The sequence below is a fragment of the Musa acuminata genome, chromosome BXJ1-5 (genome assembly GCF_036884655.1).
Source record: "Musa acuminata AAA Group cultivar baxijiao chromosome BXJ1-5, Cavendish_Baxijiao_AAA, whole genome shotgun sequence".
Taxonomy (NCBI): domain Eukaryota; kingdom Viridiplantae; phylum Streptophyta; class Magnoliopsida; order Zingiberales; family Musaceae; genus Musa; species Musa acuminata.
The window spans coordinates 44,775,291-44,898,538 of NC_088331.1; the positions used below are offsets into that span (position 1 = coordinate 44,775,291).

Genomic DNA, 123,248 nt, shown 5'->3' on the forward strand with positions numbered 1-123,248 from the left:
GTTCACGTCTCATCCCTCGTCCTTTATTTTCATCTCACTTCTATTTAAACGAGACACGAGTGGAGATAGAGAATCTCCACTTAGGACGAGTAAGTTCTCATATTTTTCTTATTAATCTACTCAATTTAAAAAAAAAATAAAGGGCATTTTACTAGAAAATACTCTCTAGTATTATGATAATTGATTTTTACCGAGAGCATCCATTTTCTAAACTTTGATTAAACTCTAATTGAAATAATAAAATGATAACGATTATCCTTTAACTCGATTTTTTAGAGCTAAAATAGTTTTCTGAATCAAACTAGATGGATTCAACTGAATCTTAGCTACCTAATTTGATTCAATTGAACTCTAGATTATCTCTTGATTTCTTCTAAATTATCATGTACTACCCAATTGATCGAGGAATGAAATAGGAAACTTTTCGCTCGTCGTTGTCACTAATGTCCTCTTTCCTGTAGCGATTATTAGCTTCGTTCGTAGATGAAGCATTACAAAGCCTTAATGATCGGCATGTGTCACTCTACCCATAACGGTGTATTGTAGAGCCCTAGCCTCGTCGTCACCAACATCATCGTTCTTATAGTGGTGATAAACCTCGTTTGTCAATATGAAGTTTTATGGAGCCTCACTAATCATTATATATATCCCTAATCTCAATGATACATTACAAAGCCCTAGCCTCACCGTCGCTAATGTCCCCTCTTATCGTCATCACTAATGTCCTCAGAACGATGATCAACCTTGTTTATTGACGAAACCTTATGAACCCATAAATGATCAATATGCATTGTCCTAAGCCCAATGGTGCCTTGTAGAGCCTTAGCCTTATCGTAGTCGATGTCAACATCCTCGTAGTGGTAATTAGCCTCATTTGTTGACAAAGGCTTATTAATCAGCCTTGCAAAACCTTTGATTTCTGCTCGAGCAAATCTGACTTGACCTATTGCTAATGAAACCCAATCCGATCTGATTCGAAGTGACCCAACCCAAATCGACCTAACCTGGACCAAAACATCTTGATTGGACTGAATCGACTTATGATTTATGACTTGAAATAAATTGTTCAAATACATAATTAAAATTTTAATTAAAAAAAAGCATTTCTCCATAATAATTTAAAAAAATCAAATATTAGTGGTTTTTTTTGATAAATTATCTAAAAATAAAACTATTATCAAAACTAATTAACAATATCAAAATTTATAAATAATAATAATATTTTATAAAATTTATACATCATAAAAATATTCTAATATAAATATATCCAAATATAAACATAATCAAATATACTCATCCTTTAAGTTTATCTATATTATTATTAATAAAATTATATTATATAGAGATGGGGAGTGTGCTATATTATGTTCATCCATCCTTACTTCCTCATTCCTCTTTTATTTCCCATCCGCATATCCCCATCGGTACATAAACTCATAAATAATAATAATAATAATAATAATAATAATAATAATAATAATAATAGTAATAATAATAATAATAATAATTCGTGTGGAGAAGTCGGGCCCACGGAAGGCGGCCGGACAGGTTGGGTTGCCACTGCAGGAGCGGAGTCCCCGGCTTTATCTCATTGTTGTCTTTATTATTACTGGGTGCAAGCGTTCTTCGCGAGTAGAGGAGAGACCGAGACGAGAAGGAATGCGACGATAGAACGAGACCGAGATAAAGAGGGAAGGCGAGAGAGGATTCGTCTTTTTCGTCTTTCGAGCAATCGGAAGAGGAAACGGAGATCCGGCGCCTTACTGATCAGATCCTTGCCAGGGTTTCCGCTATCTCCCTCCGTCTTTCCCCTCTCAACCCGGTCAATACTCTGTTGATTACCCCTGATCTCTCTCACCTTTCTGGGTATAGTTCCGATATGCTCCTCCTCCGTAGGAAATTATGAAATTTTTGCTTATATAGAATGATCCTTCTAGACCGCGAAGAAAAAAAGGAAAAAAATTCTTGCTTATATAGGATAGTTCTTTTAGATCGAGTAAACAAATTCCATATTTGCTTGCGGATAGCAATATCGCTTGCTGCATTATCGTTATCCTTTTTTTTTTTATTGGCTCCGCTGGGATCTGCTGGTTACCGACGAGAAATGCATGCATTGGTCATTTAATGATGATCTTTCTTCATTTTCGTTGTGTTGGTCGAAATCTGGATTTGACTTGTAGGTAAGTAATGTGGTTGAACAATACCGTCGAGTTGAAAAATCAGAACTTATGATTTGAGATGGATAGAAAGTATGAGCTTAGCAGAAGAACGAACTTTACATTTATCTATCTTTAAAAGAATGCTCTCTTGCTTATAGGACACAAGATGGGGGTTATGTCAAGGAAGGTTGTGCCTGCATGCGGGGCGCTGTGCTTTCTCTGCCCTTCATTGAGAGAAAGATCTAGGCAACCAGTAAAGCGGTACAAGAAGCTGTTAGCTGACATTTTTCCTCGTTCTCAGGTTATATTTGTAGTATTTGCATTTTTTTTTAATTTGGAATTTTGAAATCTGATCCTGGGAAGTATCACACTTGGATATTTTTTTGTTTAATAGTTGAGTTATGTTTTTGATCCTGGAAAGCTGGTACTGCTGCTGCAACATATTTGTCCGTTTTGATGTTTACTGTCCTATGAAACATTGACATTCTACTTTCTCAAGTGTTTCTAGAATACATTATGCAGCAGAAGAAAGAGTTCTGTATTAGTCCAATGAAATTTCAAGGGAAAAGCAACCACGTGCAATTATCATATTATAATTAAGCTTAAATTAAGCAAGCCCTCCTCTCCCTCCTTATTGTTTCAACCTTTCTTCTCTCATATCTCCTCCCCAATTTTCCCTAGACCCCCACCCTGTTCTCTGTTTCTCTCCTCTTTCCTCATTCTCTTCTTTTAACCACTGATTGAAATGGCAAGGTCTTGATTTGGAAATCATCCAACAGACACTAGATACCTGATGTCTCAGGATAAATCAAAATCTGTCTCAGTTGATATCGATCAACTCAGCTACTATGACCTGGATTGGCTAAGTTTGAATATTACAGACTAACCACATCATACTTTCTGTGTAGTAGTAGTAGTAATAAAAATAAAATAAAATGCCCTCTCAGTATCGGACTACATGGTCCAATTCCGGTCTTTGTCTGACCGCTAAATGTTGATATGCACCCTACCGGCCAATGTTTGGAACCTTGTTTTTAGGAGTGTCTGATGCTTCAGTGCTTTCTCCATATATTTAAGAATTAATATTGAATATACATTAGCTACTGGGGTTTTTTGTGACATTTTGTATAAATAAAAACTCTCTCAGATTTAAATTGCTACCTGTTCTTTTCTTTGGTTTCTAGAATTAAATAGGTTGTATTTTGTTCATGGGGGCATGATGATGTTTCAGAAATATTCTAATATATCATGTTCTTTCTTTTCATTCTTCTTCCTCTTTGACTTTTAATAACTGTAATAGGCAATTAAACTGCTTGTTTCAAGGTGTCCGCCTAGTCCATATAAAATCCACATCTTAAAATCACTTTATGTCTTCACAAGACACCTGTTTCTAGTCATATACCTTTTCAATTAATCATCTGATGGATACAATAAAGCATGTTAAGTTGACTGACAGACGTGCTTAACAGATATCTCATGTAGTGACAGAAGTGGACTTCTTTTCACATTAGTTGACTACTCTTGTGTGATCTTTCACCTTTATATGTATATATTCTACATATGCCATGATATTATGCTTGTGTCATATAAAAAAAGTATCATAATGCAATATCTGAAAGCTTTACAAAAATAATTTTCAGATACAATTTTGACTGAGCAATTATATACATGAAAATTTAATTACATCAAACCTTTCTTTCTTTATTTTTTCTGCTAAATTATTCTAGAGAGGATTTAAGCAAATGCATCCAGAAACCCTAAGAACATATACTGGCTTGCAGGATGAAGAACCAAATGATCGAAAAATTGGCAAGTTATGTGAATATGCTTCGAGAAATCCACTTCGCATTCCGAAGGTACATCTTCTTTGTTTTTTGGTATGAATTTCTTACTCGATCCTTTTCATACATGTGTTAATATATCAGGAAGTATAATTTTTATTTTTCTAGTGGTATGAGAAACTCATTTAGTGGAATTTAAGTTTCTCTGTTTTGTGTTTTCTTCCTCCTGGCTTATGTTTTTCTTCTCTATTATGCATCTGATCTTTTGTTTAACACTCAATCATTTAATTCTTTTGATCTTCTAAGTTCTAACTTTAACTTTAAATTATTTTGGTTTTGCTTCCTGCATATAGAGAGAACCTAAAATCAGATTAGAGCTATTAACAGCCAGTGCACCACCCCGATTTGCATATAAAGTTATGAAAAAAACTCTGAAATTAATGGAACTTAAGACTTCACGGTCAAAGAGTTCTAAGAGATGCAAAGTCATTCATGTTGGTGTTCACAGACAGTCATGCTCATTTTTCATGGTATAAAACAATAAATAACTAGTGCAATTAATGGAACTTAAGACTGGTTTCACTTTTCAGATTCTTACGGGAGGTTTTATTTTCTTATAGTTTTTATGATCATGTGCATGATCCTCCTATAATGGATCTGGCTGAATGAGGCAATACAGTTATATCTGAGCTGCTTGTGATTTTAATTCCTTATTCCATCTGTTGCTGTCTGTAGTTATTTGGTGGAATTTGTTATATGATTCATGTTTATTCTAGTTACCCTGTTTACTTATTCATGACTTTCTTGACAGATAACAACTTATTTGGAGCAGAGATGTTACAAGGAGATGAGAAACGAACGCTTTGGCTCTGTTAAAGTTGTGATGTGTATTTACCGTAAATTATTGATTGCTTGTAGGGAGCAAATGTGAGATTTACTTACTAGTACTATTTACTACCTCTCTTCTATTTGCTATTTATCTTAAGCCAATCTATAGAAAGGGAAGCTCCAAAAGTTCTTGTGATATTTCCCATTGGTTGCATTGCCAGCCAATGGAAACTAGTAACACCCAGCACAGGAATGCGCACACGGAAAAGTGCTGTGCTTTATAATTATGGGTTTGCCTAGACACATTTTAGTGTCTGCAATAGTGAAATTCTTACTTTGACAAACTAAATGACATTAATAATTAGCTTGAAGTACATATGGAAAATATTTTGACAAGCTAAAGGCGATGTTTTGTAGGCCACTGTTTGCAAGTAGCTTACTGAGCATCATACACACTCTTTTTGATCAAACAAGACATGATGAAATGCAAATTATAGGATGCTATACACTTTTTGACTTTGTTAATAGCCAGGTAAGTTATTTTCTTTGGTGACAGGAATCACATTTTCATTTTCTTTAGTTATGTTTATGTATTCTTTTAATCTACATTTACCTATTTTTAAAAGAACTGAGGTCATGATGTTGCCTTCTCTTGTAGGTGGATGGTACATACCAGTTCAATTTAGAAAGCATGGTTCCACGATTGTGCAGTCTAGCTCAAGAAGTGGGAGAGGATGAAAATGCAGGCTCTTTACGTGCAGCAGGCTTGCAAGCTTTATCTTCTTTGGTATATGTCTGATTATCTTTGCTTTAGTAATTTATATATGCCTTAAACTGATAACGTGCTGAATTCTTGATTTCATCAAATTTTTGCAATGTAATTTTTCAATAACCTTCCTTAAGGTGTTATTTGATTTGTTGCCCAAATTGGAAGGGAATTAGAATTGGAATGACTAAATCTTTGGTATGTTTGGTTCATGCACTTATAAGATTGAAACTGGAATGTTTATATCCTTTTGTATATTTGGTTTATAAAAAATTGGACAGAATCGAGATTAAATTTGGTCTTAATAACTTATAAAATTTATTTTCTTGCTCAATTATACTTTTATATTGTTTTATTACAACAATAACAACAACAAAACCGTAAGTTCCAACTATCTGGAGTCGGCTACATAGATCTTTTACCGTGTGATATGAAAAAAATCATACATTTAGTTAAGCTTAGAATATTAAAATCTTTATTTATAGTTTCTATTAAAGTCTTTTTAGATCTTTCTCTACCTTTTCTCATACCACTAACATTAATCATTTCACATATTCAAACTTTTATATTATTCTATTATATGTTAATCTTTATTTTATTTTATAATATTTTATTTTTTTTATATTATCCTCATGCCAGTAACATTAATCTTTATTTATACATTTATATTGTCTATTATATGTTATTTTGCTTTGGCATTTTTTTATGATTTTTTCTTTTCTATTTTTTATTTAATATTAGTTTACATCGCTATTATGTTGTACTCTTATTCTCTTTTATTTGTTCTTTACTATAATTTGACATGCTATCTTTTATATTATTAAGTACTTATATTATTTTATTACCTTTATATTATATTTGTATATATTATCATTTACTATTTATATTTTTTATACTTAGATTGCTGAATATTTTATTAGTTAATTTTTTATGTTCTATATTTATATTTTCTATATATAGCTGATAATATAATAGTTATAAAACCTAAACTAGATCCAATGGTGGGACCAGAACAATCAGTATTTGGACCCTCAATCAGTTCGATTCACTAATAAAACCATTTGAGCCATAAAAAGAATGAAATATATTCAAATCTTTAATTCTTATCAAAGGTATGACATTTAGATTTTTTTAATAAGGATCATCCTTTTTTCACTATATTATAAAAATATTTTTATAATTCTATCCATATGTTTTATTTTAAAAAAACTAACATATATATTTTGATTAAATCTATGGTCCAACAAGTTGATAATGGTCCAATGATTTGAGATTTGACTAGTTCAATGTCCTATCCATAACTATGGTTGATATTATATTATTTTATATATTTATTATATTATACTTTTCTAGTTCTTAGGTTTTATTGCTTCTATATATTTTTATTAAATATTTTTGTGATTATACTATTTCAGTTTTATATTAGTTTAAGCATATAATATTGTATGTTAGAAATAGGGTAAAATTATAATGTCTTTGAGAATCATAATCAATCACTAAGGGGCATTGGGAATCAGATGGTTTTCAGGGGTAATCAGATTTTTCACTATTCTGGAATGAGAATGGGATTACCCTTGTCCAAAGTCCAAACATCAACAATAAGATACAAGGACTCCCATTCTCATTGCTCATCCACTTACCATGTTACCAAATTGTACCTTATATCAAAATATCAAGTAATTTAGTTTTAAGCTGAACCTTGAAGTGTCGGCTGTGAACTATGTAATTTTCTTCCGCACCTTAAAAGAAGGAATGAGAAAGGAATCCATCCTTTTTGGAAAAGGCATGCAATTGAAGAAAGTGAATAGTTGATAACAATGTCACATTATATGCTGATTCTAGGGAAATACAGTAAGATGTACTCAACAAGAATCATGGAGTGCGTTGAGGTATAACTTTGTAACATAAGGTTGATATTATTATATGAATTAAAACATGATACATACAGTGCATACCCATGATATACTGATACATTACTACTAGACTGTATCATGGACAAGGGAATTCTGATACAAAACTTATGGAAAGTGGAATAAAGCTCTTTTTTTGCATCTGACCATTTTGATAAATGAAATGGTCTGAAAACTGTTTTCTGTTTCCGTCTTTCTTTTGCATCTTTTTAAGGTTTTGAACCTGTCGAAGGGTTTGAAGCAGTAGCCTATGCCCCTTTGCTCTTTCTCAAACGGCAGTGGTGATGGTGAAAGGATAATTAAGACTTGAGAAGATAGCAGCAAGAATGGTTGGCTGCCCCTGCTGGCTCACTTGTGTTGGCATGTGCTGGTCCTCCAACTGGAATGACATTGGCACACAAAATTTAAATCAAATATCATGCTGACAATAAGGTTCGCTATACCGTACCATACTGGTGTTTCGACCCGGGCTCGGTACGGTATGGTACCGGTGTACCGGGCGGTACATCAGGGCATACTGAACGGTACACCCTGGTGTACCGAATAATTTTATACTGTAGCAATGCTACAGTATAGCCCTATGATCTGAATGAATTTTTATACTGTAGCACTGTAGCAGTATTATAGTATAGTTCTGTAGCACTGTAGTGGTACCGGGCGGTCCGTGTACCGGTAACCTGTCGGACCGGTATGTACCGCCCGGTATGGGCAGTACGCTTCGTTATGACAGACCTTGATTTAAGAACTATTAGACAAGCAATTCCAACTTCACAAACAGGAAGCCTAGCTGATATGGCAGATGGCTAATCATCCAAGGATAAACGTCACCTTCAACATCTGTTCATGAGTTCAGGTGGTACTAGTGAAGGTGAATGAAATTAGTTTGGAGAAACCACATCACACTGGAAAAAACAATAGATGGATTTATTGTTTTCTGTGAATTCAGCTTGGCTAATCATGGATTGGGATGAGACATGCTGATGGCAAACATATCAGACATGGCAACAGAGGCATCTTACATATGTAGAGATGTATCTGTAAAAGAGGAGGCCTAGAAAGCCCATATTGGTTAGAGGATGATGTATAGTGGTCATGTAGCTAGAAAAATTCAAAGATGATGGCAAAGATCATCATCATGGAATGTCTGACCATACCTGATAAGAACATAGGTGATACCAAAATGGTATCAGGTTCTGAGTCAGATCAAGAGGACCGGAAGCTTGGTTTTAACTTGTAGAAAAGATCAGGTGCATTATGCTAGAATTCACCATCATGAATATAGATAGAATGTTTATGAAATGGGTAAAAGAAAGATGGGGAGCATTTTGTGTTCACATATTAATCTCTGTTTCTTTTATCAGCTCTTTTTTATTTTGTTGACTAATTTTGAGGTTTGATGTCTGAGTACTTATGTTCCTTCACTTTGTTATCACATGTAGATTTGGTTTATGGGCGAATTTTCTCATATCTCTTCAGAGTTTGACAGTGTAAGCATATTTTATACATTTTTCTATTTTCGTTTAAACTGTTTATCATTACATCCTATAGACTTAAACCTTGCATATCTTGCAGACTATTTAACCATAGGTTAAATGAAAATTAATGATATTTTTATAAAAAAATATGTTCAAGTGCCACTTAGCTGTATATAATATCTGCATTCTGAGGTATTTGACCTTAAATTTCAGTCATTGGTGGTCTCAAACAAAGCCCATGAAATACTCAAGTTGCCTACTCAAGTGGGAAGATATTTGTTCATAGACTCATTGTAAACAAATGAAGCCTTAGTCTGTCATAAACTGTAGTAAATACAATAGCATGATTCTTGAACATGCCTGTCAAATGATTAATTACATAAAATTTGTACATACTACATGCTTTTATAACTTCTTAGATCCATCTTAAACAGTACAAGCAAAATGTCATGGTTTAACCTGCCATGTCTTCTCTATGGGCAACTCCTCCAAATTTAACCTTGAGTCATTAATATCTAAGATTTACCATGATGTTACTTATAACTAGTGTATAATGCAAAGCACAAATCAGGTCTGGACTACTATGTGTAAGACAAGAATATGAGAAGTCATCACTAGCTATTCGCTTATGGTAGGTAATTCACTTTGATATTGGATGATGCATCTTTTTTGAAAATTATTGCCACTTACTTTTAATGTTGTGCCTTGTTTTAATGTAGGAATGTCATGCATGTAGAAAACTTGTATTAATTGAACAATTCTTGAGGGAAAGCATCCACATATGAAATGTTTTCATGTCTTAACCATTTGTGTAAATTGCATAGTTTCAATTAGTAGTTATCAAGAGGAGTCCACAAGTTTCTGATCTGTACCATAGTGACAGATTAGCTAAAATCAGAAGCTCCACTTCCAGTTTATTTTTCAAATATATCGATCTTATGGGTTCTTGCAGAAAATAGGCCACTAGGAAGCTTCGATTTTGTAAGACAACATTTGTCAGGCTATAGTTAGATTACACTTTGGCTCAGTTCACAGTCATAGTTATTGTAATTAACAAGAAAATGATGATAAGAAGGTTCATGCTCCTATGGTTGATCAATTTCAGTCTGGTTGCCAAGGTTTAGGTGTAAATTTGTGCAAATAAAACATTATCAAAGTTGTGGATTCTTTTGAAGGAAAACAAAAAAAAGAGAAGGATGTAGTATCTCCAGATTGCAATTCAATTTATTTGGAAATTGAAAAACATTCTATCTTGGGAAATTATCGTAAGAAGCATGGAGCTCTTCATTTCTCTCAATCTGCCCAAAAATTCAAAAAACTGACAAATGGATTGTAGTTTGAAAGAAAGTAACTGAAAGGACTTGAGGGAAGGGAATACATATACCATCTAGACTCCAGTGTCTAGGGGCCACCTTATGGCTATTAGTGTCACGACACAATCTCATGCATCAGTCACAAGTCAAGGATATTTTTTTTGAGTTTTATTGTTGCTCTCAGACCAGTTTTTTTAGATTCTATATCAAAGGAGAACCTAAAATAGACCCTTTACACAAGCCTTCAAGAGTTCCCAAATAATAAAATTTCCAAAAATTTGGAATATCAATAACTATCTTAAGTTTCTTATAGATTTAAAAAAATTCTTAATTAAGTATACCAAAAGTAGGACCAATAGACACAGTTTTGCTTAAATTCGACTCAGAATCCAACTAAGAAAACCATATATAAATTTTAAGAAAATATAAAAATTAGTTAATCTACTGTTGATTTAATATTTCTTCGAAGAGGGCATCAAGGTTATGATTGTTCCTAGATATGTTCTGAACTGATCCTTAAGATATTCATTCTCTTAATCACTTAGTTTGATTTCCTTAGGTAAAAGTAAACTCCAAAGACCTATAGTTTTCAAAAGATTTTTCCTTTATTATTAGTTAGATATCTATGTTCTGAATTTGTGACTATTCTGTTTCCTAATGAAGGTATCAAAAATTTAGAAATATGATGGTAGTGTACAATATGAAAAAAAACATCAGGGTTATAGAAATGTAATTGAGGCTCTTCTACTAGAATTTTAAAGTTCTAAATATATATCCATATGGCAATTATAATGAATAAATTGAACAAAACATGGGATTCAGAGATGATTTTAAACTCACATTTGCTGAGAATAAGATGTATTTTGTGTCAAAACAAGCTCAACTAAGTTTGTTTGTAGAAACTGTCAGTAATGGCTGAAGCCTAACTGAAGGTTTTAATCTTTGTTTGAAAATGTCATGGATCCGGACTTGAACTTAACTATTGAGTTTATTTCGTTGACAAATTTGAATCACTAAATACTTGAAAGTAGTCAACACTCAAGTCATCAAGTTCTTCTGCAAGTCACCTAATTGGCTATATATAATATGTACTAGAAAATGACAAAACCTCATTTTGTTATTTGAAAATTTTTCCTTTGTTGCTATAGATTGTTTCTGCTGTCTTGGAGAACTATGGGGTCCCCAAAAAGAAATCAGAGGATGGCCAACAAAGTGAACAGGTCACACAGAGCCGGTGGGTAGAGGAAGTCCTTAAGACTGAGGGTCATGTAACTCCTTCTCCCTTTGTAATAACAAGGGTTCCTTCCTGGAAAAGCATAGTAAATGATAGAGGGGAACTTAATTTGACTACGTAAGAGTTTGAGTCATAATCTCTATTCATTTCATCATTTATATGCTTTCTGTTTATCTGATTACTTATACCTAAATACACTTAACAGGGATGAAACAAAAAACCCCAACTTATGGTCCAGAGTTTGTGTGCATAACATGGCAAAGCTAGCCAAGGAAGCCACTACTGTACGACGTGTTTTGGAGTCTTTATTTCGATATTTTGACAACAATAGTTCATGGTCTGTGGAAAATAGTCTTGCTCGGTATGTCTTATTGGATATGCAGTTATTGATGGAAAAGGCTGGTAAGATTTTTCTGCTTTTTGTTTCTATGTGTTTTTGTTTGTATTGTTCTTTGAGATAAAAAAGATAGTCCAGTATATGAGGCTTCCACCATTGTAGAGACTAAGAAAGGTCAATATATTTTCTTCCATAGGTATATTTTTCAGTCTTCTATAAATGGGTTAATTTGATTCTCACTTTACAGGTCAAAACACACATCTGTTAATATCAATATTGGTCAAGCATCTTGAGCACAAGGCTGTCCTAAAACAGCCTGACATTCAATTAAATATAGTTGAAGTTACTGCTAGTCTCGCTGAGCAGTCAAAAGCTCAGGCATCAGTAGCAATTATAGGTGCAATAACTGACCTGGTGAAACATTTGCGAAAATCCATGCACTGTGCACTTGGTAGTGAAAATTTGGGTGACGACATTGTCAAATGGAACAATAATTTTCAAACAGCTGTAGATGAGTGCATCATTCAGTTATCTAAAAAGGTATGTTGCATGTATGAGTTGTCAGATGTTATGAATAAGAATCTATTATATCAAGATTTTGTGTGAATTTTCCTATACTAAAAGTCCATATGACCATACATATGTTTTTTTCGGTTGTTGAATAGATTGGAGATGCTGGGCCTGTTCTTGATATGATGTCTGTCATGCTGGAAAATATATCGACCAATGTATCAATGGCTAGGTCAACTATCTCTGCTGTGTATCGTACAGCTCAGATAATTGCATCAATACCAAATTTGTCATATCAGAATAAGGTCTGTCAACCATTTGTATTGCTTGTCTTATTTAGTCAGCTGACATCTTAAATTAAATTCTATGGTCATACACTGCAGGCTTTTCCTGAATCTCTATTTCATCAACTGCTCTTAGCAATGGTTCACCCTGATCATGAAACACGTGTGGGTGCTCACCGTATATTCTCTGTTGTTCTTGTTCCATCTTCTGTATGTCCTCAGCCTTGCTCAGTGACTCCAGAATCACCCAAGAACTCTGATCTTCAGAGAACACTCTCAAGAACAGTATCTGTGTTTTCATCTTCAGCTGCTCTGTTTGAGAAACTCAGACGGGAAAAGGGCTCTTTGACAGAGAAACCATACCAACAAAATGTTAACATAGTTCCATATAGTTATGATGGACGAGAGAATAGCAGTAATGAGGCACAACTTTATAAGCTTCAGTCATCTCGAAGCCGCGCTCGTAGCATAAAAGTCACTCCACCTGTGACTGCAGACAATGTTACAATGAACAAGTCAAACAAGGTTGATGTCTTAACTGAATCAATTATTATCTAGTCTGCTATTCCATCTTGCTTTAATTAGCTCTTGGAAGGTTAGCATACTGACAACAAATTGGTTTTCTTCATGCTTATAGGATTCAGTTCTTTTACGATTGAACAACCGTCAAATAACGCTTCTGCTTTCATCCATTTGGGCTCAGGCCCTGTCCCCTGAAAATATGCCAGATAACTATGAAGCAATTGCTCATTCTTATAGTTTGACATTGTTGTTCTCTCGAGCAAAGGTAATTAAGACCATAAAAGTGCTACATTATCTGCAACTAGTGGTAGATCCCATATAAGTTTTCCTTTTTTTCTTTGATATGAACTCATGTTCTGAGATAGATTCTATGCATTTGAGGATCCCCTTTACAATGATGTGGGAAAATAGTAGTAACGAATTACATTTTCTACTTTGAGAAGTACTATAGAAGTTTTTTATTTCTACTTTGGTTTTTTCTTCTTTTATGGTAGTTTTTTATTTTCACCTTGGCTTTTTTTCTTTTATGATTTTAGATCTTGAACTAGCAGTAATTTGTCATTACTATTTGAGAAAGGTTGCACTTTTATGTGATCCTCCCTTTCTTCACATGCTTCTCTCTCTCCCTTTTGCTCTTTTTCCCACTTTTCTACTTGTAATGTCAATCCCAATTGCTTCTGAAATAATGGTCAAACAATTAATCACACTCGTGCAGTTTGATTATTTAGGGGTTAGGGTTGGTTACTAAACCAGGGTTTTAACGATGGCTCTTGATGTGATTGGATAATGGGGCATGACGAGAGAGTCAATTACTAGGCTTTCCACATTTACACGGGTGTACAAGCAACTCACGATTTTGCAAAGGCTAAGTGGATAAATTGAAAATTTGGGACCAGTAAATATTATTAACTTTTATGTCCTTATATTTTTGGAAAAACATGTTTCTCTGATGTATCAGAAGTTCATGATGAACAGAGAAAGCATTCTTTTTTTTAAGAATATATGAAAGAGAAGAGAGACAAAGGGAAAGATAATAATTGTGAATGAAAATAAAAAAAAAGTACTTTAGAGTTTAGATTCAATCTGGCTTAAGTAACTCATTGGTATGAAGATCTTGCACCTCTGCATGTTTCATTCATTATCCTTCATAATGTGTGTCAAAGAACTGTTCACTCATTATCATAGTTATAATCTTTTTACCTTTCAATAGACCTCCAAGTATTATCAAAATGGAAAACTTGCCATTAATCAAAATATTTTAATCATTTCATCTGTTCTTTACATACTTGCTTTGACACTGCATGTTGTTTGTCAGCAATTGTGTTTGTTCTACCTTTTCTTGTAAGATGCAGTTCTATGGTAGAGTATTATCTTGTTCTCTGTTATTTAGCCACCATGCAAAGTGCAAAAAAATGTTTCTTTGGGTTGGACATCTAAGTTATGGACTATTCATTATTGCTGTAGTTTGTTATGAGTTGACAAAGTACCCAGTTTTGCAAATATGATTAAACTTCTTCTGTGCTTCTTGCAGAAAATGACTTATACAAGTACATTCTTTCACAACTTTTGTTTCTTGAGCTCTCCATTTCAACCGTTAGAATGCCTTCCATCAATATTTAGAAACCTCTACAAAGTTCAATTAGTAAATGGCATAGTTTTGTATTATTGAACTATATAAAGAACTGTGATATCTCAAAAACATTTGTGAAAACTAAATGATTCAGAAAAAGTTAGACAAATAAATAATAAATATAACTAAAATTTCTATCAAATAGTCATTTGATGGCCTTTTGCTTCCATATGAACATATATATTTAAAGCAGAGGAAGCTATTTGTTTTCACTTTTCTCTAGAAGTTTCAGCCAAGTTTTTAGGTTCTCTTTTTCTTTTATGAATTGTGGAGTTTATTAGATACCAGCTAAAAAAATGATGTTGTCTCTTGATGGTTAAATAGGTTTACAATTTAGCTTCAAACAACTCAACTGTGATGTAAATGGATTCTTTTTGTGTAACTATCCTCAGTTTGTTTCTGTTTCAACTTTTACAGACCTCAATCCATGAATGTCTTTGTCAGAGTTTTCAGCTTACCTTCTCTCTAAGAAGCATTTCACTTGGAGGGGGTAAGATTTTTTATTCTGCAGTTATGTGCAATGAGTTATTGAATCGAATTGAATGTAATCCATCTTTGGACCACATGAAGTGTCATGTAGAAAACATTGTTTAATCCAAGTTCTCTTAATTCTTAAAATAGTGTGTACAATTTGTCTTGTCAGATTATGTTTTAGGCTCTAACATATGCCTGAAACCTGTAGTCTGTTTCTTGTCTTCAATGATGAAGTATTAGTAATATTTCTAACTCACAAAGTGGAGTACAATTTTAATTTGAAATGTCCATCAACTAAAATCAAATTAGGTTTGCAGTACCATACTTTTTCCTGCATTGATATATACTATGGAATGTATGTAACATAAAGTGTCATGCTTTCCCTTTGAATTTTTAAGGAGATCACAAATTTTGACTTTTTTGTTCAAATTTCTAGAAATTCCTTCATGCTTTTTTATGCTAGTCTAATTAAAAAGGATCAACAAAAGAATGTTTTGACATGTTAATAAGTTATACACTCAACCAAGGCATGAAGAGGGGTTTACAGAGAAGGCTCACAATTGCGAGCCCTTATTTCCAAACTTTTAAAGTATATTTTTTTATTACACCAGATTGGACCATTCGAAATTGGGTGGACAGTGTACCAGTTCATGCTGGACTGCTAAATACTGGTTTGTAGTTGGTACACAATGGTCCGGGTGAAACGAAGTTCCCTGCTAAGATCATTAACCAAAGCTAGTTTGATTTGCTTTTTTTGAACTTCCTACCTAAATTGGCCGATTAGTCTTCACCTAAACTATTAAGTGGTTATTTCATGTCCATCCAATCCAAGTAATTCCTGTGGTAGAAACATAATTAATCTCCAGACTTTTTCTGTCTGGATGTCTTTTTGATGGGTGCTCAGATTATTTTTTAAATTATTGTTCTTCAGTTTATAACTTAGACTTGATTGCTCCACTTTTAATTGGCCTTTGATTGTTTTCTACCGTATCGAGAAGATGCATGTTTGATTGTAATTATGATCCACGACCATCCGAAAACAATTGCCCTTTGCTCGCTTGAAATAGAAATTTGGTAATGTTAAGTTGTTAAGGACGTTTATATGCCAACTATACTTCATTTTAAATAATGGTTGTCCTTTGAGTAGGAATATATTTCTTGTGCATGGAGTATGAGACATGAGAGAATCTGTCAGATATAGTATTTTGGTCACTCGATCAATTTAGAATTGTAGATAATTTAGATTAGGTATGTTAGTTTTTCATTCTGTAGTCTTTCTTAATGGTGTTATGTTAACAAACCCAGTTGTTGACTTTTTGCCTAACTCTTTTGAAGGTTCTCTTCCACCATCACGCCGTCGTTCCCTATATACTCTCACAACAGCTATGTTTATTTTTTCTTCAAAAGCATTCAATATAGGGCCTCTTATTCCAATTGTTAAGTCATCTCTTAATGAGAGAACGGTATGTATATTAGCATCTTACTTCTATTATACCTTTCTTACCTTCCTCATATGTACTAAGAGCATACTTATTGGCATGAATAGCTTCTAGATATTTCAAAAGAATTGCAAAAACTTGGAGACCCTTTAAACAAGCATCTTAACTGTAGTCATTTGTAAAGAATTTTGCAATTTATCTTCAGTTTTGTTACACTTTGATTACTATTATGCCATTATCTTTCCATGTATGGGTTATGTGAGATTATCGGAATACTTGCAACCTTTGACTTCCTTCTGCTTTAGCCTGTATGAACAAATATTTTTAGTTAATGCATAGTTATCAGAACTTGGCTAGACATTGACCTGGTCAAGTCTTGGGTGATGTAGGTAAAGAAGCAGTGAATTTCTTTTGGTAATAGAGGAACCAGAAAGAGAGGATTAGAACCACTTTGATTACAAATATTTTTAACTGAAAAACAATAGAAAAACAAAGGGATAACCAAGGTTGACCATTTCGGGTATTGGACTTGTCTTAGAGATTTGTCAGGCCGATACATACTGGTCTATACCGGTGTACCAACACATGATACATTGATATGTACTGATGTTTCAAAGAGGAAGAAAAAAGGAGAAGAGGAAGGGATGGTGGAGGAGGAAGAAAGAGGGAAGAAGAGGAAGCGGCGAAAGAAGAAGAGGAAGAGGAGAAGAGACAAACCTGAGATGTGGTCGTGTGCAGTGAGGTCACAGCAAACGGAGGTCATCGGTAGTCACTTGCGTGAGAAGCATCAATCGCAGCATTGATCGTATGGCAGTGTGCATCATCAATTGCGGCAAGCGAAGGTCATGATGGTAAGACGTTGTAGGCTCACAAACATTGATCACATGAGAAGCGGAGACGGTGCGGACGTGGGATTTAGGGTTTTCCACTTCTCCTTTATGCAGCAAATCAGACCGAGGTTGGTCCACGTATCGGTTAGCGTTCGGACTGGTACATATCGTCCATTTTATATCGGTCCGAGTGAAACAGCGATCATTGGGGATAACTACAAGACTCACTCTTGGCTCAAGAAACGAACTTTCAGGATGAAGATCTCGCATCTCCTCATGTCCGCATGTGGATGATGGAATCATTTCATTGGAAATATAAATGTGCTCTCACACCACTGACACACATGGTGGGAAGAACTCAATTCATCGATTCATTTATGGTTGATGTATTACAATGTTCTAGCCCCTTTTTTATTGGATCAACTACAAGAATAAAAAGGAAATTATAGGAATAAAAAAATTATAATAACAACAACAAAGTTGTAAGTCTTAATTATTTATTGTCGGCTGCATAGATCTTTTGCTGCCATTGAGATATGTAAAAGACCAAAAATAAGAAAAAATACTATCATATCAAATCAAATATATTATATGTTCCTTCATTTGAAGAAGATAATATTCTTGACTTGATTTGAAGGTTAATATTTCTTTTCTTGGTAATATTATTGATTGATAATTCATTTTTTATAGAAATGAATCTTTGAGATCTTTAGTCAATAACAAACTTAATTTCTTTCACTCTTTTCTGCATTATTTTTTCTTCTTCGTCTTGAGATGTCTTGTGACAACTTATGACATATGTAAAATATCTCTAAGCTAATAAAATTTATTATGATAATATATAAATTAAATTGCTCCTACATCATTGGGCCATTGGATAATTGATTGAATCAATGAGTCAATTGATCGAACTGTAGGCTTAATAAAATTATAAGAATAATTATATGTTATGTTAAAAATATAAAATATATGGGTAATGCTATAAAAATAATTTTAATATAATGAAAAGGGGATGAAAGGGGAGTGACAGACACGTTAAGGGGCTTAAGAGAATAGATATTATTTTCTTTCATCCTTATAATGAAAAAAAAATAAAATGCCCTTCAATAATATATTTGATAATAAATACATAACGGGGGATATTCTAGTTTTTTCAATGTTCAGAAAATTTAATTGGTGAACTGAACTAATCGAGGCTTTGGTTCTTAGTTTTTCTGGTCTGACCGGCCTGTGTGGTCCTTGTTTTACAACTCTGAACTAATTATTTTTAGAGTTGTAAAGTTGACAGCACATTATCTTGTTTTTTTTAATTTCTCAGAGATATATCTAGTGTACATCTCATGTGTTACTTGCCATGAAAATAAGTTCACCTTTTGGTACAAACCTATTAATCATCACAAACGGTTGTCCTTGTCCAGGTTGATCCATTTCTCCGGTTGGTTGAAGACGGTAAACTTCAAGCTGTGAACACTGCATCCAACAATTTCTCAATAGCTTATGGGTCACAAGAGGATGATAACAATGCCTTAGAATCTCTTCAAGCTGTAGAACTGACAGAAAGCCAGTCCAAAGAATCCATTGTTTCTCTGATCATGAATAGTTTAAGCGATTTATCAGATGTAATCCTTAAAAAAAAAACTTAGTTTCATGGTTAAATCTCATATATGTAGGACTTCTTATTCAATTTTCAGTTTCTTATTACTTTTGCACATTCCTGCAGTCAGAAATATCTACTATAAAAACACAACTGCTGAGTGACTTCTTGCCAGACGACATTGGACCACTTAGGGTTCAGTTTGTGGAAACATCTGGACAGATTTTGCCATTTGAGTCTCAAAAGGAGAACGCCCTAGAGGTGATGATTTTGTAGTTTAACTGGTCTTTAAAAGTTTTCTCATTTAAACAACTGAATTTTATTTTACAGGTTACACCTCGAAATCTGATTGATTTTGATAACTTTCCTGAAGGATTTGAAACAGTAACAGACCATTCACAATTGGCTAATGGCACATTCGATCTTCTCAGCGTTGATCAGCTTTTAGAAACAGTATGGTTTCCATTTATATACTTTTTATACTCTTTTACACTGCACAAGAATATTGAAAATGAGTAATCTTTCTATGGAAAAATCTATGTAAAATTTAAACACTAGTAGTCACCTCTCTTTCAGTTTCTTTACTACATTGATCACTTTACATGTTGCTCACTGGTTTTTTTTATACTTAATCATGAGACTTTACCACTTGAAAAATCACAAGAAACTTGGAAGGATGTGATATTACTTATGTGAGGAAAATATTATTGAGAAATTGAGAATTATAAAGCTTGAACTCCTGAGGCATGTTTACATAATAGAACTTGACCTTACATGTTAAATCTGGTATATGAATCAGCTTCTGACTCATCCTCTGTAAAACATTAATCATAAGATTTTATGGTTGAGTTGAATCAGATGACACTGCCCTTGTGGTTCATCATATCTGTATGGAGCATGTTCAAAAGTCATTTGCCAATAATATTGCAGAAAATTTTAGCTCTAAAGGTAACTATTGAAATGGCGTTCGCAAAAAAATTAAATTCTTTATGCATCAATTTGTATCTCAAATTCTCAATAACTCAGATTGACAATATTGTCTTCTGGATGCAATAAGTGATTCATTTGTGCATTTATGCCATATGCATTAAAAATGTGTTGTGGTTTATAATCATGTTTAGAATTCATTTTAAGCGCATGAGTCTGAGTCTACCCTTTTGATGAGCTTATTTGTGCACCACAGACAAACTTTTATAGAATTGTTGTGGTGGATTCTTAAGGCCTCTCAGAACTTGTTCCCTGCCATGGACTAGGATCATTCTGATGGCTGAGAAAAGCCCAGTAAATTTGATATTGTCATTGAATCTTCTGAAGTAGCATTTCTAACTGAACACCATGTCGTAGGACATTTTCTGGTATGATCTGTAGTGGTATCTCACTCTTTTCCACTTTTGTACTGCAGCTATTGCCCATTGGTTCTCACTTTTCATACCTCTTACTTACCCTGTAATTAAAATATTTTGCGCTTTCCATCTCGCATTGTCAACAATGCTAGAGGAAGGAGCAAATGTTTGTATTGAAAAATACTGAATGCAAGTAATATGGTGTTGTTTCTTTCTTATGTAAAAATTTCTGTTTCAGGTCTTGGAGACAGCATGGCCTGTTGGAAGATTTTCTGTGTCATCCACCTCTGATGTGCCATTCAAAGAGATGGCTGGTCACTGTGAGGCTCTTACAATGGGAAAGCAACAAAAAATGTCTGTCTTCACAAGTGCTCAACAAAATCATGATATCTTATTTGGTGGTCCCTTAGAAGAACTATATGAAGAGAAAAAGTCATCATTCTCCAATACTAACCAATCCGAAAAGGTATCACCGCAGATCTCTGGGAAAATCATGATGTTAAATGGTTTATCTTATTATGCCCTTCTTCATCTTTATTTTATAGCATGGTGATGCCATGCAACATACACTTTCTGGTCGGCTATGAGATGCTATTTCTGCAACTCTAAAGTTTCTATATTTAAATTGGAATTTTGTTTTAAAACCTTCGAAACTTGCTTCATTTCTTTAGGATTTTTAAACTTGTGCCTCTTGTTTTGAGACAAGTAACTATTCTGCTGTTTCACTAAAATAATACCTGTTCATGGATATCTTAGATAATTTTCCAGATTTGTTTAGCTTAATCTATAATTTCAACCCTATTCACTTTTTCTATGGATTTGTTGTTCACACATGTTTTTATAGCTCTTATTTTGTTAGTTGAGAAATTAAATGCATATACTTCAGCCTGTCAAGTTAAAAGATTAGCATGTGGGTGCAGAGTGGTAATCCTTTCCTTGACGAGAAATTGTGTGCGGACCTGCAAAGACAGTTTTGTGGCAACAATATGATATTAAATGCTGAGTTACATCATCAGCCTCAGTGCCTCAGGCTCCCAGCCTCAAGCCCATATGACAACTTCCTGAAGGCCGCAGGCTGCTAGAGGATGGCCAGAAAACTCGACCCCTTGATAGATGTTGCTAGTGTAAATTTTCTTAAGGATTTCAAGCTTAAAACTTCCTCGTTCAGGATGATGGTTCCCACGCTTCATGTTGTGTAGAGTTCTATCTTGTAATGGTGGTCACGGAGATGTGAAATTCCATTCATTCTTTCTTGTACCTTATTCTGTCGGGAAATCCAAAGAAAAGAAAAGAAAAGAAAGTTTTCCCTTTTCTTTTCTTTTGGTTTGTTATGAAGCCTGAGGGGGCAGCTCAATTTGTTGAATCCATATTTGTTGCATGGGACACTTGTGAACATTCTTCATGTTGGATTGTAGTGGAGCTTATTAGTAAATTTTGGCTTCTGGACTACAAGCAATTCTCTTGCTTGATCTTTTCTATTGCAAGGAACTTTTTACCTCCACCTTCATATACTTCTCTCCTGGATGCTTGCTGTTCGCTCAATTTCCTAAAGAACAATGCATTTGAGGAAGGGCTGAAAACTTGCATCTTGATCACTGCACAAACACTACATCCATGCATTATTATTCGTTGTAATTTTTTGTGTGCATTTTTTTACTTTTAGATTGATTGTAAGGACATTGGATAGATCTTCAAAATTGTTCTTTTGCGTGTGATCCAAACCCATTAATTCAAATATCGGTAATGTATCGATTGGTGTGATATCAGGTCAGTATTAGACCATAAAGCATGGTACCGATCGATATTATTTTGTACTTAATTTTTTTGGGGTATAATGTCAGGTATACTGATACTGTATCAGTTTGGTGATTGAGATTTAAATCCTTTTTTCTGAATCAATGTTATATGTTGTTCTCTTCCATTTTTGATGGTTGAGCCTTGTGCTTTTGATAACTAGATTATTCATGTTTTTTTATTGAATATAAATGAGAGTATGTTAGACTCATGAAATCCTCTAATTATCCATGACAGTTGAATAATTACTCTCATTAATATGGATCTATTTTATCTTTTTTTTTTTCATTCTTTAAATTGTGCATTAACATATTAATATCCTCAATAATTTTTAAAGCAAGGTCTGTCGTACCGGATCGTACCGCCCGGTACGAGCGGTACGTATCGGTCCGATAGGTCAACGGTATGCGGATCGCTCGGTACCGGTTCGCACCGTAGCAGTGCACTGTAGCATTGTAGCAGTGCTACGGTGCTCGGTACACCGGAGTGTACCGCTCGGTACATCGTACCGTACCGGTATCGAGCCCGGGTCGAAACGTCGGTACGGTACGATACGACGGACCTTGTGCAAGGTCTGTCGTACCGGATCGTACCGGTCCGACAGGTCAGCGGTACGCGGATCGCTCGGTACTGGTTCGCACTATAGCAGTGCACTGTAGCACTGTAGCAGTGCTACAGTGCTCGGTACACCTAAGTGTACCGCTCGATACACCTGAGTGTACCGCTCGGTACACCGTACCGTACCGGTACCGAACCCGGGTCGAAACGTTGGTACGGTACGATATGACGGACCTTGCTTGTTAGTCTTGTCTAACAATCACATATCAATATCACCCCATATTCGTCTCATTGTCTCTTGAGGATTTGATCTAATTCTTCAGTTCTACTACCTCATCTCCCTCGATGTTACAGGTTAGATCTCCATATTAGACTTTTGAATAGAAGAGACCAGGTAATATAGACCTTAGTTTGTGTTTGCTAGAATCCTATGGAAGTTGAAGAATTTTGAAATTATCTTCCCAACATCCAACTTTTTTTTTTTTTTTTGTATATGTATAGTCAATCCTTGTCTATTTCACTGTTTACGGAGGACACACTTATGGATCAATAGATCTCCTTCTAAGACCTCTCATAAAACACAAAGGCCACCGTGCCTCATGCTACTAGTTCAACTTAATTTAGGAGGGGTAGTTAGCTACCTTATATTAGTCGACTTCTAGATTTTACTACAACCATCATAATCTCATTACGAGTCAAGTCATCAATATCTCGTTGCTTCATCATATATGTACTAATGTTCTAGTGATGCATAATTAGCAACTGTGAGATTCAGGTTGATTTCATCGTCGTAACCCTCATAGTCATTATAAACTGGTTCCTACGTAGCCCTACAATATTTTTCTCTTGCTTATTGTAATTTATTTTGAAATGATTTACAAACCTCCGTCGGAACCTTCTCGCATTTGCAACATCAAGATATTCATTAACCAAATGCATATTCACCCAAGTGATTCCTCCACTCTTACCAATATAGTCACAATAAATACATTGCTTATGATGGTTCACATCCATCTTTCGAACATGAGCCCAGGCATTATCATATGACTATTCTTTGGATTTCATGTTCCAATCAAATTTAAATCAAATAAGGTATAAACATGCAAAGCACCATAATCGGTATTAAAGACATTAAATTGATCTAACATCGAATAATTTTTTATTAAATCATTATTAAAATCACTAATCACATCATTAAATAATTTTATAAAAATATAATTATACCTATTTTACCATCATAAATATGTTGAACATATAAAAGAAATATTAAATATATAATTTTATTTATGATGAAATCATCATTTAAGACACTAATCACATAATTAATATAGTTAATTGTTTACTAATTACTTCTCTTTCGACACTATAAACATGTGAAACACCCTAATAGATATTAAAGACATTGAACTAATCATGATATTAAATAAATTTATTGAAACTTAATTAAACATATTTTACTATCACAAACATATGATCCAATATTTAATATATATGAAATATAAATATTTAACCTATTAAGTGTTTAATTTCAAGTAAATCAATATTAAACACATTAATCAAAACATTAAAGACCTTAATTACTTCCTAATTAATATAATTTTACCATCAAAATTATATCAAACAACATATTAGACATTAAGTCATACATAGTATAGAATAGGCTTAGTCATCTCATAAATCAATAAAAATCTAGAAAGATAATATATACCTTTTGATTAAAAAGTTCTTCCTCTTAATCCACCTAAATTAATCTCATAATTTGATATAATCCATAAATAATTATTTTATTGATTTAAGAGAATAAAAATATAAGAATAAGAGACAGATTATGAAAAAAATGAGTTTGAGATAGATAATTTAAAAGAGTAGGAGAGTAAAATAAATCGAAAGAGGAGAGAGGAAAGAGTTTTAAAACCCTTTTATATGTCTCTAATGGTCAATTTGATAGTTGAAAAATCATTATCATTTGGTAATGGTTAGTTATTATCAGGTACAAATCGAAAATGGTCAAAATCGATTAGTATCACTCGATATAGCTTCATATCACCGAGGGCCAAAAACCTAATATCACCTATACCGAACAATATAGTATACAATTAAAAACCTTGGTTAAATATTTTACTTTCATAAGTATAGAAATCTAATATAACTTTTAAAAGCACATAGACTAAAATACAAAAGATAGCTAATCACACGAGGTAATTTATAATTAGTCTTTGTTACCAAGAGACTAAAAAATAAAAATTATAAAATAAGGTGGAAGAGGCAAATCTTAGCTAGGGTTTTAAACTTTTGATGAAATATTTCATGTATTTATTTTATTTACCAAACACTTAAACATTCAATAATTGCACTTTCACTCATTCTATAAATAAAGAGAAAAAAATATAAATGTATTCCCAAACACTATCTAAAACTCTTTCACTATGTTAATATCTCACGTATAAAATTTATGAGATGAGATTTCCTCCGGCCCCTATAATCTCTAATAAATTAGTTTGGCATGTTCTATACTTAAACTTCGATCAATGATAACGGACGTAAAAATATCACACACAACATGATGTTATGTATTGAGGTACTAACAATCAGATTAAGCATCACAAATTAATCCATCAACACAGACGATTAGAGAATAAATCTTGTTCTAATTCATGATTCGCTGTCAAAGACAGATGATGGTTCGAATGTTCTAAGAATACCCACAAGAACCTAATATAGGAATTGCCTGATGCCAAAGAAGACAACCACCTCCAGCCAGGCAACAAGAAGGCCGCCCTCTGTCCCTTCTCCTCCGCAGCAGTAGGAGGGAGGGGGTCGGACCATTTCTGCAACACCAAATCCTCCCTCCATCCCCTCCAAACTCTTGCGGCCATCACCCCAACACTTTTGATCTCTTCATTCATATGTTCTCATTCTGAACCCATGTTTCGAGCCTATGTTCTTCAATCTCCTCTTCTTCTCCTCCTCCTCCTTGGCTTTTGGCTTTGATCACTCCATTGATTGCACTGCGATGGGTTACTCCATCCGGAATCCAAAGATCCCCGCAGCGCTGTTCCCCCTGAGAACAAAGAAGAACGCAGGGAGAGACAGCTTCAGACAGTCGTTGTTGGTGGACGAGCCGACGAACACGGCGGTGCCCAAGGGATGCATGGCGGTGTACGTGGGCGACGGCATGAGGCGCTTCGTGATCCCGACGAGCTACCTCCGCCTGCCGGCCTTCCGTCAGTTGATGGAGAAGGTGGAGGAGGAGTTCGGCTTCGACCAGGCCGGCGGTCTTCGGATCCCGTGCGAAGAGGAGGACTTCCAGGAGCTGCTCGACGCCTTGGCTGACTCCACGCCGGCCAAGCCGAAGAAGAAGAAGAAGACCCTCAAGAGCTTAGTGAAGATGGCATGAGTCATGGCTGGAAGCACCTATGACAGACTTGCGTGCATAGACTAATCGTAAGGCAATCATATTAGACAGACTTAATGGATGGTAGGATCCATGAAATGTTTATGCAATGTCTACATTGTATGAAGAGTTTATGGTGGGAATTATCATCCATCATAAAGCTTGTGCAAGTATTGTCGATAGACTTGATCTTCTACATTTCTATGTTGTCTTGTGGTTTGGTCATGTTTCTTCTTGATCATGCCGATCTCTCGCGACACCCAACAAGCAAAAAAGGTTAACTAGAAATCAACTGTCAAAAATTCTCCGACACTCTCCGGATTATTAACTACATCTCAAAGCTAGTCTTATTCTATCTTATGAAGACTAATGTTCATCTGCAACATCATCTTCTGAGGGAGACACCCTCGATCAACATCCAGAGGGGGAACCCCAGCAGAAGCGTTGCTTCTTCTGCTGCTGCACCACCTCCAGTGTCCTCTCGAACGCGGCAACCTCGCAGGGCATCCTCAGCGCACCTTCCTGCTGGAACCCGAACTCCTCCTCCGCCTCCCCGAGAAGAACTCGGAAGGCGTGGTGGTGCAAGTAAGTCGTCGGGATCACAAACCTCTTCATCTCCTCCCCGACGCGCACGGCGAGGAATCCCTTGGGAACACCATGTGTCTTGTGCAGAAACTTCTTGCTGCTGTTTCCGGGTGCAATGGCAAGCTTCTTCCACCTCTTCAGCACCTGTTGCAGCATCACTGGCACTGCTAACTTGGAATTTGCCTTCATGTCATCCATCAGATGCTTCTGAAATGGCTCTGGTGGCAAATGATATTTATATAGAAGCTGGGAAGCATTTAGTTACTAATTAATCTTCAGAATTTATTCCTTGCTCTGAACATTTGTTCTTTGAAGTTACCTGAATTCTAGAAGAGTCAATTTCAACAAATTACTGCACACTACTCTGACTCCAAAATCCATCATCTCTTTTGTCAAAATTTTATTCTTGTCTCAAGCAAAGAGATGCCTATCAAGTTTGGACTAATATTCACCAAAATTATGATCTTATAGTTTGTCAATTTAATCTCAATGACATTGATATTTATGCAAAACTATGGAACACAAAACTCTCAAGCATATTAGTAGATAAAATTGATCTTGGAATTTGTTTCTCCTATCTCAATATCACCACATGTATTATTATATTAGATAGACAGTGAGTTGATTTGATTCTGATGACTTTCATCAGCAGGATGGTGAAACAAGTTGTATAAATGGTGCCAAATCTTTGGTCTTAGGATACCTTCAAGACTCTAATTTTGTCTAAGCCATAGAGAAGCCTACAAGTTGATTTTTCAGATGCAGACTTCATCTCTAAAGCTTTAATTCTACTGCGCATCAAAATGGACTTTGTGTTGTTGCTGACTGACTAATTTGAACTGATTGGGAATTGTATTCAACAACTGCGGTGCTGTTGCTTTTCTTCAGCACCTTCTTCTCAATCCTCATTATTTTAGTTGCATAACATTGCAATTACAGCATGCACTTTTCAACTCTAGCATTTAATATTTGACTTAGTATGGAATCTTTCTAAGATGGTAAACCAATTCAATTGGTCTCACATATAACTAAACTTAAGATATTATAATATCCCTTACTTAAGGTTTGATGTCATCAAAACTAAGATATAGTTCGTCTCATCATATTTAATACTAGATCAATTTTGATATTATTAATCATGATATGACTTTAAGAAATATTTAATCAATTGACTAGGCCTTCTTTATAAAGTGGGAATGTGCCCATCATATTATCAGCGATAGATATGGTCAAATAAAATTTGAATATGTGGTCAACATAAATTAGACGCTATACATGGTTCCAATACGTCAAGTATAGAGCTTGTATAGTATATATAGGTCTTATACTATGATTTTTTTTTATCTTTTTAAACTCGATAATTGTTGATGTATGGACGTTCGATATACTAATACATATTAGTATGATGACTGATATATTATTGACGTACGAAATTATAAACATAGGCATCTATCGTCGGAATGTGTTTCAATTAACTAACTCGACTTCTCCCACCTATTACATAATGTCTTACCATCTAATGAGTCATGCCAAGTTATTAATTAGTTCTAAGAAGAATAAGCAATGGTTATCATATAAGTTCTTATTAAAAAAAAAACATAATTGGTAAAATAGCAAACTAACTCCAATGAGAGAGGAAAAATATCATTACTTATAAAGCAAAAAAAAAAAAGGATTTTCTTAGAAAATACCTACATTTTGGATTTTTATCAATTGGTATCCATAATTTTATTTATTTTAAATAGTATCATTAATTTAAAAAATACCCAAATGATTCCTTAAAATTTTTTTCGTTACAATATTTTTTACTATTATAATGTTTTGACTACCACTATAAGAAATATGGAATATACTTAAAGATGTTGTAGATGAGCTAAATAAAATCAAAACACATGAGAAACATCTAATATCATACTATAATTTAAATGGTTATTTATAATAGTTTAGAAATAATATCACCCAAATAAAAATAAAAACTTAGTTTATTGTAATATTTTGATTATCACAATAAAGATATTATAAAATCTACTGAGAAACATTGTAAATGTTCTAAATAGACTCCTAACTTCATTCAAACCAACTACAAACATAAAAATATGATTTCATAATGGTCTGCAAGTACTAATCACTAAAGAGGCATAATATGATGTCACTTATGGTACTTTTCAATAGTGTATATAATATTTTTAGTACCTTAATAAAATACTTAATAAGTACCATTAAAAATATAATAAAAAATTTTAGCAAAAAAATTGAGGGATATTTTGAATTTTTTAAAATTAGGATTATTATTTGAAAAAAAAATAAAAGAAGGGTACCTTTTGGAAAATACCTAAAATATGAGTTATTTTTTTAAATATAAAAAAAATACAGTCAACAATATGAAATTACAAACATTAGTACTTACTTTATCCAAAGAGACCTTAGATAAATTTAATCATACAAGGGACAAGCTTACATGAGAGCATTTACCATATGTAACACTCTTAACATGCTCCATAATCTAACCTACAATTCACATCACAATCTCCAAATATATAGTTGATATCAACAACTAATTGGCTTAATGTCATCTCGATTTATGCTTCTAATGGGCATCATGATCCTTAATGCTTTACTTGCCCTCATGTATCTAATATCTAGCAATATAAATCTTTTCGTGTCGAATAGTCCTACACGTAACATTTTATTTAGATCATGAAGTGTACATGATATTGTTTATAATTATATCATGTCGAACATGATTTAATTGTGCTTTGTTTTGGCTTGACTCATAAAAAAAAAGCAATAACAAAATTCTACTTGAATTTGTTGGTTTAATGTAATCTTAGATGAACCAATCCCATAAAAACCCTTAAAAATTATAAGAAATAATGTATCTCAAATTTTTATTTTTCTAAAAATAATATTATATTTTTAAAAATTATTTTTCTCTTTGATTCCTATCTAAATAAAAAGCAACTTTAATTGAGTAAAAGAATTCTCGTTGGCGCAAACAAAGCTCTGATTGGAGCACAAACGACACTCCAAAATGTAGAATATATACTGTTACTCGCATGATTACAGGATGAATCATGCGGGCCCAACAGATGGGTCCTACGGAAGCTGGTTTCTTCGCAATCCTGACTCCGGTAGAAGATCGGGTAACGAAAGAATGGTAGAATTAAATTGTTCCTCAAATAAGAACCCAAGAATAAAGGGGCGCCGCAAGAATAAGGATCTTCTCCAAGCATGCCTACAGAGGTACGTTTTCTGATTGCATGTGAATGGTTCGATTAATGGGTCCCGTCTTATTACATGATTTGAACGGCCTGATCGAAGTTAGCCAGGTAAAATATCTGTACGGGATCCCGAACCCATCAAGAAAGAAACGCCATAACAGAGTGCGCCGCAACAATGAGGATCCTATCCAATCATCCCTTCAGAGGGACGTCTATTTCTTACATCTTGATGGTTGGATTTAGTGGGCCCCATCTTATTGTGAGTGTTTGAACGGCGCGATCGGAGTGATGGTCGTGGAATACTTGTACGGGGACTGAACCCGCCACGAAATGGGAAACCGCAGCGTTAAGAAGCAGTATAATAACGAAACGCTATTTTTGAGACCATCCCCACCCCACTCCCCCTCGCTCGCTCGCCCTTCCGCCTCCTCGAGCCCCGTAGAATCTCCATTGAGCTCCAAAGATCCATCTTCCCGTCGATCGGAGGTGCGCCACCACTCTGTAGTTCTGGTCGGCTTTTTCGAGTTCTTTTGAACTCCAGAGGTTTCGTTTCGGCGGAGTTGTTAGGTCGAGCTGTGCTGCTTTATGGCCTGAGTTGGGTGCTTGTGGCTTTGGAAAAAGGTGGAATCTTGTACGATCCTCACGGCTGCGTGCTTGGTTCTAGTGGAATTCGTTTCCGTAACTTAGGTTGGCTATGAACAAGCTTGCAGGGGATCGTAATGTTTCCTTGATTGTCCTTACGAAAGTTCTTGCAGTTTTCTTTGTGATCTTGATATTGGAAAGTGACGAGAGAATGCTGTACGGCGTCGTCTAACTTGTGACGGAGAATCGAAGAACCTGGAAAGCTGTAACACTGGAGGAGAGCTAGGTTTGGTTGAGACAAAAAAGATTCTCTTTTTGGAGCATTTTGCTCTTCCATTTCCAGTGGGTTAAGCTAGTTGAATATATTAAAGATTCGAGGAGGGTTTTCAGCTATGTCCAGCAAAGTTGACATTCTTGTCCATCTGAATAGCTTCTACTTCATAACTTCTTTGCTCAGTTAATTCTGTGAATGATCTTGCTGTTCTTATTCTTATTCTTTTGCTGATTTTGAGTCATTGTTCCTTGTTTCTTTTTGTCGTTTCACATTGCAAATGAATATGATATGTGTGATTTTCTTGTGTTCTTTCAGGTTCATAGTACATAAACAACTAATATATCTGTGCTGGTGAACCCTGTCTTTTATTCAGTTGGTTGTTGCTTCTAGGAACCTGGGGGGAGCTCATCTACCATTTGAAGAGTCATTGGCTGATTAATGAAGCTCAATAATCATGATAGCGCAGGCATGGTTGCCAGGCACTAATGACCCAAAAATCATGCCTGCCTCACGCCACAGAGCCCCCTCAAGAAGGCCTTTATGGATCCTTGCTCCGATATTGTTGGTATGCATGGCACTGGTTGCACTATACGTCCATCCACTCCAGCGTTATTCGGCATGCTACTTCTTCTCATCCAGTGTCTGTAGCCTCAAAGAGTGGCTTCCGCCTGTGCACACTAGGGTTTATAATGATGATGAGCTTGCTGCTCGTGTTGTGATCAGAGACATTCTATTGATGCCAGCTGTTGAGTCAAAGAATCCTAAGATTGCGTTCATGTTCCTGACACCAGGTTCACTGCCCTTTGAAAAGCTCTGGGAGAAGTTCTTCCTGGTACAACTCTTAGCTTGGGTATTTATATTATTTAATCATTTTCTACTATGCTTGTAGTCTTGGTTATTGTTTTTCTTGTTTCAAATTCAATACAAATTAGTGAGAGCAAATTCATATAATGGGTCAATAATTGATAATTATGCATGATTTCTCTGACTTATTGACTTGTATGCCCTTAACCTATGTGTGTAGGGCCATGGAGACAAATTTTCTATTTATGTTCATGCGTCAAGGGAAAAACCACTACACATTAGTTCATTATTTGTTGGAAAGGAAATTCGCAGTGAAAAGGTAATTTTTCTACCAGTTCTCATTATCCATAGCAATTCTGCATTTGTTATAACAGAAAAGGTGCATTGGTTGCTATAACATCTGTTAATCCTTCTAAAAGTGTTGGTAACTACCCAATCTATGTGGGAGAAAAATAATTTTACATCTGATCGCCAAAGAAGGCTTCATGCTAAATGCTTTTTCGAAATGATATATAAGCAGCTGATGAGTAAAGTTGGCATGAGCTTCAATATACAAGATAATTGCCTTTGTAAGACCTTCTGTTACAGCCAAAACCTCCATATCATGTCTCAGATACTATAGGCTTGGTTTTTCGGATGCAATCCAGCTTAAGATTATTATTATCATATAGTTTTTCAGGGTTGGCATGATTTGTCTTTTGGACTTGAATATTTGATATTACTTGCTATTCACTGTCAGAGAATGTTCTTATGTGTGGTCTGGGAGGATACTTGCTTACCCACTAATATCTAAGATGTGATACTATTCTGCTTGAAGTTCTGATAAGCTGTAGTTTATTATTTATGCAACCTTGAATTTTTTCATCCTACTCATGTATCTCACAAGGTTTGTTATGGTATCATCTGTTATGATTATTTGTATAGTTATCCATGTTGGAGCTCGTCACTTGATGATAGTTCTTGTTTCTGCATATCCATTTCTTCCTTCTTTCTCTTGGAGATATATTTACAACTGAATTGAGAAGGGTGAAACTGACAAAAATGGAAGGTGCAGAAAGACTTTATCAAATTGAAATGCAGAAATTTAAAAGGGTGGTCCCACTTTGTGGTTTTGAGACATGCACAATTTTTCGTATAAAATACTAAGGGTGCTTCTGATGTAATAGTTGTTTACTTATGCGTCTGTCATCCCAAAAGGTCAATTTCTGTTCGTCTTAACTTAAGAATGAAGTTGTTAGCTCTTTTGACTGAAGCAAGGTTATCTGCACATATTTTTTTTGCCTCCATCACTATGAGTAGAAAAAGTCAACTAAGAGAGAGACTTTCCCTCCTTGATGAATCAAATTAAATAATTATAGCATAAATACACAATAATCTTATATCTTATGGATAACAAATATATCTTTTCATAAAAAAAGATAAATATACTGTATTTTAGACTTGAAAATTTTATCTACATCTCTAAAAACTTCTTCATAGATGTGTGAACCTATGAAAATGTTTATAATGCTAAGTTTGTGTCTTTTTGGTTTTAACAAGTTAGATATCCTTTCTCTAGGTTGAAGAATGAGTCAAGAAATTTATCCAAGTGTATGGTATTGGCAAAGAAAACGACCCAGAGGTTTCATCATTCGAACCCTTGATACCTAGGTCATAAAGAAGCAGCCTAGCACGACATCAAAGGCTTGCCCTCAAGTATATTGCACTGGAATAGTATATAAAATATTCTTATAATATTTTCTCTGATGGAGACAAAGCCAAAAAATTTGCAGCCCTTAAAACAAGGATGACAAAGCATATATTTTGCATCCATTTGATGATGTTCAATTTAAAACAGGGGTCATATCTTAATTGCTGTTGTTAATGACCTTAAACTAGTGAGTGAACTAAATGGATCTAACCTTGGGAAACACTGTATCTCATATTGCAATTTCCCTTTTTCAGTAAAGAAAATACATTTTAGCAGAAAAGTTAAATGTACAAGCATTCAGCAAGAAAAGTTACAACTTGTATTGTAACTTACAAGTATGATTTTTAGTTAGTTTTGTAACACAAAAATTCAATTGTGAATGAAAATAGCAAGTTACAGCAATTACTGATATTTTTTTATCAAATGAACAAATGCCTTCCATATCAGTTTGGAAAGAGTTGTAGTTATACTTCTGGAATCATGAATCGATGCTTACAAAACAAAAAGGCTTTTCTAACATATCCAATGTGCATGCAGGTGGCCTGGGGAAAAATTTCTATGGTTGATGCAGAAAAGAGGTTGTTGGCAAATGCACTCCAAGATATTGATAATCAGCATTTTGTTTTACTCTCGGACAGGTGATTCTTATGAAAAAGCTGCTTTCTTCTTTTTTAATTTGTTGATTTTTTTATGCTGAATTTTGACTGTTTGTTTATTGTTTTGCAGTTGCGTGCCACTCCACAAATTTGATTATATATACAACTATTTGTTGGGTATAAATGTCAGTTTTATCGACGGGTAAAACTATTGCAAAATTTATAATAAATCTGCATAGTTTACCTTGATGAATCTTCTTTACTTTCTTATTTTTTATATTTTTATAATATAGCCAAATTGATCAATTGAACTCTCAGAGTTAGCAGAAGCTTTTCTGTATTTTCAGTTTTAAAGATCCTGGCCCTCATGGAGCAGGCAGATATTCTGAACATATGTTGCCTGAGATTGAAAAGGAAGATTTCAGGAAAGGTGCACAGGTAAGCTATACTAATGCTACTTTGCTTCATCATAATGAAATTGACACAATCAGAGTACAACAATATTGTGCCAAGATGACTTGGTTGCAACAGAGATTGATTTGTCAAACTATAAACAACACTCAAGGGTTTCAAGAGTCATAACTTCATCAAAATTTTCACTCTTATACATACATCTAAGTATGTGTGTGTAAATGTGTGTATGGTAAAGTTTTACAACCCCTAATGGAGCAACTTATAAGATGCACCTATTAGGAAAAGGTCTAAGTTGCCTTTGGTCCTTTAAGGATGGAATGCCAATCCAAATCAAGGGTAGGCAGGTCATTGGGTACGAATTTTCTTCCAGTGAATTTATTGCATTGGTAATGATGGGATGAGTCAGTGACCACCGTACCCTTTAGTTGAATTCAATTATTAGCAAGGATAATTTGGTTTTTGTCATATTATAAATACATATACATATGCACATATATGTGTCTATGTGTGTGTGTATATGTTTGTGTATATATGTATATATATGCATTACCTGTAATGATGAGTCAAGTCAAACTGGTCAGGGTCAACACATAGCAGGTTAGGCACTAATTCAACCCAAAAGTTTAAGCTTTAGGGTTGAATTGGTATCAGACCTGATTTATGTCAAATCTGACCAGTTTGACTTGGACTAGTCATTACAAGATTACAAAGAAACAAGGTAAGATTGGTGGCAAGAGGCTACTCACAATAGTTTGGAGTTGACTATGATTAAACTTTTGTACTAATTGCTCACCTGGATACTATAAGAACACTTATTGCATCAGTAATTCGTACTCATCATTAATGGATTTCTAACATTTACATATATGTATATGTAATGTATATTTATATGTAATTATACTTATACATATGCACATATATGTGTCTGTGTATGTAATACACACACACACACACACACACACACAAACACACATACATAGGCCATCATCACCATCTAACAAAGAGGCCTCAATTATCAAGACTCCAATGCATGGGTTAAACTGGTTTAATGGATACAGTGTGTTGTTTTTTTTATTTTCTTTTTAATCATAAACATGTAACTTTGCATCTAATACTATTTCCCATTAGTCATAATGTGTTAGAAACATTTTCCTTGTTTGTCTTATTTTTATAGTACTTAATTTTTTTTTCATTTTCTTATTGAATTAGAGAACCTAATAGCCTAAACTTTATCCAAGACTGCCAAGACAGCAGAAACATTTTCTGTGATCATTGTATGAAACTGAACCAAAACCAAAAAATCAGACCATGATGAAGATGTTTTGTCTCTTACTGGAACTTGAGAGAGCATGGCATTAAGTTTTAAAGCTACCAAAAGGAGCTGTACTAAATTATTGAAATTGCTATATGCACTTACAACACTTGCTTGCTAGGGGAAAACCAACTGTTCTTGTTAAGTGATTAATTATTTACATAGTATTGTTTTTATTTTATTTATCTAAGTGTTGTCCATGTAACAGTGGTTCTCAATCAAGCGGCAGCACGCTGTGCTAATTCTAGCTGACAGTGTTTACTATACAAAATTCAAGCTTTACTGCAGGGTAAGTTATCATAAAGGATACAAGTTACTGCTTGCATGTACCACAAAACAGTTGCTCTATAGAAACTTTGAAATGGATGTCATTTTGCATCACTAAATTGTCATATTCAGTTGATAGACCATGGAATATCTCTCATTATGTCACTAAATAATGAGATTCTTTGTTATTGTATAATGTGAATTTTCTATAAACATCATACTAACAATTAATGTGTCAACTGGCTGTTCATATTCCAAATGTCATTAGCAACGGGTAGCTGATCAAGATATTCTCTTGGTCAACACAACTATTTGTTGCTTCTGACTGTTACTTTATAAGACTTTCTTTGTTTGACAAGGAACAGATTCATTGAAGAGATTTTCTTCAGTAAGTAGTCATAACAGTATTTGAAGTCATGAAATTATGGGCTCTTTCAACCTGACAAACTTTGAGAAAATAGCATGTAATGCAATATCTGAGCCTTATGGTTTAGTTACTTGACATAGAATTGAAAATTATAAGAACAAGTGAGAAAAAGAATCTGCCTGAAAAGAAAATTAATCTGTTTAACATGGCTTATAGAATATAGATCTATCCAAAGATATATACCTCTTGTAGAACCTAATAAATCAGTTCAAGGTTGTCTCATTATTCTATAAGGTTTTTAACCTACTTATGATGTCTCTATGACTTACACAGCATTAAGCTAATCAACTTTTAAAGTCATTATTTTATAGAAACATATCTCTTTGCTCTACACCACCTTCTAATTAAAACCATAACCAATTCTCCTATAGTTAATTGTAAAAGTAGTAGAATGATTTTCCAGGCCTAAACTGCAGAGAAATGTTCTGAAGGAGATGAATCTATTCAGCATAGAGGATTATCTAATTCTTGGAATTTGAACCATTAATGCATTATTAATGAAAGAATTTGGGGGCCACTTACCAGTAAATCATGTGGTCTTTTAAGTTCATAATCTAGCATTTCAGATTTGCTGGAAGCCACTACCCTCACATATAATTTCTGCTTCTTCAAGCATCATAGTTTGTAATTTATACATCATGTAGACATGCCTTTGGATAGTCAAGAATGGATTTATGGAAGTTTTAGATGCTGCCTATAGGATCACTATACTAGTATATTTTACCACAAACCTTGACTAAACTTGTAACTATATAAAATGCTTCGGTTCTAACTTGTGTTTTGACTGTCACAGCCACGAATGGAAGGACGCAATTGCTATTCTGATGAACATTATCTGCCAACTCTTTTCCATGTCAGCATATCAGTCACTTCTGTCCATGACTCTATATGTAATCATCTGTGATTGAATTTTTTACCCAACGACCTCACTTTTTTTATTAATTTTCAGATGGTTGATCCTGGTGGAATTGCAAATTGGTCAGTTACCCATGTAGATTGGTCTGAAGGAAAATGGCATCCAAAGGCTTATAGGGCTCGGGATGTAACCTTTGATCTTTTGAAGAATATTATCGTATGTTCATCTTTCTTGTAAATTGCTAAGAAAACAATCTAATTGTCATTTTATAAGGTTTTTACATTAGATTTAATATTTCACGTATAATCATTCAGTCATCAATTCTTATGATGTTATTATCTGCAGTCTATTGATGAGAGCATTCATGTAACAAGCGATTCAAAGGTAAGCTTAGTGAATCAGCTTCCAGTGTTGTTCTTTACTTCCAGTCTATGGAAATATATTATGATGTTCTTCCTTGCACACTTAAAATATAAGGCGTTTATGTTTATGTTCATATTTTCTATATTTTAGTATTTAAATTTAGTCAGTTGCTTGTATCAGTTGGTTATAAATAGAGAATATTGGATGTTTAATGGACAACATCCAAGTTACTGTAGCAGTTGTGGGGATATTGGGATCAATATCTGGTGTAACTTGGAAAGGTAGAGATTAAAACATAGGAAAGACGAAAAAATATATGTGATAAGGAGCATTAATTTAGATCAGATGCACTGGGGGTACGAAAAAATATACATTTACATCCTGAGTTAGGGCAGGTAAATGTATGCTGCACTTAGAGACAAATCATGAAGGTCTTATTTTTATTTTATAATCCCTAGTGATTTTCTGCCTTGAGCTAAATAAAATAAAACATTTCGAATTATGGGGAAGGCAATCAAACTACATTCAAACTGGCAAGTAGAGCATAGTTGTTTGATCAACAAAGTTTTCATATGAGAAAAAGATTGAATTCTAGGGGTGGGAACTTATTCCTCGGGATCTTTACTTAGTTCTCTTGTAGAGGTTTGGCTGATTTGCTCTTGATTTTCAGATTCATATTTGATGTACGCTAACGTGATATTAGAAAATTTTTAATATGATATTTGCAATCTATGATTGACTTGCTCTTTGAACTCACTGATTATAAGACAATTTAATGATTCTTCTTTTGTTTGTATCATTTTGCAGAAAGTTGTTCAACGGAGACCATGTTTGTGGAATGGGATGAAGAGGCCATGCTATTTATTTGCCAGAAAATTTTATCCTGAAGCTCTCAATAGTTTGATGCATCTGCTCTCCAACTTCACGATCATTTAAATGGCTCACAGAGTTGTCATTGTTCGGCCAAGTAGAAGCCTTCGATTGCCATTCTCACCATTCAGTCCCAGGTTTAAAGCAAGCCGAGGATTCAGAACCATGGAATCTGATTTATGAAGCAGAAGATTGTTGGATCATCAAGGAGTTCGAGACTGGAGATCGCAGCTAACTAATTTAAATGCTGCATTCTCCTCGACAAGATGCCTCCACGGTCTTCCAACTTGCCAATAGTTTTTCAACTTATTTTCATGTTATTAATTTCTTGGCAATTCTTCCATTTGAACTGAAATTGTAAGTCTATTTAATATGTGCGAATTTATTGATGTTTTAGAACAAACGTAATAGCTAAGAGATCACCCGAAGGTAGTGTTGTCTTCTAGCTTGCTCATGAATGGAAAATTAAGCACTGGACTTGTTTGTCAAGGCCAAATGAACAATTTGCTGTGCTTAACATCATTTGGAGAGTGTGGCACTTTTCATGCATTGTAGAGAGTGATGGCAAGATTTGCAGGAATTCCAACATTTTGGTCATGCAGAATTGTGACTGAAATCTGGTGTTCTCAAACAACTCCAGTTTTATTACCATCAGAAGCTGATCGAGATGATGCCTTGGGTGCCCACAGAGATGTGACTAGGATGTGGATTTCAATTGATATCTAATTGATATCACCAAGGAAGCCAATCAAGAACAGCACAAGCAAGAGACAAATAACACTTTGGATTTCATCAAATTAATGTGGACTTAGAAGCTTCCAAGCCAACACATGCGTACGATTGGGTGCAAGAAAGCTAGATTTTGTTGTTTGTTTGTTTTCTCTTTGATCAATGATAGGAAACAGGATGTGGATAAGAAACTTCTTTTATTTGATGTACAAAAGGATCAATCCATGTCTTCTGGTCATAGGCCGTATATATTGTAGCTCTTCTTCTTGATGTTTGATACCGGAAGAGAGAACCATCTAATATGAAACAGTTTGCTCCATCTATTTCATCTTGTTCCTCGTATGCATGTTAGATTCTGTTGTTTCATAGGAGATGGCACAGGACATAGAAAAGAAGAAACACATCAAATGGGTTTTAGTTTGATGTTTCTCTTCTTTAAATTTGATATCGGAAGGATCAGATGGCTCTTCAATCAAAATAAGATATCCATGAAACTCCCGAAAGATATGGTTAATATACGTAGTAATGCTCAATCACTTATGCAGATAATATTACGTCTGTTAATATGATGAATAATAATATTACATCTGTTTCCATCAAAGAGTTCAAATGCTTTACATAGCAGCGTCTCTCTCTCATACATTCGAAGACCATACACAGCCAATATTAATCTCTCTCTCATATATATATATATATATATATGTATATGTATATATATATATATATAAATATATAAATATATGTATATATATATACATATATATACATATATATGTATGTATATATATATATGGATTTAAAAAAAAAAATTAAAGTTTGAGAATTTCTGCCTCATATTTGAAAAATTCTCGTAAAGTATATTTTTTTTAAAAAATAACTATTCTACTCTATTAGCCACCATCTTCTTCCTAGCTCCTAGTCATGCTTCTGCCCCATTGAGCGCCCCCCTCCGCTAGACCTATCTTATGACGAAAGTACAGTGACCCTCATTAGAGTTATGATAGAGGCATAGGCTCCGTGACTAGTAATGGAGGCTATGGGTGAGAGCGAGCCACCTCTTTTCGCCTAGGATTATTGATGAGAGAGGGCACAAGAAGACATGCTAATGAGGAAGGAGTGAGAGGAGGCTACGTAGCCCCTCTACGGCCAATAACAAATGTGCAACAATAGATCCTTGCACGAGGGCTACAGGCGATAGTAGCAAACCCTTACTCGAGGGCTATGGGTGGCACCCAACCGTGTAATGGAGGGAAGAGGCCAGGGTTGCATGTGACGACAACGGATCCTCATGCAAGGGTTATGAGTAGAGAGAGGTAGCCATGGTTACAGGCGATGGTAGCTCTCCCTTGCATGAGGGCTATAGGCAACGACGATGGGTTCCGAGCGTTGCCGTAAGGAATGTATGTGTGCGATGGTGTCGGGCGGAGACGATCACGATAGTGGGTTTAAAAAATATATTTTTTTTAAAATTTACTAAGAGTATAAAATAATCTTTTTATGCTACCATAGATGGTTTATAAGAATTTTTAAACTTATGGTGTTATCTAAAAAAATATCAAACTTAGAGAAGCCAAAAATAGGTAAACAAAAATTTTCTATTTTCCATCAACTTTAAAGGAGGCAAGCACTCATTGAAAGGACACCGACAACTCACGTTGGAGTGGACCAGACCTGCATGTGGTAAGACTTCATGTTTGCGGCCTATCCATCAACGAGTCATGCATGTTTGCAGTAAAATAATCGCTATATGTACTTTCGAATCAGAATGAATATATTCGAATTGATTAGTATATTATCACATTAATAATATATTTCATGTTCCAATTCACCTAACAATTTCTCGAAGACCAATTGATATGATGCAACTTTCTTCCAATTTTTCGTTTTATTTACTGTATTATTTAAGGCGTCAGTAATATTCACTGGTTTTCTCATCACATCCACCACCAGAGGGAGGAGAGGATTGCTCGAATGGCAACGGAGATCGGCGGCCGGCCGGGTGCATCTCTGGCCAGTGCGGCGGCGCTTCCCTACCTCGTGATGCCGTTGACTAACCTCTGTTTGTCTGGTTTCTTGGCCATCCTACGGTCCGTCCTCCGCCCCTCCACCGGAGTCAGCGCCACCACCTTCTTCGCCTATTACCAGCTCCTTGGCTCCCTCCTCCTCTCCGTCCTCGCCCTCCTCTTCGAAAGGTGTCCCAACACACGCAGATATGTGGTCTTCTACCTCCTGTAACCAATCTCCTTCATCTTTTCTTGCAGCGGCAGAAGACCCAAACTCACCTTCCGTATCCTCTGCTCGGCGTTCTTCGTCGGCTTCCTGCAGTTGAGCCAATCCATTTCCCGCTTCCTGTGTGAATTCTATGTCGTTTGTATGATGGTTTTGTTGTTGGTAGAATCCCAGTAGGGGGGCTGATGCTCTTGTCGAGCCTCCGTTACATCACGACGACATTCCAGAGCGTGGCGCTCAACACGATCCCATCGCTGGTGTTCGTGCTGGCCGTGCTATGCCGGCGAGAGCGGTTCCGGTTCTGGAGCGTCGGTGGACAGGCGAAGCTCTGGGGGGTGGTCGTCTCCGCCGCCGGTGCGTTTGCGATGGTCATATCGGACCGTGACTCTACAGAGTCGTCGGCATCGATCGGGTCGTCATCCCACGCGGACTGGCTGCTGGGGACGACGATGGTCGGACTTGGTGTTGCGGCAAGTGCCATTGCCGATCTTTCCGTGGTAAGAAATCAATCGCATTCTGTGTCGATAAATACACCTATGACGATTGCTGCATATTTAATTCATGTTATCAGAGGAAAAATGTACGACTCACTGTTGCTTTGCTTTGTTCCACTCCGTTGACTTCAACTCTGCAATTGACGTGCAGGAAAGCATCGCTTTCAGGTATCCTGCGGATCTAAGCTTATCGGCCATGATTGCCGTATGTGGTACCATTCAGACCTTTACAGTAGCAGCCTTCATGGAGAGGGACGCTTCGGCATGGAAGATCCATCGGAAAGGAAGCTTGCAGCTCGTCGCCATCCTATATGGGGTGAGAACACTCCCTGCGTATTTGGTCTTCTTCTTCTTCTTCTTGTATACGCCAAGGGATCATGTTCGCAGGGAATCCTTGTTACGGGGCTGTCATACCTTGGAAGGATCTGGTGCATACACCGGAAAGGCCCCGTCTTCGCGACGGCATTCTCCCCGCTGCTGGTGGTCTTCTCGTTCCTCCTCCACACGCTCGTCTTGGGAGGCGCCACCCACCTTGGAAGGTTCGGTCGAATCCCTCCTCCCCGTTTGATCTCACTTCACCGTGCTCAATGCCTCCGCTGTCTCCAGTATTCTTGCGGCAGTGCTGGTCGCAGCGGGCCTGTATCTTCTTTTGTGGGCGAAGTCTACGGATCAAAAGATGGAGGACGGAGATGAGAACCAGCAAGTCGAAGGGTCTAATGAAGAACCGCTGCTGTGAAAGATATCCTGTGTGGTACAAATATAAAGGAAGAATCGGACATTATGACAACTTATAATTATTTTTGTTGTCGAATAATGTAATCAGACATCATCCTTATCTTTGATTTGTTATTGCAATTGTTATTATATAATATAATCAAACTTCATCCGAAGAAATAGGAAGAAAAATGATTTTACAAGGTTATTAGGATCATTACTTTTTCTCTTGAAATTTGATGCTCAAATCTAAGAAAGAAATCAAAGGTTTGATAAATATAAAGCAAGCAAACCCTGTAAATGTGGCTTTACAAGAAATATACTGACTTTGTCAAATGAAAAAATCAAAAGATCTACAAAAATTGTCAGCATTATTGCTAACCATTTGGAATTGTAATTACAAGAACAAGGGAAGAACTATAATGAGGATACCAGTACAAAATCTATATCCACTAAATTTTAACTTCAAATGGAGAAACAAATTAGAGTCTTGTAACCCACCGATGATCTTGATTACAAACTAGGTTTACAAAGGCATGATTAGTACCAGTTTAATATACTGACCATTGACATGTACCAGAAAACAAAAATATAAATCAGTGGCGTCAGTCATCTAACCATTGGGATTTCCATTGATTTCTACTCTATTTACTGCTTCTTAGGACTGTGTTTTCCTGTTCAAAAAAGGTCAGTGTAGATCTTGTGAGTGACCTCCATTGCTTAAGGAACTTGTTGCAGAGTCTCGTTCAGCAGATTATTAAAGGAGGATATCATCATTGTCAAGTCTGGATCATTCTTGTGCTTTTCCCAAACTTTTTCGAACTGTGAACCTTTGCATCTAATTAGGAGAAGAAAAATTAGATGGGAAAAGGGAAACTAAGAGGATCAGGAAAGTAAAATGAGATTATGGGAGCATAGAAAATATGGAGTTAGATATAAATGATGCAGAGTTCCTCACTGCTGAAGCAACACCAACAACTGTAGAATTTGGATGCGAAGAGGTTCTCGATTTTTTCGGACTGCTGTTTCCTTGTACAGAAGAGTTAGTTCATCTACCAACCTAAGGACAGAATATAATAGGAGTCAGCACTTAATTTGAATGATTCTATGAGAAAAAAGAGGAATAAGTCAAGTAATTTAATATGCAAAATCTACCAACACTAGAAACAGGGTTTGAGAAGGGATCATGCTTTTTTGTACGAAAACGAAACTTGAATTATCATGACTTTAAACAACAAACTATGTTACCTAAAAACATTCAGGAAATTCAGTAAAATGAAAATTGACATTAAATTTGAAGATTTTACTCCTAGAAGTGGACATATAAGAAAAAGGAAAATTCATCAATGCTCAAGATAAAACTGAAGATGCATTGATGATTAACAGCAAATATGAGGGTTCAAGCAGATACAAGAATAAAATAGGAGTGAGTGACATGAGCAGTCACTTTTACCTTTCGAAGTAGGGTGACTTCCGTATCCATGTTAGCTTTATGATAGTCTTCAGCCGCTCTAGAACCTGTAAAGATATGGACATAGTTCAAACTGAAGAAGTATTTGTACTCAAATGGATTAATCTTCCATGATTATCCCAATGGTAGATTCATATATTATGTTCAAAGAAATGTCAAGAAGCATAATCCAATCCAGATCTGCAAGCTGTTGAGATTTAGTTTCCTAAGTAAAAGTGGCTGGATTATGAAGATTGAGATCAGTAAAAACCAGAATGTGCATGTTGATCCTCCAAATATCACTTCAGGATCATATATGAGTTGCACACCATCAAATTATTTTGATTATTACATTGCTAGCAAATTTACTGAAGAGATATTTGAGGTGAAATCTGGACAACATTTTCACTTCAAACCATCCAATCATCCTAGTATTACATACTAGCCTGGTTGAAATGCAAATGTAAAGTAAATAGAACCGTAGGCGGCACAATAAGAATTATGTCAAATCCTTCTTGATAGTTAATTTTTTTCTAGATTTTATTAGTCAAAGGATCAAAAGGTAGTTAATGTGCAGAAAACAGATCAACTTGAAAATTCCATGACAATACACTGGGGGGGAAAAAAGCTACGTAACTGTCACAACAGTTCCAGAATTGTAATAAAAACAATGACAGCGTTGCCTTTACTCCTTACCAGGAGAATGGTCTCTTCATCATCAGCATGCATCCACTGGAAGAAAAGATTAAAAATGCGACGGAAGTGTGCCAATATAAACAGACCCATAACATCAAAAACTGGCTCAATTTGAGCAAGCCATGCAATACGACGCTCCTTTTTGAAAGGCTGGCGTTCCAAGTGGCCTAGCATCTCATTTAGCATTCTTTCAAACCTAACAAAAAATAGTTGGCATATCATAGGTGTTTGCTCACTAGAATGGCTAGGAAAAACACTTGATATTCACACGAAATGTAATAGTCAATATTTGTGAAAGTTAAAGACTAGATACCAGTAGTACTGAAATGCACCTTTTTTTTACAAAGATGTTGCCCTCTTTTTGCTTTTTATTTCACAATAAATGTTCTTCATCCAGATAAAACGGCCAAAATCACAGTTACATTAAACTTCATTATCATCTATGAATATTAAAAAAATATGAAATCTTTGCTATTTTCAGGTTACAATTTTCCAGATCCAGTGTTGAAATATCAAACTATCTTGACTTACAACATCATAAGATGGTGTTCTATGTAGCAATGATTTTAAGATGCATGAAGAAATTGTTCCTATACTATTCATAGCCTCGAGAGTTTATTTTTGGCAATGTAAAGCTTTGAGCCTCTTCTCATTTATGAAGATAGATTGAGAAGGCACATACTAATGTCAAAAGAAATATGCATATTCGGTTTAGCTTAGGTATCTACAAACAAATATATAAGATAATGCAGAATATAATCATGCAATAAAATCTTGTCGACTTGGAAAAAGTAAAGACATAAACCTTGTTCGTTACCAGAACATATGGAAGTTCAAACTGATAAGTGCATTAGCAAAAATTCAACTTGTCATTTCAATAATCAATATAAAAAACCTTTATCGTAAATTACAAATTTGCTAAGCAAAATTTGATTTTGGTATGTACAGCTTTGTGTGGAAGTTTGCTTCTAGCAATCAACATAAAAATACAAAGTGGCTTAGACATTAAACTTTTCGAGCTGAGATGATGGGTCATGAAACTTCTCATATCATGTGTTCATGAATAAAGTATGGTTGTAACTCTTGCTACCAACCTTCAACAGAATTACTGCCAAATCTCAAGAATTAAGAAGGTTTTGGGCACTAAAGCTAGATGGCAGAATCAACATTCTCCAGAACTTCCAAAACTCATAAACCTAGACCTTATAATCTGCCTCCTTAAAGAACAAAGTTGCGTATCATGTTTGGATTGCTTCCCTTTACACCAGACATACCAAGAGCCAGACACATAGCAGATTCTGCCTCAAGTGAAGAGTCATTGAGTCAAGTTTTCTAACTTTTGGAGCATTTTATAAGAATGACCAATTTCCCACACACTCACTCAATCTGCTGTTGCAGGGAACAAATAAGCAAACAGAAAACAAAGTTCATACAGTTTACCTGAGGGGATTACTCTACCATATGCATATCCAGATTAGTAAGAGGATAAAGTAGGACGTGTCCGTCAAGATTGACCATAAAAAGGTTATACAGATGCAACTAAATAATCTATAAGTCCAACGACTGGGAAACATGACTTGAAATAGCAAATTTGACATCATAAATCCTCATTTCTAGCATCATGTACGCAGGAAGATGATGAACAGAATGTTATTATTACAATTAATTTCTTCTTTGAATTCAAAGACATGCTATATAGACACATACATTGACATATTGTGCCTTTTTGGGCCCTCTAATATTTCCTATTCACATATATTGTTAATAAAATTTGCTAAGTCTGAAATATAGAAGTAATTTCGTGAAAGCTATAATTGTGCTACAAGTTTTATTCCACATTGACAGGTAACAAAAAGTAAGCATAAGTATCATAAGAATACATACCAAGGGCTACGAGGATTTGTTTGCTGCGTAGAGGTCAATAAAAGCACAGACACCTCAACAATACGATCCCACAGCTCATCTGCTGCAAGAATGTTTCGGCAGCATACATCAAGGACTGCCTCCTCGTACCAACCTAACTCAGCTGAATTCACATTTTTCACTATGTGTATAAAGCTAACAATACCCTGCTCCTGGAATTAAATAAAAAGATTGTTATTCCCTTCCTTTTAAAGCCAAAGAATAATCTCTCAATAAAAAACATTACAATCATATAGAGTTTCTAAAGTAGGTTTACAATCCTAGAAAAACAATGGATGGTATCTGTAAATACATAATAACATAACTAGAGTACTTGTAACAGCACGCAAATAACATAGAGTCTTTATGAACAGATTTTCAAGTCAACTACAATTTGAGAGGTTCAAGCAAGCACAACTAACTTTGTCACATTCCTTTCCAGTGATCATGTTTCAAAAAATAAAACAGGATCATGTTTCAAAAAAATAAAAAGAGAGAAAAAAAGCCAAACTGAGCCATCAACTGTCAATAATACATTACAGGTGGTAGTGAGATGGATATGATGTGCTGAAAAATTAATTAGACAACACGAGTGATGACGATAAACCTACAGCCGTAAGGCTAAAATGGATGAAGGATGTTTTGTATCTGGGAGATGCTTTGGAGTAACCAAAACAAATTTATAGTACAGAACATTAGTCCCCATCATGTGACACAAAACCATGAGAAACAACACCAGGAAACTCCTGATTTTAGGTAGAACACCAATAACAGAAAATGAAGAAGGGCATAAACTACGACGCTTCTCAAATTTAAGTTATGCAAGAAAAAGGTTTGTAAAAGTAGCTAAAGGATGGGAAGAAGAAGATATCGCACCTTCACTTCCGCTGACCAGTGATCCAAAGACGTTAGTGCGCACGGGATGACCAACCATAACAACTTACCCAAATCAGGATAAGCAACCTAGACAACCATCAAACTAGTCATCATGACAAATGGCACCCCATTCTTCAATGCAACAACGAGGTAGAGAAAACCTACTACGAGGAGACAAACCTGGGAAACTAGCCACCTAAACTGATGAGCCGCCACGATAGCATACGCCACCGGCGCCTTCGCCGAGGCCGCGATGACCTCCTCCTCCTCTGTATCCACACAGCTCTCCTTTATCACCCCTTTCAGAGCCGGCAACACGTCTGGCAACAGCCCAATGACCATCTGCTGCTCCGACTCGAAGGAAGCAGCTCTAGATAGCTCTCGTAAAGCCGATTTCGACGCAAAGATGAGATCTTTCGTGACCCAGAAGAGAGTGGGGGATTCGTCCCCCTCAGCCGCGGCCAGGGCTGCGCAGCAGAGGAAGAAATCTCTAACCTCCTTCCGGAACCCCTCCTGTGCTTCCCGGTCTCCGCTCGGGAGAAGGGATTCGACGAGGGATTTGATGGAGACGGAGGCACCTTCCGGAGGGGCATATGGGGTTCGCGACAGGGTTTCTCGAATCGACTCAGATAACCTGCTCAATTGGAGCGATGCAGAGAGAGAGAATAAGAAAAGGAGGTGAGCGGAGAGAAAGGAGGGGAAGAGAGAGCGATACCGGAGAAGAAGGCAGCGGGAGAAAGAGTAACACTCGGGCCCTTCGGCGGTTGACGCCGCCATTGCGATGGAGAAAGAGTAAGTGCAGTTTTACATATATATATATATATATATATATATATATATATATATATATATATATATATATACACCCTTATATATATGTGTAATTATATATATATACACACCCTTATATATATATATTATAGATCTAAATTCCAAAAGGACAACAAGTAACACCAAATTCTTGAGTTCCAAAGACCACCTTATGCACAACTAAAACACATATGTCACAAGACAGTGGCAAAGGAATTGACCTAATCCCCATTGATGATTGCTCTTTTTTTTGGGGAAGATAAAAAGTCCAGTCTCAGTTGCTGTTGCTGCTTTGTTCTATCTATATCTCAATTATTCTTACTTGAGATTCCAGCCATGGCTCAACTGCTCAAGAGCTATTATCTATGTGAGAACTAAAGCCCATATATGCTACAAGGAAGACAAATGGCAGAGACAGTGACCTACTGCTGCTGATTGTTCCACCTATTGCTCAATTGTTCTTCCATTTTGAGTGCCATCTAAAGCTCAAATGCAGAAAGAACTATCAGCACCAAGTAACAACAAGCATTTGAGTTCCAAGGACCACCTTCCACACAACCAAAGCACATATGTCACAGGGAAGACAGTGGCAGAGAAAGTGACCTACTTCCATCTACAAAATTCCCCTTCTTCTCTTGCTTGTTGTATCTAACCATCGTACCCAAAAAAAAATGCTTCCTTGTATCCCTTGGAATGCAAAGCATCATCTCCTCTGTTTTGCACACAGCTTTTCTTACTTTACTCCTCCAATTAATGCTTCTGCATCTTCCTCCACTTCCCCTTTGCTTTGAGGCTTCTCTTCGTCGGCTTGCTGGATTGCAGAGCAGAAGAATGAGGCAGTTGTACAGCAAGAGCAGAAGCCTCAAGCGCCTGATGTCTGTCGCCATCGGAAGGAGGAGCAGAGAAGAAGAGAGCACAGAAGAGATTGCCGCCCCTGTGAAATCAACCTGGAGATGCTTCTCCTATGAAGAAATCCACGCAGCGACCGACGGTTTCCACAAAGGTCTGTCGATTCTTTAGTATTTAAGCCGCGCTGCAACGAGATTTGCTCGTCAAAATCTCATCTTTTGCTCGTTGTGGTCGATCCTGGGTTGGGTAGATAACTTGGTGGGCAGGGGAGGGTACGCGGTGGTGTACAGGGGAGTGATGGCAGACGGGCAGGCGATAGCCGTGAAGACGATGGTGGGAGCCTCCACGGACGAGCAGAGGGAGAAGGACTTCTTGACGGAGCTCGGTACCGTCGGCCATGTGCGGCATCCCAACGTCTCCGCTCTCCTGGGTTGCTGCATCGACCGCGGCCTCCATTTGGTCTTCGAGTTCTCTTCGCGCGGCTCCGTCTCCTCCAATCTCCACGGTAAAGCCAACGAGAACTCTGCGAAGGTATGAGGAAGGTGGATTCAGCTGCGGCCTTTGCCTGTGTTGCTTGCAGATGCGAGTTCACCACCAATGGCTTGGAAGCTGCGGCACGGCATCGCGGTGGGCACCGCCCATGGGCTTCATTACCTGCACAAGGAGTGCCCGCGAAGGATCATCCACAGAGACATCAAGGCCTCCAACGTCCTCCTTACTGCAAATTTCCAACCTCAGGTACGGCCCGCTGCCGCCTGCCGCTTCTAAGAGCACATCTGATGCCAAGCCAACATCTTCACGTCTCAGATCTCAGACTTCGGCCTTGCGAAATGGCTTCCGTCAGAGTGGACTCACCGCGCCATCTCGCCGATCGAAGGCACATTTGGGTACATACTTCTCAACTCTTGGATTCAAGCTACTCACTCCGATGCACGTAATGGAGGAGCTCATGATATCCACAGATGCCTGGCGCCGGAATATTTCATGCACGGCATCGTGGACGAGAAGACCGATGTGTTTGCGTTTGGTGTCTTCCTGTTAGAGATCATATCAGGTCGGAAACCGGTGGATGGATCTCACAGGAGCTTGCTCAGCTGGGTAAATGTCAGCCAATGTTCTTATGGATCATATCAGGTGTTCGATCTTTTGCCTGACTTGTGTCACTGCAGGCTAGACCTTTTCTAGATGATGGCAGCTTACAGATGCTGGTTGATCCAAGATTAGGTGATGATTATGACATGGAGCAGCTGAAAAGGCTCAGCTTTGCAGCCTCTCTCTGCATCAGAGCAACAGCATCATTGCGGCCTTCCATGACTGAGGTTACTGATTGCTGTTAGAAATATTTGTTTGAGTGTATATGACAAGCAACACATCTGATAGCATGGTTTTGTTCTAAATGTAGATACTGGAGCTATTGGAGGGTGGTGAGATTTCACAAGATCGATGGAAGATGCTTGAGGAGGAAGAGGTGGAAGAAGAGTTTTGGGGCTTTGATGATCTTGACGACGACGACGACGACGGCGACTGTGATACTCCCTCAACACCTTCAACAGGCAGTTCTTAACCATGACGACACAGTAGCATTTAGATAGTGTGATGTTTATGTACTTAATCTAGTAGGTAAAGGCCTTCCAAACCAAACTACTTATTTGGGAAGCAAGCACATGAACAGAATGGCATCACCTGACTGTCTTCTACCATCACTACTATGGAAAGGCAAGTGCAGCAGTTCTGGTTCTTTGTCCAGCTTCAACACAGACAAGGTAGAAACCTAAATGATTAGTTGAGGTAAGATTAGAAATCATGTTGGGTTGCAGAGGAATGGTGGTTGAAAGTTGATAGAAAGAGGCCATGAATATTCTACCAAATTGCACAGTAACAAGAAACACCACATTCAAGACAGGTCAAAGGCTTTTGGATTCATCTCCTTTTTGGACTATCCTGTGCACAACACTGCTCTCCAAACTCATCAAGAAAACTCAGCAAGTTAGAGAAGCAGAAGATGGATTATCTGTTGTATAGTTTTGTTATTTATCTGCAGGAGTCTAATCAGATTGCTCACAGGCTTGCAAGTTTTTGGAAAAACTACATGTACTCCTCTCTTTTGCAATGCAACTGATCAGATAAAACTTTGTAATGAATATTTAGAAGTTGTCTATTTTATGAAGGATGCTGATGGCCAGCTTTGTTCAAAAGAGAAACTATGTTCCAGTGTCATACCAATCTGTGCCTACTACTTGATCTCAGTCAAAGTTGCAAGATCATAACTCTCATGGTGGCCAAACTGGAAACTCAATGATTGGTGGGACTAAGAACATAAAAGAAGCTTTAAATTGCAATCCCTATATCATCGCTAAGATGAGTTCTACAAAGTTTTACTACCAATGGAAGGCTGAGATCAGAAGATCTCATCTTCTTTTGTGACGCACAGTAAGGATCCACTTGGGGTTGACTAATTTAAATCTGCTCATCATGCATTATAACAAGAAAACCTGTAGTAGTAAACGACTCATAAGATAAGCTATAGAAACAAGAAAAGCCCACATTGATGTTTCCTGAAGATTTGGTTGATGATTATATATTCACAGAGTACTGTCAACAGGAAAAACCTATAACAACGAGAAAGAATTCAAACCTAACAAAATGAAAAGCATGTCCCAAGAGGACCAACCGACTGCTGCACATTCGTGTGGCCATCAATAATAGAAATGGTAATGGTACATTCCATACCTGTCCACATGAAAAAGGATAGCATATCAGAAGCAACCAAGGGGAAGATGAATCAGACAAGTCAAGTACCAGCTATCTAAGATATCGTCTTACCAATCTTATGGCGAGCAGTCTGACTACGATATCTCATAATTCAAAGTACATGGTCTTATGATAGAAAGGTAAAAAAAAAGTGTTATTGTTTATAATTCAAAGTACACAGTTTGACTACGATATCTCATAATTCAAAGTACATGGTCTTATGATAGAAAGGTAAAAAAAAAAGTGTTATTGTTTATATATTCCCTTAACTGCTTGAAATGCAATGGTAAAAAATATACCTTCTCATAAGGATGTGTCAAAGAGATTTCCAAGTCTTGTTCATACAGAGTAGTATTTTACTTTAAGAACAGATACCAAGATAATAAATGAACTCACTCCATGAGTGGAGTAATCACTATGTCATTCTTGTTTGGCTTAAGAATAAGAAATAAAGAATAATGGTCAAAATTTCCCCCTTCAAGTAAATATCTAATTCTATCATATTGTTAGGATTAACTAATCTAATGGATACATTATTTGATCAGATAAATATAACCCCTTCACATCCTATCAATTATGATTGTTTGGCAGGATGTCATGGATTGTTCCTTCCCTCACTTGTTCTCCAACCAAATGACACCATGGTGTAAACATAATCCAAGGGCCAGTATGTTATAAGAAACAAGAAACAATTTAAACCCACCTGTATTGATTGGGGATCACCAGTGATGTGGCAGCAGTTCTTACAAGTTCATCGTTGGTTTCAGCGAATCTGTAATCTCTTAACTCTACAGGTCTTATGGCAGCAGCTCTTGCAAGTTCATCATTGGTTTCAGTAAATCTGTAATCTCTTGTATCTACAGACCCTGTGGCAGCACCAATGGCAGTTCTTGCAAGTTCATCATTGGTTTCAGCAAATCTGTAATCTCTTGTGTCTACAGATCTTGTGGCACCACCAACAGCGGTTCTTTCAAATTGAACATCAGTTGCAGGAAATCTGTAATCTCTTATATGTACAGACCTTGAAGAATCTTCACCTACATAGAAACCATCATAGTTTGACCAATGATTGCTTCGTACACGTCTTCTGGATCTCCGCCGATTCCTCAAACCCCTAAAGCTCAGAAACAGTTTACAACATAAAAGAGAGGTCCACCATTTTCCCCTCCTCCTACGAAAATCTTCATACTCATCACCAATTTCTGAGTCCTCATACTCAATGACATAGTCCCCCAATACCACGGCATGGGGTACTTCTGAATTTATGATGCTCAAGACATCTATCATCTCTGATGACTGCTGGAACTTTTCCCACTTTAGTTTTTGTGCAGGATCAATTTCAGAAGGACGTGAATGGGGGTGTTTCCGTTGAGCATGTTTCTGGAGCTTATAAAAGTTGCCAACATATGTACAATGTTTCTCTTCACAACATCGTTTCTTCATGTTCAAGTAAAAACGGGCATCATCAATAATAAGCCAACCAGTTACATCTCCCCTGCACAATGGACAGGTTGGAAGGCCGCTGGAGCTTGAAGAGGTGCCTTGAATGAACGTCACAGATACACCATTTGGACCAGATGGGACTTCTAAAACAGCAGGCACTCCATATGCACTTTTGAACCGCTCCAAACAATTTGAGTGGTTTTGACCAGTATCACACATGAAAGGCCGACATCCCTTGTCATGCGAAGAGCACCAAAGTAGTACCCCATTGTGAGGAAATTCCAAACAGATCGAGCATTTAACATCTTCCCAATCAAAATCCAGTTTGATGTTCACCAAGTCCAATCCACAGGTGCTCCGCTTCAATGCTTTTTTGTCAGATGTACATAAGGCCATCTCAGATCTGTGCTACGTAAACATCATCACTATTTATTAAATTGGATCAAAATTCACTTAAAAGATTTGCTAATCATCAAACAGCACAAATTAGAAAATTCCAAGAAATTAGCTTCTTTAAGAAGTTGGCTCCTGTAGAACCTTTGTTGAAAGAGGAATAAGGAAAAAATAACAATATAATTGTTGCAAAGGTGAACAGTACAAGAATCTATGACATGATAAGGATGGCAATGCACCAGATTGATAAAAATAGAACCATATATTAACATACTTCATCGACAATTATAAGAGACCTCAAGAGCATCATCATTAGCTATCATCAAGCTATTTCTCAAAGAAGTGAAGGTAATTTTCTCCTTGTTTTGCACTCCTCATACATTCAGTCTTGATAATTCGACCTGTGTGATTTCCTCTGACACCTAAAACGATTTCAAACAGATCTGGTCAAACTTCCAAAAATACTTTAGTTGGGTAAGTTGCCATGCAAAAGGGTATCTGATGCTGATACTATTGTATTTTTTCAAAATCTGGTATATCTTTGTGCCATATAAATACAACAAGATTGTAGAACTCAAGAACATCTAAATACGTAACTTTGTTTTTCTCGATTATAGTTAGTAGTTGTGACTTTCTTGCTTATTTGTGACTGAATTGCAAATAGCAGTTATCTTTCTTGTTGTTTATGAGTGATTACCAAACCAACTTGTCTACTGTAAAAGTAAGAATAAAAATCTTGCACTACTCCGGTGGAGTGCACCGACAAGTAGATGACTGAATGATGGAGCAACCAATCCATAAGTACCTAGAAAAACGAAGGAATATAATGCCAAACTAACATAGTATCAAGAACATCGAATACTAATGGATGCTCATGGTGGTGCTCCGATGCACAATTGCATGCATCCCTATATATGGAGTTTACATCACAAACAACAGGATCTGTAATCTAGACTAAACAGAGGATTTCGAGTATTACTCAAAGTTTGGTGCTTAGATCTATCATGTTTATAAAAAGAATGTCCAATATGGTCAAATTAATTTTCTCCTATATTTCATCCACTTTACTATCAGTCCACTGCTTTGTCATAATTCTCTTCGTTATAAAAGTACATATCGTTTGCATTATTGCAATACAAACACATTTAAGCTTGTGCTTGTGAGGTATCAGTTCAACATTGCTCACCACCGCCACAGATTTGGATTACCCGACTACTCACCGAGCACTGGCTGTCATCCAACCATGGAAATGGCAACAAAAAGAAGTTGCACCAACAAGTCAATTCAGCGAAAAGACATGTTCATGTCGAATTACGAAAAAAATCGAAATAATTTAGGTGAACAATCCGACAATTCTGGGAACATGGAAAGCAAAGAGTCGATTTGTCAAATCATCGGATCAGTTGAAGATCAAATTTTTACTGCTAAATCACGGAGAAACAACATAAACAACTCACTAATTGGCCCGTCTCAAGACCAAAACGTTGCTTCCAAATCGAAAATGGCGCACTCCAATGGACAAATCGAATCAAGAAAAACAAAGATTACCATTAAACTCAGAGAATATTCAATACAATAATGGAAGAGCCGATAGAGCGACAACGATGGAAGGAGGCGTCGACCAACCTTGTTAAAGATCGCTCGAAGAAGCAATAGAGAAGTGAAAAACCCTAACCCCGGATCTCTATATGACGTCGGGAGAAATCAGCGAGAGAGAGAAGGCAAGAGAGTGAGTCGCACAAAGGATCAAAAAGCTCCGATTTTTATCCTTGTATTCCGGATTAAATCGACTACGGAAGAAGTGCCGCCCACAATGGCGTTGATGGAGATAAGCAAAACCAGAATTCGTATCTTTATTCTCTGTATATAAAACGCAAATTAGAGTTGACTTTTACCAGAAACGAAAGCGACGGCTGACCCCGTGTCAATCACGTGTCATGCACGTGAGAACACATGGAGGGAAGTCGTCTTATCATGATTGGGAAGTCGTCTTATCATGATTAGGATAGTAAAACATCCCAACAAATTGAGTATGTATTAACTCCACACCATCAAATCAATTATTGCATGTATTAAAAAATAAAACTATATATACATATCACATTAAAATTGAAAAAAAATTAATATTTTTTAACTTCAAAGATGAAAACAAAATTAATTAAACTAATCAACATCTTCACATAAAAATAATTACTGAACCCATATGATGAATTATATAATTAAATTGCTATTCTAAATTTCATATTTTCCTTATTTTTATTATTCTACTATATTTATTAAAAAATGTGCATCAATACCAAATCATATGTTTTTGTTAGCATTATATATATATATATATATATATATATATATATATATATATATATATATATATATATATATATATATATGTATATATATATATATATATATATATATATATATATGTATATATATATATATATATGTATATATATGTATATATATATATATATGTATATATATATATATATATGTATATATATATATATATATATATGTATATATATATATATATGTATATATATATATGTATATATATATATATATATATGTATATATATATATATATGTATATATATATATATATATGTATATATATATATATGTATATATATATATATGTATATATGTATGTATATATATGTATATATATATATATATTTATATGTATGTATGTATGTATGTATATATATATATGTATATATATATATGTATATATAATATGCATCCTTGATCAGTGATTTAAACTTATCGATAATATTTTTTAAGAAAATAGAAAATAACCCATGACAATTTCAAACTCAAGAAAAGACCAAGTCAAACAAGCTTCCAACTCAGCACCACTCCGCATATGAATGAATGGCTCAAAGCCATGGATAACTGTTCACCTCTAAATTTGGCGGGAGACAAACCTTCCTGCTCCTATATATCCTTCGTCCCGCCACCCTCATCTTCGTGCATTCACATCACCGTCTTCCTCACCTCCTGTAGTGGGGATTCGGGCAAAACCAAACCCTAGCCATAATGGCCCCTAAAGCCCATGGCTTCCTTGTCTTCCTCCCCTACCTTCTCTTGATCTCCTCCTCGGCCGTTGCCGCCCTCGACATCGTCGGGATCCTCCAACCCTTCGACGAGTTCTCCACCTTCACCAAGTACCTAACCCAGACGAAGGTGGCCGACGAGATCAACCGCCGCCAGACCATCACCGTCCTCGCCGTCGACAACTCAGCAATCTCCGCCCTCTCATCTCTCTCCGCCGACACCCTCAAGAACGTCATCTCCGTCCATGTCATCCTCGACTACTACGACCCCTACAAGCTCGACAAGGTCCCCAAGAAGACCGCCCTCCTCACCACCCTCTTCCAGGCCTCCGGCCTCGCCACCAACAACATGGGGTTCTTGAACTACACCGAGCTGCCTGGCGAGCAGATGATGTTCGGCTCGGCCGCCCCCGGCGCCCCGCTCAACTCCAACCTCCAGAAGGTGGTCGCGGCGCGGCCATACAACGTCTCGGTGCTCCAAGTCAGCACCGCCATCATGCCACCCGGCATCGCGAGCGCGCCCGCTCAGGCGCCGGCAACGGCACCAGGGAAGAAGACAAGTCCTTCGGCTCCAGCAGCAGCTCCAAAGTCGAGCCCTGCGGCTCCAGAGTCCAGCCCTGCGTCTCCCATCGAGGCTCCGGCGGGAAGCGCAGCGGCGCCGGCGGCACACAGCAAGAACGCAGACGCAGCGTCGCCTGCGGAATCAGCGGAGGCACCGGTGGGCTCCGACTCTGCTAGAGCAGTTGTGAGCGCGACCATTGGGATTGCAATGGGCGCTGTTGCCTGGGCTACTCTTTGAATGCATTACAGGAGATGTCCTCGTAAATGTAACGTGGGCTTCAAATCTCTCCAAATTGGGTTCGGCTATCAATAAAATGCATTGCCTGATAATTAAATGTTCTTATGCACTCCACACAAATATATTAAATGGAAGAAAAGATCTTTGCAAACATTGGATGGAGAAGCGCGCCAACTATATCAAGATGAAGATGCAGAGCAATTTCAAATCGAAAGCCCTAATGAGAATTTAGCCGATTATAGGTATGATCAAGAGGTAAGAAGTAGCAACTTGGAACAACCCTAAACCATAAACTCTATTTACAAAGAACAAGAAGATGAGCAATTAACATCTCCGATGAGTCGTCATGAACGGTAGTCGTGTATCCACAATAATTTCGATCAACCAACCGTTCATCACTTTTGCATGCTTATACAAGGATATGGTTGTCTGTTTTGCCTTGATTTTATGTGTTTTTACTTGTAAAAATGCATGTTCGAATAGGTTGTAGCGCTATAGTACGATCACTCACCGTGCCGGGTCGAACTACCCTAAAATTGCTCCGTTTTTGTGTGCTACGACTTATTTTCTACAAGCCACAACTACACGGAAAATGTCAGCCATCTTAGCACCCTGAAACCCTCCAAGTAGTACAAGGTTGGATGGGGCTTCGGTATATTGTCGAACATTGAACAATCTTCACAAGTTCGCACGTTAACTTGACCGGAACATGCTTTTGCGCCCGGCACCCGGTGAGTAATTGTTTGTGGACTTGCAACTATTTGTTATACATTCTAAAATCCTTGTTTTTCTCCTTCCCCTCTTTTCTCTTATGCACACAAGGTGCTTGCTGAATTGCTTGTAAAACTTTCCTTTCCGCGAGACATCGGGAGTTGTCTACCGCTCGTTTTTGAACTAATCAACTTTATCTTTTATAGATCCTTCGGGACCTGAGTGAGGTTGTAAATTGGTTGACTCTTTGTGGACGCATATCGCAAGGGTGCATCATGACTTAAGCAATCCCAATTAAGTTCAAGAAGTTGGCACAAAAGCGCTTTGCGACTTAAGCAACTCAAGCTAAGTTCGTGTCCTTGCCATAAGGGTGCATCACAGCTTAGGCAAGTCTAACTAAGTCTATGACAATTGGGCGAAAAGGTTAGGATTAACCGCCAAAGCTATAGAGGGTGCGACCCTGATTCTAGAGGGCGTAGACAACGTCCATAGTGGTGATGGTCTTACGGCTAACGTGTTCAGCGTAGGTGAAAGCATCCCAGATGACGTTCTCGAGGAAGATCTTGAGCACGTCACGAGCCTCCTCGTAGATCAACCCCGAGATGTGCTTCACGTCGTCGCCCTCTACCTCTCAAGCGAACCGAGGGAGAATTGGAGGCCTTTAGACTATATTTATTGAAGAGTAATAGTAGTATGTAATCGTCGAATGGGGTTGGCGATCCGCAAGAGGAGACTATTTTGATCTTCAATCGTCTGATTAGAAAATCTTATATTTTATTAGACGATGAAAATATCGATGGGTCAAAGACTCACGGGTCGAGTGCCGAACCAAACCCAGATGTGGTTAGACTCGACTAAGACGTGAACCGGGTGAGATTGGGCTCGGGTAAGCTACAACATGTCCTTACAAATAGTGTTGACTGCTAAAATACAAAGAACATAAAAGAATAGAAAAAGAGGTAATAGGTTTTTTTCTCATTAAAAAATCAAAATAGAATTTTTTTCATCAAACTAAAACATATGCTTTAGCTATGAATATTCTTGTTCACACGTTGAGTCAAACGACTCATCTTTTAACAAGAGAGAGAAGACGAAGGTGGAGAAAGAGGAAGCTAAGAGAGAGAGAGAGAGAGGAGGCGACAAAGATAAAATAGGAGGAGGAGACGGAATAGAGATGAAGAAAATCAAGAATAATTTATGAGCCAATTAAATCAAAATGAATAGTTAGCTCATTAAAAAATTGTTCAATTCTAAAAAATCAAGTGAAAGGATAATAATCATCTTTTTATAATTTTATTAAAGATAATATAATTAAAACATTAAAACCCACCAATAGAGATGGATTCTCTTTTTAAGTATTAACATCAATCATAGTTGACAGGATATGTGCACTTTCAACTCAAAGACTTTAATGCCTTCACTCTCTAAAGCTACCTTAGTATCTATCTACATCTGTCCATAAGAAAAGAAAGATCAACTTTTTATATATGGTGGCAACCAAACCACTCTCTCTCTCTCGCTCTCTGTTCATTGATTCTGTGGATTAGTCTTCAACGCAGTAGTGATTCTGATACTCAGACAAACCATTTGAAACAGGTAAAAGAAATAAGCCTCATAAAAGACAACCAAAGTTCATCTCATGGAAAGAACTAGTAATATTGCTAGACTTTTTTCAGCAGATGATAAACCATGCATTGGTGTGTCAAAAACAAGGATTATCAACTGAGAAGACAACAAAAAGGGAAGTCCTTTTCATGGAAATGGTCATTATTGCTGTGTCAAAAGCAAGAATAATCAACTGAGAAGAAAAAAACAAGAGGAGAAGTCTTCTCCATGGTAGTGTATGGATAGTAATCATGCTCAGGCATCCATGTAGCCCACATACTGTCAGTGATGCCAATCTCATTCACAGGCCAGCTTAAGGTTGCAAACCTCACCCACCATGTTGACTAATTTCATGCTTCAGAATCCAATGAATTGTCATACACTTTAAGGTGTCAATGCTGGCTTTTCAGAAGAGATAAAACTACAAGAAACTTGCCTTGCTTAATTCTCTTATCTCAATGCAAATCTGTTCCAAGTTGAGTTTTATGAAATATTTTTTTTGAGTATTTGATTCCTGAAATGGCTTGTCAAACAATCTTATTTGTGTATCTAAATTATTTCATGTAACCAAGAAAGACAACAGTGATTACCTCACATTTAGCCAAAGAACACAACCTCAGATGTCTTCTTGATCCTTATCCAAGAAAAGAAGCACCTGTTGAAAACCATTTTTTGAGTAGGTACTATGGGAGGAAACAATTTGGTCCATAAGGTCAGCTGAAAACCACTGGACAACCACCTAAGTTTTATTGATGATTGGGTTTCATGGATAATTGTAGTTTGTTTCATGCAGAAGAACAAGAAGAGTTTGATAATTATGCACTAATATTCTCCAAATTCTCATGAAACACCATAAGAACCACAAAATCTCATCTGGAATTAAAACGAGAAAATTAAGATTGTTGTGAATTCTGTGTCTGAATTGTAATGTAATGCATCAAAAGTTTCGTGGGAGAATTATGGAGAACAAATCGAAAGGATGAAAGTGAAGAAAATAATAGAAGATAAAAATAATTATTGTAGAAGTTTTATTGAAGAAGAAGTGAAGAAGTTTTATTGAAGTAACTTTAACTTTTAGCTTGAATAAATTAACATATTCTTCTTCCTCTCGAGAGAATTTTCCTCGCTAGCGAAATCTTATTTCTATCATAAAGAACCTCTTTTTAGCTTCAATGCAGTAATCAATCAAGCACAGCTTACTGTACTGTTCCAGGCGACCTCTCCAAGCTCTTCTCTCTGCGGTAGCTCAGCTCAAGAGAGACCTGCCGCTCCATGCGCAGCTGGCGGTAGAAGTTCTCTATGAACCGCTCCGCCCTCTGGTCGATGTCATCCCCGGAAGACGCATCACTGGTCGATCTCGAGATCTCCGGGACCGGGCTAGGCGTCGTCAACGCAGGAGAGCACGGGCTCATCGTCCTCGAGAGCGCGAACGAGGAGCGGGCGTCGTAGTAGTCGTCGGTGCAGTCGAGCAAGCTGGGCCGGGCGGTGAAGGTCAGCGGGCGAGGAGGCACCGGCGACGATCTCTTGAAGGAGGAGATAGCGATCCATTTGGTTGCGTCGAAGGAGAGCAGGAAGCGTACCTTGTGAATCGCCCCTCTGAGGCGGCTCAGAAGTGGAGTCGTCTTCTTGGCCGCCATGATTGTGGTCGGTGGCAACTACGAGGTGTCTTCATATCATTAAGGAGTGCATTAAGTATGGCAACAACAATTAACAACAATTTGCATGTCAAGTCATTCAATGAATTCATTATGGAAGTAATGTCAAGTCATTCAATGAATTCATTATGGAAGTAAGATGGAAGCTTCCACCCCAACAAACGATAAGCAGCACTGAGGTATTCAGCAAGCACACAAAGTTCTCAAAGGAACATGAGAGTTCAATCCTCTGCATTTGTGACACCGTATGATGGTTTGGATCAGTTGTTGTTGTTGCACGGTACGAGTCATTGAACTTAGAAGTCATGTCGAATATTCTCTATGATATTATATATAAGTTTATGCACGACAACGAAACAAGTGGCGCCTGTGGCCTAATGGATAAGGCGTTTGACTTCTAATCAAACGATTGTGGGTTCGAGTCCCACCAGGCGTGATTGTTTATGGTTGATTTTTAAATAACATTTTAGTTATTGTTAAAGTAAATCCCTAAATTATTTATGAGTGATTTTTAAATAACAGTTTTACTAAATGTTAATATAAATTTATTTTTATTAAAATAAATAAATTTATGAGTGCATAATTTGGCTTCTGCTTCTTCTTTTGTTGAGTTCACCGATTAGTAAATCAAAGATCAATTCAGACCGATTAAGAATTAAAATCAAACCAGTTATAAACAGAGATCAAATCTGATCAATGGTTTCATAGTTTTAAATCAAACCAAAATTAAGTTCTAACAATTGATTCCCGTGAAAGTAAAGGGAAAGAGGAGAAGGATTCTCATTGATATTATGGATTCGACGATGGGACGCTTGTAGATCAAATAAAATATATTCTTTTGAACAACAATGAAAGATACTCATCGTAATATATACTGCCCGTTATGCAAACACTGGGTCGATTACATGTTCAAATGATCTGGCACCCATTTGCTCATGTGATTAAATGTTCAAGTGGTAACTTGGGTCGATTACCAAACCACCTCTCTTACGAAATATTAATAGTACTCCTAAGAGTTCCAAGGGATAGCTCGGAACGATTACGAACTACCTCCCTTATGAATACTCCTAAGAGTCCAGATGGCAGCTTAGGTCGATTACAAACTACCTCTCCTGTGAAATCTATATTAGATATTTTATCTTCTCAAGGTCATATATAAAAACACACAAGATATAAAGAACTCATAGATAGAAAAAAAAAAGATTTCAGTATTAATTTAACCGACCAACTCAAAAAAGTTTATCCCTGCTTTGATCTTTATGTAAGTAATAACTCTAGAGAAGACGACTAGGATCGTATCGTGCTAACAAAATCATCAACAATATTTTTCCAAAAACCCTACAGTTTCAATTTGATTCTAAACTGACCATAAAGAAAAATTAAACCATCAAATGCCTCTCTAAATGATGAATCCATTTCTTCCCATAACTAATAAATAACCATTTTAAAAAATTAAAATAGATTGTTTTGATTCAAAATTGAAATATGAATCTAAGTTGAAACCACATGATCCGGTTCCAAATTTGACAAACTCGGAACCACCGGTTCTGCCGGAATCAGGGCTTGGAACCACCGGTTCAAGTTGAAACCACATATGCTCATATATACTTAAGTTGGACTTGGAAATCATTTAAAATTAACTTAAATCATAAAAACATATGACTACCGTACTTTTTTCGGTCATGCAGTTAAATGATGCAAATTTTATCACGATACAAAATCAACCGAAAAATTATGAAAGCCATGGATAAAAAGTAATGTCAGCAAAGGACCGTAGCAAACATTTCCTAAAGCTTGTAATTAATGTGCTATGATCAACTTGAAATTGGTTACAGATGATCACAGTCCACTATCCACTATAGTGGTTTGACTCTAATAGCCTCATTCCACCATGATGAACACATCATTATTTGGCACCAACCTTCAGCGATGTCATAACCACTCCGCTGCTACATCAAAGTGCTGAGAGTCACAGCTTTGTGTTTTTATTAGAAATAACGTCGGAGTCCGATGCGATGATAGTTCACATCCAGAAAGTAACAATTATTGAACATGCAGATTTCTTAACTAGCTTGTAGCATGGGAAAAAAGCTCTGCAAGTTCTAAAGAAAGGAGACCCTACTGGCTGAGGAATGACTTACTCCCAGCTGCAATTTTAGCAGATGAGTTTTCAACACCTGTGCTAGCAACACATGTTACAGTGGAGATTTGAGTACGACGATTCTCTCCGATGCGCACTTCAGGTTTCCTTGTACGATGAGACACCAATTGCTACTGCATTTTGCATAAACTTGATGGCACCTGCAAGACATCAAAAACACCACTAGTTGTACAACCAATTGAGAAGAACTTCACCTACAAAGGAAAGCTCAGTGAAGTGTGACACTGTTCGTTACCTTCACATGATGCGGCATGATCTTTATATCATACGGCACATGAAGCCATTCGTCGAGAGAATGCGATAGGAAATTCTCAGGCTTACTTGTATATACATCTGCATATTGATGGATGTGGTAGGAAAATGCTGACTCATGACCAGTGTCAGTGAGGAATGTTGCACCGAAGAAACTATTGAACATACTCCGCATTGTAGATCGACAATGTCGCCTTTCCACATTAAGTTCATCTGCCAGTTTGCGGTAAGCTGGTCCTCTCTCTGTGCTAACCACTGTGGCATAAAGTTTGCTGAGTAACTCCTCAATAATGTGGAATTTTGCCTGAATGAGATAACATAGTTGGATTATGAAAAGTATATGTTTTGGTGGCTCAAGTAGAAGACAATACTCATTGTACTTACAGTAGATTTGCTATTACAAAATTACGTTATAAAAAATATCCAGAAACAAAATCGTTCATTCAGATACATATAATATAGCCAAAAGACGCTGGAAGTTAAATAACGCTAATATGCCAAAACGCCCAAGACGTTAGGCACTCGCCCAAGCGAAGCAAGAGGCCCACAAATATTGATTTTTTTTTAAATATAGCAAATTATTTTAGATGGTCTTTCTTTTCATATATATATATATATATATATATATATATATATATATATATATATATATATATATTGATGCATTATTGATGCATGTGATTCCAGCATTATTGATGCATCTAATTACCGACCTTGGAAAGCCACTTGGATGCATAACAATATAATTCTACAAAAGAATCAAGTTTGTAGCATAATTTGGAGAATAATCATGCAAGGCCACCTTAGAAGGTGTATGAAAAGCCAAATTGTTACCAACAAAGATTGTCTCTGTTTGATGAGGTAAAAATTGAGAACATTCTGTAATCCTCCTGTAAACATCTAAAGTGCTATCAACAAAGACCGCCTCTGTTTGAGGTAAAACTTGAGAACATTCTGTAATTCTCAAGTAAACATCTAAAGTGACGAGCATATTGAAGCTCCTGTTCCGTGATTGAGGCGCCATCGATCACTCTCACCAGTTGGCAGGTAAAAGTACTAAATTGTGTTCATTATCTATGAAAGTTGTGCCGTGTAGAGCAACATCAAGAAGCACTAAAAATTAAGTTCATTAAACTATCAACAAACACACAAATTGATGAGTGAATATGAGATTTAGTAGAATCTTTTCACCTGTTGAAACCGGTAGCTCTCATCATTTAGGATCTTTATCTCACTCTGCAAGGATGAAATCAACTTCATAAAACAACTCAATTTAGATATGAAACACCAAGAACTGAAGTTGGAAACTAAAATTGTAGTTTACTATCAAAACCAGTCTACAGATATCAACACAGATTCTAATTATGATCAGTATCATCACTTATCATTTAGTTGATCAGAACCAATAACCAACAATGTGTGGACCATATCTGGTACCATTCTGTATTTGTTTATTATATTTTGTCTTGGTTGGTACCGGATGCAACGGTTGGTATACCACCTACTACACTGGTACTGTACTAATCTGGTAGATCACCAAAGCTGATACAGGACCCATATCTTAAAACCTTGATTACCGATGACTAAATATCTTGATTAATGTTACAAAAGATGTTTTATAACAATCATGAATAATGCAGGTAATACATAAATATCAAATAAGTAAAATAAATACAACATAATTATAATTATCTACATAATGTTAACTTTTTTCTGCACCGAGCGAATTAAATGATTCCCAGAACTATTAGATAATAGTGTATCAAAATGCTACCTCGAGTTCATGAATGATTGCAGCAGTTCGCCAACCAGCTTGTGAAGGCCCCCTCAAGTCACTAAACAAGTGATCACCAAAATATATTACCTAAATATAAAACATAAGAATCTTATAAGGTGAAAAAACATATAAAATCAACAAACAAGAATGTCACCGAGATATAAAGAACCATGCTTAAGGCACACCGGGCAGATGTTTCCTTGTGATAATTTGAACAGGAGTTTGTCAAGTGATTCATCACTGACTTTGGAGTGCACTTTAAAATTCTAGCTACCAAGCCATTCATTTTGAATTTGTAAAATCCTAAAAGTTTTTAAAACCAAAAATGAAAAATGAGGCAGAACGTTATAAAACTTCCTAGTGCTGGTGCTACATGCCTTTTTTTCTGATTAGTCATGTTCCATGTCCAATGAACATTAACAAACAATATAACAAATTCAAATTTACAGCTGATCTGTGCAATACTAAATGCTGATGGAGATTTTTGGCTTATAGTGTTTCAGAACATGCTTCACTTGGCTTCAATTGTCACACACCTGGAACATAGGTCAATTATTTAAACTAGTGATGAACTCGTATACATTGACATGTACAGAACCACAGGCAAATGATGACCAAACAATTTTTACATTGACATATGTAAAAGCACAAGATTGAAACAAACAAATTGACTATATCAACATGCAAATATTTCAAGTATGCACATCACAGAGAGAACAATAATACAAACACAAAATAATGTTGACTCCATTCTGGTTTTATCAGGACAATGAAAAAAAATACTTATTTAAGAAAAATTCAATAAAAGAAAAAAAAAAGATTATATACCTCAGGTCCTTTCCACTTTGTAATTTGTAGAAATGATTTGAGGCAACCATGATAATAGACTTGGCTAGGGAGAAATTTTCCCACAGCTGTAAAAGCCAGAGTATCCTTCTCTATATCATAGCATCTATATGAACACAAGTAATTAGAAACAAATGGAACACAAAACAACAGTAGTAATTTATGTTTTTATTCTAAATCTTGAAAATGGTTGCTTGTGGTTATGATGCTAGAATTGAACATATTCAACTTGCACATACAACAGAAGCAACAAATAACATAGTTGGACAGAAAGCAATCAGCAATCTGAAGTAGCTGAAAGAAGATGCATAGAGTCCCCAAAAATTTCAAAATGCAAACAAATTTTTTCTTCATCAAGTGAAGCATTAACAAAAGCCTCCAGGAATATTTTCACTTTATAAAGTGAAACATTAATTAAGGTCCCTCAATACTAATTAGAATTAATTAAGCCAATTTCTTAACTAATATTTCTTGTAACATAAATGATAGAAAAAACCATAAATGATGACACAAAGCTTATATTTAATTAAATGATAAAAGCGTAATAGGAATTTACCGGAACGGATGCTCAGATGTGTAGAAGTGTGGCTTATTAGCCTGAGCAATCACAACATCAAAAAGTTCCCTCCAAGAATTTCTCTCACCACTATTGTCCTATTAAATAAGGTAGCAAAATTAAATAAGAACAAGAAACAGAACTTCCCACTGAACATAAGGGAAGTTGGTTAAATACATGAAAATATTTGTGAAACAATAAATTAACAACAATAGAACTAGGAATATTAGGATGCACTGAGCGTAGATCACGATCCCACAAGATAAATATTGAACTAATGTCAGGAAGTGCGATCACCTAGATTGGGCAGATGGGATCAAAGGGATGACGATCAGCCAAAAGATAAATTTCGAGAGAAAATTAAAACAAACAGAATAACTAGGGATTATTTTTTTCAAAATATTAAACATGTAAACTTAAAAATGCTTCATATTTATTTACAAAAAAGATAATATTGTTTTGGTAAAATAACAAAATTATTTACGTTTATAGTAAAAATTTAAGACAATGAATCAAGCTGTAAAATTTTAATAGTTTTTTTAGTTCTGGTACTGTTTCCCCTTGTCCTTTACAATTATCCACAGGAAGGCATATGAATAAGAATTGACACACAAAATGTCCATGAATGTGGTTGTCTCCATGGTTCAAACATGTATACCATTACTGCAAGCAAGGTTGTATACATCCTACACTACAGATGTACACAGCCTTACCTCAACAAAATTGTGAGTTAACAATAACATCATGAAGATCCTAAAATAATATGATAACCTTGATGTAGGCGTCACCGAGACAAGTATCTGCAGATGTGTCGTGTCATGATTTATATTCTCAAATGATAGTGGCAATTCCAATGAAAGAAAATTTAACAAAGATTGATTAAGGTTGTACAAACACATCCATAGTGGGGATACAGATGAACCAGTTTGATGAGTGGATAAATTTGTATTACTTATGTGGGAGGAGGTACAAAACAAGCTTTATTATAAAAGCAAAAAGAAAAATGGCTCTTAATTTGACAAGAAATATTGGCTCTTAATTTGACAAGAAATATTGCCCTAAACAAAGCTCAATGTGGAAAAGATGCATGAAACCAACACCAGTTAATTGGGACCTGACATTGTTCTGATATTCCACACACACACACACACAACATCACATGTTTTAGTGGTGAAAAACAGCCAATAATTGGGATCTGACATTGTTCTGATATTCCACATAATTAAAATACACACACACACACACACACACAACATCACATGTTTTAGTGGTGAAAAACAGCCAATAATCCTATCGTGAGAAAAATTGCAAGCTGTGCATTTTGCGGGACATATTTCTTACTTGAAAATAGAAATCAAGTTAGCTCACAGTAACCAATTATGTACTATATCATATGTCCAAATAATATTTCAGTAATTGATTTCTGTTTGCATGAGCTTAAGCAACATCAAATGATGAATGTACTACTGAACTATGAGAAACATTGTAGACTCTTCTTCTAAATGCTATTTACCATAAGATCAGAACATGAATCACTACTTTTGATGAAAGGAAATCAGTTATTTATTCTTAAAGACTGTAAAATGTGTGGACATAGTAGAAAGAGATTCACAGCATAGTAAGAAAGAAGAGTAAAGCTGAGTGAAGGAAATACACATGTTAAAGTGTTAATCCATCACAATTTAAACATACATTGTGTGATTGACACCTAGTTAAGCATGAATATCTCTTTACTATTGAACACAAGACATAGAAATAACTAAATTTTGGAAATATCACCTCTAGCATGAAACGCATGCCCCCATCCACAAAATAGTATGGAGAATTGGTTAGTAGAAAAAGTTTCTTTCCCTTTGCTTTCAGCTTCTTTAGAAGGCCTAACACTTGACTCTGTAGAAAACAAGCATGTGATTTTATGTTGTTAACTTGTATCAGAAACATATCGAGCAAATTTTGATACTGGGTTCAGTCTAAGTACTTATGCTATAACATGATATTCAGAAACTTCTCATTTAAGGCCAAATAAGCAAATATTAACTAGAAAAACTATAAAGACCGATGGACTGTTCTGCTTACATTTTTTAGTAGGTACTTTGTAGGATCAGAAAGAATCCCTTTGTGAAGCAAGCCACTTCTATGTACATGCTGAATTGCTTGGCTTATGTCTTCATAGACATTGGAAGCATCAAATTCTAACTTGGCATCTACAAAATGCTGTATGATATCTGCAATTAGGCATACCTGCAACAGTAGAAGAGAAGCAAATATCATACATGGTAGACACCTACATGTCAAAAGAACAATTTTAATCTTCAAAAAATAGAAACAGAAACTTGGCGTCTACAATGCTGTATGATATCTGAAACTAGGCATGCCTACAATCATTAAAAAAGATAAATTCATACAAGATAGACACCTATGCATCAAGAAAACAATTATCAACTTAAAAAATAAGAAACAGAATGAAAGAATCTGACAAGTGGCACAAAGACATGTAATGACCATTCGACATCAAGACAAACAATTTAAACTAATAAGTAGTTTGGCATGAATCAAAGAATGTAGTGCTCATTTATTTTCTAACTGAGCCAAAAGGAGACTTGGAGAAGCATGATCTCAGATATGCTCTTCATCAATGAAGGGGTCATAATATTCTGCATGCTAAAAGAAGCTGTTGCTCTTATTGGAAGATAGTGAACGCAGAACCAGAAGACTGAAGAAATAGTTATATTTTCTTTGGTTAATTATTAACTGAAAATTGAACTAGGGAGATCTCTTGTAAGGACATGCCTCAGAATTATGGAAAGTTGATGGCATATTTATACAGTCAAACCCGAGAAGATGCAGGCTTGCACATAGATGCTAAACTCAGAGAAAAGAAGACATGACTCAGGTTATCCTCGGGAAAATAAGTTAATGTTTAGAGGACAATGTACATAACATCTTAACCGTAAAAGGATGTCCTTGCAGTTTCTTAGAATAAATTAAGTTGCTGAATCTTGACATAGGTTATTAAATATCCATCCAAATCTAAAACATACTTCAGAATATGTCACTCTAAGTGTTATCACTTTTATAATTTGACTTAATTGTCAACTTATGACATATTCTTGTGATCCCCTCTTAAATTTTAACCTGAACCTAACAAAGTGTCCGTAGTGGGTCAAGCGGTAGTCAGGTGGCGTGCCGAGCAGCATGATCAGGTGGTGCAACATGCTATTGAGCAGCACCAAATGCAGTCTAGCAGCTCGAGGTATTATCAGACAGCCATCAGGTAGCGATGATCCAATAAAGGTTAGAAATCAGCTTCCTATTCCACTCTTCCCCCTCTCCCTCTTGCTCCTGCCACTCCGTCACTCTAACCCTTCCTCTTCTGCTATTTCCCATCCTCCTCCAATTTCCACCCACTTAGTATTTCTTCCTCCTCTTCAAGCTTCCATAGTTTTTCATTTTCTGACATACAGATGATGCCAGAAGCAAAATTCATGGACAAATTGACCAGAATAGGTTTGGAGTGCCAGAGCATTCTGGCTTATTTCCAGCCAATTCTCTGATCAATGGAGCTGATTTTGGCCCACATTGGCCGATCCTGATTTTCTGAAAACAATGACCAAATAAATCACTAAAAACATACTATCATAAGTGCATGTGTTAAATTGAGTTTCATGAGATCCTATGGTCAGCTAGCTTAATCATTCGTTGACGTTCATTAATATGCACAACCAGAAGAAATAGTTGCTTAAGTTGATTATGCTGCCCTCAGGGTTACTGAGAATAACTCCCATCAAGTTCAAGTTAAAACATAGTGTTCAGATTAAATTATGACCAATTTTGTTACGATGAACCAGTCCAATCACTAAACTGGCCAATTCATCCCAGCTATATTAAATTTTGATAGTCTGATGACATAATCAATACTTAATATGTGTATGTGTGTGTATACATATATATATATACATGTACATATACATATACATACACATACACATACACATACACACACACATACATATACATATATACATATATATGTGTGTGTGTGTACACATATATTGAATTATAACCAATTTTGTTATGATGAACCAGTCCAATCACTAAACCGGTCGATTCATCCCAGCTATATTAAATTTCCATAGTCTGATGACATAATCGATACTTAATATCACATGCCATGAAGAAAGAGGGGTAGTTTGCAGAGGAACCCATAGGTGTGATCCACAATTTGGCACTTCAGCCAACTGCAAGTCTTCTAGCTTCCAGTCATCCACTCTCCACTGACAGATAAAGAGATCAATTCTCTTTGACATTTTTATTTCCTTACAACCTTTACCCTTTTATCTCCCTTTTGTCCATCGGAATATTTGTGACATCATGGTGTATTTCCAAACAATGTTGATGACACATACCATAAGATTGATATGGAGTGTTCTGCTAAAACTACAATTTTGGATCAAATTACTCAAGCCAACAATATACGGAAGTATATCTGATATTCTGATATATCTTTAAACAGTATCGCACAATGGAAAGTATAGAAAAAAGTATATCATATATCTTTAAATTATTCAGGACAGCATCACACAATGGAATGACAAAAAGAACTATAGGAGTTTGAAGATAGGAGATAATACAAGTAATATGTGTACTGGAGATTCTGCAGAAATGCATGTCCAAAGATGATTATTGGAAGGAAAGAAAAACAACAACAAACTATAATGTCCCAACTCCCAACTATTTGGGGTTAGCTACATGGATCTTTTACTACCATGGAATTTTATAGAAAGCAATATTCCTAGTTAACAAAGAACATTTAAATAATTTTTATTTATTCTAGTAACATCCTCTTTAGGCCTACCCTTCTTCACAACACTAATACTACTTGTCTCACATCTTCTAATTACAACATCCATAGGATAGGTCTCCTTAGCACAAAAGAAATATAAATTCATAATTATTCATATAAGTTGAGCTTACAATAATTTTGTGAAACCATAATTTGGAAAAAGATGCACAATGCAAGGCAGCATGATCCTTATTATGAACATCAAATAACATGTTAAATGTTACTAAAACATTATAAAGAATAGTTCCTTTTTTTCCTCCTACATGACGTGTATGATCATTAACACCTCAGTACCAAGTTACAGTATATCAACATTAAATTATTGCAATTGACCTTGTTGACACACTTCAGTATGAATCAACAGAAATGAAACCAAACTGGAAAATAATATGAATAAGTTACAATTGGCACCACTTATTAATTGTATTTTTTTCTGGAAACGGAACAATGAAACCATATAGAGGTGTTTCTTCCTGTGTGTAATAACTCACTTGAGTACAAAAGCTTACAAAGACAAAAGATTCAGATAGAAGAAAGAAAGGGGAAGAAGATTTGAGGAAAATAAACACCAGAACCTAACAGGCATGTAAGACCATGTCATACAGCAAACAGAAGTCTGCACTAATATGAGATAGGAATGCCACATGAAACTCAATTTACCTCACTAAAACAGAAAAAATCCATCAGACCAACAAGCACACGTGCTTGAGCTCGACCAATATGACGAGTGCCATACATGTCCTTTATCTTCTCCAAGCTAAGCTGATGAACAACCATAAGAAATAGGCTGACATTGCAAGTGGCAAGTAATCTTATTGCAATTAAGGTGAAACAAGTAACACATTGGATTTTTCAAATAGTAGAAAAAGTTTACTGCCATGTAAAGGAAAATATTAAGCATAGCATCACAACACTTCATATTATGAGTTGTGACAATGTATCAACATGAAGGCTATTTTTCTTTTTATGATATACATATTTATCAACAGATATGATACATATAATTATTAGACATACAAACACAACCATGTTCATACATGCACTTACCGAACAACACAGCAACTGTGGGACATTTAGGGTCCCCTTTATTCTTGGTTAGCAACCTGTATCTCTCCCTACTTTTGTTTCTTCAGTTTTCCACAATCACCTATATGAGAGGGTCACTTGCACCCCTTTCATTATATATTTCCCTTTTGAACCTTGTGAACTGTGAACACCAAGTTGTCTTTAACCTAAAAGGAGAATACATAATGAACACAGATAATGCAAGTATCTAGGTAGCTAAAGTCTTTTGAGTGATTGAATTTTGCATGCATGGATCTCTCTGTATCTTTCTCTAGTATATACCTATAAGTCAGGACAAATTTGATTTCCTGACAGGAAAACTTCCACCACCTTGTCCAGCATGGTCTGATTATTTATGTAATTATTATCATCGAGCTCTGATGCACCTTAAATCACTAGTGAATTTATAAATGATCAAATGCATACATCTTCAGAAGTTAAAAACTGTAGTCTAAGTTTCTCCTAAATCCTAATTTAAATCAAATGCACTTTTCAGTCTTTTTGGCCAAAAGTTTCCTGCACTTCTCTTATAGCTGTTATCTCCATATCTTTAACTTATCCTAATTGAATTTCAAAAATTATATTAACAAGCTTAGCAATATTTTTGTGCTATTATTTTCTATTTGATGTTGTATAATTAAGAAGAAAGATCAAAACTCTAATTCAGTCCATAGTTTTCATAAATTTCTGAGTAGCAGCGGCTGATCTAAGAAGAGGTGTATGCTAACAAATCAAAAGATATAATGGTTTAGCATAGCACTCTATTAAATATTTTCCCTGTCTTCATCTTTGCCAAAAGAAAATGCTTAAAATTTTAGATGCAAATGCTAATACCTACATCATTCTCTTCATACAAGAATGTCTTAGTAGCTCACTTAACACTATAAAATAACTTGGTTCAGCATTTTGACAAATCAACCCAGATCCATGTTCTTTCTTATTACTTAATTTTTTGTCTGATGGAAAACCATAGACTGAGGTTCTAGTTCTGCTAAACAAGCACCCGTAACCTAATAATTGAAATTGGTTCTTCACTTCTTCCTCTTAGAAAAGTTAGCATTATAGCAAACAAAAGTAAAATCGTAATCTTTTCCTCGCTTGTCATTGCCATATCTGTCAACTAAAGAACATGTTATACCAATCAGAGTATGCTTAATTGTTTATTACTAAGAATCTAGCAAGACTGATGTCTCTCATTAATATTATATAATTTCCTGGAAATATTGCATAAAATAATTTTGAAATCAGGATAATCAGATGTCATCATAGGCTAACAGTACTGCCAAATTCATTAAAACAAAATCACAGTGAGATCTGTCCGTATTTCAGCAAACAACTGGACATTATTGGTCCATAGACATACAAGTAGTGGATCAACATAATTCGACAGAATATAAAACAAAAGGTCATCCTGATTACAAGCTGCTACCTAATGTGTATTATACCAAGTTAATCATATCTAATTTGCCTGGAGGCAACAATTATTTTCTTAAATCTTTTCTTCATGTGTTTGCAATACCAAAAAGCTTCAGAAATAAGTAACCAATTTAGAAAGTATTCATGCATCATTCAAGGGGTCTAATAACCGCAAGATTGTGTAGATCATCTGGCATGAATAAAGCCAAAATGAATATCCCAAACTCTGTAGAATAAGGCTTATATACCGATAAATGGCAAAGAGGTCACCTTGTGGCGTCCAAAAAAGCATCCATCTGGCTCAATGGACCCAAAGAAATCAAGCTTCAGAAGACATCCTCTGAGTCTGTCATAGCACAGGCCCCTGATAGGAAAGGCTGGATCGTACTCAAATTGCAAGCAACTTTCAGGATACCGAAGCTGAGACCCACATCCAATAAAATCTAAGGTCAGCTCACCCAACTACCGCAGATACAAAACTCCATTGACAACTAACCTCATTAACAAGATGCTTTTTTGCAAGGTCATAGATCAAACTTTGCAAGTGTTCCGAGTAATGAGCCAATGTGTAGTCATAATCAAAACCATAGACTTGTATATCATCCAACCTAACGTTCCTATTCACGTAGATACCTGCAATCCAAAGAATGAACGCGAGATAAGTCCCAAAGATTTCATTTTCCAAACCAAAAATCTTGATAGATAGACACACAGAGAGGCATGCATACCTTCCGGGTTCATCTTAGGCATTTCCTTGAGCGCGACGGGAATGTTAAGAAAGCTCCGCTTTGCCGCCTCATACTCATGCTGGATCTTCTCGATTTCATCCTCGAATTTGATCATGTCGAGTGAACATTTATGATGGTCGGCTTCCACATCCGGAGCCATCGAGCTACCAAACCTCCGCAGAGATCCTCCGACCTTAAACCCTAACAACAAAAACCCTACGATTAATCCAAGGAACCCCCTTCCAGCCGGACCAGCAGGACCAATCGAGGAGGCAAAACAGGCGGAACAAGATCGGAACACTAACCTGCATGCCATCCCGGGCGACAAGAACTGATTGAGAGGACCGACTCCTGCAAGACAAGACGAGAGGAAGGACAGAATGAGCCCGGAATAAAGACTGGACAAGAAGAAAATGACGGTCCATGAGCTCGTCACCATGATTCGGTCGCCGGAGGACAAGAAGGAGAGTAGGGCTCTTCGCCTAGCCGCCATTAACCCCGATGGAGACCGAGGAAACAATTAGGTCGGGACGAGGTAGCTCGATAGCTTGCGGCGGAGACGAGAGAAGAGGAAACCGTGAGGAGCGCAAGAGCGGGAGGAGTTCCGGGGTCGGTCATCACCACGACTATGGTCGCGAGTCTGTGGGCTGAACGGGCTGTCTTCGGCTGCGTACCCGTACCAGCAATTCATACGCCTTCAGATTACGCCAAGAATACTGTTGAGATAATAGTTGTCACTCCGCCTCGGCGCGTGAACTTAGTTCGTAAAGACTGCGCGTGAGCTACGCGAAACTGTCACGATCAATTTATGCTCATTGGAAAAAACATATCACAATTAAAATGTCGTGTCGCATTTCGCTGCATGAAGTGTTAAAATAATAATTAAAAAATAATCAGAAGGCAAATATGTTTTTTTCTTTGTTATTATTATTATATATATGTTTTCCACAATTTATTGAATCCATCCTATTATATTGTAGAGCGATGCTTCCCCAAATTATTAGTTGTTTAACCTACCCAGCATGGCACCCACATAGTGATTGGATCAGCAGTGGGACCCACATGAGTTCGAACAATGGTGCGACGAGTAGTGGCAGTTCTTTGTATATGCTGAGTTGTCATGTATTTGACTTCGATTAGATACTGAATCATTAAGGTTCGACTTAATTGGGTTGTAATGATTAGATACTGAATCATTAAGGTTTGAAATCACTGTCAACTTAACTGATGAAAATATAATATGTGTATAAATAATATTAAAAATAATAGATAAAAAATATAATATTAATAATTGTGTCGAATGATGGCATCGTAAATGATTGTTGTGGTCAGCAATAACGACACAATGATTGATTTTATCGATATTGGTCTAAATATCAACGATGAGAAAAAAGAGGAGATAAAGCAGTAAGCCATCTGTGTCGATGTCGGAGGAGGAAGAGAAGTGATACATCTGTGTCATTGTTGCACCACTCTATCTCTTCTTTCTCCTATGTGTTGCTCTATATTTGCATCACTATGGGAGGAGAAGAGAGGAAATAAATGAGGCACCAGCATCATCGATGATGAGAAGAGAGGAGACAAGTGAGGCATCTGCATCGATACCGTGTCACTCTGCCTCCTCTAATGCCTCATGCAGGATCTGTGTCAATACTAAAGGAGTAAGAGGAGTCAAGTGTCTTATCATTGTCTTCTTTTCCTTTTTGTTATTAATGTTTGGATAAACATCGGGAAAGTCGATCACTGCATCGTTGTCATCAACCACCACCACAAGAGCTATCCACGATGTAATCGTCTGCCACCATCATTGAAATTATATTTTTATTAATTATTTTTATATATTTCATATATGTGCTTTCACATATTATATCTTCTATCGATCAAATCGATCGTATCAATTTTAATATAAATCTTTTAAATCTAAAAATTAAAATATTAAAAAGCGTCTAACTAATAATTAGTCTCACTTTTTCATATGTTACAATTAAGACATTCATATATAATTACTGTCAACATAGGATGATGACACGTGGAAAAGATGTCAACACACACACCCATATATATATATATATATATACTTTTTGCTTTGTCTATTTTTCTGACTAAGTTTTAACCTTATTCATAGATCCAAATATATTACAGAAGTAAATATTAAAAAAATTCTATTAATTAAGAGGAAAAAGGTGATAGAGGTTGAAACAACAAAAACAAGTACATATACATACATGATGAGAGAGATGACTCATTGTTGGTGCAAGCTTCCATTTCCTCTTTAATGTTGTTGCACCTTCTTATTTCTCTCTCTCTCTCTCTCTCTCTCTCTCTCTATTATCATGTTCGATAAGTCTATGGCGTGAATTTGAGAAGTTGAGATGAGTTGATAAACTATTAATTATATTATCATCAATCTAAAAAGCTTAAACTTGAAAGAGCACACACACATCCAAAATCTAATTATGGATAGCTGATAAAAGTTCAATCAAAGACATAAAATGAAGACAAAAATAAAATTCAACTCTCTCTAATTATGGATAGCTGGTGGACATCCACATCACTCCTGTAGATGCATACAAATGGATCCAACTCTCATCTCACATGTTCCCAAAACAATATGTCAATCATGATGAATAAAAGATATAAGATTAGGAGGACATCATCTTCCTCTTATGTTTTTGTAGGGAAAGCAAATCAACAAGAGGACCACTTGCCATTTTTTCTTTGCCTATGCCTAATGACAAAGTATCCAAGGCATAGAGAGAGTAGGGTGACAATTGCAAGGAATCATATAGAGTAAATAGGCTTTATCACCAATGATCTTTTGGAATGTCCTTTTGACAACTTGAAAGAAGATGCTTGGGATCAATGTGATGTTGATGCTATAATATATATATATATATATATATTCCTATTATGGCCTCCAATATACACAATGTAACTGAAACTAATTAAAGACAAACATTTCACTTTAGGGTTTTTTTTCATGGCTTGGAAAACTCCAGCAATTCTTGTGTAAATTGATTATGATGTATCAATTGATAAATCATCTAATCGAAAAGAAATCAAATTTTACTTGCCATTTAATTGAAAAGAAAATAGCAAACCTAATGCATCGGGATCCTATCAATATAGGATTTGAAGATGATCAATATATAATTTTATTATTATAAATAAAAATATATTCTTTTAACCTTAATATGATCCTCATAGACATGAAGGAGTAAGCTTATCACTGTATAGTTATTCGCCCTCACTTTAACACTTAGTATAAAGCTTTAAAGAAATTATGCAGAATTTGCTTCAACCATTAAAATTTTGTTTATTGAATCAATTTATGTAAGAATTTTTTATTACCATACATACTAAATTAAATCATAAATCAAGATTCTTTCTAAGTCGAAGAACAATAAAAATATTTTTGGATAACTAGTTGACCAAAGGTATATTTAGAATGCTAACAATAAATTTAGATTGCGTAAAAAAATAAGTCACTACAATAAAAAGGTATTTTTACATATTATTTTTTACTTATATATCCTTGTGATTTATAACTATAGCCATAATTAAACCTATGAACAAAGATCATCATGCTATTGGGAACCTATAATTATGGTTTTTGACATCGTATAATTTTGATTGAATTAATTCATTGATAATTTAAATAATTTCTACCTTCAATAATTTTTTAAAATATTTAGATGAGTTCCGACAAAAAAAAGTTGATCATTGAATAAATTTGAATTATATCTTAAAATAAAACAACAAAAGTATATAATAAAATAAGACTTATATGTATATGATCAATTACATTGATGAAGTAGGTGCGTGAGACTTATCAAGATGTTCAATTTTAATATCACCAATCTCGAATCTAACGAGTTCAAAGGTCCATAAAATATGTTGACGTAGCATCATCTTCTCACCCACCATGTTAGACTGAATCAAGCTCATGTTTGAGGCATAAATTAGACTAATAAAAGATTATGAATATTTGATTATAATATCATTTAGATGAGTCCAAAATGGATCCTAATGTTGACTATAACTTACGTAGATATAGTAGGATCGGGTCTTATTCATCACAACAATCCATATCATATGGTCTAAGAATGTTAATATTCTTTTCCTTAGTTGTTTCTTGTTTTAATGGCTAAGTGAGCCACTATGGTGAAACATATTTATTCTTTAGAATTTTTTTTTATTTTATAAATATTATTATTTATCACTATATATATATATATATATATATATAGGTGTCTTTATTTAGGTATAATTCTAGATTTAAAATTTTATTTCAAACCTCGATTAAGATCTCAAATTAACTTGAGTTTCGAAGTGATTGCATAAGTATATCCTCAATGCTAACTTTGTAGGCCTCAATGCTAACTTTGCAAGTGACAGACTTACCTAAAGAGAATTATTTTGAAGGATGAGTTCTCAATATATGAAAATTTTTAGGAAGTAGGCCAGATTAACTCAATTTCATGACATAGATTGATGATAAACTTTAACACTAATAAGTACAATGTGAATTTGTGTGTGGCCTAAACATTCTTCTCCATATGAAATAATTTGAAAGTTTAAAGATTAGATTCATGTCCTTATAAAATTACAAAAAAATATATTAATTAATAATCAAATATAACAAAGATACTTTTGGATGACAAGTATATTGGTTTAGTTTAGTTTATGGATCAATAAATCTAAAAAAACATTAAATCATTCAATTTCCATCCTTTTCTATCTATTTCAGTCTTTCTTTTATTTTTGTTCTTTCTCTTCAGTGCTCTGCATTGTAATCTCATTGTATCTTAGAAGGAATTGATTTATTAGATAATTTTAAAGTTTATTTATAAATTTTAGATTTGAAGCATCCGACACAATCAATCTGTCTAAGATAAATAACATAAACGTCTAATATGATCAAATCATTCATTTTTATGTAATATATTTATCTTAGAAAAAAAATATTTCAAAGCATCCAACGTGAATAAAATATTTATTTACGTAAGATACACTGATGTAAGAAAAAAATATCCTATGCATTCCAATGTTATCAAAATATCTCCTCTTTTTTTAAACTGATATATCCACCCATAATTAATCATTCATTTTCATAATCAATCTGATAAATAAAATAAATATTCAATATGATCAAATCATTCATTTTCATATGATATATTTGTCTTAGATAAAAATATTCGAAAGCATCCGACATGAATAAAATATTTATTTACGTAAGATACACTGGTGTAAGAAAAAGAATATCGTAAGCATTATGATGTTATCAAAATATCTTTTTTATTTTTTAACTGATCTATTGATCTATAATTAAAAAAATATATATTTGATGCATGGAACTTGACTAACACATCTTCTTTATACACAATATTATTATATCATTCTAAGTTTCAAGTTATTATGGGCTTAGATAGATACTACATAAGATATACTTTTGTTAAACATAAACTTAAAAGAGGTAAAATATAAAATTCACTAATTTTTTATGGACATAAATATACAATTGTGCCTAATTAATACATTTAGAATAAGAAAGTAATTAACTGAACGCTGTACTATTCTTCAACATCAGAAACACGTTAGGAGATTACACATGTATCCTAATCTGCTACATCAATCCACCATGGCATGTCAAAGTCAAAGCGCAGTCCACCAAGCCACACCAATCACAGCCCGCGAATCCGTGGGACCCACGCCCATCTATTGGTCTGTGGACGCAGGGCTTTTGGTGCCACGTGGACTCCCGTGGACCACTGCAGGAGTATGTACGTTCGCGGAGCACGACTGCCACCAGAATCCGGCCAGGGAGCCAAAAATAATTCGATCCGATTCCCGAGGAAAGCGGTCGATTTCGTGCGGATCCAATCGCCCGTGATGTGGCCGAATTGGAGGCCGTGAATCAAAGCGGCAATTCATGGATCTCAGAAACCCGCGAATGTTTGACCCAATTATCTCGATGATTAAAGTCATAATCTCACTATTTGTTTGCTAATCTCCTTTCTTCATGCTTTCGATGATACAATACATACGAAGATTATGGATAATCATTACACCTGGGAAACGCGTTCACCTCGGAATTCGCGTGTCCCTTTTCTACCTTGGTCATCTGAAGCGGCTGCCGGAACCTTCTAAACCGTCTACCATTGATCTCGGAACCCGTCGGTCTATCAATAAGCAGACTTGGGACCCACAATGTGAACGTCGCTAAAAGTCCATTAACGAGGCGAGTACGAAAACGGGTGGGTTAATGAGCGTGTCGAAGCGTCGTTCTCTTTTTGCTCTTTATCTCATGAGTCAGAGCTGACGCGAAATGGGTATCGTACGTCACAAGCATAACTTCTCCAGCCATTTAAAACTCACCATGCCTATCATTGGCTAATCTTTGGTCCCGCAAGCGGGACCCATTTGTTGCCAACTCAGAGACGTGGGTTGGCGTGTTTACCGATGAGTAGAAAAACTAGCGCTCCTACCAGATTCGGGAAGAGTATTTTTTGGCACCCGTTTTATTACCCTGCCGAGATTTAAGTCCCAAAAGCGGGGCCCGCGACACTCGTGGCTGATACCTGAGATGGGAACACAAACAACGGGTGCGAAAAGAGAGGTGGTTGTGACAGATCAGGAAAAGACGGGGGGCGGTCACAGCTGGCCCTAATTCTCACGCACCCAACACCGGGAATTTACCGATTCCTTCGGCGTTTCCCCCTCCTATCTGCTATTTAAAGCCCCTCTGCCTCTCCCTCTTTCTCCTCACCCACCTCTCGGCGCCGCTTCCTTTGCGTTTCTCTTGTCTCTGTCCTGCCCTCCTCCGTGTTGCTCTTTCACCACACATCTTAGAGGCGAATCTTTTGCGAAGAACAGATCGCCGGCGAGCCGCAGACCCTTCTCGCCTCTAGATCGTATGTTTTCTTGCGACAAAAAAAGACCACGTTTGTTTCTTTCGATCTTCCTATTTCTTTTCGGGAATTAAATATGACCGGCGTTCGTTTCTATCCCTAATTTTCTATATTTTGTTTGGTTTCTTTGTGATTTTCCTTTATTTTGTGTCTGAAACTTTTTCTTTAGTCAGGTTCTTGGTTTTCTCGCTTCCGGCCGGTGTTGTTGGCTCCCAGTTTGTAAGTTTGAACGGTTCTTGTTCGTTCGTATTTATCTTCAATCTTTTGTGTTTTTGGCGGATCCTGTTCTTCCTCTCTTTTGTCTTTTGGTGCTTCGCCATAGATTGATTTTTTTGGTCATTTGTTGATCTATTCTTTGATCTTTTTTGCTTCTTGATGTATCCTGCTTTCCTACTCTTCGCAATCGTGTTTAAAGATTTCTCGATTCTCTAGCCAACATCAAAACATTATTTTTCTTCTCGTGCATATCGATTTTGGTTTTGATTCTCATTGCGTTGTTAGTCTTATCTTTTTGCAGAAGTGTGGATGAATTAATGGAGTCTAAGGGTGGGAAGAAGAAGTCTAGCAGTAGTAGTAGTTCATTACAGTACGAAGCTCCCCTCGGCTACAGCATTGAAGACATCCGACCGCACGGTGGAATCGAGAAGTTCCAGTCTGCTGCTTACTCCAACGTAAGAGAAAAAGATTGAATCTTTGCTTAGTTTTAGCTGTGTCCATGTCAATTCAGACAATTTTCTTGTTCTCATCATTTCGATCTTTCGCAGTGCGTGAGGAAGCCATCCTGATATCTCCTCAGATGTCCCCTTCGGTAGAGTAGGATTTCCCGTGCTTTTGTTTTTTGTTCCTCGAGCTGTTTACCTATCTCTGGCTAGCTGCTTTCTGATAATCAAACCTCTCTCAATCTCTCGTCTTGTCTCCCACTCGCTTCTCCATCAACCCTCTCTGTAGTTCTTGCACTCACCCGATGACATTCTCGATGGGTGGTTCCCTGCACCCTCCCCCTGTTTCGCCAATTGGGTTCGAGGGGTACGAGAAGCGCCTGGAGATTACCTTCTCTGAGGCGCCCATCTTTGTCGACCCCCAGGGTCGTGGACTGCGCGCCATCTCGCGTGCGCAGATCGATTCTATTCTTGATTTGGCACGGTGCACCATCGTGTCTCAACTGTCGAACAAGGACTTCGATTCGTATGTCCTCTCTGAGTCGAGCCTCTTTGTGTACCCCTACAAGATCATTCTCAAGACCTGTGGGACGACAAAGCTCCTCCTTTCCATTCCCAGAATCCTTGATCTTGCTGCAGACCTCTCGCTCTCTGTTCTCTCTGCAAAGTACTCTCGTGGGACCTTCATTTTCCCCGGCGCGCAGCCATCTCCGCACCGCAGCTTCTCTGAGGAAGTCTCTGTCCTGAATGGCTTCTTTGGCAGCCTCAAGTCCGGCGGTAAAGCTTATGTGATTGGTGATCCATCGATGCCGAACCGGAAATGGCATATATACTATGCTACCCAGAAACCTGAGCTGCCTTTGGTTACTCTGGAGATGTGTATGACCGGGCTGGACGCTGAACGCGCATCGATCTTCTTCAAGAACTCAGTTGATGGCAATAATTCTTCTGCGAACGAGATGACAAAGCTCTCTGGGATCTCCGACATCATTCCTGAGATGGAAATATGCGACTTTGATTTCGAGCCCTGTGGATACTCCATGAACGGGATTCACGGTCCAGCACTCTCTACAATCCATGTGACACCTGAGGATGGTTTCAGCTACGCGAGCTACGAAGCCATGGGGTTCAACCCTTACTCCTTGAACTATCACGACCTGGTCGAAAGAGTCCTCAGGTGCTTCGGCCCTTCTGAGTTCACCGTTGCAGTCACCATCTTCGGAGGACGTGGGCTGGCTGCCACATGGGCGAAGAAGGTTGATCTGCATGGATATGCTTGCAATGACATGGTGGAGCAGGAGCTTCCCGGTGATGGACTGTTGGTCTACCAGACCTTCGCTGCTTCCACTGCGACGGCAGAGTCACCAAGGTCCATCCTGCATCACTGGGAAGGAGTTACTTTGGAGAATGCAGTAAAGGATGGCAAAGGAGGAGTCTTCTCAGAACGTGAGGTGCTGGTGGAGAAGGGAGGGAAAGATGAGAAGGGGAGATTATGAGAAAGGTGTTATATTCCTGTTTGCCTGTTGGTCTTTTTTGGCAAAGCAGCCGGCCAGGCTACTATTAGTATATGCTTATGTGAATAAGAACTCTGGGTGGTTTGCTGTGTCTACCACAATGAGTTTGGAGTAATAATCAAATGATGCTATCTTGGTGTGGAACAGAGTTGGATATCAATAAAAAAAAGCTTTAATTTTTGTGGTTTACAATGTGATGTATCATTTATGCAGAGATGTGATGATGATTGTTGAGCTTTTCATGGTTTGGATTGTTGTATGCTTTTTTGGAACAAGAAAGCAGTGTGCATTGCATGAGAGGGGGAAAAGAGTAGTAGGTTGATCCAATCAATGGTTCAAGTGCTACATGTAAAAGACATACTTGAGGTCTTGTGACATTTCTGAAGAACAATGAAGCTTCTGAGCTAACTGCAATCCAAACTTTGTATTCCTTCTTCTTAACTTGATCTCTTTGTGCAGATACAGAAAGACCAGCAAACAGAAGAAAGCTGTGGTTGAGGCATTAACTCAGCAAGAACACTGGAAAAACAGAGTGCATCTTTCTGAACTGGGAAGCTTTGCTTACTGGATCATGAATTGGGCAAGGCAGATCACAATGTGCAATTCCTCGAAGGGCAATAGAAGCATTGGCAATCAGTCGATCTTAACAGAGAGAAAGAATCAAAAAAACAAAAAATTCATAAATTCATGGAGTAGAACCAGAACCAAAGTATTGGCAAAGAATTCATGCAAGCTTACTACATACCAAAAAGAAAAAAAAGATCAGATTCAGCTTTTGTCTTTCTGTTTCATTGTTATGATTCACCAAATAAGCTGCATTTCTTATATAGAGCAAAAAAAAAAAAGAAGGGTTCAGAGAAGAAAATGAATCATGAAACATAAAGAACTGTGAACAAGGAAGCAGGCTTAGCAACATTGTGTTTCTTCTTCTCAGATTCATTTCATCTGTTCTTACCCCGCAAATAAACCTATCGAAACTAACGAAAGAGGACCAACAGAAGAACTTAGTATTAGGTTGAGCTTCATGTGTACCTATCCAGGATTTGATTCTCGGATCATGCTTAATCCTTTGAAGAAGATGTGCAGCCTTAAATGAGAAAGATTACGATTACCTCACATCAGATGGGCCTTACTATCATGAGTTTGAACATAAAACTCGGGTGAGAGAGATTATGACACCTTGTTTAGCATATTGTTAACTTAAGACTTATAACCATGTACAGGAAGAATTTACTATAATCAGCTATGATTCTCATACAGACTTCAAATATAAACTGAAAAAGAAAGAACCATACAATATATGGTGATGCCAAACAAGAGAGGAAATCTTGTTGTATTTTGCGTTAGACCAAGTGAAAAATTTTCTTTTCCTTGCATTTTACAAAAAAATTAGATTTTTCGATATAGGCAGAGAATGCCGAACTATGTAAATCGTGTATGCTTTTCTTTGTCTTATATTTATTGATCATCTTGATTATTGAATTGAAACTTTTCTTGCCTGACAACATCAAGGATATCAAATCCAACTTCAGATTCATCTATCTCCTCATATCAGATTTGTTGGAGGAGGAGAGTTTGATCAAGCAAGATCTGAGCTCTGTGGATGCTATCTTTGCAACCATTGTCAAAATCTGCATCAACTCAGTCAATTCACTACAGACAGAGCATCCATTTTAACAATTGCAAGGGGTACACATGCATCAAAATGGTTTAATTAATATGAACAAATTGGATTGCTTTGAGCTTTCAGAGGTGACATTCCAAAATACATCTCTGGTTGCTCTCAAAAGCCTAATGCTTCTCTGCAATGATATGTTTGCCTGCATATTCTTCAGACAACATTCTATATTGTTCTGTGACAGGGCCATGCCAATCTTATCTTTAATGCTGTCCTATATTATCACTTAGTGTGACACAGCATGCCATATGTGAGTGGACAGCTTGATTTGCTGCTCAAATCATCTCAGCAAATAGGTGATGTGTGTTTGACATCAACCTTGTTTCTGACATTATACTAATGAGATACTTTCAGATTATAGTGATTCCTCATCTGCTTTAGGATTGACATTTAGTTTGATAAGTGTCCTCTTTTTCTCCTTCTTCATGCAGAAAATTAACAGACATCCTCTGGAAGAACTTAATCTCACTGAAAAAGATAAGTAGGAGAAAAAGGGAAAAGAAAAAAGCAGGCAATGAATTTGATCCTTTCTCTATTTTATGCTTATCTAACATGAATCTTCATAGTTCTTCATGGCCTTACTGATGTTATCATGAAATTATATGACTTATTAGGCTTAAATCCATCTATACCAGTATCTGAGCTCTCTGGAAACAATCTCAAGAACTTCCAACTCCAACACAACTTAGGTGATCTTGTAGAATTCAAGAAATTAATCTCACCAAGGTCATTGAAATTTAACCTAATAGTTCAAGAAAATGTGATCCTGACTTATGGCTAAAAGCTTTGAATTGAACAGATGGTAGAAGCATAGATAGGAATCCTAATAAATTAGGGTGGATGGTTTTAGATCTTAATCATGCCTCAATCTGTAAGACAATCATAATTGGGTTGAATGCTTGATTAATCTAGATATTATTAGCCCATAAAGGCATCCTAAGATGGAGGGTGGAGGGCAGAACAATCCATTAGAGATAAATAATGACTTCAGCATGGATTAGTTTTCAATATCATCTGAAGGTTTCAACTTTAGCAAAGTGGAGATTTTAACACATCTCTCATCTCTCTTAGAAAGTGATCACATTGATCACTACCCTCACAACAAGCTCTCAAAGCCTAAATCTTTAGATGCTTAAAGTTAAACCTACCCTACAGTAGTAGATTCCCAGTGATGATTCAGTGGGTAGAAGAAGCTGTTAAGCTTTGTGTTTCCCTTCTTATATTTCTTGAAGGGTTACATCCACTTACATGATGGTGTTATGATAAGAAAAATATTCACCTACTAGTGACTGGACATGTAATAGCATAATTAGTAGTGAAAAGGTAGAACCCAGTCAATAACCAGATTATATGGATATCAATTCAAAATATTAGTTCAAAGAATATTATGAAAACAAGGGAATAAAAAATATTTAACTAGTATCAAGGAATATTCCTTCGATTAACTCGTTATAAAAAAAATCATTAAGGTACAATAATCAAGGTTAGTGATGATTTATTCTATCTTTTTTAATTACTGATTTAAGTAACGGATAGACCACGTCGGAAAACCCACATGATCTCAATCTTCATATAGGTTGGTCACAGAGCTAGCGTTCGATCCCACATCATACTTCTTGCGTATGTAATCTCGAACCGAATTGGATTGATGCAGACATCATTATATTACTGAAAAGTTATGTCCAAAAACAGTCTGTACTCAAACTCAGAACCCTAAACCAAAGACCTCTCTTGAGATCTGCTAGAAAAAAGCTAGGTTATGAGCTTGCTGCATTCACATTTTCTACTAATGTGACAAAATTTGACCTGGTGTCATGTTTTTCTACCCCTCTATGGTACTCCCACTATCATGTTGAGATTCCAAGTCCCACAAAGAACCCACCTGGTTTCATGATTTGAGCTAATGAAGTGTTTCTTGCAGATGATCACCTCAAGCACTAATTGAGCACCAGAGATTAGATGGCACTCTGCTTTCTCCCAAAGTCAGCATTACTGTGTTATTGGAAACTCATCATTCTCATCCACTTCCTTCAACAGGAAGCTCTGATATGGCTGCACTTTCCTGGTTGAGCCACCACTTTGATTCCACAAACTACAATATCTTGGATCACATAATTATTACTACTTGGAAAGGCTTGCGGTCAACCATATCTCATCCTGTTACTACCTGATTCATTCTTCTACCAGTTAAAGAGATGATGCACAGCTACATATCATGCACTGGTAAGCATGATACAGTTCATGGTGATGAAGCATGCCATCTTTCTCCTCCTCCTCCAAAACATTGCCGCGGCCGAACACCACCGCCTCCTGCCTAACCGGCAGCAGCCAATCCAGCAGGAGAAAGCTGCCCTCTTGGCCTTCAAGAGCTCGCTCACACTGCAGTCCCAACTGGCTCTCCCAAACTGGAACGAGACCACCGGAGTTTGCCAGTTTGTGGGCGTCAGATGCAACCGGCGGCATCTCCATGTCAAGTACCTCGTCCTCCACCGCCAGCTCATCTCCGGCGCCCTCTCACCGGTCCTCGCCAACCTCACCGGCCTTGACACGCTGGACTTGTCGGAGAACCACCTCACCGGGCACATACCGCCGGAGATTTCCTACTTGAGAAACCTCACCATCCTCGATCTCTCGGGGAACCTGCTAAACGGTACGATTCCTCCGTCACTCGCCTACCTCACCAAGCTCGGCTACCTCAACATCCGCAGCAACAAGCTCGCAGGGCAGATTCCAGACGCCATCTTCCACAATTGCACTGACTTGGTTGTCGTCGACCTCTCCAACAATGCTCTGTTTGGTGGGATCCCATCGGAAGTGGGAACGGGTCTTCAATATCTGCTCATCCTCAATCTCTACATGAACGATTTGACCGGACGATTACCTCGGTGGCTTTCGAACTCGTCGCGCCTGCTTCAACTGGACGTGGAGAACAACTACCTTTCAGGTGAGCTGCCCACCGAGACAGTGCGGGGAATGAGTGAACTCGAAGTCCTTCACTTGTCTCACAACAATCTGCTAAGCCATGACAGCAACACTAACCTCGAGCCCTTCTTCTTAGCTCTCTCCAACTGTTCCCACCTCCAGGAGCTTGAGATGGCAGGGCTCGGTGTTGGTGGATCGTTGCCACCCAGGATCGGTGAGGGTAAGCAGAATCTGTCCATCGTCAACATGGAAGACAACATGATCTCCGGCCAAATCCCTCCTGACATCTCAAACCTCTCCAACCTGACCCTGTTGAACCTGTCGAGCAACCTTCTAAATGGGACGCTCCCAAAGGAGATCTGGCAGCTCCCGAAGCTGGAGAGATTGTTTCTGTCCTGCAACTTCTTCGTCGGGTTTATTCCCTCCGAGATCGGAGGTCTCGTCTCGGTTGGTCTGCTTGATCTGTCAGAAAACATGCTCGCTGGTGAAGTACCGAGCAGCATCGGAAACCTTGTTCGGATCAGTGAACTGTACCTTCACAAGAACCAGCTCTCTGGATCGATACCTGCAACACTCGGGCGATGCATGAGCTTGAACAAGCTGGACCTGTCGTATAATAGATTGACAGGGAGGATTCCCCCGGAAGTATCAGGCATTGCGAAGATATACTTCAACCTGTCGAACAACCGGCTGCGGGGGCCTCTTCCGGAGGAGCTGGGCAAGATGGATCAGGTGCAAGAGATCGATCTGTCCGCGAACAAGCTCGCCGGCGAGATCACCTCTCGGCTCTCGTCTTGTGCTGAGCTGAGGCTGATCAATCTGTCACATAACCACCTCAGAGGACAGCTTCCGACCGCACTTGGTCATCTCCAAAACCTCGAGACGCTTGATGTTTCCTTCAATTACTTGGATGGGGAGATCCCGTCGAGCCTCAACGGGTGCGCCGGTCTCACCGTGCTGAATCTTTCGTACAATGACTTCAATGGATCGGTGCCCACCGGTGGAGTCTTCTCGTCGTTCACCGACCTCTCCTATCTCGGAAACCCTCACCTCTGCGGGTCGGTTGTCGGAAGGACCTGCCCTCGACGCCGACGATGGTCTAATTCTCGCAAGTTCTTGATAGCTGTGGCCGTCGGCGCTTCGGCGGTGGCGTTTGTGCTGACAGTATGCTGTGTGATGGTGGTTAGAAAGATAAGAGGCATGGGCATAGGGAGGGCAGGGGATGGTTTTGGTGGTTCATCGCCGGTAGTCAGGTCGAGCTACCCTCGGATCAGCTACCGGGAGCTTGTGGCGGCGACGGAGGAGTTCGATCAGGGAAGACTGGTTGGGTCGGGAAGCTATGGGCATGTTTACAGAGGAGTCCTGAGAGATGGAACCGTTGTTGCAGTGAAGGTGCTGAACCTGCAAGCGGGTAACTCCACGAGGAGCTTCAACAGAGAGTGCCAAGTTCTGAAGAGGATCAGGCATCGGAACCTGATGAGGATCATAACGGCATGCAGCCTGCCGGACTTTAAGGCGTTGGTGCTGCCGTTCATGGGGAACGGCAGCCTGGAGAGCCGCCTCCATTCGGGCTCTGCCGAGCTGAGCTTGATTCAGAGGGTGAACGTCTGCAGTGACATCGCGGAAGGGATGGCCTACTTGCACCACCACTCTCCGGTGAAGGTGATCCACTGCGATCTGAAACCCAGCAACGTGCTTCTCAACGATGACATGACCGCCTTGGTCTCTGACTTCGGGATTGCAAGGTTGGTGATGAGTGTCGGAGTTGGGAACACGGCGGAGAACACCGGGAGTTCCACCGCCAACATGCTCCGTGGCTCCATTGGCTACATTGCTCCAGGTCCTCTCTCTCTCTCTCTCCCTCCCTCTCTCTCTCTCTCTCTCTCTCTCTCTCTCTCTCTAATGCGCATGTCGTACAGAATATGGATATGGATCGAATGCGTCAACGAAGGGGGATGTGTACAGCTTCGGCGTGGTAGTGCTGGAAGTGGTCACCGGAAGGAGACCCACCGACGAGATGTTCGAGGGCGAGATGAGCATGCACGGGTGGGTGAAGAGCCACTACCACGGCCGCGCGGCGGCAATCGTCGATTCCGCGCTGGCGAGCGAGGTGCGGCGGCAAATGCCGGAGGTGCAGATATTGTGGGAGGCCGCCATTGGAGAGCTGCTGGAGCTGGGCCTGCTGTGCAGTCAGGAGAGCCCATCGTCCAGGCCGACGATGATGGACGCCGCCGACGACTTGGGCCGGCTGAAGCGGTCTCTCGCCGGCGACAGCACCACCGCCACCTTCGCCTCCTCTCTTGGCCTCTCGTCCTCCGTCTTTGGGGAGACGAGCATGTCCAACTTCGGCGACTAGATCATTGAATTCCTCAGCGCAAACACAATTCCTCTCCCTGTAAAAGGAGGTCAGCTAATTTGATCATAATGTGATTACTTGTTATGTTACTAAGAATTAAAGGAGTGAACGAGAGATGTTACTTGTTATGTTATATATATATATATATATATATATATATGTATATATATATGTATATGTATATATATATATATATATATGTATATATGTATATATATATATACACATATATGTATATATGTATATATATATATACATATATGTATATATGTATATATATATATACATATATGTATATATGTATATATATATATATACATATATGTATATATGTATATATATATATACATATATGTATATATATATATATATATATATATATATATGTATATATATGTATATATGTATGTGTATATATGTATATATGTATGTGTATATATGTATATATGTATGTATATATATGTATATGTATATATGTATGTATATATGTATGTATATGTATGTATATATATGTATATGTATATATGTATGTATATATGTATGTATATGTATGTATATATGTATATATATGTATGTATATATATGTATATATGTATGTATATATATGTATATATATATATATGTATGTATATATATATATATATATATATATATATATATATATATGTATGTATGTATGTATGTATGTATGTATGTATGTATGTATGTATGTATATATATATATATATGTATATATATATATATATATATATATATGTATATATATATATATATATGTATGTATATATATATATATATATGTATGTATATATATATATACAAGTATATAAAGTATATTAAGATGTTGAATATCTTAGCTGATTAAGAAGATCTGATCAAAATTCACTTTTACTATTTAAACAAAAAGTATATTAAAAAAAAGACAAGAATTTGATTTATCCTCATGAATAAATATGAATAATCAACCCAAATATTAATAGGGGATGCATGAGTAAAACTAATACTAAAAAGTGATTAAAAAATAACATCATATTGAGTATGAGTCACCATCTAACAACTTAATCTTCTAAGTTAATCTCATATATCTTACTATTGACTTTATAATTTAAATTTCTAACAAATATTGAAAGGAATGGCATTATGAGCTCCAATTATGTGATTATAAACTTAAGTGGGACTTCACCATAATTGAGTTGTTAAAATGGAAACAAACCATTGTGAGTTCATAATTTACTCTAACAAAGTGGGCACCATTCAATGATGTAATGCTGATAGCATGCTTAGATTAATATAATCACATGAATGGCTAACCTCATGACATCAAGCTTATCAACAGTCTAAGCAGTCCTGCAAAGAAAGAAGAAAGAGGTGGAGCACTAGAAAAAGCCAAACCAATCCTTTGTAAGTTTGAACCTTGCAATAAGGTGACAGGATCCATATACATGTGGGAGAAATGGAGGAAGGCCACCCATCCTTTGTGTCTTCTTTCTATTCCTTTTTGTTGTGCATCAGTGGGTGCTGCTCTCCAGCATCCTTGAGCTGCACAATAGTGGGATGCAGAATCTTTGTTCAGCCAATCTCACTGGTAGTGGCTGCCCTTTTCTGATGAACCATTTACTTCATTGGAATGTCAAGTTATCAGCATCTTAAAAATTACTACAAAGTGATGCTGATGCAATCAAGTGTTGTTTTTCTTGTAGCAGATATCATGTTTCATAACAGTGACATGGCATCCCAATTTAATCCTACATGGAAGGATGATAAAAGCGATTGTACATAAAATTAGATAAATCTATTGTCATTAGCTTAAACTAGAGCAATTTAATTGATGTGGTATAGGTATATGAAGTTACTATTCAGTTTTTCTATGCAGTTGGGTTCAGTTTTCAAGGAGTAAATTACTCAAAATTGGCATTTAGTTGTGATCTAAAATATGACACACCTTTACAAACTGAGAACTAAATGCTTAAAACATTATAATTTTCCACTAACACAAATTGAATAGATGATAAGACAAGAAAAATCTTTCAGGTTGTATCAAGCAAGGTATGCAATACCGTACTGTACCGGTATTTCGAGGTTGGCTCGGTACGGTACGATACCATGTACCGAGCGGTACACTAGGCGTACCAAACGATTTTATATATTTCTTCCTCTTACTGTAGCACTGTAGCATTGCTACAGTGTAGAACTATAGCATGTTCCATCCGGTAATGGGTGATCGGTCCGCGTACCGGTATACCGTCGGACCGGTACATACCGCCCATACTGGACGATACCATTCGAAATTGCATACCATGGTATCAAGTATGCTACCAAGAAGGATTTGCCACCAAAATAATTAACTCTCAAACCATATCAGAACAATGGCACATTTGGACCATTTCTGTCGTGCAGAAAGCTCACCAAAATTGACTGTCTTACCTTTGCATAGTTCTATCTATTACAAGCAAAAGGAAAAAGCCTGTAGTCCAATAAACCCCAACTTTTCTTCGCAAGACATGATTGTAGAAAGCACTGCTGAAGGAAACACATTTTAAAACTGTTTTCCTTCTGAAAAACAATCATATCGACTTAAACATCAGAGCTCAATCTAAAAATTAAATATACATGATCATGATGATTGAATCAACAAAGTTCTCCAAGTTTGGAAAAGACATGACTAGAGCAACACCCAATGCAGAAAAAAGCATACAAATCCTATTACGTGGTCATGAATCTCTTGAAATTTCAACAAATATTGTGAAGAATTAACAGAATTAAAAAAAAGGAGGGAAAGGAGAGATGTATCTTGCTTCATCATCAACAGATCAGACTCTAGTAGGAAAAGATAATATTTCTTGGCAATGCTTCTCAATCAATAGGAACTTCAACCTCCATCTTCAAATCAGAGTTGCCAAGAATCTGCAAGAAAAAAAATTCAAGTACAATATCCCATAGTAATTTCATTGTTGATATGTCAAACAACAGGAAACATAAGTAGACTAAACAAAAAGGATGAATTGCAACAATGGCTAACAATGTGTAAAATAAGAGCACATCAAAGTAGGCAAGAAAACAAGAGAAAGAGGCATGGTTGTACCAAGATGCAAAGTGAAACCTATCAGCCAATGTTATCACATATTGCTGACAACTCAGCCCCATTAATATAACCCAAAAGGCATCTTCATTCTGGTGTTGTTCTCATGGGTCCATCTATGGCGTTGCTTGAAAAGAGTCATTAGGCAGGTGTCAATTACAGGTGAGAGTTGTATAATAGCCCAAACCATTGCTTTGGGGGTTCCAACCCACTCATCAAATCATCTATGCCATGCACATCACAGATACATACACAGCATTTATGCGAACGCATGCATCCACCATACACATGCATATAGGCTTAGACCAATAAACTAAAGAAGCACATTAACTATAACCACCATTTGTCATATGCTTTGCAGAGTACATGACGCATGTCTGCAGACTTGAATACCATAAACATTTATCCGTTAGAAACAGATCTGTTTGATTAGAAGATCAATGAATTTAATAATCATACATCATAATGGCATTTTTTGTGACATTCTTGTAAGTCCATATATATTGCAGCAAGACTGCAGGCAGCAAGCCATCAAAAATATGAAATCCATGTATTTCAAAAGATTGTAACCGTGCTATTATCTGTTCTTAATGGAAATTTAGGAATACATCAAGCATAGTGCAAAACTTTTGCAACATCAAATCACCAGAAGCATTGTGTTTTTGTGTCAAAGTTGCTGGTTTTTGCAGTTCTAGCACTCACGAGCAAAAAGAAATCTTTTTTTTTTTTGGAGAATGTTTCTGCAAATTGAGTGTTCCAAGTGAAAGATCTTTTTTCTTGAATGAAATCTTTTGGGATAACCGATCTAAATTCTGTTCTTGTTAAGTTGACAAACAGGCATGTTACTATCATATAAATATATCATGTTTGGAAATACAGCCAATTCTTTGTAATTTTTGGTCAAAAACAGAAGAATAATGTTTTATGACCCAAGTTTAATATTTAAGACCATGCATTTGAATGGAAACTAAAAAGATGAAATACTATGCAAATACTATGAATGGAAAAAGATGAACCTTAGATCTTTTAACAACAAGAGATACAGATAAATATTTTTCTATTAAAAGAATTTATAACAGACAATATTCCCAGTACCAAAGAATTGACAATTTGACATGCAAACCTTCATGAAGTCAGACAAGACGAGCGATGAATCTTTTGTGTAGCCAGCTTCTTCAAGGACACGGGTCAAAACTTTCTGAGAAGAAAAAGTAGATAATGGTGGGCCAAAAGAAGTATATAAACTTGAACGAGCTTGAGCTATGCTGAAGTATCACCCAGAAAATACAGAAGAAAAACACCAAGAGAATACTTATCAATTGTATATATACATCCAAGTTAAGCAGGTGTTTTATGGTAAATCAACAAGATCTAGACATGAAAACAGTGACATATTAATACCGCATAGAACTTATTCAATTCAACTCACCCATGTTTTCCACAGAGAATTTCAAAAAAGGAGAGCACAGCTTTTTCAGCAAACTGAACTAATTCTCATCCTATCACAACTTTCCAATACAATAATACAGAAATCCCTAATCAACTAGGCCATTCATTAACCATTGTGTTATTAAAGTAATATATTTGTCCAACATGTCATGATGTCCGCATGTCATAGTATCAAATTTTGCCTGGATGGTCTGCACCGGGTAGCATATACCGGTCCAGGCTTGAACAGTCATATATGTTAGATGCAAATTCATAAGAGCACCATGCTATTTTATAGTTCTCTGTCCATTAAAAGAAAGTCTTGTAAAAGATAATTTAAGTGCAAATGTTGCACAACTGCATATCTGTTACAAATTACATGTGTATTATATAAGAAAGACAAGAAACTCATGAAGTTCTTTCTATGAAAGCAAATGGTACAAGCTGGTCAACAGAAACCAGCATGTGCTGTATCAGATTGGTACAAGCACAAGACTTCTGACATGCCATGGATGGGCATAGACTCTTTCAAATAAAGGACTTGTGTAATTCATGAGAAATCCATGCCAAATTGTGCCAGCACATGAAGCAAGCGCCATCTGGAGAAACCAGAAACCCCATGTAACTGGCCAATGGAAGTACCAAATGACCAGAATACATCTAGGACACCTCTCATTAAGAATTGTTAGTTTGCAGTTATATGTTGTACTACACCCAGTGCTCGAAAAACAATGTCATCAACTATCATAATATATGAGGGTATCCTAGAGTTCTTCTCATGCAAGGTTTGCCGTACCGGACTGTACCGCCCGGTATGGGCGGTACGTACCAGTCCGACAGGCCAGCGGTACACGGACCGTACCATACCGTACCGAATACTGTAGCAGTGTACCGTAACACTGTGGCAACGTACAGTGCTCGGTACACGTGAGTGTACCGCTCGGTACACCTGGGTGTACCGAGCGGTATACCGTACCGTACCGGTACCGAGCCCGGGTCGAAACGCCGGTACGGTACGGTACGGCGAACCTAGTTCTGAGAATAAACTAAGTATGAAACTAAAATCTGATCCCATGATGACCTGTTGAAATTTTCTTCATGGTATATTGTCTCTAAGATGTCACATTACGTAAAATCACAAGAAAATAGTTGGACCTAAAGAATAAACTGTGAAATCTCATCAAGGAAGTCATCCTATTCAGTCATTTAGGAAATGCAATTTCTGCCCACTGACCTTAAGGCCTATCATATCCAATTACTTGAAATTTTATTCTTTTCTACCTCAACATCCACTATAAGTCTGTAGTCATCCAGACAACTTGAATCACATCATGCCACAAATTACTCAAATCTTTTATACATGAATGAAGCCTAAATCTGAAGAACAATAAGATTCCACAAGATTATGAATTTTTCTGAATGTAGTTGCTTAAAGCAGCCACTATTGAATGGAAATACTTAACAACAAGAAATTCTCACCAACCTGCCTCTGCTGCTCGCTTATAAAAGAACCCGTCAAGTCTCGTAATACGCCCAATATATCATCGAATGTGACTCTTCCATTGGAATCAAAATCATAGACCCTGAATATAACTACAAAGAAACAATGTGATGTTCAACAAGAAAGAGAAACACAGATAAAAAAGAATGTATGTAAAAACACTATTAGCAGTCACATTCGATTTTTTGCTGCAAGCTTGTCCGCGGACTGAAAGCAGAAAGGAAAGCAACAAATTCTTTAAAATTTAAGCCGTCCAGCATCCTTAGTAGCCTCTGAAACAAGCAACAAAACCACAGCAATCAAACCACATAGACACATCGAAATTAAGCTCCAAACAACGAGTAGCAGCAAACCTGAGAAAGCGGATTAACTGCGAACTCCGGCACTGACAAGAACTCATCCCCAGGGATAAATCCACTGCTGTTACGATCGAGCTGGCAGAATCTGTGGTACAGAGATACAATCTCTTGCTGCGAAACTAAAAATCCAATCTTTATATTAAAGAAAGAAACTCTGGTACAAAAACAACAAACAAACAAACAACCAAATCAAAGCCCTAGATCGGTCAACATGTAGAAATCAGAACGAAACGGAGAAAAAACTGGGCATAGGGCAACTCACAGGCGTGGTTGCAGTGCTCCTGGACTTCTTCGATGTCGTATTGGGTGAGCATGGAGGAGGTGTTGCCCATCGAGGGAGACGAATTGCGACGAGATAAAGGAGGAGAAACGAAAGGCCTCGCCAATTGTGTGGAATAGAGCTCCTAATCCTCGTTCTGCCCCGCTTGAGATCGACGAAGATGGCGTTTCTTCCCAATTTGATGTATCATATATGCACTACTACACATACACAACACCAAGTTTTGTTTTTGTTTTTGGTGTTGTCTTTTCTGGTTTGTATATGTGGCTTTTGTTGTACAACTTATGCAAACATTTCCACTGCCTGAAACATTTTTCTGAGTCAGAAATTTTCTATATTAAAAAAGCAATGAAATAGATCTTAAAACTTTCACTGCATTAAATAAAGAAATACTGAATTAAAGACAGTCTAATCTATCATAATTCAATACACAACACTGCAAGCTGTCCACACTTCATTGCAACATAATAAATGCACTCAACTGCACTTGAGGGCCTACAGCAGATTAAACTTACTGCTACCTGTTGACTTCATCTTGAAGATGAAGGGACACATGATATCATCTTGCTAGCCATGAAACATGGTGATAAAAGACACCTTAAATTCTACTTTCATGATGGTATATCAAATCTATTTATTAAAGATTAAGGATTTAAAATTTTATCTGATATATATTTTTTTAAAAATACTGACTAACAATGGCAAAATTTTGACATACATTAAAAATTGTAAATAGAGGTATTTTTTTGGGTAAATGGCACATACTCCTGCAAATTGATCCCTTCCTTGGCACAATGAAGTCCAAAGTTTAGCCCAACACAAGCAGAAGGAAGATGATGAACAATATTCTATCAAATGGTTAAGATGTTTAGGGCCAATTTCATCCATCTACCATTTAGCAGTCCTACAACCAGAGCAAGTGAACAGGTCAAATTTGCATTTTTGATCATTTATTTTGAAGCTGAAGATCCCAGCTGAGAAGCATTAAAGCCTCATAGACAAGAATAATGATCCAACAACATACAGCAAAATAAAATAAAATTGACATGGAGAAAATTGTAATGCAAGCTACAGCATAAATAATTTTAAGAATCAAACTCATCCAAGGATCACAATGTACTAGCACCAAAGTTGTCAACAATTTCAAACAAATGTCATAAATATTCTCTTTATTAAAAAAAGTGTGATGAATGTCCATAAGCCCAATAGAATTTTCAGTTTTCCAACAGGTATCCCAGAAAGCAATTTGATATTTTCCCTTGCTTATTTAGGAACCAACTTGTACTCTGTTCCAGTATTGTACTTCTGATAGCATAGAGCTAAACTGAGGACACCTTATCTACTATTTTAGATACATGCTGAGTGCACTTGAACAAAATGTAATCAAATAATATGTCGAGTAAAGCTTTTCAGAATATGAACTATAAATCCATCTGGTTCGGTTATGCATGGAGCCATCCAATTACAGGTTTAGAACTGAAGAAATGGGAGAAAAAGTTGTCCTTAGCAAGCATGGCTCAGTGCTCTATTCACATTCATACTGGATCAAAATGATTATGCCGCAAGGAGTTTCTGAATATCCTTCTGCAACAGAAAGTAGAAGTGTGTGAGATGCAAACTAAAGCTTTATTAAGAAGCAACACAATAATATCAACATGAACTACAATCAAGCTGTCATTGTAAAGGCACTGTCCCACTGCATCTACAGTGGTAACCTACCTCCAGAAACAGAATACAGTAGATGACTGAGTTCTTACATTTAGACTATCAAATGTCCTACCATTTTGTCATTAATGTCAACTGAAACACGAATTACAGGTGCATCATACAAAAATCTTGTTGCAAAAGCATATGGAAAATATAATAATTTGACCACAATTTAGATATGTTATTTCTGTAGTTGATGGAGATTTTCACAAGCACTTTGAACTGAGATGGCTACTCATTCTTAAATGGTTCCATAATTAGCTTCAAACATTTTGGTTTTAATCAGTATCCACATGCACTTCCAACCTATTATGGTTACTCATCTTTAAATATTTTCATGATTAGCTTCAAACATTTTGGTTTAAATCAGCAATTCATGTGGATGTGAAAATTTAGCAGATTGCAATGACCATAAAAAGTACTTCGACAGAACAAAACAGTGTTTATTAAGCTTGATCTTCACTGAGAAGTTCAAGGAAAGTACAACCTGTTAGATACCTCTTAGTGATCTAGCAAGAAAATTTATCTGTTTTGATTTTTCTATATCAATCGTGCTTCAGCATTATGGAAACTGTGATTTGAATAGCATTCCTCAAAGCAATTTCCAGTGTTCATGCAATGCCTCTGTATTGCAAAATAAGAAACACAAACTAACATTGAATCTCAGTCATCTCAGAGCATGTCATGAGAGGAACAAGTTGCTTCCATTATATAGACATTACACTCATTTTTCTTATTTTTCAAGCTTTCTTTTCGACATTAGAATCACTGAAGAAGCTTATATGCCAGAATTCATGATATGCACACATGTTATACTAGCACCAACGAGTCACTATGCAGGATTAGCATTTAATAGGATTTCTAGTGCCTAGTGTCTGATTATGACATTGTTAAGTCTATTTACACACCTCGATCTGGAAAGGAGAAGTTGTTGGTGGATATCTCTCCACCACTTTTCCATTCTTATCTACCAAAAACTTCTCAAAGTTCCACTTTATTAGATCGCCAAGAAATCCCCCAGCGCTGGACTTGAGAAACTGATAAACTGGTGCAGTTTTTGGTCCATTAACGTCAACCTGTCATGTATAATATACTTTAAACATGAAGTTTCTATATATGTGCATATATTTTTCACATTGGCTGAAAAAGAATGCATCTAGAGGGGTTAATATGTCGTACCTTGTCAAAGATAGGAAAGTCTGTTTTAAACCTTGTACAGGCAAACTGTTTAATCTCTGAATTTGATCCAGGTTCTTGCCCCCCAAATTGATTGCAAGGGAAGGCCAAAATTTCAAATCCTGCATTCAGATTTTGTGAACATTTAGGTATATCTCACAGTAACAACAGCATGTACCCTACAGCAGACAATTTATCTGTTTTCAGCCAAAATTCCATCCTCATACAAAACAATTCCTAAATGATCTTGTTCAACTATTACATAAATTTACTTCCATCCACTTCCTCAAGCCCATGAAATATGATTTTAGATATCAATTTTCAATCTTTAGTAATCAGATATCAGCACCTGAAAGCAAATGCCATAAGGTCCCACCATGGTTGAATAAGAGGGGCATGAGAGATATGAAGAACCTGACGTTGCTATAGGCATGTATCTTTATAAAGCAGAGGACAGATTATATTAGAAATATCCACTTCTGTTTCATGGAAGTGTGGGATGTATCGTTTTAGGAGATACATGTGCTCTTGTACAGATGATATTTCCATATTCATGCAAATGGTTTTTCTGAATGTCTGCAGTTAAAATGCAAGCAAAATAATGCAAAGTAGGGATGAGATCTTGTTGTTAAATCAAATGAATACAAACCTTGTGCTCAGGATAATCGTAACTTAGCCATGAGTTCAAGTTTCACTCTTAAAAATAAACACAAAGGAATTGAGTACTATCAACAGCCAACACTGGGGCTTCACTTACAATTGAATTCCCAAAATGCTTCCCTCAAAGTTGATATATTAAGCTATATGACAATGCTACAGTTACTCTTCATCTTCCTCATATAATAAGAGAAATGGATGTGAAAGCATGAATTGCAGGTCGAAATTAAATATCCAATGAATGATCTAGACCATCTTCAATTAGGAAATATAAAGTTATAGATAGGAAAAAGAAAACAATTAATACAAAAGCTTATCCACTTGACAAATTTAGCATACCTTGTGTCTTGTACTTTTCATAAATGTGAGAGAGCTCCGTGTAATTTGATGTTGTCAACCCACTTAACAATTAGAAACAAATACTTTATTATTAAAAGGTTTGCAAAGCCAAACATTGAGCAGTAGTACCTACTACCAAGCACAAGCATTTAATTACAAATGGACAGAGAATCACCATTTTGAAGCAACGTTAACTATCAGCAAAACTTTCCCTTTAAATTTGGTCAGAGAAACATCCTTCCCATCAATATCCTGCATCATATTTATCCTTTGTTCAAGAAGAGAGAGTAAGGTAGACTATAATTGCACACATCAGAATTGACATCATCTTTGACACAACTACTTTTCCAGAATAAAGATGCATATTAAATCTCTCAAGAAAAAATATTAAGAGATGAGAAACGATATAGATATAGGATAAGGGAAGGATACAAGAGTAAGAAAAAGACAAGACAGATAATTTTATTTTGAATTTCAAAATACCAGTATGCTCATTAAGCACTTTAGACTTCCATTCTCTGCAACACTGCTTCATCTTTAAATATACAGGTACGCCACCCATATCTCCCAAGTCTATATCACATACAAAGTTCTAACCTTTGCAAAATCCACACGCTGAATCTAGTTAACCTCACTTTGCACAATTGTATTTATAGATTCACAATAAGCAGCATACACAACAAAAAAGCAGATCTACTTTTGCAAATGGAACTTCTTTGGAAGCAAGGTTAGTTAAAAACAGTGAAAATGTGCTTCCTTTTCACCGAACAAACTCACAAAAGATTAATTCCTCCGAATTTCCAACACCTCAGAAATCTTTAATTACTGATCAGACTGAAGTTTCCAGCATATTCATTAACTGCCTTAGCTTTATCTTATTCTAAATAGATTTATTTAATTGTCTTACCTCACTTTGTATAATTGTAATCATAACTTTAGAGTAAGCACTATACAGAATTAAAAATAAAAGCAGATCTAGAAATAATTTGACAGAAAATCTGCTTAACAATAATGGAGATCATATTCCTTTTTCTCCTAAATTCATCAATTCCTCCTGATATGACATATTCCAGCACCGTCCACGTGGCAACGGTCAACAACTACGTCAGTGCCAACAAAAGAGCTCCAAGTTGACAAGACGCGACAACTTAGACCCGAACGGGACGACTGCTTGCCCTTGTACTGTTCAGTGTTGTACAAGTTGGCATCGCATATCGCAGAGTTGCTCCGGAAAGCTCGGAACGACGCTACACAACGCGGGTCCGTACAGGTCGGTCGGCGCTTGCACGCAAGGTACAAGTCAGCCGCCCAAGGAGTTGACAGCCATTAAAGGACCATGTATGACCGAACACCCCTTCACAGGTATAAAAACCAACCCTCTGATCAATGCAGAGGGACTTCGAACACTCAACTCTCTCTTATTCCACTCGACTCTAACTTAACTTTCGGTGGGGTCGAGTCGAGAAATCCCCCTCCCGACCTCGACCTCTGTGTAGAGGCCCGGTGACGAAGAAGCAGGCCACTCACCAAGAGAGAAGACCGCACTCAGGAGGCGAGGCTCGAACTCAACCCGACCCAACGCTCACTTCCACCACTCAAGCTCCGCGTAGGCAACCTTACGCATCTGGGATTGGACCGAGTCGTGCTAACACCTCGACCACAGCATAAAGGTTCACCAACATTTTGGCACTAGAAGGAGGGTTCGATGTGGCAAGAGTGTCCACCACCAAACAACCCCAGCGAACGCCTTGGCGAGAAGGCACCCGCCACCATCTCCACCTTTGACCTCGGAGGGCAGCTCCCTACTCTCCTGCATATGAATGGAAGCGCTTCGGCTCAAACTTCGGAGCGCTATTATCATTTGCTCAACGACCCCGGGCTCTTGCTTCCAGGGGCTGGCGTAGGGTAGTTGGTCATTTCCGTCGAGGCGTTCCTCAACCTCACCCACCATGTGCAAGCGTTAGCCGGGATGATGCAAACCATTGCACCCCTCATACCCAAGCTAGCTCAACAGACGGTTCTCCCCCCACGGTCGTCACTCGTGATCCAACCTATGCTCATCCCTACACGTCACAATGTCACCCCGGTCGACCAGCCGCCTCTGGCTCAAGATGCCCATCCCCCAACCGGAGAGCAATCAAGACACCCGAGGCCAACGACAGAGCGCAACGTCCCTATGCCCAAACGCGCTGCCTCGACCTTCCCCGAAGCCAACACCCTATCATTCAACTCGACGGATGACTCATTCCGAGCCCAATTGTGGTTGGTGAATCAACGTCTGGACAAGATTCAAAGGGAATTCTATAAATCCAAGGAGCTCGACGAAAAGCACCTCAGTTGGGTCCCCCTTTGCCCAAGAAATTCAGGACAAACCTATCCCCTCAACTTCCGTCTCCCGATGTTGGAGGCCTATGATGGTGACTCCTTCCGGGCCCAGATGACCCTATACGACACTTCTGATGCCCTAATGTGTCGGGCATTTCCTAGCACCCTCCGAGGCGAGGCTCGGATGTGGTACAACCGATTGAGGTCGTCCTCGATCTCGTCTTTTGATCAGCTTGCAAGGGAACTCGAGCTTCACTTCCTACCCAGCACGCGACCTAAACCGTCCATAGCCATGCTCCTCGGGCTAAGGCAAAAGGAGGACGAATCCCTCTCCCTCTTCGTCGCTTGCTTCGCTACTGAAATCCGAGGGTTCCAGATGCCCACCCCTCTTTGGTTATGCAAGCGTTCTTGACGGGCCTACGACCTTCAAGGTTTTTTTAATCACTGGTCGAGAGGCCACCAGCAATCGTTCCAGCGGGCCAACCAGTATGTTACTGCTAAGGAACTGGTAGCAATAAAGTGCGAGGAGTCGCACAAGAGGTCCCGCCAAGAGCTACCCATGTGAGCAGACCGGGGAAAGAAGAAGGCCTGCCACAGCGAGGTCGGAAGTAGATAAGCCCAAGGTGTGCAAATAAAAAAAGAAAAAAAAAAGAGAGGGGGGGGGGGGGGGTTGGGGGGGCGCTGAGGGCCGCTACAACGTTGCATGTGCTCAAGTTATAAATCTCGACCAAGCCAATGCTCAAGCTAGGTTGCTCGGCCAGTCCAGTCCCTAGTGCCCGAACAGTGTTGCTCGGCCAGTCATGTGCAATCAGACGCTGCTCAGTTCATTCAATGTCCAAGCAACTGCTCGGCCAAACATGGGCCCGAGTAGTGTTGCTCGGCCAAGCCAATGCTCGAGCCACGTTGCTCGACCAATCCAGTCACTAGAGTTCGAGCAATGTTGCTTGGCCAGTCATGTGCAATCAGTCGTTGCTCTGTTCATTCAATGTCTGAGCAGCTGCTCGACCAAACATGGGCCCATGAAGTGTTGCTTGGCCAAGCCAATGCTCCAGCTACGCTGCTCGATTAATCCAGTCCCCAGTTCCTGAGCAGTGTTACTCGACCAGTCATGTGTAATCAATCGTTGCTCAGTTCAGTCAATGTCCGATCAACTGCTCAATCAAACATGGGCCCAAGTAGTGTTACTCGGCCAAGCCAATGCTTGAGCTACGTTGCTTGGCCAGTCCAATCCCTAGTGCCCGAGCAGTGTTGCTTGGCCAATCTTGTGCAATCTGTCACTGCTCAGTCCATTCAATGTCCGAGCAGTTGCTTGGCCAATCATGTGCAATCTGTCACTGCTCAGTCCATTCAATGTCCGAGCAATTGCTTGGCCAAACATGGGCCCGAGTAATGTTGCTCGGCCCAGCCAATGCTCGAGCTCCATTGCTCGGCCAATCATTTACAATCAGTCGCTGCTTAGTTCAGTTGATGTCCGAGCAACTGCTCGGCCAAACATGAGCTCGACTAGTGTTGCTCGGCCAAGTCAATGCCCGAGCTCCATTGCTAGGTTGAGTCTCTTATCCGAATAGTTGCTCGGCCAAATGTGGGTCCGAGCGGTGCTGCTCGGACAAGTCCATGCCCGAGCAGTGTTGTTCAACCAACAGATGTTCGAACAGTGTTGTTCAACCAGTCCTATATCCGAGTTATGCTGATCAGCCGACCTAACCCCCGAGCCCTCCACGAGGATCGCGACACCTCAGACCCGAACGGGATGATTGCTTGCCCTCATACTATTCGATGTCGTACAAGTCGGCGCCACATATCGCAGAGTGGCTCTAGAAAGCTTGAAACGGCACCACACTGTAACGGACAAACTTCTAAACAAGATGTTGGATGTAATGCTTATGTCTGTCCGTTGTCTTTTGGCATGTTCATGCCTTGTACAGCAGGTAGAGGGGCGGCCGAAGGCTTATAAGTCCCATGTTAGTTGGGTTGGTGGCCTTTTTAGGCTTGTAAATAAAGGTTGTGTCATGTGGACACGAGCGAGAGCTTTTCGGTCTGTAATGGACCATTTTACCCTTTGTTGTGCAACTATTCAGAGCTTGTAAAGTCTGTTTGTAATTTGCTTTGTCTATGAAGTGTTTTTCGGACATGTTTGCTTGTGGATCCCGATTGAGGCGTTCTTTTTAACCCGTTCTCTCTTTTGTTGGTCCTAAGGGACAATGGGAGGCTTCGGGGAGGCTGACCTTTGCGGACGGACGCGCGAGGGTGCCGCACGCCTTAGGCAAAACCAGCTAAGGTCGTGACAATTATGGTATCAGAGCGGGACAAGCACTCATAGAAACACTTGACATGCAAACGTGGGGGACCTAGCGGGGCTGCGTCGAGGGCAGTCAGCACACGCGCGACCGTTTGAGGGAAAACGGGCATGGAGATGTAGGGAAAGGAGTCACTCAGAGGAGCGAGCATCTGAGATTGGCATTCAGAGGAATGGCCAACCCTTCGCGCAAGAGGCACCACGAGAACAGGCAAGCTTGGAAGAATTCGGAGCGCACAAAGGTTGGGATGGCTGAGTTTGAGCTACGGCTCAACGTTGACAACTATACTTGATGGTGCTCTAGGCAAGCGAGGCGCTTGGCAAGAATGAGACCATCCAAGGTGGAATGAGTTGCTCAACGACCAAAAGAGTTATGCAAAGCTCACAGAGGTGAGGGGAATTGCTAACTCGAAGAATTTGGTACTCATGCATGGGCTTGTATGCGGACGATGGAATGTTCGTGGCCATCCCAAGGCGGCCGAGACTCGGCGCCATGGAGCATTGAAACTTTCTCTTCGGCAAGCGAAGGATACGTCCGGAGGAGGCTGAAATGTGCAACGAGTTCAGCATGTTGCTAGGCCTTGAGGGGTGCAGCGGTGGTTGTATTGATGTGGAGGCGCAATCTAGCAAGTGCGTCTGCAGGAGGCAGAACAATGCACAGTTTGTTCAGCAGATCGGAGTAGTCCAAGGGGATGGTGGTCTCCGAAACGAAGAGAGATGTTGCTCCAACGGGACAGTTATCCAGGAGGGATAAGTCTCGGCACTCCAGAGGGAGACTCATGTGAGACGGACTTCACATGTTGGGGAGGAGTACCTCACAAACAACAACTTCACGAAGCTCGATGGACCGAGCAAGCGGCGAGGAATTGTCGCTTGATCTCGCTCGAGAGAATGCATTGGTGGATGCATTGCGAGATCAAGTGGGGGAGCGACCTGAAGCAACTTAAATGAAGGCACACTTAGAGTCGATATGGAGATCGGACTCAAAGGAGGGCTGACCCGTGAAATGGTGGGCGCGAGGGCCACCATCGACTCAATGCAAAAACGAGGAGCGGAGCAACTTGGGTGTAACTTGGCGAAGTACCCAAGCCGCCTGAAGGGAGCCAGCAGAGAAGTTGGAACATGGAGCAGAAGCACAGTGCTTTCCTTAGACAGAGGTCAAAGACATGAACTCTTGCAGAGGCAAGGGTAGGATCATGTTGTTCCATGGGTCCTTCATCCTGACGGAGCGGACTCATCTTGCATGGTGCCAAAGACGAAGGGAGCTTCGCGGCACATGCACCTTAACTCGGAAGAGCATTTGATGGAGGAACTAAGGCGACTCAACTTGCGGAGGCGAAGTTGGGTTCAGAAGGCCTTAGCACGGGGCAAGAGGACGCAGAGGCGGGTACTCTTGAAGAATATGCCACAGGGTTGCCATTTGAGTTGCTGTGAAGGAAGCAGTGCGCAGCGGAGATTGTGCTGGTAGGGGCAGAGGCCCAGGATCCAGACAATGGTGCACAAACTACAGTGGAGTCGGTGGACTTCGGGAGCTACTAGGCGACGGACTGTCCTAGAGCGGTGCTTCATCTACGTGTGACCCAAGAGTGGGTGGATGAAGGTCGATTGTCAAAGGAGCGAACAAATTCGAAGGTGGAAGGGACCCTGCGATGTATTGGCAGAGGCCACACATGGAGGGTTCACAATTCGAGTTTATTCCACATGGATCAGAATGCAATAGAGATGTCACCAGGAGGCGACATGGTGCAGCGGATCGTGGTGGAACAGTTTGTGGCAATGCGACGCACACGACATCGTCCCGTGAGGGATGAGATCATATGGAGGTATGATCGGGAGCTACTGGGAGCTCCGCTTTGGTGAACAACACGACGGCAAGAAGGGCTATGGATTCAAGGAGTGAAGGCCATGGTACCGCAGAGGCGGGTCTTCCGGGCGTGCACCGAATTTTGCATCGGATGAAAACCTTGGTCATCAGCATATGGGGGCTGGGTTCCACCAAGGGAAAAGTTCGAATGCAAGTACCAGTGAGTTCCATGGGAGGGACTTGATCATGCAGAGGTATGATCGAAGCAGCTGGAGAGTTGGACTGCTCCAGAGCTCATATTCGCTTAAGGGAGCCCGACAAGTCAGAGGACAAGGTCGAGTAAGCGAACGTTGCTACCAAGGAAGCTAAGGAGAACAGAATCGGTGCAAACTCTACAACGTGATGGCAGAGGCCATGCATGGGAGTTGCAGTCTGTCTTTCCATCGACCAAACAGACTGCTTGGAGAACACAGAGGTGTTGAAGCAGGGGGTCGAAAGGGGCGAGGAAGCGACGACGAGTCCAGAGGGACTTAGCTACCCAAAATCAAGCATCAGTTAGAATGGAGGTGGACTCAGAGGAGTGCCACGGAGACATCTCTACTGATTGTGAAGAAAAGGGATACAGAGGCGAGGCGACGGATAGTAGGGCCATGGGCATGGCAGCGCCATGGTACCGCAGAGGCGGGACTTCCGTGCAAGTCATTGATCCCTTGCTCTCATGGAGGGAGAGCACTTGGTCGTGAAAGGGGCCGAGGAGGTGGAGCATGCAGAGGCAATCTCCAAGTACCGAGACAAGGCTGAAGGGCAGAGGCCAAGAAACTTCGTAAGACCGGTGTCAACAAGTTTCTCATCAAGATAGCCGTAAGTGAAGGACTTCGGGTCATGCCAGAGTGCACGACCAAGGAATGAAGCAGGCAGTACGCGGTGCTGTACCTTTGCTACTCAGTGGAGTAGGCGGCAGGGTTGATGGAGAAGACGGTACAATCCCAGAGGCGACCTCATCTATCAGAGAATTACTCCAAGTTGGGGTGAAAACTTCCTGCATTCCAGAAGTTCAATGGCATTGAGAAGGTGAATCACAGTAGCTAACTCAACGCAAGGAGTGCAAACACTTCAAGTGCTTCAGAAGTGTGAGCAAAGAGCAGGCGAAGGCTAGTAACCAGCTCGATGCATGAAGTACAACCTCGAGGAGGCGGGCGAAGTCAAGTAACCTTTGCCTTCTCAACTCTTAAGAGAATGGGCGAAACCGAGTACCCCAGTTCTCTTATCTATCCAGCAGAGGAGCTCTGCACAAGTTCAAAGACCCTTCGAAGATAACGGAAGACAATAGTTGTCAAATCCTCACCAGCGGTGATCAGTGCTACTGAGAGTAGATTGTCCGCTTCATTTCCCAACGAAATGCCAATCGTAGCGGAAGTGATGCGAACCTACTTGGATGTGACAACTAACTAAAAGAAGAGTCAATGAGCAGATTTTGTGGAGGAAGGACCCAAAACTTCAGAAGTTTGCGAGGCGATGCTCGTTAAAGCTCCAACAAGCATCCACCCAGTTCAAGCAACATGTGGAATTTTTGAGAAACTGGCGCAGTAAAGATGGTCTTTTCCTTCATCTGGCAGATCCGTAGGAATCAACAAGGATCAACACAACTCAGCCAACCCCCCCACACCAGAGTCAGAGTCATTGGTGAGTTGAAGCAGCATGGCGGATCAAAGGTTCGACTACTCAGAAACAGCAGCGGAGAGCAGCTGGGAGCCAGGAGGCGCATTGCAGCTGGAGCAGAAGATTGAAGACTCAGCAAAGGCGAAGAGTTGCAGTGTTCACAAAGGCTTCGACGAGGACGTCGAAGGGATAAGTGGGGGAGAATGTAACGGACAAACTTCTAAACAAGATGTTGGATGTAATGCTTATGTCTGTCCGTTGTCTTTTGGCATGTTCATGCCTTGTACAGCAGGTAGAGGGGCGGCCGAAGGCTTATAAGTCCCATGTTAGTTGGGTTGGTGGCCTTTTTAGGCTTGTAAATAAAGGTTGTGTCATGTGGACACGAGCGAGAGCTTTTCGGTCTGTAATGGACCATTTTACCCTTTGTTGTGCAACTATTCAGAGCTTGTAAAGTCTGTTTGTAATTTGCTTTGTCTATGAAGTGTTTTTCGGACATGTTTGCTTGTGGATCCCGATTGAGGCGTTCTTTTTAACCCGTTCTCTCTTTTGTTGGTCCTAAGGGACAATGGGAGGCTTCGGGGAGGCTGACCTTTGCGGACGGACGCGCGAGGGTGCCGCACGCCTTAGGCAAAACCAGCTAAGGTCGTGACAACACGGTGTGGGTCCGTACAGGTCGGATGACGCTTGCACGCAATGTACAAGCCAACCGCCCGAGAAGTTGACAGCCATTAAAGGACCGTGTACGATCGACCACCACTTTACAGGTATAAAAGCGAACCTCCTAATTAATGCAGAGAGACTTGGAACACTCAACTCTCTCTTATTCCACTCAACTCTAACTTAACTTTCAGAAGGATCTAAGTCGGGAAGTCCTCCTCCCGACCTCATGCACGTAGACGACAACGAAGAAGCAGGCCACTCGCTAAGAGAGAAGATCGGACTCGGGAGGCGAGGCTCGGACCCAACGCTCACTTCCACCACCCGAGCTCCACGTGGGCAACCTTGCGCATCCGGGATCGGACCGAGCCGTGCTGACAGCTCGGCCAGGGCGTAAAAGTTCACCAACACCTCCAAATTACAAGCATCTAAAACATGACACTTCCTGATCACACCGAAGTTTTCAGTAGATTATGAACTGTCACATTTTTTAGTATTAAAGTGGTTTAACTGAAACCCGTTCAAAATCTTTAAGAAACCAACAATATGCTTCTAATCACACATTCATTTTTCCACGTTTTCTAGGACGGATAACACAGAAATATAAGCTTAGGAACGCATCAAGGTCGTACCTTTACAGTGAAATCATGGATGCTCTTCTCCGTGGCTGCGGTGGCATAGGCCACGCCGGGGGCCCTCACCGGTTTCGGCACAAATCCGGGTTCTTTATGCAACGGGAATGAGTGCTTGAGGGCCCGAAAGGCGGACCTAGGCAGTCCGAACGAGAAATAGGCAGAGCGATGGAAGAACGACCGGGATGCGCCATGGGGAGAAGGGCTGGCGTACAAGGGGGCGAAGAAGGCGGTGGCGGCGGAAGCCATTGAATCGAAGTCGAGGGCGAATTCGGGAATAGAATTTGAAGGTGGGAGGGTTTCGATCCCAAGATAAAAGAAGCCGTCGAAGAAAGGACGTTTATGGAAGCGAGCGGATCCACGTCGTCTTGTTCGGGAACACTCGGCCGTGTGTCCGCTCCTGATCGAGATTACCTGTTCATAGCCAGGCATCGTCTATGCCATGCTGGAGACGTGGGAGAAATTTAATGGTTCAAACCTCTGGGTCCCAGATGCGAAAAGATTACACGATACGTCATTCCTTTAGACGCTGCTTGGCTCGATGCAGATGTTCACGCAAGGGAACAAGACAGCTTGTGGCAACCCGGTCGCATGCCCTATTGGCATCCTTTAGTGACCAATCATCATATGCCGCGTGTCTATACATAAAAATCGCCTCATTTAAAGCCCAAATTAAACCCTAATGTTACATCACAGTTATCATCAAGTCGATAATAACAATGATGGATCACAATATAATATAATACAAATCACAATATTCATACACATAACACATTCACTCACATTTTGACTGCATCAAATATTTCTTGTTTGTTCATATTTTCATGATTTTTTTGGGTATTTCTGATAATTTTATTCCTTGCAATGATAATATTGCTAAAAAGAACAATCACATACACCATAAACTCCAATGACTACAAAATTGACAGCACAACTAAACAGTACAATGCAACAAATACAAGGAAGAACAGAATTGTATAGTTCATTCAATATTGTAGGGGCAGATTTTAGCAGCATTTGCTACTCTTTTGCTTGAAATTTCTGTAAGAATTTAGCTCAAATCACTTACACTTGTGTTGAAATAGTGGCTGTAATCCCTCTTTAAACAAAAGCCAGTGGCAGTAATTTGCTATGCAAAGACATACAACCATAATATGAATGTATGTTTAGGAATCCTTTGCAGGAAGCAAAGGACTGACACCACCAATCTCTATTCTCCTTCTGCCTCAACTGCTCCCATGAAGACTTTGATACTTAACACATTAGATTTCTATTTCTGGTTGTAATCCTTTCAACACCATGAAGGCATATGCAGTAATCCTTCCTTGAGATCAAGTAGCTGCAATATGTATTGTTTTCATACCACCAGAATAAAAGACTTTAGTCTAAATCAACAGGTAAAGTTGACACAAGAACAAAGTCATTGAGTCTTTGTTATACCTGCTTGCTGAATTTGAACTTCCATAGCAGGAGATTGGCATATCTACAGAACACAAGATTTGTGTATGCCTTCTTAAGATCATTATATTGGGTATCAGTGCTGACTAAAATCAAGTATCAGCTCAATAACATGCCTAGGGCTGTCAAAAATTATTTGGATCATAGAGATTCTTTAAAATGCAGCAGCATTCAAATGGTCTATAATCATGGAATAGCATTCACCTCTCATAAGATTTCAGATGTTCTGAAGAATTCTTTAAACTCCTCGGCGCACTTTGTAGATCTTAGTTAATCATCAGTAGTCTAAAACAAAGCATCCCTAAATAATTACTGTTTTATTGGTTTAGAAAGCAGAATTCCATCTTCTTCAGTTTATTCAGGCCTCATATCTGCATCCACAACAGCACTAATACTCAATCTGATACCGACTTCCGGTACAAAGTATCAGAAACTGAAACAATATGATAATATATCGTCTTTTCCAGTGAGCTTCTGACCTCCTAATCTTGCATGAAAAATCCTCAAAACAATATTTGAAGAATGCCCGTCATTGTTAGTCCTACAATAAATTGTGGTCACTGGTTTAACCAAGTTCGATGAAAAAAATGGTTTAAAATGAAAAGAAATAACTCAGAACCAAACCAGCTCGACCGCTATAAACACAAAATGCAAGCTGATTTTACTTACAGATGATATTAATTTTTTTACAATCTATAGTAGAATGATCTTTAAAAGTAGAACGATCTTAAAAGTTACAATTGTCCCAAAATCTAAAACCATGATGGATGCAGATCATACACGAATGGCTACATGGCACGACTTTGTCTTCTAATTGCTAGTGTAAGGAAAAAGACTAGATCTGCATCATTCCCAGCTGCAACAACAAAAGATATTTGGATTCAACAAGGCAGATTCCAGTGTCCAAAAAGCAATGTATAGAGAAAGATATTCGATGTTGCTAAATTATTCACCACTGGCAAACCATTTAAAAGCTTAATGAATTTTCATTAAGATGATTGTTCTGTTCTCTATTGCCTCCATGTCACTGTTGCTTCATCGTAAATTTTGCGGTCATAAAATATCATGATAGATTGAAATGGAGAAGAAAGTAGGTATTAAGATAAGATTTATATGATGATCTAAGAGACCGAAAACAAGGATCCTAAAAATTCTATCAGACACCACCCTCTTCTCATACTACTTGATCAAAGCCACTCTCTTGATGGACACCTTTTGGTCCGCTTTGCGACAAATATGTGATGATAGTTTCATTAAACTTATATAGGATTACGATCATGTTTCGTTGCATACCCAAAAGAGATTTAACTCAAAATTGTTGACTAATTGTTAAAATTGTAATATTTTTATGAACTCAAAGCATGTAAACATCAACATCAGCTTATCGAATAACTCCGTAGACTAACAAATACGTTAAGCAGACGACGCCGAGACTAGAAAAATTCTAGCACTAATGTAATAGATAGATCTTGCTAAAGCACTAGCTTACATGGCTCTATGCTCTAAGACGACAAGAATATTTAGAAAGCTAACCTAGCTTTTCATCAGCATCTTCCACGGTAGCTTAGTATGTTGGCATGCATCCTAACCCCAACTGAGAAGTGTATAATCTCTATATTAAAGCCACATAATGTAATGAAAACAAGTTGTTTCCAACTTGAAGATGAATTATCCACTGATGAATGAAAAATGCATATCAATTATAAGAATTGAACTGTCATAAACAAAATCAGATTAACGAGTTACACGAGATTAACTGCTTGTATATTCCAATTCGATCTACAACTAAGAAGAACCTGCTAATATCAAAATCTAGGTTTATGATGACAGCATTTCACCTGCATGAGCAAATTAGTGTCACCCAAAAAACAAATCCGAACTATTATTTTCAAATGTTTACATATGAAAAGCTAGAAATCCTTTTATAGTCATAGATTCAACATTGGTGATTAGTCTTCCTTGTTTAAGTATAATCACCAAGTAGAGATGGATTGGAGAAACACAGTTGCTCGAGGCTGAAAGCCTTTATAATCAGATAAATAGAAAAATTTTCATATGGTTTTCACCTTATTTCAAGTCAAGCTTTTAAGAGAAAATCTAAATGCATATTCATGAAATGGAGGATAAAGCCAAATTGAGGAGGTAGAAGATTAAAACTAATCAATAAGTAGACCAAAATTCAACATATCATGATACAGTCAATCTATCCACAAATAATATGCCGTGACATAAACATCGGTACGCTAAAATAAGTACTTATGAAGCATAAATAGTATGTAAACTTTAGCTGCTATCATTAAACTTTAAATGAAGTCATTATATCTAAACTTCAAAGTTCAAACTTTAAATTTTATTATCCTACTACCAAAAGTGAACTTTAAATTCTTGGACAGAAATCTGAGTTCTACTTGAGTAGAATAAAGCAGGGGTAATGTTTCATGTCTAATTTATTATTAGGACCAAGATTAAAAGAAATAGTATGTATATGATCAAGTGAGTCCTTTTTATTAGACAACTCCACATCATATGGTTTACCAATTGCATGTCCATGTTTTTCTTTCTCTTCAATGATTTCTCAATTAATAGAGAGAGAGAGAGAGAGAGAGAGAGAGCTTAACTATACTTCAAAGCTCCAGTTGCCGATGAACTCTCGTGAAATAAATTAGGTCATCCCCACTAGTGCAGCAAACATTCAATTTTTTTGGTAACATTATGACATGATTTGATGTTTATCCTGATTTAAATATATATTTGGGACTCATTTCCCATCCACATCCACATTTTTCCATGAATAACCCACTGATCTACCTAGAGCCAACCTTCTTCCCTATGATATTGCAGTCATTAGACCTACTTGGTGTCACAAGGCAAAGCAAAAAAAAAGCCATATGCATATACTCACATGAAAGATCTTCCTGCTTGCACTTGGTTGAACAAAGACATGAAGCTTATGGCAAGAATAAGGAATATATAATTCCAAACATATATAAAATATGACATGCAAGGAGTGATCATCAACCATGGAACAATTTCTTACCTAGAAATGTCTCATAGAGAACCAAGATCTGCTGACACAAGTGGGTAGCTGCATTGAATATTTGAGCAAGAACTTTTAACTGCCAATTGGATAGGAGCAGGAGCTACAGATCCAGGAAAAAAACTAAGAGAAATCTGCAGCACAGTGTAGACCAAGAAAGCACATACTGAAATTAGAAAGTACGGAAATAATCTACAGGAGACAAGCCTAAGATGGAAGGCAGATCCGGGTGTTGCTGCTGAGATCCACTTCTTCCTATGGTTTTGGAACCATGAAGCCATGCAAACTTCTGTGCAAGTACATAAGGAGGTCTAATCGACAGGCCGCATGAAGACAAGTGAAGATAGATAGATCTGGCAGAGAAAAAGGGTGAAGAAGAAGAGAGAAGGATTCACACAACACGCCATAGCATATCATCATTTCTTGCCTCAGATCTCGTAACACGTTTCGATGCACAGGAAGACCACAGACAAAGCATGCCGGAATGAGAAGAAGACCAGAATGAGAAGTAAACCTATGGTTTTGGAACCATGAAGCCATGCAAACTTCTGTGCAAGTACATCAGGAGAACTAATCGACAGGCAGCATGAAGAAAAGTGAAGATAGATCTGGCAGAAGAGATACTTAGATCTGGCAGAGAGAAAGCGAGAAGAACAAGAAGAGGAAGAAGAAGAGAGAACGATAAACACGCCATAGCATTATTATCATGATTTCTTACCTCAGATCTCGTTTCGGATGCACAGGAAACCACAGACAAAGCATGCCGGAATGAGAAGAAAACCAGATCTCAAAGCATCCGTAGTCCGAGAGCAGAAACAAAGTACAATAAACATACCATTATAGTTCATGCACCGAGTACTTCGCCTCTTCCTCGGAAAACCCATTCTTTCTCCATGGATATCCGAGCCAGATGAGACATCTCACAGTCCTGACAGAGACAAGATAAAAGAAGTGCGACAAATGGATCACAGAGAAAGTAAAGAAGACGAACCCTAAACGCGCGTGGCCTTCTCTCCAGAGGGCGAAGATGTCGACGCCAGACACACCTTTCCCATTAACACTTGTCTTACAGCGACTCCTGCGCCTCTTCTCATCAGTGCTGGTGCCGTGCTTTTGTGAAGGAGAAGAGAGATAGAGAGAGCTGACAGAAAGAGAAATGAGCACGCAACAGAAACGGCATCGGATCGGTGCAATTGCCGCTGTGTGCTCACTCTCTTCTGTCAGCCTACATACCATTCACACCATCAAAGAGATGGCTGCAAGATCAAACCTGGAACATAACTGCTGATTTCTAAGATGTAGAAGACCTCAGATCTGATGCTCTTCTCCTCTCTTTGCTCTTCCTCATATAGAGAAGCTGACTTCTAAGATGTAGAAGAGCTCAGATCTGATGCTCTCCTCCTCTCTTTGCTCGTCCTTATATAGAGAAGATTCCATCTAGGGTTTCCACTTCCTCCCTCTCTCTCTCTCTCTCTCTCTCTCTCTGTCCATCTCAAGTCTGTTACATTAATAGCTAATCACGCGTAACGTCGGTAATCCACCATAAAAGAAGGGATCAATAAGCGTGCATGAAAAGAGAGGGAAACATAAGATAAGATTCTCCTGAGACCACCTGTCGACTGTTGATTGGCCTGTTCGGTCGACAGCTATTGATTGGACCACGATGAGAAGGAGGACGGCCATGTCCAACCCACCATTATCTTCTCAGTTACCAACACAGGCAAATTAATTAGTTGTTTGATTGGCCTGCATGCAAAGGTGTGTCAGGTTAATTAGCTGCTCAAGATTAGATTAACAAGATTAAGGAGCTACTCGTATCAGTGGTCAATAAAGGATGGCATTTGATCCAAGTTTTTTATAGCCCGTTTGAGCTTTCTTTTTGTCGTCCTGCTCAAAGGTAAAGATCGCTCCGCCGATACTGTTGCAGAATTGGCATCTGAGGCCCCTTCCCTCGCTGGATTTTGAATTCATGGCACCGGTGGCTTGAACATGGTGTCCCACTCTTTGTCATTTCAAATGTTTAGGTTACAAGTTGCATTCTTCCACATACTTCCATGTCGAAGAAGTGGAAAGATAGATAATTTCTACTCCTTATATCTATCAGAATAATCATCATTTCCTTTATGTTGAATCCGCTTATCTTGGAGTTTGGAGTTAAATTCCGGACTTGATCTTGATTGAGTATACTTGAGCTGGATTGATCATCTCCTGATAAACAAAATTGATCTTGATCGTCGATACAAAACAATCATCACATTCGAATGATCGAATTGGGAGCACGAATTTTATTATTCTCTTTCCTACATCTCAATTATCATCTATTAGAAGAATATAGTTTTAATAGGATCAAACCACTCGGTATTGAAATCGATTAAGGAATTTAAGAGAGAGATTAAAATTCCTTTGCCCATAAATTGGAGTAATTTTCCAGTTTAAATCAATTAAAGGTACATGTAAACTGTAATCCTCTACGAGAAGGAGAAAATTTGATTGGTTTCTTTGAAGCACTGCTCTATTTCCAGAATTTTGAGTTATCGAACCTTGTTGACATCCTTAATTAACAGGAAATGATCCTATAATTTATTGGAAAGAATAAATACAAAAATTACCAACAAATATATAATATACACATTGATGTGTCCTCCTATAAGATTTGCTTGTCAACCTATCCATGTTTTGTCATGTTATTGTCCCATGTCTGCATCAATGCTTAACAGGGCATGATGTTCATGAACAGTTATTGGCAGTTGATGTTAGAAAAACATCATTAATCTTAATTTTGTCATCTAATCTGTTCATATATTTGCTAAATGTATACTGAGTGTGGCCCAATTGGCTGTAGAGTTCTTCGTGTTTGTGTTAGCAATAGGAGTTGAGCATGGATCTTGAGTGATATATCAGAAATAAATGTTCCTGAACATGTCAAAGTATTGTTGTACGATGAAGGTGTGTATCTCCCAGCTAATGGAAGTAAGCATTAAACTCATCAAAATCGTACTCTTGAGATGAAAAAATCATGCTTTTGAGAGTCATCTACATGAAGATCGAGATTGAGAGGGGTTTTTTGACTCGATCCGTCCGACATATAAGATAATAAGTAATTTGAGGTCCTGTTCAAGTAGTTCAAAAGGAGTCCTTTATATTATGTTTAAAATATTTTTTTATACTTTAGAGGATGATTATCTTCTTCATTATATTGGATGAGAAAAAGCTTGTAGTTGTTGAATTTTACTATTGTCTTTTTCATCTTAATAGATGATAATAGAGTATGTGATTGTCTTCCTCTTCGTAACGGATAAGAAGAAAGTTTATATTTTTCTTATTATAATGATAGAGGGTGACTTATGATCTCATGTGATAACCACATATCAATTGATAGTAAATCTCCTATCATTTGTCCCCCTGAAGGCATGCTTCGAGGCTTTTGCAATGGAGGTTTGAAGTGCGTTGTTTAGTTTATCCGACATGAGAGTATTCGGGATCTCATCTTCTAAGTTAGGTTTTCTTGATTCAAGTATTTTAGGAACGTTGGGCCTATGTTTCTACCATAGCAGATTTTACTCAGCATATGTTAGATTTTCCGGACTTATACACCTCGGGCACATATTGTCCTATATCTCTATTGTGATGGATTTCTTTTGGCATGGGTTGGGCTTCCTCGACCTATGTATTTTAGGAGTATTTGGCCTTATGCCTCAATCATAGTAAATTTATTTTGGCGCGGGTCAGGTTTTTTTGACTCTTGCGTCTCAAACATATTTGGCATTGCGCTTATACCATAGTGGATTTATCTTGGTATTAGTCAAGTTTTTGACTCATACGTCTTGAGCAAATTTGGCCTTGTGCCTCTACCGTAGCGGATTTATATTAGTATAGGTTGGGTTTTCCTAACTCACATGTCTTGAGCATATTTGGTCTTGCATCTCCTCTATAGCGAATCCCTTCATGTCGGTTGGATTTTTTGTACTCATACGTCTCAGGTATGTTTCACCTTATGCTTCCATTGTAGTAGATTTTTGCTGGTGTAAGTTAGATTTTTTCGATTCATATACCTCGGACATATTTTACTCTATGCTTCCATCATAGCAAATTTCTTCACATAAGTTGGGTTTTTCCAACTCATGCATCTCGGTTACGGTGGCCTTCTGTCTCCATCATGACGGATTTCTTTTCATGTGAGTTGGGTTTTCTCGACTCACGAATCTCCTGCATATTTGGCCTTGCATCTCCATTATGGTGGATTTCTTTTTATATGGTTTAGGTTTTCCTAACTCATATGTCTTGTGCCCATTTGGCCTTGCTCATTCGCCGTAGCGGATCTACCTCGACGTCGGCCATGTTTCCTGACTTATACACCTCGGGCACAGTTTACCTTATGCCTTTGTCATAGCATATTTACTTTGACACTGGTTGGATTTTATGACTGACACGTCTCAGATATATTTGACATTGTGCCTTTGTTGTACTAGGTTTTTCTCGGCGTCAGTTAGGTTTCTAACTCATATATTTCGGACATATTTGACCTTGTACCTCCACTATAACGGATTTATCTCGGCGTTAGTTAAGTTTCTTGACTTATATGCCTTATGCACATTTGGCTTTGTGCCTCCATCATAGTGAATTTACCTTAATACTAGTTGGGTTTCTCAACTTACATGCCTCGATTATATTTAACCTTGTGCCTCCATCATAATAGATTTACCTCGATGCCATTTGGATTTTCTGACTCACATGCATTGGGAATATTTGGCCTTGTGCCTTTACTATAGTAGATTTTAAGTCCTTGTGTAACAGATCTTGGGTCTTCTCGCCGTGGTAGGCTTCAAAACTTATTTTCATCATAACAGATCTTGGGTCTTTCCATCGTGGCGAGCTTTAAATTTTCTTTCTATCATGATGAATTTCATGTTCCTTCTTTGGTGTAGCAGATCTCGGGTCTTCTCATCATGGTGGGCATTAAATCTTCTTTCCACCACGATGAAATTCGTATCCCTTATTCGTCATAATAGATCTCTTGTCTACCTACTACGACGGGCTCCAAATCTTCATTTTGTCATAGCGGATTTCATGTTCCTTTTTCACCATAGAGGATCTTGAGTCTTCTTACCATGGTAGGATTCAAATCTTCTTTCCATTATGGCATATTTCATGTCCCTTCTCCTCTATAGTGGATCTTGAGTCTTCCCACCATGGCATGCTTTAATTCTTCTTTCTGCTATGGTAGATTTTATGTCTCATATTTGCTATAGCGGATCTCAGGTCTTCCTATCATTGTGAGTTTTAAATCTTCTTTTTATCATGACAAATTTTATATCTCTTCTCTATCATAGAGGATCTTGGGTCTTCCCTTCGTAGCGAGCTTCAAATCTTTTTTTCGTCATGATAGATTTTATGTCCCCTCTCTACCACAACGGATCTCGAGTCCTCCGGCCATGGCGAGCTTTAAGTCATTCCTTTATCATGGCAAATCTTGGGTCCTCCCTATACCATGGCAAATTTCAGGTCCTCTTGCCATGACGGGTTTTAAGTTCTCCCCCTATTGTTGTAGACTTCAAGTCCTTCAAACTTCAAGTCCTCTTCTCGTCGTGGTGGGCTTTGTCCAGGGGTGCCTCAATCAGTGGCTCCAACGACTCCAGATGTTGGAGAGACTTGATAAAATTTCATAGATTGATCAACATCACTTTAGGTTGGGCCTTCTTTGATAAGGAGATCGCCATCATATAGCACTAGTGTGACTCTCTCGAGTTGCTTCTCAACTTTTTGACGTCGGTCCTTATTAAAAATTTCATCACCATAAATTAGGTTATCATTGTTTTGGATTATGATTTGTCTCCAAACATGACGTATAGGCTATATCAATTATAACCCTCTTCATTTGGGAATTAATCATCCTCACAGAGACCACCAAGGCATTGCCATGGTTTAGATCGAGGTACTATGTCTCTTTTTTTTTTAAGGTTATTTCCGAGTCCTCCTTAAACCTCAGGCACTTTTCGATGGTAGCTTGGGCATAGGGTTTATGACCCAAGGAATTATCTCCTCCCAAGGTAGGTCTACCGATGATAATATTCATTTGCCTCTCTACCTCTCCACTAGCCCTTAAGGTCGGGGCAAAAGTTTTCGATGCCTCAAGACAAACCTCCCAAGGAATTCTTAACGAATAAGTTCTTCGATTTTCTCCTTTAAATCATGATAGTCCTCCGTATCATAGCCATAATCACAGTAGAGATGGTAATACTTAGATTTGTCCCTCTTGTCTAATGGTGTATTCATCAATTAAGGGTCTTTTAAGAGCCCCTTTTTCTTTATCTATAAAAAGATTTTAGTTCTAATTATGTTCAAGGGAGTCGACTCGAATCTTGGGTGTGATAGCTTAGGTTGATTATTTCTTCTTCAGCTCATATTCTTCATTGGGTGACCTCGGGCTCAGGACTAATGGTAGTCACTCGTGTCTCGACCTTTTGCATGTCTCCTCGTGCTTACTCGAGACTATTGTCTCCATGACAATATATTGGTTAGCCCTCTAAAGCACATCAGGCATCATCACCGGTGGCCTCTCTATTAATGACCAAAAAAAGTGAGATGACTTGAACCCCATCATGAAAACCTATATTGTAAGCGATGGATGAGCTTATTGCATGTATCGAATCTTGTTAGCGAATCGAGCAATAAAGTTGCAAAGTGTTTCTTCCTTCCCTTTCCTAAGTCTAAGAAGCATGGTTGCCAATGGCCTCGGGTACACATTCTCGAAGAAGTAGAGATCAAACTCCTTCATGAGCTGAGTGAAGGAGTCAACTAAGAGGGGCTTCAAGCGAGTATCCTATTCTCATGTTGAGCCCCTTAACATTGTCAAGAAGACATGATATATTAGGACATTTGATGTATTGTATAGCGACATCTAGGCACCAAAGGTGATAATGTGTTCTATCAGGTCGACATTGCCATCAAAGGCCTCTAGCGATAAAAGGTGAAAATTCATCGGGATTTATTCCTCTTAAATGTTTTGAGTGAATGGGGATCGACCCGAGGTGAGATCGATCGGATTCTCCACTTAGATTGCTAAAATTCCCATTGCATCTCATATTCGTCATCCATTGAATTCACATATTGAGTCTCGAATTCAGGTGGAGCAGAGTGGTGGTGTGGCAGTGCACTGAACTCCACCATTGGGGAATAGGGGGCTCCTTCAACTGGCAGTCTGATGGACATCGAGCGATCCTGAGATTTTGGCATCACATTGGTCGAGGGGATTCTAATGGGTGTCACTGTTAGTGATGATGGCTGAGATGATGCATCACTTGTTGAGCTAGTTGAAGTAAGAGTGGGGCAATACCTTACAACATGCTCATGAGCATATGAACCTAATGGACGAGGTTCAGGAACACCTCGACGGGAACGGATAGGTGGCTCAAGTTCATCCTTAGGGGTGAGGGGCCTAGGTCATTGAATAGACGCTAGTGCCCAATCAGTGTCTACGCCGAGATGGACGCGTCCACATATGAGAAGTATAATAGTTTCCCCCTGAGTAAAAGTGTTGTCGGTTGAAGGTGCAACCTCATTGTTGGA

The 123,248-nt window shown here is 37.9% G+C and overlaps 15 protein-coding genes, 1 long non-coding RNA gene and 1 other non-coding gene across 22 annotated transcripts; 10 read left to right on the plus strand and 7 right to left on the minus strand.

Moving 5' to 3' along the window:
- The first annotated feature begins 1,604 nt into the window (after positions 1-1,604).
- LOC103985362 (protein SEMI-ROLLED LEAF 2) lies at positions 1,605-21,936 on the plus strand. 3 transcript variants are annotated; one of them, XM_009403031.3, is made up of 20 exons: positions 1,606-1,866; positions 2,318-2,460; positions 3,941-4,015; positions 4,752-4,867; positions 5,186-5,300; positions 5,427-5,555; positions 8,884-8,931; positions 11,381-11,583; positions 11,672-11,868; positions 12,051-12,343; positions 12,469-12,618; positions 12,697-13,122; positions 13,235-13,384; positions 15,167-15,239; positions 16,559-16,686; positions 18,911-19,111; positions 19,213-19,347; positions 19,417-19,539; positions 20,668-20,895; positions 21,350-21,936. In XM_009403031.3, exons 2-20 carry the CDS (start codon positions 2,326-2,328, stop codon positions 21,509-21,511), a joined length of 3,087 nt encoding a protein of 1,028 aa, XP_009401306.2. In that variant the 5' UTR covers positions 1,606-1,866; positions 2,318-2,325; the 3' UTR covers positions 21,512-21,936. The 3 variants fall into 3 exon arrangements, 2 of the variants coding, with proteins under 2 accessions (XP_009401306.2, XP_065040498.1); XR_671718.3 differs by lacking the exon at positions 21,350-21,936 and having other exon boundaries at positions 1,605-1,866; positions 19,460-19,539; positions 20,668-20,807; XM_065184426.1 differs by lacking the exons at positions 1,606-1,866; positions 2,318-2,460; positions 3,941-4,015; positions 5,186-5,300.
- Positions 21,937-25,427: 3,491 nt separating this feature from the next.
- On the plus strand, positions 25,428-26,586 carry LOC135675149 (protein SMALL AUXIN UP-REGULATED RNA 51-like). The gene has a single exon (XM_065185422.1). It carries the CDS (start codon positions 25,720-25,722, stop codon positions 26,176-26,178), a length of 459 nt encoding a protein of 152 aa, XP_065041494.1. The 5' UTR covers positions 25,428-25,719; the 3' UTR covers positions 26,179-26,586.
- Positions 26,587-26,958, minus strand: LOC135674004 (auxin-induced protein 15A-like). Its single transcript, XM_065183414.1, has one exon. The coding sequence runs from the start codon at positions 26,956-26,958 to the stop codon at positions 26,587-26,589; it is 372 nt and encodes a 123-aa protein (XP_065039486.1).
- Positions 26,959-30,370: 3,412 nt separating this feature from the next.
- Positions 30,371-38,925, plus strand: LOC103985361 (glycosyltransferase BC10). 4 transcript variants are annotated; one of them, XM_009403027.3, is made up of 11 exons: positions 30,371-30,467; positions 31,153-31,669; positions 31,862-31,960; positions 33,869-33,969; positions 34,058-34,129; positions 34,275-34,365; positions 35,862-35,942; positions 37,141-37,200; positions 37,297-37,419; positions 37,549-37,587; positions 38,374-38,925. In XM_009403027.3, the coding sequence occupies exons 2-11, from the start codon at positions 31,292-31,294 to the stop codon at positions 38,500-38,502; spliced, it is 1,173 nt and encodes a 390-aa protein (XP_009401302.2). In that variant the 5' UTR covers positions 30,371-30,467; positions 31,153-31,291; the 3' UTR covers positions 38,503-38,925. The 4 variants fall into 4 exon arrangements, with proteins under 4 accessions (XP_009401302.2, XP_009401304.2, XP_065040499.1 ...); XM_009403029.3 differs by having other exon boundaries at positions 31,228-31,669; XM_009403028.3 differs by having other exon boundaries at positions 30,391-30,467; positions 31,211-31,669.
- Positions 38,926-41,043: 2,118 nt separating this feature from the next.
- Positions 41,044-42,796, plus strand: LOC135674507 (WAT1-related protein At4g08290-like). The gene is made up of 6 exons (XM_065184430.1): positions 41,044-41,357; positions 41,427-41,489; positions 41,561-41,891; positions 42,040-42,204; positions 42,276-42,427; positions 42,495-42,796. The coding sequence occupies exons 1-6, from the start codon at positions 41,137-41,139 to the stop codon at positions 42,622-42,624; spliced, it is 1,062 nt and encodes a 353-aa protein (XP_065040502.1). The 5' UTR covers positions 41,044-41,136; the 3' UTR covers positions 42,625-42,796.
- Positions 42,797-43,025: 229 nt separating this feature from the next.
- Positions 43,026-48,358, minus strand: LOC135674506 (uncharacterized protein At2g39910-like). The gene is made up of 8 exons (XM_065184428.1): positions 48,242-48,358; positions 47,707-48,160; positions 47,527-47,613; positions 46,633-46,823; positions 44,749-44,944; positions 44,056-44,120; positions 43,561-43,662; positions 43,026-43,440 (listed from the first exon to the last, which is right to left on the minus strand). Exons 1-8 carry the CDS (start codon positions 48,301-48,303, stop codon positions 43,323-43,325), a joined length of 1,275 nt encoding a protein of 424 aa, XP_065040500.1. The 5' UTR covers positions 48,304-48,358; the 3' UTR covers positions 43,026-43,322.
- Positions 48,359-48,571: 213 nt separating this feature from the next.
- Positions 48,572-51,386, plus strand: LOC103985359 (probable receptor-like serine/threonine-protein kinase At5g57670). The gene is made up of 7 exons (XM_009403025.3): positions 48,572-49,339; positions 49,436-49,690; positions 49,766-49,923; positions 49,993-50,072; positions 50,148-50,283; positions 50,355-50,504; positions 50,588-51,386. The coding sequence occupies exons 1-7, from the start codon at positions 49,030-49,032 to the stop codon at positions 50,747-50,749; spliced, it is 1,251 nt and encodes a 416-aa protein (XP_009401300.2). The 5' UTR covers positions 48,572-49,029; the 3' UTR covers positions 50,750-51,386.
- A 350-nt stretch (positions 51,387-51,736) lies between these two features.
- LOC103985867 (uncharacterized) lies at positions 51,737-55,573 on the minus strand. The gene is made up of 3 exons (XM_065184429.1): positions 55,399-55,573; positions 52,640-53,782; positions 51,737-51,915 (listed from the first exon to the last, which is right to left on the minus strand). The coding sequence occupies exons 2-3, from the start codon at positions 53,773-53,775 to the stop codon at positions 51,882-51,884; spliced, it is 1,170 nt and encodes a 389-aa protein (XP_065040501.1). The 5' UTR covers positions 53,776-53,782; positions 55,399-55,573; the 3' UTR covers positions 51,737-51,881.
- Positions 55,574-56,817: 1,244 nt separating this feature from the next.
- On the plus strand, positions 56,818-57,633 carry LOC135674005 (fasciclin-like arabinogalactan protein 14). The gene has a single exon (XM_065183415.1). It carries the CDS (start codon positions 56,818-56,820, stop codon positions 57,631-57,633), a length of 816 nt encoding a protein of 271 aa, XP_065039487.1.
- Positions 57,634-61,145: 3,512 nt separating this feature from the next.
- LOC135674006 (uncharacterized) lies at positions 61,146-61,586 on the minus strand. The gene has a single exon (XM_065183416.1). It carries the CDS (start codon positions 61,584-61,586, stop codon positions 61,146-61,148), a length of 441 nt encoding a protein of 146 aa, XP_065039488.1.
- A 381-nt stretch (positions 61,587-61,967) lies between these two features.
- On the plus strand, positions 61,968-62,040 carry TRNAR-UCU (transfer RNA arginine (anticodon UCU)). Its single transcript has one exon. It is a non-coding gene; the product is annotated as a tRNA-Arg (tRNA).
- A 1,514-nt stretch (positions 62,041-63,554) lies between these two features.
- Positions 63,555-75,888, minus strand: LOC103985357 (uncharacterized). Its single transcript, XM_065184431.1, has 14 exons — positions 75,685-75,888; positions 75,554-75,599; positions 75,249-75,449; positions 75,017-75,153; positions 74,791-74,940; positions 72,700-72,801; positions 69,273-69,437; positions 68,976-69,086; positions 67,197-67,294; positions 66,623-66,746; positions 65,792-65,881; positions 65,209-65,253; positions 64,001-64,321; positions 63,555-63,905 (listed from the first exon to the last, which is right to left on the minus strand). The coding sequence occupies exons 1-14, from the start codon at positions 75,739-75,741 to the stop codon at positions 63,876-63,878; spliced, it is 1,677 nt and encodes a 558-aa protein (XP_065040503.1). The 5' UTR covers positions 75,742-75,888; the 3' UTR covers positions 63,555-63,875.
- Positions 75,889-81,879: 5,991 nt separating this feature from the next.
- On the plus strand, positions 81,880-82,745 carry LOC135674509 (uncharacterized). Its single transcript, XR_010513640.1, has 2 exons — positions 81,880-82,162; positions 82,677-82,745. It is a non-coding gene; the product is annotated as an uncharacterized LOC135674509 (long non-coding RNA).
- Positions 82,746-82,941: 196 nt separating this feature from the next.
- Positions 82,942-84,512, plus strand: LOC135674508 (S-adenosylmethionine decarboxylase proenzyme-like). The gene has a single exon (XM_065184432.1). The coding sequence runs from the start codon at positions 83,124-83,126 to the stop codon at positions 84,312-84,314; it is 1,191 nt and encodes a 396-aa protein (XP_065040504.1). The 5' UTR covers positions 82,942-83,123; the 3' UTR covers positions 84,315-84,512.
- A 3,459-nt stretch (positions 84,513-87,971) lies between these two features.
- On the plus strand, positions 87,972-91,346 carry LOC135674510 (putative leucine-rich repeat receptor-like serine/threonine-protein kinase At2g24130). The gene is made up of 2 exons (XM_065184433.1): positions 87,972-90,772; positions 90,852-91,346. Exons 1-2 carry the CDS (start codon positions 88,240-88,242, stop codon positions 91,286-91,288), a joined length of 2,970 nt encoding a protein of 989 aa, XP_065040505.1. The 5' UTR covers positions 87,972-88,239; the 3' UTR covers positions 91,289-91,346.
- Positions 91,347-93,970: 2,624 nt separating this feature from the next.
- Positions 93,971-98,951, minus strand: LOC135585190 (uncharacterized). The gene is made up of 7 exons (XM_065184435.1): positions 98,701-98,951; positions 97,918-98,238; positions 97,650-97,774; positions 97,472-97,568; positions 97,279-97,388; positions 95,491-95,565; positions 93,971-94,192 (listed from the first exon to the last, which is right to left on the minus strand). Exons 2-7 carry the CDS (start codon positions 97,985-97,987, stop codon positions 94,142-94,144), a joined length of 528 nt encoding a protein of 175 aa, XP_065040507.1. The 5' UTR covers positions 97,988-98,238; positions 98,701-98,951; the 3' UTR covers positions 93,971-94,141.
- A 136-nt stretch (positions 98,952-99,087) lies between these two features.
- Positions 99,088-111,492, minus strand: LOC135674511 (phospholipid hydroperoxide glutathione peroxidase 1, chloroplastic-like). Its single transcript, XM_065184434.1, has 6 exons — positions 111,188-111,492; positions 101,990-102,066; positions 101,815-101,876; positions 100,822-100,940; positions 100,551-100,718; positions 99,088-99,519 (listed from the first exon to the last, which is right to left on the minus strand). Exons 1-6 carry the CDS (start codon positions 111,434-111,436, stop codon positions 99,490-99,492), a joined length of 705 nt encoding a protein of 234 aa, XP_065040506.1. The 5' UTR covers positions 111,437-111,492; the 3' UTR covers positions 99,088-99,489.
- Positions 111,493-123,248: the final 11,756 nt, after the last annotated feature.

What these genes read in the sequence shown, in the direction of transcription:
- LOC103985362 (XM_009403031.3), top strand. Translation starts at nt 2,326, where the DNA reads ATGGGGGTTATGTCAAGGAAGGTTGTGCCTGCATGCGGGGCGCTGTGC. An exon ending in CAATGAACAAGTCAAACAAG is followed by an intron (nt 13,123 to 13,234) that starts GTTGATGTCTTA and finishes TCATGCTTATAG; the next exon opens with GATTCAGTTCTTTTACGATT. An exon ending in CATCTCTTAATGAGAGAACG is followed by an intron (nt 16,687 to 18,910) that starts GTATGTATATTA and finishes GTCCTTGTCCAG; the next exon opens with GTTGATCCATTTCTCCGGTT.
- LOC135675149 (XM_065185422.1), top strand. Translation starts at nt 25,720, where the DNA reads ATGTTCTTCAATCTCCTCTTCTTCTCCTCCTCCTCCTTGGCTTTTGGC.
- LOC135674004 (XM_065183414.1), bottom strand. Translation starts at nt 26,958, where the DNA reads ATGGATGACATGAAGGCAAATTCCAAGTTAGCAGTGCCAGTGATGCTG.
- LOC103985361 (XM_009403027.3), top strand. Translation starts at nt 31,292, where the DNA reads ATGATAGCGCAGGCATGGTTGCCAGGCACTAATGACCCAAAAATCATG. An exon ending in TCTGGGAGAAGTTCTTCCTG is followed by an intron (nt 31,670 to 31,861) that starts GTACAACTCTTA and finishes CTATGTGTGTAG; the next exon opens with GGCCATGGAGACAAATTTTC. An exon ending in AATTCAAGCTTTACTGCAGG is followed by an intron (nt 35,943 to 37,140) that starts GTAAGTTATCAT and finishes TGACTGTCACAG; the next exon opens with CCACGAATGGAAGGACGCAA.
- LOC135674507 (XM_065184430.1), top strand. Translation starts at nt 41,137, where the DNA reads ATGGCAACGGAGATCGGCGGCCGGCCGGGTGCATCTCTGGCCAGTGCG. An exon ending in CCATTGCCGATCTTTCCGTG is followed by an intron (nt 41,892 to 42,039) that starts GTAAGAAATCAA and finishes ATTGACGTGCAG; the next exon opens with GAAAGCATCGCTTTCAGGTA. An exon ending in TCGTCGCCATCCTATATGGG is followed by an intron (nt 42,205 to 42,275) that starts GTGAGAACACTC and finishes TCATGTTCGCAG; the next exon opens with GGAATCCTTGTTACGGGGCT.
- LOC135674506 (XM_065184428.1), bottom strand. Translation starts at nt 48,303, where the DNA reads ATGGCGGCGTCAACCGCCGAAGGGCCCGAGTGTTACTCTTTCTCCCGC. An exon ending in ACTGGTCAGCGGAAGTGAAG is followed by an intron (nt 46,824 to 47,526) that starts GTGCGATATCTT and finishes ATTTAATTCCAG; the next exon opens with GAGCAGGGTATTGTTAGCTT. An exon ending in TTGTTGGTGTTGCTTCAGCA is followed by an intron (nt 43,441 to 43,560) that starts GTGAGGAACTCT and finishes TCTCCTAATTAG; the next exon opens with ATGCAAAGGTTCACAGTTCG.
- LOC103985359 (XM_009403025.3), top strand. Translation starts at nt 49,030, where the DNA reads ATGCAAAGCATCATCTCCTCTGTTTTGCACACAGCTTTTCTTACTTTA. An exon ending in CCGATCGAAGGCACATTTGG is followed by an intron (nt 50,073 to 50,147) that starts GTACATACTTCT and finishes TGATATCCACAG; the next exon opens with ATGCCTGGCGCCGGAATATT. An exon ending in TGCGGCCTTCCATGACTGAG is followed by an intron (nt 50,505 to 50,587) that starts GTTACTGATTGC and finishes TTCTAAATGTAG; the next exon opens with ATACTGGAGCTATTGGAGGG.
- LOC103985867 (XM_065184429.1), bottom strand. Translation starts at nt 53,775, where the DNA reads ATGGCCTTATGTACATCTGACAAAAAAGCATTGAAGCGGAGCACCTGT. An exon ending in GTGATCCCCAATCAATACAG is followed by an intron (nt 51,916 to 52,639) that starts GTGGGTTTAAAT and finishes TCATGTGGACAG; the next exon opens with GTATGGAATGTACCATTACC.
- LOC135674005 (XM_065183415.1), top strand. Translation starts at nt 56,818, where the DNA reads ATGGCCCCTAAAGCCCATGGCTTCCTTGTCTTCCTCCCCTACCTTCTC.
- LOC135674006 (XM_065183416.1), bottom strand. Translation starts at nt 61,586, where the DNA reads ATGGCGGCCAAGAAGACGACTCCACTTCTGAGCCGCCTCAGAGGGGCG.
- LOC103985357 (XM_065184431.1), bottom strand. Translation starts at nt 75,741, where the DNA reads ATGGCGGCTAGGCGAAGAGCCCTACTCTCCTTCTTGTCCTCCGGCGAC. An exon ending in AAAAGCATCTTGTTAATGAG is followed by an intron (nt 74,941 to 75,016) that starts GTTAGTTGTCAA and finishes TGTGGGTCTCAG; the next exon opens with CTTCGGTATCCTGAAAGTTG. An exon ending in CAAAGTACCTACTAAAAAAT is followed by an intron (nt 69,087 to 69,272) that starts GTAAGCAGAACA and finishes TGTTTTCTACAG; the next exon opens with AGTCAAGTGTTAGGCCTTCT.
- LOC135674508 (XM_065184432.1), top strand. Translation starts at nt 83,124, where the DNA reads ATGACATTCTCGATGGGTGGTTCCCTGCACCCTCCCCCTGTTTCGCCA.
- LOC135674510 (XM_065184433.1), top strand. Translation starts at nt 88,240, where the DNA reads ATGATACAGTTCATGGTGATGAAGCATGCCATCTTTCTCCTCCTCCTC. An exon ending in CATTGGCTACATTGCTCCAG is followed by an intron (nt 90,773 to 90,851) that starts GTCCTCTCTCTC and finishes CATGTCGTACAG; the next exon opens with AATATGGATATGGATCGAAT.
- LOC135585190 (XM_065184435.1), bottom strand. Translation starts at nt 97,987, where the DNA reads ATGGGCAACACCTCCTCCATGCTCACCCAATACGACATCGAAGAAGTC. An exon ending in GGAGCACTGCAACCACGCCT is followed by an intron (nt 97,775 to 97,917) that starts GTGAGTTGCCCT and finishes TTGGATTTTTAG; the next exon opens with TTTCGCAGCAAGAGATTGTA. An exon ending in CAGTTAATCCGCTTTCTCAG is followed by an intron (nt 97,569 to 97,649) that starts GTTTGCTGCTAC and finishes TGCTTGTTTCAG; the next exon opens with AGGCTACTAAGGATGCTGGA.
- LOC135674511 (XM_065184434.1), bottom strand. Translation starts at nt 111,436, where the DNA reads ATGGCTTCCGCCGCCACCGCCTTCTTCGCCCCCTTGTACGCCAGCCCT. An exon ending in ACTTTCCTATCTTTGACAAG is followed by an intron (nt 100,719 to 100,821) that starts GTACGACATATT and finishes TATACATGACAG; the next exon opens with GTTGACGTTAATGGACCAAA. An exon ending in CTTCTCCTTTCCAGATCGAG is followed by an intron (nt 99,520 to 100,550) that starts GTGTGTAAATAG and finishes TTTCTGTTGCAG; the next exon opens with AAGGATATTCAGAAACTCCT.